Source organism: Mauremys mutica, chromosome 4 (genome assembly GCF_020497125.1).
Source record: "Mauremys mutica isolate MM-2020 ecotype Southern chromosome 4, ASM2049712v1, whole genome shotgun sequence".
In the NCBI taxonomy this organism is placed as follows: Eukaryota; Metazoa; Chordata; order Testudines; family Geoemydidae; genus Mauremys; species Mauremys mutica.
In genome coordinates, this window is record NC_059075.1 from 154,258,727 (window position 1) to 154,398,260 (window position 139,534).

Consider the following 139,534-nt stretch of genomic DNA (forward strand, 5'->3'; position numbering starts at 1 on the left):
GCAGGGGGCAGGGGCTAGGAGTCAGGTCTCCTGGGCAGGGCTGGCTCCAGGCACCAGCGAAGGAAGCAGGTGCTTGGGGCGGCCGATGGAAAGGGGTGGCACGTCAGGGTCTTCGGCAGCAATTCGGTGGCGGGTCCCTAAGTCCCTCTCTTCCTCTTTGAGCTGCTGCTGCCGAAGTGCCGCCAAAAAGGAAGAGAGGGAGCGAAGAACCCGCCGCCGAATTGCCACAGAAGAAAGAAGCGGCGCGATTGAGGTGCTGCCGAACTGCAGCCGATCGGCTTTATCTTTTTTATTTTTTTTTTCCGCTTAGCCGCCTGGGGCTTTCCTAACAGATCAACCTCAGCATGTCTGTAACATTCCTTGAAATTAGGGCTGTCGAGCAATTTAAAAAATTAATCGCGATTAAAAAACTTAGTCGCAATTAATCATGCGATTAATCGTGCTGTTAACAATAGAATACCATTTATTTTAAATATATTTGGACATTTACTACATTGTCAAATAAACTACTTTCCTTTACAACAAAGAATATAACGTCTACAGTGCTCACTTTATATTTATTTTTATTACAAATATTTGCACTGTAAAAAACAAAAAAAATTGTATGAGGTGAATTGAAAAATACAAGTACTGTAGTGCAATCTCTTTACCATGAAAGTTGAACTTACAAATGTAGAATTATGTACAAAAAAACCTGCATTCAAAAATAAAACAATGTAAAACTTTAAAGCCTATGAGTCCACTCAGTCCTACTTCTTGTTCAGCCAATTACTCTGATAAACAAGGTTGGTTACAATTTGCAGGCGATAATGCTGCCTGCTTCTTGTTTACAATGTCACCTGAAAGTGAGAACAGGTATTCACATGGCACTATTGTAGCTGGCATTGCAAGATATTTACGTGCTAGATGTGCTAAAGATTCATATGTCCTTTCATGCTTCAACTACCAATCCAGAGGTAGTGATTGTCAGAATAAGAAGTAGAACCGAGTGGACTTGTAGGCTCTAAAGTTTGACACTGTTTTGTTTTTGAGTGCAGTTATGTAACCAAAAAAAAAAAATCTCCATTTGTAAGTTACACTTTCACAATAAAGAGTTTGCACTTCTACTTGTATGAGGTGAATTGAAAAATACTTTCTTTTATTTATCATTTTTAAAGTGCATATATTTGTAATAAAAAATAATAATATAAAAGTGAGCACTGTGCACTTCGTATTCTATGTTGTAACTGAAATCAATATTGAAAACATAGAAAAACATCCAAAAATATTTAATACATTTCAGTTGGTATCCTATTGTTATAAGTGCAACTAATCACAATTAATTGTTTGAGTTAATCGCATGAGTTAACTGCGATTAATTGACAGCCATACTGGAAACCTGAGGATTTAGCCCCAAATCCCCGTTCTGACCCTTGCCCTAAAAAACTTGTCAGCCTCCAGTGTAATGCCCTTTTGCTGTAGACCACAGGATTTCTCTCACTATTTTAACCTTTTTCTTCACTGCTGATCTAACTAACATGCAGGGCAGCAGCCGGCAGCCTCTGGGGAGTGGCCAAGGGCTTTAGCGGGCCATGGAGACACATCTCTCTTGTCCAAAGAAGTTCCCGGAATTGCAAAGAAATCTGTAAAGCACTGATGAGGTGTCTATTTGTTGTCCCTTTGCAGGGTGCGTAACTCAGACAAATGATGCAGAGAGTCTGGAAGGTGGCGCATTCTCCGAGAAGAACGAAGCAGAAAACCCAGAAGCTGCTGTAACCTTGGGCACAAATGAGCTAGAGAACCCAGGAGGTGCCACATCCCTAGAGAAGAATGATCTAGAAAATCCAGAAAACACTCCACCTCATGAGGAGAATGATCTAGGAAATCCAGATGGTAGCCCATCGTCAGGGGAGATTGATCCACAGAACTCAGAAGATGCCACGTCTTCAGAGAAGAATGATCCAGAGAAGCTGGAAGAACCTGAGAAGCCAGAAACCATGTTGTCCTCAGGGAAGGGAGTGGTGACACCAAATTCTGCAACAACCCCAATAAAGGATGAACCTGAAAATCCAGGAACTGCTTTACCCTCAAAGAATGATCCAGAGAGTCCAGGAGGTGCCAGATCCTCAGAGAAGGATGCAGCTGCTGTGTCCTCCAAGAGAGCAGATTTCGAAGGTACAGGACAGGTCTCTAGACTTGCCCTGTAGGGCAATGCTTAAGAAGTGTTTATGGTTGTCCTGCACTGGGCACAGAATCTCTGGGGGGTTCTCCTCGGGGCTGGATGGAGAGGGGCAGAGGGAAAGCCGTGCTAGATTTCAGATGCAGGAAAGGTCTAGTTCCTGTGTGTTTGGACCCTTGCAAGAGCAGAAGGTTGCGTGAACCCAAAGGGAAACGATTGCCTGTGAACATCCTGAGATGGAAAAAGGTGCTTCCGCTAATTAGCTCCATTGAACCAGGTCAACTCAACCAGAAGCCACTTCACATTGCTTAAAACCTTGAGATCAATTTCAGTGGCTCCAGCTACGAGCTTGGCTCCTCCTCTATCATTCCAGCAGGGGCTAAGCTAGAACTCCAGGGAGCCTGCAGTTCTCAAAGGGGTTCCTGAGATGAAGCAAGAATCTAAGGCTGCCCCTTGAAGCCCTAGGCTAGACAAAGTCTATGGCCCAGTTCTTAGGCTCCTAGGTGAGGCTAAGAAACTTTCACTTGTTTTGCTTTGTAGGGTCTGGAAATATCCCCAGCCATGGAGAAGAAGGAAAAACCGCTGCAGGAAAAGGGACTATTGAAGGTAGGGTCTATCCTCAGATCCCACTGAGACCTCTTGGAAGCTCTTCAAGGATGGAAGGGGAAAACTATGGGCTAGTAGGATACAGCAGTCGGGGACTGGGAATCAGGATTCCAGGGTTCTATTCCCACCTAAGGCAAGGGAGTCTGTAGTGTTGGGGAGGGGGACACTGAGAGTCTGGTCTCCTGGGTCCTAGTCTTACTGCAGTTTGGTGGATGGGATTTCAGGAGAACAGATTTGGGAAGCAAGATTGGAGGGATTATCTGGGAAAGATTTGGGCCCGGTTTGGTTCAGTTCCACACAGGGTTAGAGGTTTGATCCGTGATGAATGGAATGAAATTAGCTGTACATGTCTCATAGACTTTAAGGCCAGAAGGGATCATCAGATCATCAGGTCTCATCTCCTGCAAATTGCAGGCCACAGAAACTCACCCACCCACTCCTGTAATAGACCCTTAACTTCTGCCTGAGTTACTGACATCCTCAAATCATGATTTAAAGACTTCACGTTACAGAAAATCCACCATTTGCACTAGTTTAAACCAGCAAGTGATCTGTGCTCCATGCTGCAGAGAAAGGCAAAAACAAAACAAAACAGGGTCTCTGCCAATCTGACCCTGGGAAAAAAATCCTTGCTTCCAGTTTTCAACATCATCCATATCTTCTTATATGATATTCTGGTACTCCCCCGGAGTGGCAATACCTCCCAACTTTGTGTCAGGCCCAAATTTTATTAGCACTCTTTTGCCAAGGTCATTAATAAAAATGTTTAATAAGATTGGTCCCAAGACCGATCCTTGAGGAACTTCACTAGTAACCTCCCTCCAGCCCAACAATTCGCCTTTCAGTACCACCCATTGTAGTCTCCCCTTTAACCAGTTCCTCATCCGACTTTAAATTCTCAAATCAATCCCCATCTTCTCTAATTTAACTAATAATTTCCCACGTGAAACTGTATCAAATGCCTTACTGAATTCCAGGTAGATTAGATCTAGTGCATTTCCTTTGTCTAGATAATCAGTTATCTGAAATAAAGAGATCGGGTTGGTCTGGCACGTGCTACCTTTTGTAAAACCATGGTATATTTTAACCCAATTACCATTTACGTCTCTGTCCTTAACAGCTTTCTTTCAAAATTTGTTCCAGACCCTGCATACAAGTTTTGTTTAACTGACAGTTTCCTAGCTCACGTGTTTTTCCCTTAGGTACTACCTTAGCAATTCCCCAGTCATAGGGTACGACTCCTGAGTTTACAGATTCATTGAAAATCCTTGCAGTTGTGCTTGCAATTTCATGTGCCAGTTCCTTTAATATTTTTGGATGGTGATTATCCAAACCCATCCCAATTTAGTCTGATTAAGCTGTTCCCTTGCTGATCCATCCCCTCTTCCATTCCTTGTAGGCTTTCTGCTTTCTCTTAATCACCTGTGTCAGATGCTTTCTCCCCTAGCTAGGTCTCCAATCCTTCCCTACAATTTTTCCCCCTTTTCTTGGGAAGCAGGCTCCAGATAGTAATTCCAAGCCTCCCTCACATTCAGATCCTTGAGTTCTTTGGTTCAGCCCACTTCCCTAACTAATTCCCTTTATTTCTTAACGTTTGCCCTTTGGAAATCAAGGACCCTAGTTGCAGACCTATTTTTGCTTATTTAGTTTAAACTCGAACCAAGATCGAACCAGCTGTCATGTGAGTTGCCTGACTATTCACCAGTGCCATATCTAAAATGGCATCATCTCTTGCAGGTTCGGCGATGGTTTGGTGAAGAAATCTGTGAGATAGCACATACCCTTTAGTACCCGTAATCCAGTCATGACTACTAGTCTACCATGTTTCTGTGATCCGTATAATATCTGCTTTCACTTCCTTTACCAGTAGTTCAAGTTCCTCCATTTTGTTACCCAGACTCCTTGCATTGGTGTACACACATTTTAGTTGTTATTCCTTGGCTTCGCACAGATTCCTCACCTGATATAGGTACAGTCATTCTACTGCCAGTATCACCTACCTGTTAGCATCATTGTTACTGGCACTGGCTTTCCTCTTAATGTCCATTCTCCTACCCACTGCTGTTCCCTCGTCCATTGCTGTATTCCCCTTTCTTGATTTTCCTCCTGGTCAATATTAGAATCAGACATGGAGATTACCTTAGCAACTCCCCCGAGTTCCTAGTTCAGAGGTCTTTTAATCAGATGTGCCAACCTCCATCCCAGAAGTCTGTTTCCCTCCCTACTCAGGTCGAGTCCATCCCATGAGAACAGTCCTCTGTCCGTGAATGCCTCCCAGTGGGCAAACACCCCAAACATCCCACTGCTTGAACCATCTGTTGCTCATCATAATCTTGTCCCGCCTTTGGTCTCCTTCTTTAGGGACAGGTAGAATCCCACTGATGATCACCTGAGCCTCCATTACTTTACACGTCTTCCCCAGCCTGGCATAGTCACCCTTGATGCATTCCAGTGAGAATCTAGCCGTATCATTTGTTCCCACGTGAAGGAGAGTCAGTGGATTCTTTCCTGCTCCCATTAGGATACTCTTCAGTCTCAGGTCCACATCCTGTATTTTAGCTCTTGGCATAGGGCACACCCCTCTGCTCTCAGGATCAGCTCAGCTGATAGGACTGTCTGTTCTTCTTAGTAGACTTGCCTCTTCCTTATGTTGGTGTGATGCTCTGGCCTTCTTCCTGTTCTTTCTAGCTGCAAGTCCTCTTGTCTCTTCTTCGCTCTTGCAATCTTTGGAGAGTCATCCTCTATCCTCCTGGGGCTCCGAATTCTGGCTAATCTCCGTTGACTCTTTCCCTCTTCATGTAGGACTAGCAAGTTCTTCTCTTCATCCTTGTTCTACCACCTTCTGTTACTGCCTGCTGTGCCCCTTCTCATATTCCAACTCAGGAAACCTGGTCCTGAGCTCTATTTCTCCTTCACTAGCTGGTCTTTTCCTCCACCTAGCTCTTGTAGTCACATGGTTCCAGTGGCCACTTTCCTCATCCAGCAGCCTACCCTCCAGTTGAGCTTCCACCTGCCAGTCTTGACTTTTCCTTTCAGCCTCCTCTTGCCTTCCCTCCATCATCTGCTCGAATCCCCTTTGAAACTCCACCATAGCATCCATCTGCATCTCCAAACCTCAGATCGTCTCTTCCATCAGCTCTGTTAGGCAGCACTTCATCCAAATGAAGCTCTCTTCGGGTACCCGCTCCAGGATAACATACCTCTCACAACTTCCACATCCCGTCATCTTCACCATTTCTTCCACTTCTTGGGTCACTACCAGTGCTGCCTCTGTATCTGTCATAGCCCTCCTGCCTAAGCTGCTGTCAAGGAAAACAAAAACAAAAGGAAAAAACCCAACTAAACAAACACCAAAACAATGACAGAACACCCCACCCTCTCCCCGAAATTCAGCTTACAAATTTCCACACAAATTCCCATGTTTTCAGCTCTGTTTGCTGGCTCCCATGCCAATGCTTCAGTTCAGGGCTCCCATCACCGTGGTGTCTGGGCTGCAGACACAACCCTCATTCCATGGCTCTGCCTTGCTTCATGCTCTGTCAGTCCAGTACCCTCACCCCACCTAACATGGGACTGTGGGATACGGGCTAGTGGGAAGGTCTAAGGTATCTGAGCAGGCTTCTCTTCTGGATCCTTAGATGGAGTGATCCCAGACTTGGATGTCTCCATGCCAGAGAGCAGAGCCGAGTCACCAGGAATTGCCTCATCAGTGGAGAGGAATGGAGCTGAGACACCAGGAGCTGGTGCGTCGGTGGAGAAGAGCAGAGCCGAGACACCAGAAGATTCTGTGTCTGTGGACAGGAGTGGAACTGAGGTTCCAGAGACCTCTCCCAACAAAGTTCATGCAGGTAGAGTCCAAACAACATCCCCCATTGCCCCTCTCCCAACCCAGGTCCCTCTGCCCTGGTGGTGAAACAGGAGCTGGGTCTCCATGACCCATTCCAACCTTGGCCACTTGATGAGTTGACCAATGAGGGAGTCAGTTAGGGCTCTCCACATTCCTGTGACTGTTCCATCCAGTGTCTCCATCTCTTTACACCTGCACCCAAGCTACAGCCTACCCTTGGGTGTATTGTCCATCTGTCAAGCATGTGGAAGATGCCAGGATTGTGTTATAAATACTATTTAGAGAGCTGGGCGGGGAATGGAAAGTACATTTTGTGGAGGATTCTGAGATTTCTAAATTTGGGATTCCCCCCCCGATTTGGAACAAATCCCCCAAATTGCAAAATCCTCCATGAAAGAAAATTCCGGGGGGAAATTAATTGTTTCTGGGCCAATGGAAACACAGGCAACTCTCCAGTCTCAGGAACCCAGCTGGCTCTGGGCACGGTCACCTAGCAACCCAGTGAGCTCAGCTGGGCCCAATAAACCCACCCTAATGACTTGTGTTCCCTGATTGGACAAAGGGCTCACAGGTCCCTATTTAAGCCCGGTAGCAAGAGCACCACAGTGGCTGCTCAGTGTATTCCACGCCCATAGCTGAGTCAGTCCTGCTTCCTGTTTCCTGTCCAGCCCTTAGACTTTGGTCCCCTCCGTTGATATTAAACGATCCGGCGTTGGGAAAAGGCTGGTGTTCATCTCTGTATTCACACACTGGTCTCAGCACCTAGAGCTGCGTCTTGCACGGCTCAGGCCCAGAGAAATCACAGCTGGGGTCTGTAGATATTTCCTTGGTCTGTGAGTGGGAGCGTGGGGAGATTCCACCCCAGGGAGGTGAAGGCCTGAGGCCTAAATCTTGGGAAAAGTGAGACTGAAAGGAGGCCAAGGTGCAGCTGGCCCTGAGCTGTGATGCCATCCCGGGTGGTGACACCTTCTATTACATCTGCAGGGAGAAGAGGAGCCGTGAAGACCGTCTTGTCCAAGCTGAGACTCAGGAAGTTCAGAAATGGGAAACTGAGGCTGAGGGATCTCCTGGAAATCAGCCCGGAAAGCCTGAAGGACTGGACTCCTTACGTCTTGGGAGATTTGCCTTGGCACTTCCTGAGAAAGCTCATGGCTCTGAACGGGACAGCCAGAAGCACAAGCCTTGGACAGGGGACATCTGATGAGGACACAAGTGAGGATGAGGAGGGTAGGGTGAGTGGGGATGTGTTTTCTCTAAGGGAAGACAAGTCTAGGGCCTCTCTACATCCCCTTGATGTTCTCTGTGCCGTGCTGCTTTGCTCAGACAGTTTCCTGCAGCAGGAGATCCTGTCCAAAATGTCCATGTGCCAGTTTGCCCTCCCTCTGCTGCTACCCGCCCTCGACACCCCCAAGTGCACCCTAATGCTGTGGGCCATGAGGGACATTGTGAGGAAGTGGAGGCCGCACTCCCTGGCAGACAGCAGAGGGTTCAGAGCGGAGAGCCTGGTGCTCACGTCAATGCCAACCATTTCCTTTGTGCGGCTGGGGAGCTGCAGCTTCTCCAAGTCCAAACTCCTCAATGAGGTTCTCAGCCCCTCCCAGCAGCACCACGATTTCTTTATTCACCGCGACATGGATTCTGGGAATGTCCCTCGGGAAATCGCAGATGGGCTGGTCGAGATTTCCTGGTATTTTCCTGCTGGGAGGGAGAATTTGGATCTTTTCCCAGAGCCCATCGCAGTTACAAACCTGCGGGGAGACATTGAGTCGCACTGGCCGCAGTTCAGCTTTTTAACAGAGGTCTCCTCAGCAGTGTTCATAGTTACTGAGAGCATCAGTGAGAAAGAATATGCACTGTTATCATCTCTGCAGGGATCAGCCACTAAATACTACTTCATCCTTAACAGTCAGGCTGGGAAAGCCAAGAAAACGCTGGGATTCCTCAATATATTAGCCCCACTGCTGGATATGAAAAAATCACAACTTCTGGTGAAAGAGCAGAGCAACAACAGTGCAGAGCTGGTGAAAAAGCTGCGATCCACCCTACAGGGCATCATGAGCTCCTCTCCCAAGAGCACAAGCATCCAACACATGGCTGTGACGGCGCGGGAGCTAGGGATCCAGGTGGATGAAGATGATGGAGAATGTTGGACCGCCTTGGAGCACGTTCAAGAAATCACCTCTGAAATACAGGACATGGCAAAGTACAAGAGGGAAATGCTGAGGCTCCAAGGGGATCTGTGGAAGAACTTGGCTAAAGTGGAGAAAGAGCTGTGCCGGATGAAAGGCCAACGGGACGTCTCTCCGGAAGACTATAGATCCCAGCTGAGAGAAAGGTGGTTGGAGCTACGCAGGCAGCAGAACCAGTGTGACCTCACCAGCGGGATGGTTAAATTTATTAGTGGGATAGGACAACTGTGTCCAGCCGAGAAACATCACTTCCTGAAATGGATGAAGTTCCACCTGGATCACATCGCCAGGGGGAACCTCTCTAGCCTCCGGGCTGAGTATAAAGAGAAATGTCGCACTCTAGGGGATGACACACAACAGCTGGCAGAACTAGATGAACTAATCTCTGCCAGCTCCTTAGGGGTGGAGCATTTCCTGCGCGAGTTGGGGCAATTTTACGAGGCTGAATGCTCGATGGTGAAAGAAAGGAACTTGGGGAACATCCAAAGACAATTTGTTTGTCTCCCAGGCATAGCAGCTGACCTGATGCTGGAAGGGTTTCCCATGGAGCTGATTGATGGAGATGCAGCCAACATCCCATTGCAATGGGTGACAGATGTTCTGACAGAGCTCCATGCCAAGCTGGGGGGAAGGTCCAGAATGGTGGTTATAACAGTGCTGGGAGTGCAGAGCACTGGGAAATCCACCCTCCTCAACACCATGTTCGGCCTGCAGTTTGCAGTGAGCAGTGGCCGATGTACGCGAGGAGCCTTCATGTCCCTCATTAAAGTGGCAGAGAACTTTCAGCAGGAACTGGGCTGTGATTTCATCCTGGTGATAGACACAGAAGGACTGAAAGCCCCTGAACTGGCCAAGCTGGAGGACAGTTATGAACACGACAATGAGCTGGCCACACTGGTGATTGGACTGAGTGACATAACCATCGTTAACATGGCCATGGAGAACGCCACCGAAATGAAGGATGTTCTGCAAATTGTGGTCCATGCATTTCTGAGAATGGAGGAAATCGGGCACAAACCCAACTGCCAGTTTGTGCATCAGAATGTCAGTGATGTGTCTGCGCATGAACAAAACATGAGGGACAGGAAACACCTCCTGGAGCAGCTGGATGAAATGACCAAAGCTGCAGCGAGGTTGGAAAAACAAAGCAGGGTGATGAAATTTTCTGACATCATGGACTATGATCCGGAGAAGCACAGTTGGTACATCCCTGGGCTGTGGCATGGAGTCCCTCCCATGGCGCCAGTGAATATGGGATACAGCGAGAGCGTGTGTGAGCTGAAGAAATATCTGTTGGAATTTATGAGACACCGATCCCCTCGCAGAGCCTCCAAGAACGTTCCCCAGTTCATCAAATGGGTGAGGAGCCTCTGGAACGCCGTGAAACACGAGAACTTCATCTTCAGTTTCAGAAACAGCCTGGTTGCTGAAGCCTATACTCAGCTGTCTGTGATGTACGCGGAGTGGGAGTGGGATTTCCGCAAGGAGATACATCTCTGGATGTCCAAAACAGAAACCACCATCCAGAACCAATCCCCAGATGATCTGGGTCCAGGCACCTTTGAGAAACTAAGGCTGGAAATTCACCAGATTCTGCACAGTGGGGAGCAGAAGATGCTGCAGAGTCTTCAGAGCTACTTTGAGAGTGGAGCTGGAAATCTACACCTGGTAGAGAAATACAGAGAAGACTTTCACCGAAGCGTGACATTTCTCCGACATGAACTGGAGAGCCATCTGCTCTGCAAGTCTGAAGAGGCCATTCGTATCCAGAAAGGTCGGAGCAAGATAGACCATCTGCAGACCGGGTACATGAAAACCATTGAAGGGAAGGTGGATGGGCTCTTGCGGGACTGCAGGGAAAGGGACAAGGCGCTAAAGCCCTATGAACTGAAAAGGGAGTTTGCCAAGATGTGGAAGGAAACCTTATCAGAGCTGCCACTGGAGAGCTTACCCCTACGCCAAATTCATAAAGACATCCACTACCAGCTGTGCAAGGACCTGGAGAACAGAGGGAGTTTGGTCAAGCAGATGCTCCATAAAGCCCAGAACTTGTTGACCTATCAAAGCAAACCGTTCTGCATGAAGAAGGAGTATCTGGACTTGGCTTGGCACAAAGCAGCTGTGGAGTTTATAACGCAGCAATGTACGCGTGAATTGGAAGAGTTCACAAAGTCCCTGATGGAGGAGTGTAGGAAGTATGTTGGGCAGAAGGTCCACTCCCAAGGGGATTACGACCAGACCTACTGCAGGGAATTGCTGTGGATGATCAACCAGAGGCTCCAGGAGAACGTCACTGGGAAGATTCGCATCAGTGCTTCCTTTGAAGTCGATTTAAAGCTTCACATCCTGGGGGAAGCGGCCAGCACCTTCCAGAAGATGCACGAAGACTTTCTCAAGAAGAACGACCCTCAGTGTCGCCTGGAGGAGCTGAGACCTCAGTATTTCTCCACCTTCAGAGACCTTTACTATGAGAAGGATGCCTGCCAGAAGAGAGCTTTTGATTTCAGCCACCAGTGTTTGATACCTGCTTTATGGGAATATATGAAGAAAAGACTCGGGATTGAGATCGTGGACGACTTTCTCAGCAGTGGAGAGTCCATCGAGTATGGCAGCCGGAGCTTCTTCCAGTTCACTGTGCAGAAGAAACTGCTGGAGGAGATGGACTTCAATAACTACATGAAATACGTCAGCAACTATGAAGGGTTTGTAAAGGCCTGGATCCAGACATGTCTGATCAGCCACTACAGAGAGACTGGGGGCTTGGGAGAACTGGAGAGAATGGTTCTAGCCACGATAATGAAGAAAATCCGGGACGCTCTGGAGAGCTCTGAGTGCCAAGACACCCTCACCATCTCTGAGTTCTTGGAGCAATTTTGCCAAGTGATGTGCAAAGAGCTGGTCATCTCCAAGGACAATTTGGAGGTGATCCTCTTCAAAAACACAGCCAGTGTCAGGCAGTTCTCAGCCGACATCCAGACCTTCCTCCCCCAGGTGGAAGAAAGCATCCTCTTGGGATGGGAAGAGCTGGGTGGGGAGATGGTCTTCACACAGCTCCAGTTCAAGCCCCAGGATGAGATCTTCAAGCACGTGTTCGGCTGTGGGAAGCAGTGTCCGTTCTGTAAAGTCCCCTGTGAAGCAGGAGGCAGCGACCACAAGCAGCATTTTGCATCAGTGCATCGGCCTAAAGGGCTGGGGGGCTACAGTTATGAGACAACTGACAGGCTTGTGTATTCTTTGTGCTCCTCTGATGTAGCTTCTAGTAAATCATTTAAAAACCTGAACACGGCATTTAAATGGCATCCCTACAAAGATTATCGCCAATTCTACCCCACCTGGTGCATCCAACCGGACCCCAGCATCAGCGCCTCCGATTATTGGAAGTTCATATTCACAAAGTTCAATCACCAGTTTGCCAGAGAGTACAATGTGCAGCCTGCCAATCTCCCCCCTGAGTGGAAGAAAATAACCAAGGAGCAGGCTCTGCAGAGCATTCGAGAGGCCTTTAACATGGAATAGAGGCTGCCTGTCTGCATTATGATACGGTCTTTAATTCTCGAAGTTCCTTCCAGTCCTAGAATCTATGAATCTATAAACTAGGGTCCTTGATTTCCAAAGGGCGACCCCTTTCACATCGCAAGCCTCTGAGTGCGACCCCCCCCAATAAGTTAAACATACTGTTTAATATATTTAACACCATTATAAATGCCGGAGGCAAGCGGGGTTTGGGGTGGAGGTTGACAGCTTGTGACCCCCTATGTAATGACCTTGCGACCCCGTGAAGGGTCCCAACCCCCAGTTTGAGAACCCTGGCCTAGGCTTAAAAAAAATAAATTGAAAAACAAAACAGTTCCATCGTGTGACATCATATTGACACCTCCCTAACTCCCCAGCAGGCCTTGAACCTTTAGATGCCCCGCACACATCTCTACTGGTTAATCTAACCAAGTAACTGATAGCAGTAATGGGTTGTCATCCTCCATGGGGACCGGCCACCACAGGTGAGTGAGGGACATACTTTGCCAGTGGGTTTCATAGCTATTTGCTGACAGCATAGGACAGGTGAAACTCAGGAATTCGGGGTTCTGTCTCTGATTCTGAGGGAAGCGTGCTCTATTGGTCATGTCATAGATCCATCTGTCCACCCATCTTCCAGCTTGACCCGTTCTGACCCATCTCTTCTAATATGTCCCTGCACCGTCCCAGTCTCCCCCCTCCCAGCTTCTTCTTCACGACACATTCCAGTCCCCAGCTGAAAACAGGGCATCATAATGGAACATATCAGGCAACCTTTGCTACAGGGAACACTACCAGCCATGCTTATAGTATAGCTGTACCATGGGCTTCTTCCCACCGAGAGGTAGAAATATGGCAGGGTCATTTCCCTGATGGTGGTGGGTGGTTTATAACATTTCCCAGGTGCCTTCTGGGAGAAATCTGGAGACCCTCCCACATTGACCCCTGGTGGTCCATAAGTCACCTCCTGCTGGAATCCATATCCTCCAGCCACACACAGGGACAGGGAAATCGGCAAATGGCAGTGAGCCATTGGGTTGGTGGATCTGGGCTGCAGCATCCAATTTGCTTTTCCTGATAGCTGGTGGCTCTCTGGTGAATTGCACTGAATGGGTCATTGGCTGGAGGTGAAGGGACCAAGCTAGAATGGGGTGAGTGAATAAGGTTTCCTGGCTTATTCATCTCTGGGTGTGTGGAAAACCAGGGCCTCTGTCTCCAGTAGGAGGTAACATTGTTGGTTCGACACTCACTGTCACATCTGTTTGTTGGGAGGTAACACAGTATCTTTTGAACACCCCATCCATTCAATTCCTACATTTCAGGGAACGTTCTAGACATCGGTTGGCAGAACCCTACTAATCTTGGATCAAATTGGAAAATCCGGAAGGGAGAAATGGGAGACACACAGAGAACCCCTGGCTTCTGGCCAGCAAAGACATTAATTTCAACCAGCTCTGAAATTGTAGATCAAAGAACGAGTTGATGGAAGAAATTAACCCCTTCCAGCCTAAAAACACCCCCATCTCAGCGCTGCTCAGTCCCTCAAGTAGTATAGTGCAGTGCCAGGTCTGGTATGGTTAAGTTGGAGAACAGCTTTCTGTTTGAAGGGCCACTCTTCAAATTGCTCTAAAATCCTCACGTTTACTCAGGTTGCTCTGAAATGTGTGGTGCCTCATGGGGGAATGGGTAGGATTCATGGTCCAACTTTGGGATCATTTGACCAAGGGGATCCCAAGATACAGCCTCCCACAAAAAAACAGTTTTTCATCAGGTTGAGATTGCATCATTGGTGTTTGGTTTTTGGTGTTTATTCCCCCTGAAACCAGGGTTCTGCTCCTGCCTCACATACCTTGAAACTGTTGACACCTGAATGACTGATCTTCCAGAGAGAAAGAAATAGAATGGTGGGGGTGAATGGGGGACACACAGTGCCCCTGGCACGGGGGGAGGTGGATCTGGCCTTCAGAATCACTGCTCCACCTTCTTCCTGGGCAGCACCCACCAGGCCCCCCCTGCGCTGTCTGATGCCCTTTGCATTCAAAGAGGTCCTGGCTTTGCAAATAAAGATCTTGCCAGGGCACTAATTACTAGTTCCCCGTGACCTCTACTCCCGTCGCTCCCACAGAGTCAGCGGAAGTTGTTCGGGTTCGTATTCCTCTACTAGCCCTTCCACAGGCATCCTCGCCCCAGGAGAGCAGAATGTTCAGTGGAGAAAGAGACAAGACAGACACATAATTCCAGCCACTGGGCGGGGGCAGCGGGGACCCAAGCAAATCCACGTTCCAGCTCCAGGGGAAGGGGCTAGAGAGACCCATGGACAGCAAGAGAGTAATGAGAGAAAAGGGGGCAGAGATGTCCTACCCCAGCCACCAGCAATGACTCAGGAGTGAGGGTCTCCGGCCTGTGCCATACAGGTCACACTAGCTGCTAACAATGGTCCCATCAGGGCTTGGCGGGAAGCGTCCCCCCAAAGCTGTGGGAGCCTTAACACTGGACTTTTGGGAAGCAAAGGAGAGGGCCATGAAGTCAGGGCTGAATGGAAGAGATATCCGAGAGGGGAGGGATGGGCCTTGTTAAGGCAGGGGGCTGGGCACCAGGACTTCTGGATTCTATCCCTGGCTCTGGGACGGGGTGGTGTCTGGTGGGTCAGAAGAGGGGGGCTGGGTGCCAGGACTTCTGGGTCCTATCCCTGGCACTGGGACAGGGTGGGGTCTGGTGGGTCAGAAGAGGGGAGGGCTCCTGGGTTCCATACCTCACTGCCTGTGATGTTGGGCAAATCCTTCCAAATTGCTGGGCGTCAGTTTCCCCCACTGTAAAACAGAGAGTGGCCTGTTTTCTGGACTCCCAGTGCTGTCTCTGTGCAAGACCTGGCACAACAGAAGCCAGGATCTCGGTTGGGGTGGAGGGGTCTGTGGGCCAGTTGGCATGATGGGGGCCTAGATCTTAGTCAGGGGGGGGTCCATGCAGCATCTGGCACAACAAAGGGTGTTTGAGGGGGGCTGCGTAGACCTACCCCATTACAAACACAGGATAAAAAGGTTCTAGTAGAGGAAGTCAAGGCCACCGCTGCTTTCAGGCAGGGACCCCACAAACCATCAGGTCTCTGCTTAATTTTAAGCTCCCTCGAACGCCACTCGAGCACACTGTGAACTGTAGAAAGGGAAACAGCCCAGGGCAGGTTTAAATCATGAGGCCTGCACACAGCCCAGCTCCAGGAGTCCATGGGATTAACGCACAAGAACCTGAGCTTTAACAACGTGTGGGGCTGGCTCTCAACCTTGGGGCAAAACAATGACCCCCCCCACCCCCAAGGCACATGAAGATTCCCACCCCCCCGGCCCTTCACTTTTTTTTTTTTTAAATAAAAACTCATGATTTTTAAGCAGGTAGGGATTGCTACACGTGTGTATATATAGGTATGGCAGGGGGACTAGTGGTTGTAGCAGTCTATTGCCAGACTTGGATTCTATTCCCAGCTCCGCCAGTGGCCTGATGTGACACGCCAGCCTCAGTTTACCCTTCTGCCAAATGGGGATACCACCACCGACCTCCTCCACAAAGCGAGTTGGGAGCCGCTGCTGGAAAGCGCCAGGTATTATTATACTGGTACAAAGGTCGCCCACAGAACTAAACCAAAACGCTTCCAACGTAGCTGCAGGACCTTTGTCTCCGTGCTTTCAGGAGCCCCCGGGTTCAGACTCTGACCGAGTACGTAACAACAACAAAATGATCTGGTCTGAGTGGGGTCGAGTTTTTTCTCGGTGAGATTTTTAGTTAATTAATAAAAAACAAAACATCTTAAATACAACGCATTTCCCTACGCCGCCCCCGCCCGCACACAAAAGTCTAACCAACATTTTCTTCTTATACAAACTTTGTCCCCGAATTTCACTAACGATCGGCTGGAAATAAAAGCCCAACGCACTCGATAGCAACTTGAGCAGTGGACCCACCTCTGCGCTCGGAGGCAAGAAGACTTTTTAAAGGGAAAATTCCCCTTCCCCACTAGATCAGATAAACTTAGCTAAGGAGAGCTAACTACGCTGAGGCCGCCATGTCCTTCGCCTCTCATCCCCTCTGCAGAAATATTTCTAGTAGCCGCTCTGAGACAAGCGACGATCAAAGAATGATGAGGGTTCCGGTTAAGAGGGGCTGTTTGTCCAGCTACAAATTTTGTCCTGGTATTACCTTGGCAGTCAGGGGGCAATTTCTTCCCTGATATAGTTCCAGCAGGACAATCCAATATGGAGCCAGTTACACTGGTATAAATGTGTCTTGTATTGGTGTAGCTTAATGCCCTTCCTGTACGAGAATAGCTACACTGGGAGAAGCATCTTTATGCCAGTACAACTTCATCCATGTTGGGGACACTCCTATATTAACTACATCAGGTGAAAACGTGTCATCTGCACTGGGGGTTTTTTTGGTAGAAAATTGGGTTTTTAGAAAAAAGGATCAGTTTTCCCCAGAAATTTTCAAGTGGTTGTCCAAAAAAATTATATATATATATATTGCTATTTGGAGAGAGCCCAGCACTGCCTCATGGGAGGCATAGGTCCATTACCTCATGTCCCTATTCTCGTCTATGGATCACGCTGCTCAAATCGGACTACCTTTCCCATGATGCACCAGGGCCAGGGCCTCCCATGATGCACTGCTTCCCTCTCCCAGACTGGAGACTGTGTGCATCATGGGAGGTATAGCTCAGGCATCTCATGCTCTCATTTGCTTCCGGAAGCCATGTTACATGAGTGGTCTACATCTCCCACGATGCACCATGTTCTCCCATCTTGCAGAGGTGTTCCATCATGGGAAATATAATTCAACCAGGGAGTGCAGACTGCCAGGAGAATGGAGAGCCTGAAGTAATCAAACTACAATTCCCATGATACACTGCAGCAACTCCAGAGGAACGACCATGGTGCATCATAGGAAATATAGGCTGGGCTTCCTGGTCAGCCTATAAGAGAGAAGAGGAAGATGAGGGCCCTGAACTACACCTCCCAGCAGGCACTGCGGAAGCATTTCTAAATCAAAACTATTCCGTTTTCAGCTTTAAAAAAAAAAATAGAACTTTTGCCCAAAAAAAATGAATTTTCAGCAGAAAGTTAACCCCCCAGCCCTCCTGAAAAATGAAAAACAGACTAATTTAGCTTCCTTCTAAAATTTTCCAACAGGGATGGAATATAAAACAATATTTTTCGTGTTTAGACAAGACCCTAAGAAACTTAATGCCACCTTTATAAGACCTGCCTTGCAATGAGAAATCTCGGCTGGGATCCGGAGAGCAAATATCGTTGCTATCGTGTGGGCTGGGCTGTATTTCAAAACGAAAAACAGAAGAGAGAGAGAGAGACAGAGCGAACAGGAAGCCGAGATGCTTGTTTATAAAACAAGCACCGGGGCTTTGCCGAATTTATAAGCGTATCACAGATCACACAGATGCACGGGGGTATCAAACCAGCCCTCTCTCTCGAGGTGGATGGTTGGGTGGAATCCCAGGGCCAGCTGGTGAGTGGGTGCAAAGGCTCAATAAAGGGCTATCGGGGGGCAGGACTTGGTCTCCACTTCCCATTAGATAAAACCAGTTTTATCATTGACGGCAGGAGTTTTGAAAGAGACGCCCAAGATTCAGAGGCCCAAATCCAGGCTCAGTTCTCCTGGGCAGCAACATTTTAAAATCATCATCATAAAACAATCTGTGTCTCATTAGATAGGTGGAAACTGCTTTTCACGTACCGCCACCACCAGCAGCACACAAGGGGGCAGAAGTGAGTCTACCGCATGCTGCCTTTCCATTATTTCTATCACTACAGCACCGAGAAGCCCGGCTGTGCGCCAGGACCACCGTGCAAGATGCTGTACAGGCGACGATCAATCAAGCGAGCTACTTTAAAAACTTTACTCCACCAGGAAGTAGGTAGCTAAAGGGCTGGGGAAACTGAGTCAGGGCATTCTCCAGTCTGGGTCTAAGCTTAGTCTGTGGCAAAGGCAGGATAGAGCCCAGAGATCAGCGCTGCAAGGAGCTCAAACTTTAGCTACTTACAAATAACAGAGCTGAATGTAAAGGGGCAGGAAACCCTCAGATTTATTGGTTTTTATTCCACACAGCAGAGCCACCAAATTACAGCTGGGGGAAGAACAAGGGTCACTTAAATATTAACAAGGTTCCAGGAGGGGAGCAAGGACTAATGGTTAGAGCAGGGGATGGCGAGGGGCTGGGAGTCAGGACTCCTGGGTTCTATCCCCATCTCTGGAAGGGGAGTCTAATGGGTTAGATTGGAGGGGGCTGGGATTTTGGTTTTGTGGTTGGAGTGGGGGGGGGGGGCGCAGAATCTTCTTTTAAAACCGTTCCACGTACCGAGACAAACACAGGAAAAATTTAAGTGTTGGCGTTTCTAAAAGAGAAGACTGCTTTATGAGAGAGATCTGAGTACCGTCAGGATTTCTGCAATACACTTACATATTCTGCACCAGAGGACAATAAAAAATATTCATACATCTTGGATCAGTAGCACAGTGATAACTATTTCTGGGAGGTATAACTATCTTTTATCCCAACCCACGAAGGAGGACATTTTTTCTACGATCACAATTCAATACCTCAGTTGAAAACACCCCAACATTTTTCTCTCTTGAAAGACTGGTACTGTTTTCTGGGCTGTTTTCCCCCCCCCCCCCCCCAAAAGGAGTCTCCAAGCAAATGGTTTCAAATGTGTGTTGTTCACAAGGGAAAAGTTGGTTTAAAATTCAGATTTGATTCTTTTCCGGGGGGTTTAAAATTTGTATTTTCCTTTTTGCCTTATACAGAAATTTACTTCTCTTTTTAAAATTTTTTTTTGTTTTTATTTTGGGAGGAAAATTATTATAATTAAGGCAATTTGCTCTCAGTACAAAAAGTGTGCCTTTTTAGTACTTTGTTTCCTCTTTTACAAAAAAGTTTGTTTGTTTTAAGACCAACTTTTGCTGATTGAGGAGGAAATTTAAAATTTCCATATATAATTATAATTCTCTCCCTCTTCCAAAAAAAACACAACAAAAACAGTCTCAGACAAAATGTGTCTATTTTTAAAAGTTTTTGTTAAATTACAGATATTTGAAATTAAATATATTTAGACTTTTTGCAGGGGGGCATCTTAGCCAATTTTGGGGGGGGGGGTAAAAAAGGAGACGATTTTTTTCCACGTGTCAATTTTTAGGGGCAAAATTATTATTTTTTCAAATGAAAGCAATTTTTTAAATGTCCTTCTTCTCCAGTAACAGACACCATTTAAAAAGGAGCTGGGAATTGGTCAAAACAAACCAGAAAATTAAATTCTACAGACGTCGAAAAACCAAACCAAACCAAACCAAAATAAAAACATGGCACCCATGTTGTGTGGTTTTGTTTTTAAAACCACAACGTTCAGGCTCCTGTGCAGGAGATCACTGGAGCCCCATCTGAACCAATTTCAGTGGAATCTATTGAGAATTACGGCCAAGCTGATTAAAAACTTGATTGTAATCAATTGGATTTAAGCACGTGCTTAGAGTAAAGCGGGTGCTTAAGATCTCTCCTGAATTAGGGGCCGAAACAAGGTAACACAGGGTTAAAGGGAAAGTTCTCAGAGGCACAAAAGGCAGCAGAGAATCAAACGAACACCGCTTCCCCTCACCCACCCATTGGAGAACTGGGGTCCACCCCAAAACCTCCCTCACTGATTGTTCCATGGCACCCACAAACTGCCTCTCTCCCACTGGCAGACTGGGCACCTCTCCCAGCCACCTCCATTTGTGCCTCTGAAAATTCCTCCCCTTCCTAATGATTTGGTGCTAGGACAACGATAGACATTGACTCCCCACCTCCATCTCTCCATCCCCTCTCGTCCCCCACCCACCCACACATTCGCACAGTCATTCGCACGACCCTCAGCTAACTTGCCCTATGGCAGCAGTGGCACTGCCATCCACCCCCGCGTCCTGGCAGGAGCCCGCCTCAGGCCCCTGAGCCCCTCCTGTGGCAGCGTGGCTGGCTTTGGCGTAGCCGGCCTGGCCGTGGCAGGCCTTGGCATGGCTGGCCAGCCGGCTGGAAGTCCGGAAGGCCTGGCCACAGTCCGGACAGCGGCGGCCTTTCTTGTCCGAGTGGGTGCGGAGGTGGTAGGTGAGGGCCAGGAGGTTGTGGAACTCCTTCAGGCAGGCGGGACAGCGGTAGAGACCGGTGGTGTGGACCTTCTTGTGGTGGAGGAGGCTGCCAGCGTGGCGGTACGTCCGCTCGCAACGGTCGCACTTGTAGGGGCGCTGGTCCACCAGGCCGTTGGTGCCAGGAGTGGACCCAGCCTCTGCCTCGGCCTGGTGCCGCCACAGGTGCTGGACCAAGTCCCGAGAGGCCCGGTAGGCCTTGCCGCACTCCGAGCACTCAAAACGCTTCTTAGTGTGGACCCGGCCATGGTTCTTGAGGGCTGATGGGGTGGGAAATTGCTTGGGGCAGACCGGGCACTGGAAAGGGCCAAGGGGCACCTGAGTGACACCCACTGGGGTTTGGGTGCCAGTGTCAACATGGCCGCCTGAGGCACCAACTGATGCACTGCCCACATGGCTGCCTGAGGTACCGCCAACAGAGCTGCTATCAACATGGCTGCCTGAGGCACCACCAACATGGCCACCTGAGGTACCAACTGATGCACTGCCAACATGGCTGCTGTCAACATGAGGGCCTGAGGTACCATCAACATGGCCACCTGAGGTAGTGCCAAGATGGCCACCGTCACTGTGGCCACCTGAGGCGTCAATGTGGCTGCTGCCCTGTTCCCTCCGGGCGGCCCGCCATTCTCGTGCCGTCTTGCTCCGGACAAGGCTATTGCCCTCCAATAAGGGGCGGCCAGGGGAGCTCCTGCTGCCAGGACGAGGCCGGCGCTGGGCATGGATCAGCTGGTGCCTCACCAGCTGCCTCTGCCATTTGAAGGCTTTGCCGCAGTCGGGGCAGCGGTGGCGCTTGACCTCGAAGTGGATGCGCTGGTGGTTCTTGAGGGCCATGAGGTTAGGGTAGGCCCGGGGGCAGACGGGGCAGCAGTAATGGCCGGTCTTGTGGCTCTTGCGGTGGTTGAGAAGGCTGCCGGCATGGCGGTAGGTCCGCCCACATTGCTCACACCGGTATGGCCGCTCCTCGGGGTCCTTCTTGGAGGCAGCGGGCGGCTCCGAGACCCCGCCACTGTCGGCGTGGGCCTTGCCTGCTCTCTTGGCGTGAGCCAACTTTCTGGAGGACGAGGCGGGCAGTGGCGGTCTCCTCTCGCGGTGGACACGCTGGTGGCTGGCAAGCTGCTTCTGGAGGCGGAAGGCCTTGGGGCACTGGGTGCACTTGTAGCGCTTGGTCTCAAAGTGGATGCGGTTGTGGTTCTTCAGGGCCATGAGGTTGTAGAAGAGCTTCTGGCAGATGGCGCAGCGGAAGAGGCCCGTCTTGTGGGTCTGCTTGTGGTTGATCAGGCTGCCCGCGTGCTTGTAGCTCCGGCCGCACTGCTCGCAGCAGAAGGGGCGCTCTGATGCGGCACCTTCCTCCCCACTGCCGCCGCTGCCGCCCTCCTCCTCGGCAACACTGACCAGCTCTTCCTCCTCCTCCTCCTCCGGGTGCTGAGCGGCACAGTGTGCCTCCAGCCCCGCTGCCCCCTGGCACAGCTCCCCACAGACGTCACACACATGCAGCTTGCACTCCTCGCCATCGCTGGCCCTTGGGTCCTGTTTTCCGGGAGCTGGGGCCGCAGCCGCCTCTCCTCCCTCCCTGCCGTGCGGGAGCGCTGTCTCCTTCCCTACACCGTCCCCGTTGCCGGGCGGCCGGCTGTCATTCAGCTTACACTTGGGGTGATTACGGAGATGGTTGCGGTAGGCGGACAGATTGGGGTACTGCCGAGAGCAGACGCCACACTGGTAATCTCCCACCTGGTGGGTCTTCTTGTGGTTGACCAGGCTGCCGCCGTGCCGGTAGGTTTTCCCACATTGCCTACAGGCATAGGGACGGCTGTCTGGGGGCGTCAGGCCGGACTTCTGCTCTTCCGGCAGCTCCGGACGCGGTCCCAGCCGCAGCTGGATGGTGGTATCAGCCAGCGCCGCTTCCTTCTCCTCTCGGTGGCCCAGGCTGTGCTCTTCAAGGCTTGCCATGTCGTCAAACGTCTGCCCGCAGTAGCCACAGATATGGGAGAGGAGCATCTCTTCCTCCCCGTCGCGCTCATCTGGGCGCCCCTCCGCCTCCTGCTGGAACCCGGGGAAAGCGGCATCCTTGCCGGCCTCCAAGCTGCCTTCCCGAGGCTCCCCCTCCCTGTCATGAGCCAGGCCATGGTGGTGCTGCAGGTCCGTCTCGCCTGGGAAGATCATGCCGCAGAGGCTGCAAAGGAAGGGACGTTCCTCGGTGCTGGCGCCCGGCTGCTGGGCCGTGGCATGGCCACGGAAGTGACTCTTCAGTGCCTCCAGGTTTGAGTACTCCTTCGGGCACAGAGAACACTGGTATATGCCCAGCTGCTGGCTGTGCTTGTGGTCGAGGATTTCGCACGGGTAGGGCTGAGAGTTGTGGCTGCTGGACGGTGACGCTTCGGCCTCCTCCTCCTCTTTCGGGTGTTGCCAGCCGTTCACCGCGCTGCCTCCCCGCAGATTGTAGCTCCGCTGGGACTCCTCCTCGCCCAGCGTCCCCTCCTCGCCAACCCGGGTACTCTCCGGGCCACCACGCCCGACATCTCCACTTCCGTCCGGCTGCATCGTGCCGTCAGGGGCATCTCTGGGCTCCGCCTCTGCCACACTCCCTTCCTCTTCCTCCTCCGCCCGGCCCTTCCTTGGCTTCTGGTGTCCACGTAAGTGGCTCTTGAAGGCAGCCACATTGGAGAAGCGTTTGGCACAGAGCGAGCACTCAAAATCCCCCGTCTGGTGCGTCTGTTTGTGGTTGATCAGGCTGCCCGAGTGGCGGTAGGACTTGCCACAGAGTTCACAGCTGTACACCCGTCTGCCCGGCAGCTCCGCCTCACCCTCTCCCGTGCCAGTTTTTTCCCCGTCGCCGTGCGCCAGGGCGTGGCTCTGCAAACTGCCCAGGTCGTGGAAGATCATCCCGCAGCAGCCACAGATGTGAGACATCCCCGGCGCCGGCCCCGCCGCCTCCAATTCCTCCACATCTCGCTTGATGGCCAGCAGCAGCGCCGCCTCCTGCGTGTGGACACTGCCCGGTTCCTCCTCCTCCTCCTTCCCCTCCTGGGGGCAGGGGGCGGCATCCCCGGCTGCATGGCGCAGCTGGTGCCACTGGAACTCTGCCTCCTCCTCAAAGCTCTCTCCGCAGCTGGTGCAGGCGTAACTCCCCCGCTCCTTGCCGCGCGCCGCTCGGAAATGCATGCGGACGTGGTTGCGTAGGGCCATCAGGTTGGAGTACTGCTTAGGGCACAGGGAGCACTGGTAGACGCCCGTCCGGTGGGTGTGCCGGTGGTTGACCAGGCTACCCCGGTGCCGGTAGGTCCGGCCGCACTCCCCGCAGCGGTAAGGCCGCTCCTCTGATGCCCCGTCCTCTTCCTCCTCCACACAACCGGTCTCCTCCTCTTTGAGAGCATCTCCTCCACTTGCTTCCCCACGGCCCGGCGGCTCCGTGGCCCTCTCCCCACCAGCTGGCTCTGCGGGGCTCTGGTAGAGGTGGCAAGCGGCCTCTTCGGGCGCCGGGGGGCAGGAGTACTGGAGGCCGGGCCGGGAGGCCGGCTTGGATTTGAGGTGTATCCGCAGGTGGTTCTTGAGGGCCGCCAGGTTGAAGAGCTGCTTGCAGCAGAAGTTGCAGCTGTAGACGCCCGTCTGGTGGCTTTTCTTGTGGTTGATGAGGCTGCCAGCATGGCGGTAGGTCCGGCCGCACTCCCCGCACCGGTAGGGCCGTGCTTGGTCTCCGTCCTTACCGCTGGCCTCCCAGGCTCCCTCCGAATCCATCGTGGGTTGGGCCAAGCCACCCCCATCCTCTTTCTCCTCTTCCTCCTCCTCCTCCTCCGGGTAGAGGCAGCTGTGGTTCCTCAGCTCTTCCTCATCGGCGAAGCTTCCCCCACACCTCACGCACAGCTCCCCATCCGGATTGCCCCGGTCCCCGCCCCCAGCCTTCGCCCCGTCCTTCAAACTGCAGGGGGTGCCCTCTCCGAAGGCAGCTGCCGGCGGCTGGTAGATATCCAGCTTGGCCGAAGTCTCAATGGAGTCCTCCTCCGAGACGCTGTGTTCCGAGCCCTCCGAGGGGGCTCTCCCGGCCCACCGGGCTTTCTCGTGGGCCTTCTGGTGGCTCAGCAGCTCGCTGGGCAGGCGGAAAGCCTTGCAGCACACCGGGCACTTGTAGGGGCGGTACTCCGAGTGCAGCCGGGAGTGGTTCTTGAGCGCCATGAGGTTGGAGAACTCCTTGAAGCAGACGGCGCACTGGTAGACGCCCAAGGTGTGGCTCTGCTTGTGGTTGGTGAGGCTGCCCGCGTGCTTGTAGGCCTTATCGCACTGGTTGCATTTATAGCGCCGCTCCTCTGCCGGCACGCCAGGGGCCTCCTGGCCTTCCTCCGCTTTGCCGGGGAATTCCAGCTGGGAGAAATCGGCCGGCACCACCGATTCGGCGATGTATTTCTCCAGGTTGCTCAGCAACGTCCCGGCGCCGCCGCCCTCTAGCGCAGGGAAAACGTCGGCCTCCGACGACGAGGAGTCCTGCCCTTGCTGGAAGTTGTTCTCCCCGTCCTCCTCCCTCTTCTGGCCATGGGCCGAATGGCGATGGCTGGCCAGCTGGGAGGCGATGCGGAAGCTGCGGCCGCAGTCCGGGCACCGGTGGCGCCTCTCCTCGGTGTGGATGCGGAGGTGATTCTTCAGGGCCATGGGGTTGGAGAACTCCTTGCGACACAGCAGGCAGGTGAAGAGTCCCACCTCGTGGGTGCGCCGGTGGTTGACCAGGCTGCCGGCGTGGCGGTAGCTACGCTGGCACTGCCCGCATTTGAAGGGCCGCTCCTCCCGCTGCGGCTGGCTTGGCTCGCAGCCGGGCTCTTCCATCGCTCACATCGGACGGCGGGAGGGCACTGTCTCCGCCGGCTTCACAGGGCCGGGCCGGCAGCCCAGAAAGCTCCGTTTCCGGCGCAACGAGCCTGCATCCCCTCCTGCTGCTTCTTCCTCCTCCTTCTCTGGCTCCTTATGGCATCCCAAGGCGGCAGCTGTGGGGACACAAGCAAGGGAAGAGGGGTTAAAACGGCGCCAAATGAATGTCGTACATACAAGCTCACATCCGGCTGCTGCCGGACCCATGGCTTCATCCTCTCCAGACCAGGGGAGCTAAGCCCAAGGAGGCACAGAAACGGGGACCAGACGGGGTTACCCTGGCCTATGCAGTTTGATACCCTGATGGGTGGAAGGATATCAGACAGCAAATGCCACACAGCAGAGCCAGGGAGAGAACCCAGGAATCCTGGTTCCCAGCCCTCCTCCAACCGACTCAACCCCACTCCCCTCCCAGGGCTGGGGACAGAACCCAGGAGTCCTAGCTGCCAGACCCTCTGCTCTAACCACTAGACCCCACTCCCCTCCCAGGGCTGTGGATAGAACCTAGGAGTCTTGTTTTACATAAAACAGCATGTAAGAAACTGAAGACAAACATCTGATGTCTCAGTGTGTCTGAGAAGGGAAAACGAAGCCGGCCGGCCTGCCTGGCAGACCACCAGTCACGGACAGCTCTCTCCGGGACGCAAAGGAACCAGGCTGTCCCCTCTGCGGACTAGCTCCAGGCCGAGCACAGGTTACAAATGAAACAGTCAGCAGGCCTCCGTCCCCGGCTTCCTCGCTCGTGTCATGTTTTGGATGAGCACTCGGTTTAAGAAAAGCCTGGGGCTGCAGGGCAGGACTGAGGGGCACTAGCAGAGCAGGGGGAGCCCAGGGCTGGCATTGCAGGGGTCTGCGGAACGAGACTGAGGGGCACTGGCAGAACTGTGCGCGCCCCGGTCAGGGATCTACACCCCTCACTGTCACGAACACTCAGTTCTCTCCCAAAAGGAACCAGGACTCCTGGGTTCTATCCCCAGCTCTGGGAGCGGCATGGGGTCTAGTGGGTTAGGGTGCATGGCAGGGGGAGGGGCAGCTGGGAGTCAGGACTCCTGGGTTCTATCCCCAGCTCTGGGAGGGGAGTGGGGTCTGGTGGGTTAGGGTGCAAGGCAGGGGGAGGGGCAGCTGGGAGTCAGGACTCCTGGGTTCTATCCCCAGCTCTGGGAGAGAAGTGGGGTCTAGTGGGTTAGGGTGCAAGGCAGGGGGAGGGGCAGCTGGGAGTCAGGACTCCTGGGTTCCATGGCTGGCCCTGAGAGGGGACTGGACTCCAGTACAGGGGTTCTCAACCTTTTTCTCTCTAAGGCCCCCACCCAACATGCTATAAAAACTCCACAGCTCACCTGCGCCACCACAACAGTTTTTCTGCATATAAAAGCCAGGGCTGGCGTTAGGGGGTAGCAAATAGGGCAGTTGCCCGAGGCCCCACGCCACAGAGAGCCCCGTGAAGCAACGTTGCTTCAGCCCTGAGTGGTGGGGCTTCGGCTTTCTGCCCTGAGCCCCAGTGACTCTAATGCTGGCTCTGCTTGGTGGATCCCCCGAAATCTCCTCGCAGCCCCTCCCGGGGGACCTCAGAGCCCTGGCTGAGAACTGCTGCTCTCGGGGTTAGTGGAGCTTGGGAGTCAGGACGCCTGAGTTCTATACTCTGTTTCTTTGACCACTGAGTCACTCACCCCCCAAGCAGGGGAGGGATCGCTCAGTGGTTTGAGCATTGGCCTGCTAAACCCAGGGTTGTGAGTTCAATCCTTGAAGGGGCCACTTAGGAACCTGGGACAAAAATCTGTCTGGGGGATGGGTCCTGCTTTGAACAGGAGGTTGGGCTAGATGATCTCCAATGGTCTCTTCCAACCCTGATGTTCTATGACCAAACAAGATAAGTCATTGCCCTTCCCCGTGCCTCAGTTTCCCCATCATTACCTGGGGAAAACAGATACCAACTCATGTTTAGTAAGGCTATCATTAACACCTGCAATAAGTGTCTTCACCTCGACTAGGGCACGGCTAACTTAAGGCACACTGCTTTAATTACAGTAATTAGAAAAGGGCATGACTCCATATTGCCACCTGTAAAGAGGTAAATACAGTGCTAATATAACTCAGATGCAGCAGAGAAAAAAAAACACTTGATTAATTTGTAACCTTTGCCCCTAAAAAAATGCAACATCACCCAGGCCTATTTCTGAGCACCATCAAGCCATTTCTTGGGGGCAGGGATAGCCCAGTGGTTGTGAGTTCAAACCTTGAAGGGGCCACTTAGGGGTCTGGGGCAAAATCAGCACTTGGTGCTGCTAATGAAGGCAGGGGGCTGGGCTCAATGACCTTCCAGCTCTGTGAGATAGGCATATCTCCATATATTACTTCTGAGGTTCTGAACACCTGTAGTAGGCTCCACATGTTAAAGATCAACAAAACATCAGGGTGGGAAAACACACACACCTTGGGGGCCCTGATTCCCTCTAGCAGGGGTCAGCACCAAACACACAGGATTTATGTGACAAGGCAAAATTAACAAAGGATGTTTTCTGTCCCCACAAGCAAAAACCACCACGGGCTGGAGATGACGCATAAGAAGTGGAAGCCCCGGAGAAGAATTTTTGGCGGCACGACACGCAATCTGTTGGGGGAACTTTAAGATTTGTGAGTTGTCAATGGCCCACAGTTTGCTAAAGGAACAGCAATCTCTCAGGGCGGGTCAACCGGCGGGTGTGGGTGGGTGGCTGTTTTCCATTCAGTCACTCTTTATAATTGGGAGCCTTTTAAAAAAAAACAAAACAGGCTTTCAAAGTTTCTAGCCTCCAACGTGACTTGATCGTGCTCATAGCGAGCAGGTAAATTAGGCCACTCCACAACCTTGGTAGAGAAAAGGACAGCTAAGGCGTGTTTTTGGGGATAATACATTTCACTCAACGCTGAGATGCGGCTGCCTCTGGGGTGGGCCAGCAGGGGAACAGCTGCACAGCAATGCAGCACAGGGATGATTCGCCTGGCACTGAGATGCTGCCACTCTGGGGAGGGTCAGCTGGGTAACAGCCACATAATGATGCTGCCTGGGGATTACTCATCCTGCATTGCAATGCAGCTGCTTCTAGGGCGGGACACGGCATATAGGACACACCGCCACTCCACACAATTTTTAGCTAAGGAAGGGTGAGAAACAATTGCATCTAATTTAAAATTGCAGGGAGGGAGGATGGAATTAGCAAGACGTCTGGGATTTAACCCCGGCTTTGGAAGGGGAGTGGGGTCTAGTGGATTAGAGCAGAGGGGGCTGGGAGCCAGGACTCCTGGGTTCTCTCCCCAGCTCTGGGAGGGGAGTGGGGTCTAGTGGGTTAGAGCAGAGGGGGCTGGGAGCCAGGACTCCTGGGTTCTCTCCCCAGCTCTGGGAGGGGAGTGGGGTCCAGTGGGTTAGAGCAGAGAGGGGCTGGGAGCCAGGACTCCTGGGTCCCCAGCTCTGAGACACACTTCCTTTGCAACCTCAGGCAAGTCCCCGTCTCTGCGCCAGGGTTTATCCATTCATAAAACGAGAACAACAATCTCCACCCACTTCATAAGCACACCAGGAAAAAGTGTTTTAAAAGACTTCATGAGGCTTTAGGACACAGATGGGGCCCTGCCCCCCCCCCCCCAGTACAACCCAGCACCCCCCAAAGCCGGCCTCTTACCTCCAGGGTCCAGAACAGCATCCCAGAGGCGACACCCAGGCCAGGGCAGGGGAGCTGAAGCAGTTTCCAGGGAGGGAGTCACACCCCAAGCGACAGCCAGACGCGGAGGCAAACCCAGGATCTTCAGGGTACAAGGGAGAGAGGAAATGTGTAGCCCCAAAATTACAGGGCTCCCCGGGGTGCCTTATCCCCCAGGGGAGGGGCCGGCACAGACTTTTGGTGGAGTTCAGTCTTCAATGCTGGATCCCAGCGGGGTCTGGATCCAGGCTGGAAGGGGGGCGCTCCCGGCTGCTGTCCCCCGACGTGCTGGCTACAGCCGCTCCCAGGGGCTCCAGCCCCGAGGCTCCGGATCCAGGGGGTGTCCGAGAGGCGGGCGCCACATCCCCGGGGCGGGATCGGGACCCCCCCACCGCAGCTGCTGGAGAGCGGCGCTCGCAGGGGTCGGCGAGGCTGGAGGCAGAGCCCCGGGGGCGCGAACCCCAGTTCGGTGGCGGCAGGAGCGCCCGGGCCGGGCGAACCCCCCGTTCTTCCAACGCAGGGGGGGGGCCGAGCCGGGGGGGGGGCTCGCGCCGGGGGGGGCTCCCCGCTCCCCTGGAAGAGACGAGACACCTGCCCGCCGGGGGGCTGGTTTCCCTGCGGGGGGGGGCTCCAGGCGGGCAAGGCAACTCCGCGGCCCCCCCGTGGGGGTGGGACTCTCACCCCCCAGCCCGTGGGGGCGGCGCTGCTCCGCCCCACGCGGCGAGCGGGACCCGGCCCCTGTAGCCCCCGGCGCTGCCCTGCTGCGGGGGGCGTCTGCAACCCCGCCCCCAGGCCCTGCTGCCCCCTCCGCCGGGGGGCCGGGGCGGCAAGAGTCACCCAGGCTCGGGCACAACAAATACTTCCTTTTGTTGCTAGGAAACAGGAAATGTGCAGCGGGGAAAGGCTTCCCGGGAGGCCCGCCCCCCCCTGCCTGGGCATGGGGCTGCACTTCCGGGGGTGCCCCTTGTAAAGGGGTCCCCCACACGCTGCTCCTGGGGCCAAGTTACCCTCCCCCCCCCTTCCAAGCCAAATCCCTGCAACTTTCATCCAAAGGGCACAGAGAAAAACCGACCCCATCCCCCCCCCCCCCAACAGCGTTAAGATACAGTCAAATCCTTCCCCCTCAATGTGTCAGGACTCCTGGGTTCTCTCCCAGCTCTGGGAGGAGAGTGGGGGCTGGTGGGTGAGAGCAGGAGGGGCTGGGAGTCAGGACTCCTGGGTTCTCTCCCAGCTCTGGGACTGGAGGAAGGGGGAGTCTAGTGGGTGAGAGCAGGAGGGGCTGGGAGTCAGGACTCCTGGGTTCTCTCCCCAGCTCTAGGAGAGGAGTGGGGTCTAGTGCGTGAGAGCAGGAGGGGCTGGGAGTCAAGACTCCTGGGTTCTCTCCCCAGCTCTAGGAGGGGAGTGGGGTCTAGTGGGTGAGCGCAGGAGGGGCTGGGAGTCAGGACTCCTGGGTTCTCTCCCTAGCTCTAGGAGGGGAGTGGGGTCTAGTGCGTGAGAGCAGGAGGGGCTGGGAGTCAGGACTCCTGGGTTCTCTCCCCAGCTCTGGGACTGGAGGGAGGGAGGGAGTCTAGTGGGTGAGAGCAGAAGGGGCTGGGAGTCAGGACTCCTGGGTTCTCTCCCCAGCTCTGGTACTGGAGTGGGGGGGGGGTCTAGTGCGTGAGAGCAGGAGGGGCTGGGAGTCAGGACTCCTGGGTTCTCTCCCCAGCTCTGGGAGGGGAGTGGGGTCTAGTGGTTAGAGCGGCTGGGACCCAGGACTCCTGGGTTCTATCCCACTCCCTCCCTGTGCAACATCCCCGTCAGCCCCCTTGCTGGGGGGTGTGTCCCCTATAAGATAGTTTGTACCACCCCCACCACCCCCCCTCCTATTGGATGATCTGCGTGCCACACTTCCGGTTATGGCCACACCCACCCACCCTCCTCCGTGCTGTGCATGGCGTGCCACACTTCCTGCGGTGCGCCTCCCAACCTCTTCCCGCCCCCCAACAGCCCACCGGGAAGCAAGGTTCCTACCTTTGCCATCAACTGCCCTCCTCCACCCCACCCGCCAGGCCCTGGGGTGTAGCAGCCCCCCCAGCCTGGAGGCAATCAATCCCCCAGGGCAGGAGGCCTGCTGGGCTATGGAGGGGGGGTGTTAATATCCCTTTAAGCGGCTCCTTTACTTTGCATTTCTCCCCCCCCCACGCCCCCCCTCCTCTACTGTTGTCTTCTCCTCCCTCAGGGTCCTAGGGGCTGACTCATTCCGCTCCAGCCGGGAGTGGGGAACAGCCGCTCCAGCAGCAGCAAAAGAGAGGCAGAAGCCAGGTAAGGCGGAGGTTAGTCCGTTGCAAGCCCTCCCGAACGGTGCATTCACGCCAGCTCCTGGGGGGGCAAAATCTCCTTTGCAAACTGCCCCCCCTTCCTAGGGGAGAGCCTCTCCCCCCGGTCCTAGACCCAGCCATTTTGCAACCAGCCCTGCTCCTTGCCAGCCCGGTGCCAACCAGCCCCGGTAGCCGGCCCGGCGCAGCCAGCCCCGGCAGACAGCCTGGGTGGCCAGGCGGCTTGTCCGCCTCGGGTGCACGCTGGGGCAGCCTCGCTGCAAACCCTTCCCCGGCAGGGCGGGGGTGGCGTCTCCTCCCGTGGTCCTAGAGAGAACCATTTTGCAAGCGACAAGAGCCAGCGCCCTGCCGCGAGCCCTCGCTGCCTTTGCACGGCTCGCGAGGCGACTTTCGTTTGCAAACTCTCGATATTTCAGCGCGGAGAAGGAGACGATGAATACCCCCTTCTTCCCCCCTCCCTTTTTTTTTTTTGCATACTCTTTTCCAGCATCTCTCTCCTTTGCATTGCCTCCTTGGGGCGGCGTCTCCTCCCTTGGTCCTAAAACCAGCCATTTTGCAAGCGCGGAGCCATGCAATGATTGCTTTGGAAGGGGGGCTTTCCCTTTGCAAAAGGCCTCGCCTTGCACATCTCTCTTCTCCCCCCCACCCCCGGGCCATGTTGCTTGGCTTGTGTTGCAACATATGCAACTGACGCCCCGCTCGGTATTTTCCTCCAAGCTCGAATGCACAAAGAGAGGCGAGTTCCCCTTGGCAGTCCCGTCCTACCTACTAGCCCCCTGTGGGTTGCATTTCCCACCTTCCCCTGGTCCTAGCTACAGCCATTTTGCTTTGCAATTGGAGCCGTGCAAACCCACGCAGAAATGCGGCCCATCTCTGCTTCCTTGCGCTGTTCTTTCCCTGTCTCTGCAGGATGACACTCCCCCCCCCCCCCCCCTCGGCGCACCGGTCTCGCCTCCTCCGGTCCTAAAGACAGTCCCTTTGCAATTGCTTTCTGCCTCCCGGCAGGTCCAATGCAAAGCAAGAAATGATGCACAAAATTCCTCGGAGGGAGAGGGGATGCTACTCTCCAGAATGGCAAATACCTGCAAACTGCTGCCCTCTGGGGCTGTCCGAGGTCTCTGGCCCCCCTAACCCTTGCAATTCTTGGTCCTAAAGAGACCCGGTTAGCTTTGCTCATCGGTGCAACTAAACAATCCATGCCCCGCACCCCATGTTTGCTGCATGTCTGCGTGCTCGTTGCAACAAAGAAATCTGTGCACCTGACTCCCTGTTTGCTTCTCCTGCTCAGGGCTACTAAACCAAAGGGGCTCTAGTGTCTGCATTTCCTCTGCAGTCTCGAAATGTTGGTTTTTCAGCAAGTCTTGGAGCACTGGGGAAGTGCCAGAAGAACAGAAGACCGCTAATGTAGTGCCAGTTTTTTTTAAAAGGGTAACCTGGATGATCCGGGTAATCCTGACATTATCCTGGGCAAGATAGTGGCTGGATTAATAAAGCATGAAAGGAGTGTAATATAATTAATGCAGATCACCAGGGATTTACGGAAAATAGCTCCTGTCAAACTAACTTGATTTTTTTTTATAAGATTACAGATTTGGTTGATAAAGGTAATGGTGTTGATGTAACATCCTTAGACTTCTGTAAGGCATTTGACATGGTACCATACGACGTTGGATTAAAAAAACTAGAGTGCGATACAATTTACACGGCCCCCATTAAGTGGATTAAAAACTGGCTAACTGATAGGTTTCCAAATGTAACTGTAAACGGGGAATCATCATTGAGCGGTTGTGGTCCCAACGTGGTCTTGCAGGAGTCGGTTCTTGGCCTTATGCTAGTTAATATTTTTTATCAATGACCTGCGAAAAAACATACAGTTATCTCTGATCAGGTTTGCAGCTAGCACCAACGTTAGAGGAGTGGTAAATCATAAAGAGGCCAGGTCACTGATATGGAGTGATCTGGCTCACTTGGTAAGCTGGGCTCAGGCAAACAATACGTGTTTTGATACGGCTCAGTGTAAATGGATCCATCTAGGAACAGAGAATTTGGGCTTTACTTGCCACGTTGGGGGGACTCCATCCTGGAAAGCAGTGACTCTGAAAAAATGTTGCTTTCCTGTTCAGTGGAACAGGAGCTCCTGCCGTAGCCAAGAGAGTTAATGCAGTTCTGGGATGCATAGATAGGGGAATCTCGAATAGGAAGAGGGAGGTTATTCTACCTCTGTTTGGCCCGGTGCGACCGCTGCCGGAATCCTGTGTCCAGCTCTGGTGACCTCTGCTGGAATCCTGAGGGATGGCTCAGTGGTTTGAGCATTGGCCTACTAAACCCAGGGTTGTGAGTTCAATCCTTGAGGGGGCCACTTAGGGATCTGGGGCAAAAATTGGTCCTGCTAGTGAAGGCAGGGGGGCTGGACTCAATGACCTTTCAAGATCCCTTCCAGTTCTAGGAGATTGGTATATCTCCAATTATTATTATTATTATTATTATAGCTCTGGTGCCCACCGTTCAAGAAGGATGTTGATAAATTGGAGACGGGGTCAGAAAAGTGCCTTGAGATTAAAGGATTAGCAAACCTGCCTTATTGGGGATAGACTCAAATTGCTCAATCTCTTCGTCTTAACAAAGAGAAAGTTCAGGGGCAACTTGATTGCAGTCTACAAGTATCTACACGGGGAACAAATATTTAATAACAGGCTCTTCGAGCTAGCAGAGGGAGGTCTACCGTGAGCCAATGGCTGGAAGCTGGAGACAAATTCAGACTGGAAAGCAGCTGGACATTTTTAACGGGGAGGGTAATTAGCCATTGGAACAGTTTATCGAGGGTCATGGTGGATTCTCTGTCACTGACCCTTTTTAAAGTAAGATGGATGGATGAATTATTCTAGGGGGGTGTTCTCTGGCCTGTGTTATCCAGAAGGTCAGACTAGATGATCACAATAGTTCCTTCTGGCTTTGGAATCTAGACATCGGCGCTGATATTGGAGGAAAGGCTGGGTCCATTGAGATTAGCAGGAAATAGCAGGGCTGGCTGATGAGAGGCAAAAAGCCACGAAGTGGAAATAGACCCGAGCTCGGAACTTTAATGCCCCTGAGCCCTTTGGCAAATTGATTTGTGCCCAGGAAACCTTGGGGCTTTATCATCAGTACAGAGCATCTTTAAAACTCAGTTTAACTGCAGAGGACATTAGTTAAAGAATCCAAGATGCTGAGAGGAGACTCCTCTGTCTATTACCGTGCCCCGTCGATGTGGGCACCTTCTGCTGGCTGGCTAAATCCGGAAATATTGTAGGTCCTACAAAAGTCATGAGACCTTTTGTGGCCTCATTACAGTGTTTGACCGAAAAAGAAAAGGCAAATAGATGACCTTGAAAAACAGATCTATGATGTTACTTGGATTTTAAGGATATTGCTCCTTGGAGTAGCAAAACAAATGTCTGGCTCTCCATTTGAACACAATAGACTCGCAGCCACGGGAGTGTATAAATACCTGGTCTGCCGTCTGTGTAACCATGTCCCTTTTGTCTGCAGCATTTGAGTGCTCCCAGTTGACCCGTTGGTGTCAGTAGTGGGATGATAAACTATTGACCTGTTCTACATGCAGGGGCTGATGGGATTATAAGTATCTGAATCTAGGTTCTGTGCAGGCTAGTGGTGGAATTATACTTTCCTGGTTTAGTGTCTTCCTCTTTTAGATACTTATTTGGCTCATATTGCCGTAATATCTTAGCACCTCACAGTCTTTTAGCTATTTATGCTCACAGCCCCGCTGGGACATAGGAACTGTTATTAACCTCGTTTTACAAATGGGGAAACTGAGGCCCAGAGAGTACAAGTGATGTCGCCAAGATCACACAAGGAATCTGTGACAGAGTAATGAATCCAGACCTCCTGAGCCTTCAGTTAGTGCCCTAATGGCTGGTCTGTCCTTCCCCTCCTGTATGACTCCATTGGTGTTAGCAGTGGGATTATATTTTGCTAGTTTAGTCTACAGGCAGCCCTAGAGCAGCTAGAGGTGGGATTATACCTTTCTAGTTTAGTCTATAGGGAGCCCAACAGCTGCACTCATAGCAAGAGCAGGATTATTCAGTGCTAGTTCAGTCTGTAGGCAGCTCAATGGACACATTGGTGGAAGTAGTGGGATTTTTCCCTCATGCACATCCCAGCCATCATACCGTATCCAAAGGGGGATTGATCTCACTACGGACCCCTCCTTGTAACCCTGCCCTGCCTTCTCTTTCAGAGAGCAGCCCCCTGTCCCTCCCCTGCAAAGATGGAGGAGCCGGAAGCGAGCATTGTGGTGAAGCTGGAGGGTGACTCGGAGGAAGAGGAGGAGAAAGAAGAGGCTGCCATCTATGCCAAGTGCGGCCGGCGCTACAAGTGCCTGCCGTGTGGCAAGACCTTCCCCAGCGTGCCCCGGGTGCTCCGCCACGCCAAGTGCCACGCTGGCGGGGGCACCGCCACGGCCAAGCACACCTGCCCCAGCTGCACCAAGGAGTTCCCCGACCGCTCGCAGCTGCACAAGCACCAGCTGAGCCACTCGGCCGAGCGCCCCTTCCAGTGCCTGCAGTGCTCTAAGGCCTACAAGACGGCGCCGGAGCTGCGCAGCCACGGACGCAGCCACACGGGCGAGAAGCCCTTCATCTGCCAGGAGTGCGGCAAGGCCTTCATGCAGCCGGTGTGCCTGCGTGTCCACATGGCCCGGCACACCGGCGACCTGCCCTTCCGCTGCTCCCACTGCGCCAAGGGCTACGGCACGCTCTCCAAGCTGAAGATCCACCAGCGGGCCCACACGGGCGAGAAGCCCTACACCTGCGGCGAGTGCGGCAAAGCCTTCGCCGACCCCTCGGTCTTCCGCAAGCACCGGCGCATCCACGCCGGCCTGCGCCCCTACCAGTGCAGCGCCTGCCAGAAGACCTACGCCGAGCTGAAGGACCTGAAGAACCACGAGCGCAGCCACACCGGGGAGAAGCCCTTCCTGTGCTCCGACTGCGGCAAAGCCTTCTCCCGCTCCTCCTCGCTCACCTGCCACCAGCGCATCCACGCGGAGCAGAAACCCTACTGCTGCGGCCAGTGCGGCAAAGGCTTCACCCAGCTCTCGTCCTACCAGAGCCACCAGCGCACCCACTCCGGGGAGAAGCCGTTCCTCTGCCCGCAGTGCGGCCGCATGTTCTCGGATCCCTCCAGCTTCCGGCGCCACCAGCGGGCCCACCAGGGCGTCAAGCCGTACCAGTGCGACAAGTGCAGCAAGGCTTTTCGCCAGCCGGCCGACCTGGCCATGCACCAGCGGATCCACACCGGCGAGCGGCCCTACAAGTGCCTGCAGTGCGACAAGACCTTCGTGGCCTCCTGGGATCTCAAGCGGCACCAGCTGGTGCACTCGGGCGAGCGGCCGTTCCAGTGCGGGGAGTGCGGGAAGAGCTTCGCCGAGCGGGCCAGCCTCACCAAGCACTACCGGGTGCACTCGGGCGAGCGGCCCTTCAAGTGCGGCCGCTGCGGCAAGACCTTCGTGGTCTCCTCCAGCCTCCGCAAGCACGAGCGGACCCACGGCGAGCGGCGGGGCGGGGAGGAGGAGGAGGAGGAGGAGGAGGAAGCGGGAGCTGTGGCCCGGCACATCTGCCGGCTCTGCGGGGCCGCCTTCGGCGAGGCTGCGGCGTTGCGGCGCCACCAGCGGGGGGAGCACCCGGAGGTGGCCCCCGGGGCGCTCACTTGTGCCGAATGCGGGGAGACCTTCTCCTCGCCCTACGACCTGCGCAAGCACGAGCGGCTCCACCCCAGCCTGCGCCCCTTCCCCTGCCCCGAGTGCGGCAAGGGCTTCTCCGACCGCGCCGGCCTGCGCAAGCACGAGCGCATCCACTCCGGGGTGCGGCCCCACGGCTGCCAGCGCTGCGGCAAGGCCTTCCTCGGCGCCGCCGACCTCCGCAAGCACCTGCGCACCCACGGCCCCGCCCCCGGCCCACCCCTTGCCGAGGCCGCCCACCCCCCCGACGGGCCTGACGGCTGCCTGCCGGAAGGACTGAGCCAGTCCTCCTGAGCCCCTCCCCCCTTAGGGGGGCGTGGCTGTGTGCCGCTGGGGCCCCTCCCCCTTCTGGGAGGTGTGGCTCTTTGGTAACACCCCCCCCCCCCGCAGGTGGGCATAGCCTGCTGATCCCCTTGGGCTCCTTACCTCCTCAGCCATCATGGGGGTGTGGTCTGTGCTCCCAGGCTCCTCCCCTTCCCTCTAAGGGCGTGGCTATCTGCCAATCTCATCCCCCGCCTCTCCATCTCCTCAGCCCCCATAGGGGGTTGCTTATTGTTCCCCAAGGGAGGTGGGCCGCCTCCTCCTTTTGTCCCTCTGCTCCTTTTAGGGAGGGGTAGGAGGCTGGGGAGATTATGACAGGAGGGCAGCATGTGGGTCAATGCCCCTCCCTCTCCAGGGGGCGTGGCTGTACTGGCCCCTCCCTTTCCCAGGGGGCGTGGCTCTCTACTCCCAGGCCCCGCCCCATCGGGCATGGCTGACTGGTGATGCACTGTCCGCGTGCCTAGAAACCTGTGGGGGGGCGAGGGGGTCGGCGCTGCCCCCTGCTGGAGAGAATTGGAGCGACCCGTGAGAGCAATGGGTTGATGGGCTGCTGGGCGTGGCGTGCGGGCGCAGGGGAGCTGGACGGGTTTGTGGGGCCGAGAGGGTTGAACTGCAGTTCAGGGAAGCTCGTGGTAACCGCCGGCAAAAGCTTCTTTGTAAATCGGCCTCGTGCCGGTGTGAAAAGACAATGAAATAAATCTCTCTTTTTGTAGCCTCGGGACTTGCTGTGATTCCTCTCCTCCCAGGGCCAGGGAGAGAACCCAGGAGTCCTGGCTCCCTGCTCCTCTCTGCTCTAACCACCAGCCCCCACTCCCCTCCCAGGGCCGGGGAGAGAACCCAGGAGTCCTGGCTCCCAGCCCCTCCCTGCTCTAACCCACCAGCCCCCACTCCCCTCCCAGGGCCGGGGAGAGAACCCAGGAGTCCTGGCTCCCAGCCCCTCCCTGCTCTAACCCACCAGCCCCCACTCCCCTCCCAGGGCCGGGGATAGAACGCAGGAGTCCTGGCTCCCAGCGCCCCCTGCTCTAACCCACTAGACCCCACTCCCCTCCCGGAGCCAGGGAGAGAACCCAGGAGTCCTGGCTCCCAGCCCCCCTGCTCTAACCCACTAGACCCCACTCCCATCTCAAATCAGGCCAGAATCTAGGAGTCTTGTGCTGGGGGCTGGACCTGGGGTGGGCAGGAGACAGAAAAGCAGATGGGGGGGGCACGCTGGGATGGAGTGAGGGAGACCCCTGGTGGAACATATGGGGGTGCAGGAAATGGGAGTGACCCCTGGAAGAATAAGGGGGATGCAGGGGGTAGGGGTCCTACCAGCAGGGGGTGAAGGAGTGAGCAGAATCCCCTGATGGGGGGGGTGCATTGGGGGGCTGTGGGACTCTGGGGTTGGGGTCTCGGGGCATGGAAGGGTGGATATGACAAAACGGAGAACAGAAAGAGAGGAGGACACGTCAAACCTGCTCTACGGCAACCCAGGGTCATCCTCCTTCCCCCCCCCACCCCGTGCCCAATTTCCTCACCTCCCCCTCAGCCTGCCCCACAGGGCCAGGGCCTTGGGCTTGCTCTGGATTTACCCAGGGATCAGAACCCTGGCCTGACTCCACTGGCATTGGAGGGGTTTCTCTGCATTTACGGTGGGGTCCGGAGGCACTCAGTGGTGGCCCCAGTGCGGCACTAGGGGGCGCTGTGCTGTAGGGTGGGGGGGCTCAACAGGCGGCGCTCTCCCCGCGCAGGCAGTGCTGGCCCCAATGCCCCAGTGCGGCACTAGGGGGCGCTGTGCTGCAGGGAGCAGCATGGGATCAGCAGGGGGTGCTCTCCCCGGGCAGGCAGTGCTGGCCCCAATGCCCCAGTGTGGCACTAGGGGGTTCTCTGCTGCAGGCTCAGGGCTCAATAGGGGACACTCTCCCCGGGCAGGCAGTGCTGGGTTTCTCTCACTGGGGTTTACTTTGCAGCCTCTCTAGCTCCTCATACTCTGGGTCGAGACCCACGGGAGGCGCGTTTGATCCAGCTCGGGGGTGGAACAATTGCTGGCCACAGCTTCCTGCCCAATGGCTGTGGCTGGGGGTGTAAAGGGGGCAGGAGCTCGGCGCTGGGGGGAGCGTGGTGACGGCTGAGACACTGAGAACGCAGGAGACCTTTTGTGGTGCTGTGATCCACCTTCAAAGCGCGTCTCTCCCAGCAGAGAGACAGCCCAGCCCGGGACGCCGACAGGCCCCGGAGCCGAAATATTCCTCAGCCCAGTTCCTGAGGCAGGTGAGTGATGGGTGGGGCTGCTCAGACCCCAGCTGAGATCAGGGCCCCCATCGCACCGGGCGCTGCACCGACCCTGACCGAGATCAGGGCCCCATCGCACTGGGTGTAGAACAAACCCTGGCTGGGACTGAGGACCTCATCACTCTGGGTGCTGCACAGACCCATCCCACCTGAGAGCGGGGGCCCCTAATGCTGGGCACTGCACAGATCCCCCCACATTGAGACTGGGGGCCCTGTCACACCGGGTGCTGCACAGACGTGAACCTAGATCATGGTCCCCAGTCCCTCCTGCTCTAACCCACTCAATCCCACTCCCCTCCCAGTGCGACAATAGAACCCAGGAGTCCTGACTCCCTGCCCCCCCCATCCTCTACCCCACTTCACCCCACTCCCCTGCCAGAGCAACAATAGAACCCAGGAGTCCTGACTCCCTGCCCCCCCCCCATCCTCTACCCCACTTCACCCCACTCCCCTGCCAGAGCGACAATAGAACCCAGGGGTCCTGACTCCCAAACCTGTGCTCTATCCACTACACCAAGTTGCTACTCAGCCTATTGACATAGTTGATACCTTTCATATCAGGGGCATCTTGGCATTTCAGGCTGATTGAGTTTCTATTGGCATCAAAGCAGTGGGGCAGCAGGTCAGGACTGAGGAGCTCTGCCAGAGCAGGGGGGAGACAGGGAACCCCAAGGCTCGGCTTGCAGGGGGTTGGGGGCTGGGCAGAACCCAGCAGTCAATATTCAAGTGCATTTTTCCTGCCTCGTTCTGCTGGGGTGAATTCAAACATTTACGGTCCCCTCCCAGTCCGAGCCTGCTACTGTCACAGGATGCAGAGCTGTCAGCCTTTCCTGCCCCACAGCCAGCATTGCTCTACAGCTCCAAGCCAAGCTGAACACAGTTCAAACCTATTTTTAACACAGCATCCCTTGTGGTTAGTACAGGGAGGGACGCCCAGAGACGGGTGAGGTGGTCAAAGCATCTGGGGCGGAAGGAAGGGGACAGGATAGCAGAGCAGATGGGCCCATGGGTCTGTTCTCGGGTGGCAGGGATGGGGCAGGATACCGGGCTTGATGGGCCCATGGGCCTGATCCAGGGCAGAAGGGAGAGGGCAGGATACCAGGTGAGATGGTCCCAGGGTCTGTTCGGGGCAGTAGGGTTTCCTGCTGTTTTCCCCCAACAGCCTCAGTGTAAAGGTGGCAGCGCCAGATGCTGGGGCTGATGCTGACCAGGAGAAACCCCAGAAAATGACCCTCCGTCAGCGGTTAAACATGACCAAATCCACCACAAGGGGGCCCCGGCAGACGCTACGGCGAGGCCAGTCACGCCGAGCGTAGCCCAAGCAGGGCCAGTGCAAGGATGTTTTGCGCCCTAAGCAGCAGCTTCCCCATCCACGCTGAGGCGCCACCCCCCCGCCCCAGCTCACCCCTGCTCCGCGCACAAGCACCCCAAGCACGCCGTGGCTGCTTCACTTCTCCCGCCTCCCAGGCTTGCGGTGCCTAAGCTGACTGGCGCCACAAGCCTGGGAGGCGGGAGAAGTGAAGCAGCCACGGCGTGCTCGGGGAGGAGGCGGAGCAGGGGTGAGCTGGGGCGGGGAGTTCCCCTGCCTGCCGCCCCCCCCCCCTCTTACTTGCTGCAGGCGGCCCTCCCCTGCCCCAGCTCTCTCCTCCTAAATGCCGGCGGCGACCGGGGAGGCTGAAGATCCAGCCGCCATGGTCGCCACCGAAGAAAATGGCGCCCCCCCAAATCCCGGCGCCCCCCAAATCCCGGCACTGTAGGCGACTGCCTAGGTCGCCTAAATGGTTGCACCGGCCCTGGGCCCAAGGTCCCGCAGCTCTCGCTGGCTATGAAAGCCACCACTCGCAAGCCACAGGTTGTGTGTGGCTTTGGACTGGCCCCCTAATGGCCAGACCCAGACACTGCATCAGCCCACTAAGTACAAGCCACGGATTCTGTTCACAGTGCCCCCTAGTGGCCACACCCAGCCACTCCCTCGGCTCACTAATTCTAAGCCACGTGTCCACATTGCACCGCCCTCTAGTGGTCCCATTAAGGAACTGCAATGACCCATTATTATATTGCACGCTGTAGAGTTGGCATGTGAATCTATATCTCCTCCTCGTAGTTAGTGCTGGTATTACAACATCTGGGAAATAGAGACTGGAGGGAATTGATGAATATTAGGTAATCTGTAGTCAAACATGCAAATGAGGCACCAGGTCATTTGTGTAATGGCACCAGAGTTCCTAGAGCCCAGAGTTTTCGTAGTTGTGCTATAGAACATGGCTGATGTCATGGATGGTAAGTGGATGTCTCTGTCTCTGCAACAGAGCTAACCAATGGAACTGCCTGCCACTGGATTGTCACTAATTCTGGATCTCTCTGTGTCTCTCCCTCTAGGAGGGTTCAGAGGCCGACGGCCCCTTGGGGCAACCCATCGCATCAGCCATGCCCACATTTGGTGCCTTCATCCCGCTCCTCCTCTTCATCTTCCGGGGGGCCTCCTCCCACTGTCACACAGGCACGGCCAATGAATGCGAGAAGCACACGGCCTTCATGCCCGGGCACAGCTTGATAGGAAAGGGCATCGATGTGACCACAATGGCCAAGAAGGGGGCCAATCTGGTGAACAGCAGCCTCTGGCAGCACGAGGACGGCACCTGCACCCTGTGTCGGAACCCACTGCAGGGAGAGCAGTGGCAGAGGCTGCCGCTGGCTGCGGTGGACTGGCGAGTCCACATCTCGTGCAGCCGGAAGCTGAGCGGCTCAGTGCAGCAGTCGGCGATGGGCATGATGGAGTCGGCAGCAACCCCGGTGCAGAACGACTGGAAGGTGGGGCTGGACGTGCCTGTGAAGCCCACGGTTAATGTCCAGGTGGCTCTGGCTGGATCACATTCCAAACTGGCCAGTTTCGTGGTAGACCACACGCGGATGGACAAATACAGCTTCGTGAGCCATGAGGTGTCCTGCGGCTATTACAGGTGAGAGCCAGCCTGGGTCAGGAGGGCTCATCTGGAGTTGGGATCACAGCAACGCCACACAGAGATACAGGGCCCTTCCCCTCTAGTGGGCCCTGGTTCCCATCCGGCCCCAGGACAGGAGACTAGATGGTTTAGGGAAGCGGGGAATGGGACATGGGGCCTTTCCCCTCTAGGGGGCACCAGCTGACATCAGGGCTGGCCAGCTATGGGGGATTTTCTTCTCCTGTGTGTCAGGACAGCCCAGCGACCTGCTGTGGTCAGAACTATCGAGCAGCTGGCATATCCCCAGGAAGGTTGTGAGGTTCAGCAAACTGGGTGGCTGCATTGACTAGGAGCCACCTGCTTAGACCTTTTCTTCTGGGTTGTCTGGGGCCTTAGGATGCAGAGCTAATGATCTCAGCTGACTCACCAGGCCATGCTCACTCCTCACCTTGTGTCCCTGACCAGGTTCCGGGTCAGCGAGACGCCCCCGCTCACCAGCCATTTCACTCTGGCACTGAAGAACCTCCCGGATCAGTACGACAGCAAATCGAAGGTGGAGTACCAGCAGCTAATCAACAACTACGGCACCCACTATATGTCCCAGCTGCAGCTGGGGGGCCGGGCGCGGGACGTGACGGCCGTGAGGGTCTGCGAAGCAGCAATGAGCAGCTTGACTGACGACGAGATCAAGGACTGCTTGAGCGTGGAGGCGGGTGTGAGTATCGGAGCGGGCTCTGTCAAGGGTGGGAACAGCAAGTGCGAGGAGGAGAAGAAGAAGGGGAAGGTCCGGGGGAGCTTCCATGAGACGTATCGGGAGCGCCACGTGGAGGTGGAGGGAGGAGAGAGCTCGACTGATGTGCTGTTCTCTGGCAGTGATGCCAAGGTCTTCTCGACCTGGATTGAGAGTCTCAAAGGCAACCCTGGCCTGGTGTCCTATTCGCTGCACCCCATCCACATCCTGGTGCAGCAGGACGACCCAAAGCGGGAGGCGCTGAGGCGGGCAGTCAGTGAGTACATCCTTGAGAGGACCCTGGTGAGGAATTGCACCCAAAGCTGCCCCCCGGGGACTCAACGCAGCGCCCACGACCCCTGCTCCTGTGTCTGCCCCGGGGATGCCATGACCAACACCATGTGCTGCTCGCGGGAGCGCGGCCTGGGGAAGCTGATGGTGACAGTGAAGAAGGCCAGTGGCCTGTGGGGGGACTACGTTACCGCTACGGATGCCTTCGTCAAGGTCTTCTTTGAGAGACGGGAGATTCAGACCGGCACCATCTGGAACAACAACAATCCCGTCTGGAACGTCCATTTGGACTTCAGTACTGTCCACCTCACCAGCACCAGCAAGATCCACATAGAGGTCTGGGACGAGGACAACAAGTGGAACGATGACCTGCTGGGAGGCTGCGACATCCCGCTGGAGGCCGGGGGGCCCCACCAGAAGGATTGCTACCTGAACCACGGCCGCATCTGGTTCCAGTACAGACTGCGCTGTGGGCCCCACCTCGGGGGCCGGAGCTGCTTCGACTATGTCTCCCAGCCACCGCAGCAGAGCACAGCCAAGGGGAAAGAGGCGGAGGCCTTCTGGTGAGCCCCGGATTGGAGAGGGGCGTGGGTGTGCATTGGTCACTAGCACTCCCTGTCCCCCAGAGCATTTCCTAGTTCCTACTCTGCTGATGCTACTGAGCTTCATGCTGTCACTCCTGCTCGGGAATCGGTGTCTCCAATGCCCATAAGAGACTCTCTGCTCCTGTGGGCCCATCATCCTCACAGCTCCCTCTGGGAAAACATCCCACCATGAACCGCCCATTCCGGATCCATCAGACCAGTGTGTCCAATGATTCCAGCCATCCAATGTATCCACCTAACCAACATACCAAACTATGTACCTACTGCATCCAACCTATCCCCCCCCCACCCCATCCAGCCAACTGCCAGCCAACCAACCAACAAATTGTTGCATTTAGTTTATCTAACCTATTCAATCAGTAAACCGCCAACTGGATTTAGTGTATCCAATGTATCCAACCAACCTATGAAAGAATGTAGCAGTGCATCCACCCTATCCATCCCTCCAACCAACCAATGCATATATCTAGTGCATCTAAGGTATGCAACAAACCAACCGATGAATGAATGTATCCAGTGTATTCAAACAACCACTGAATTTATCTAGAGCATCCAGTGTAAAAAGCCAGCCAGCCAATTAATGTGTTTAGGATGTCCACTGTAACCAGCCAATCAAAAATGTATTTAGCATATCCAGGCAACCTGCCAACCAATGCATCCAATGCATCCATCCAGCCAACCAACCAGTGTATGTACCTAGTGCATCTGGTGTATCCACCCAACTAATGTCTTAGGTACATCTAACCAACATGTGTATCCAGTGCAACCAACCAACCAATCAATGTCAAGTACATCCAGTCAACCAATATGTGCTGGCAGTGCAAATAATCCCTCACCCCACGTATCCATCCACCCACAATTATCCAGCAGCTTTGGGGTAAATTATCTTATCCTGACAGTGCAGGCCCCACTCACCATCCAGCTGGATGTTCCATGCTCAGATGATCAACAGAGATAATGTTATATCACTTGCCATTGGTAGGATTCAGAGTTAACACCCACGAGGACATGCCACAGGGCTATCAGTTCAGGCTGTCAGCCGGCTCAGGGAGATGGCACTGCATTGGGATCACACTGGAAAGGGAAAATTCCCCCTAATTCTGGGATTAAGGTATCTTCCTGGCTCACCCCTATTTGCATCTGTGAGAGCCTAGACTAATAGCTCCATGGTGCTGTTAACTGGTAATGAGGGTTAACTCTGAACCCTACTGACTGTAAGTTAAATATATCCAGCCTGTTAAACTGCCATGCAGCTTTGCATCTCCACCACAAAATGATTTGCTTCTGGGAGGATTCCAGCTCTCTGGATCTTTGCAAATGTATCTCCTTGCTTCAATAAATGTTTGTGAAAGCAAATTTCTAAGCAGCAAGTCTTGTCATTCTTCCAACCTCAGGGGGCTGGAACCAGATGTAGAGTAGAAATGAGCGGTTGCAGTACCTGCTTGGGAACACAAGGGAGAGCTCTGGGCTGGGCAGGAGCAAGGCAGAGCTGGACAAGGGAGCTAAATAAATGGATGGATTTGCTGCAATGGGGAATCTGGTGTAAGGTGGCTAACACCAACCAAAGGGAGTGGCTTCCGTTGGGCACAGAGTGGGGTGGGTGGGAAAGAGATACAGGGAGATGGGCAGCGTTCTTAGGTGGCATTAATATCCCACAGCTGATATTTGCAAGACACTGCTATTGCCAAGGGATCCAGGAGGGGATAAGAGAAATTTTCCCTCTAAGGAGATTCAGCTCTGACCTGGCTCTGGGGCAGGGAGATTGGCCGCCTCAGGAGGCTGGGGAATGGGACACAGAGCGTTTCCCCTCTAGGGGGCGCTGGTTCCGATCTGGCCCCACGACATGGCTGGCTCCGCAGGCTGGGGAATTAGAGGAATAGTTCTCCTCTAATAGTTCTCCTCCATCCTACAGCAAAAAAACTTTAGGACCAGACTTCAAAGAGAAACTGCTGAGCTTCAGTTCATCTGCAAATTTGACACCATCAGCTCAGGACTAAACAAAGACTGTGAATGGCTTGCCAATTACAGAACCAGTTTCTCCTCCCTTGGTTTTCACACCTCAACTGCTAGAACAGGGCCTCATCCACCCTGATTGATCTAACCTCGTTATCTCTAGCTTGCTTCTTGCTTGCTTATATATACCTGCCCCAGGAAATTTCCACCACTTGCATCCGAAGAAGTGGGTATTCACCCACGAAAGCTCATGCTGCAAAACGTCTGTTAGTCTATAAGGTGCCACAGGATTCTTTGCTGCTTCTACAGAACCAGACTAACACGGCTACCCCTCTGATACTTCTCCTCTAATGGTGCAGCTCCGATTCCCTCCAGCAGGTGGCAGCCTGGACTCGTGCAGCCCCCAAACACTTGATCAGCTAAAATGCATCTTGCAGGTCAGTTCTGACAGTGCATGGCAGGTATGGTGGGTGGGGGGGGGCGGAGGAGGCTCTGAGCTCCTGACCTGCCCCTGGCCTGGAGGCTGGGATCCTGGTGCAGAGGTGGAGAGAGAGCCGGTGGGAGTGCGGTTGTGATGCACGGTGGAGAGGAGAGGATCTTTCCACAGCCTCCTTCTGCCCCACCACAGACCCAGTGGCTTCAGAGCAAGGCCCTGGCTGGCACGGCCCCCCTCCATCCTGCTGCCCCCGTGGCCCCAGCCCATCCCCGTACCCCAGAGCCCTGGGGCTAGGAGAGGCAGAGCATTAATCAGCTAGTTCCTGCAGCGCCCCGGCAGGGACAGCGGGATGGGCACAAGTGGCAGCCCCATGGCAGGTGGTGGAGCCGAGATGAAGGGGGCGATAAGGACATGGTGACACTGATGAGACACGGGGGCCAACGCAGGCATCTCGTAGTGTTGCTCTCCTCATAGAACCATGGACCAGTTGTGGTGGTGGGGGAGGGGGGTACGTGTAGAAAAATACATCCCAGAACCCAGATCAGGAAGTGGGGAGCCACAAAGTCCGGGTCAAGATGGGGCTGGGAGGCAGGAGATCCCAGTGCAGCATGGTCCCCTCTGTAATATACCTCTGCTCCGAGGGGCGGAACGCTAAGGTCACGGGGCCGAGGTCAGGATACTGGGAGCCACGCGGCCCAGACCGGTACGGAGCTGGGACGTAGCCCATCCCGGAGCTGGGAAGCAGTCGGGTGGAAACATGGAGCAGAGGCCAGGAGACAAGGGGGCCTGGGGGACGTGGCAGAACGGGGACCGGATTCCCGTAGCCCCTCCCCTAGAGTCATGGCCCCCCCTGCCTGGCACATGTAGCCCCTGTGACTCAGGCTGTAGCATCGGGCAGCGCTAGAGCCGCACGTCTGAGTTTCTAGTGGCAGGAAGAGCGGTTCTGACCACAGTCTTCCCCGCACTGCAGCTACTCGGCGCCGGGGCAGGGAGACAGTGCCTGCGACAGCAGTGATTGGGTTGTGGCAGGAGACCCCAGAGCTCCATGTCACACCCACTGTCGGGCCAGTCAGAGCTGCGTCTCCATCCAAACCTGGGCCTTTCTCATCGGGAGAGAACCCAGGGCTCCTGCCTCCCACCTCACCTCAAACATTAAACCTTTTCCATTAGCACTCACTGGAGAGGTGGAAAGCTTCCCTGTGAGATCTGTTAAATTGTTTCTTTCTCCCAGCCCTAGACCCCAGAGATATGAAATGTTTAATGTGTTAAGAAGTTCTAGCTATCTGTCCACATAACATATTTACAGATCAATCATGTGTATCTATCTATCCCCATACACCCTTCTATCTATCTATCTATCTATCTATCCCCATACGCCCTCGTATCTGTCTATAATCTTATATGACTCTGGCTTTGTCTACACAGCACTTTTGTGCGTAAAACTTTTGTTGTTCCAGGGTGTGAAAAAAACAACACCTCGAACAAGAAGTTTTACCGACAATAAGGGCCGGTGTGAACAGCGCTTGATCAAAGAGAGTTTCACATCTTCAATGTCAGCCCCTGCGACCCACAAACAGCATGTCAGAGACACAGGCCTGCCTCCCGAATCAGAGTACACGGAGGGGCAAACTACCAGGCTATATCGGCCCGTCGATCTGCTCGGGGGCAGGAGAGCAGGCTTGAGGGGTCCATGGGTGTAATCCAGGGTGGCACAGAGGGGGAAGGATACCAGGCCAAATGGGACCATGGGTCTGATCAGGGGTGGCGGGGTTGGGATAGGATCCCGGCCTAGCTGGACCCAGGGCTGGGACACTGCACCCCATATTTGTCATCGTCATATTATGATGATCTGATTATGGCACAATGATGATGCATTTTGTACAAGAGAAGTCATGTGAGGGGTCATTGGAAAAGACATGATTTTCTGAATAGGATTATCCTGTATGGACGCATGTGTCATTTGTGTATGTAAATTTAGGAAATTTACTGAGCAGAATCCCCTGATGGGGCAGCACAGGGGGTGCTCTGGGGGCTGTGGGACTCTGGACACAGAGCCAGGGCATTGGGCTTGCTCTGGATTTGATGATGTTCATCCATCGTTTTCGAAGAAGACCTTAACATCTATCAGGTTGTGAGCTGTCCAAGGTGTGTCCGCAAATGGCTGGTAAGGCCAATACGGGCACGGAATGTTCTGCCACATGTTACACAGGGATCAGAACCCTGGCCTGACTCCATTGCTATTGATGGGGTTTCTCTGTATTTAGAGTGGGGTCCCTGGGAAACGAGGTGGTGGCCCCAGTGTGGCACTAGGAGGTGCTGTGCTGCAGGGTGGGGGGCTCAGCATGGGGTGCACTCCCCAGGCACGCAGTTCTGGCCCCAGTTAATAGGGGCTTGTCTCACTGTGTGTTCCTTTTCAGCCTCTCTAGCTCCTCATACTCTGGGTCGAGACCCACAGTAGGTGTGTTTGATCCACCACAGAGGTGGAACAATTGCTGGCCACAGCTTCCTGCCCAATGGCTGTGGCTGGGGGTGTAAAGGGGGCAGGAGCTCAGCGCTGGGGGGAGCGTGGTGACGGCTGAGACACTCAGAACACAGGAGACCTTTTGTGGTGCTGTGATCCACCTTCAAAGCGCGTCTCTCCCAGCAGAGACACAGCCCAGCCCGGGACGCCGGCAGGCCTGAGAGCCAAAATATTCCTCAGCCGAAATATACCAGAGGCAGGTGAGTGATGGGTGGGTCTGCTCAGACGCCAACCGAGATCAGGGCCCCCATCACACCGGGTGCTGCACAGACCTCGACCGAGATCAGGGACCCCATCGCGCCGGGCGCTGCACGGACCCCGACCGAGATCAGGGACCCCATCGCGCCGGGTGCTGCTCAGTCCCTGACCGAGATCAGGGATCCCGTCGCTCTGGGTGCTGCGCAAACTCATCCCAATTGAGATCGGGGGCCCCTAATGCTGGGCCCTGGACAGACCCCCCCTCCATTGAGATTGGGGGCCCTGTCACACCAGGTGCTGCACAGACCCGAACCTAGATCATGGTCCCCAATCCCTCCTGCTCTAACCCACTCGATCCCACTCCCCTGCCAGAGTGACAATAGAACCCAGGAGTCCTGACTCCCTGCCCCCCATCCTCTAACCCGCTTCACCCCACTCCCCTGCCAGAGCAACAATAGAACCCAGGAGTCCTGACTCCCTGCCCCCCATCCTCTAACCCACTTCACCCCACTCCCCTGCCAGAGCGACAATAGAACTCAAACAGAACAGGAGTACTTGTGGCACCTGAGACCACGCTGCCACTCAGCTTTTGATAATTAATTGATGTAGTTGATACCTTTCATATCAGGGGCATCTTGAAATTTCAGGCTGTTTGATTTTCTATTGGCAACAAAGCAGTGGGGCAGCACGGGGGAAGGAAGCCCAGGGATGAGCTTGTAGGGGGTTGGGGGCTGGGCAGAACCCAGCTGTCAATATTCAAGTGAATTTTTCCTGCCTCGTTCTGCTGGGGTGAGTTCAAACATTTACTGTCCCCTCCCAGTCTGAGCCTCCACCATGACAGGATGCAGAGCTGTCAGCCATTCCTGCCCCACAGCCAGCATTGCTGTACAGCTCCAACCCAAGTGGAACACAATTGAAACCTACTTTTAACACAGCATCCCTTGTGGTGGGGACGCTGTGAGGTTCTCAAAGCGTCTGTGGTGGACGCACAGAGAAGTGTGAGGTTCTCAAAGCATCTGTGGCGGAAGAAAGAACAGGATATCACACTAGATGGTCCCTTTAGTAAGGTTTTGATAAGGCTTTGATACAGTCTTGAATGACCTTCTCATAAACAAACTAGGGAAATGGAGCTTTTATAAGGTGGGTGCATAACTGGTTGGAAAATCGTTCCCAGAGAGTCGTTACCAGTGGTTCACAGTCAGGCTGGAAGGACATAACAAGTGGGGTCCCGCAGGGATCGGTTCTGGGTCCAGTTCTGTTCAAAATATTCACCAGTGATGTAGATCATGTCATAGAGAGGACACTGATAAAGTTTGCGGACAATACCAAGCTGGGAGGGGTTGCAAGTGCTTTGGAGGATAAGATGAAAATTCAAAATGCTCTGGACAAACTGGAGAAATGGTCTGAAGTAACTAGGATGAAATTCAGTAAGGAGAAATGCAAAGTGCTCCACTTAGGCAGGAACAATCAGTTGCACACACACAATGGGAAATGGCTACCTAGGAAGGAGAACTGCAGAAAGGGATCTGGGGTCAGAGTGGATCACAAGCTAAATATGAGTCAACAGTGTAATGCTGTTGCAAAACAAGCAAACATCATTCTGGGCTGTATCAGCAGGAGCATTGTAAGCAAGACACGAGAAGTGATTCTTCTGCTCCACTCCGTACTGATTAGGCCTCAACTGGAGTATTGTGTGCAGTTCTGGACGCCGCATTTCAGGAAGGATTTGGACAAATTGGAGAAAGTGCAGAGAAGACCAACAAAAATTATGAAAAGTCTAGAAAACATGAGCTGTGAGGGAAGATTGAAAACAATGGGTTTGTTTAGTCTGCAAAAGAGAAGACTGAGCGGGGAAACATAACAGTTTTCATGTACATGAAAGTTTATTCGAAGGAGGAGGGAGAAAATTGTTCTTCTTAACCTGTGCGAATAGAACAAATAGCAATGAGCTTAAATTGCAACAAGGGCAGTTTAGGTTGGACATTAGGAAAAAATTCCTAACTGTCAGGGTGGTTAAGCACTGGAATAAATTCTCTAGGGAGGTTGTGGAATCTCCATCATTGGGGATTTTTAAGAGCAGTTTGGTCAAACCCCTGTCAGGGATGGTTTAGACAATACTTAGTCCTGCCTACAGTGCAGGGGACTGGACTAGACGACCTCCTGAGGTCCCTTCCAGTTCTATGATTCTGTGATTCTGTGGGTTTACTCTTGGTGGCAGGAAGGGGGAAGGATATTGGGCTAGATAGGCCCATGGGCCTGATCCAGAGCAAAATACAGGGTTAGATGGCCCCAGATCTGTTCCGGGGCGGTAGCATTTCCTGCTGTCTTTCCCTGACAGCCGCAGTGCAAACTTGCCAGCACCAGACGCTGGGGCTGATGCAGACCATGAGAAACCCCAGAAAATGACCCTCCGTCAGTAGTTAAACACGACCAAATCCACCACTCGGCGTGGCCACAAGGGGGCCCCGGCAGTTGCTACGGCGAGGCCAGTCATGCCGAATGTGACCCAAGCTCCCGCTGCTCTCGCTGGCTATAAAAGCCGCCACAAGGACTCTGTCCACATGGCACCTCCCTCTAGTGGCCCCATTGAGGCATTGCAATGACCCATGGTATTGCGCGCTGTAGAGTGGGCATGTGAAACTCTACCTCCTCCTCGTAGTTAGTGCTGGTATTACAACATCTGGGAAATAGAGAGGGGAGGGAATTGATGCAAATTAGGTAATCTGTAGTCAAACATGCAAATGAGGCCCAAAGTTTTCGTAGGTGTGCAATAAAATATGGCTGATGTCGTGGGTGGTTGGTGGATGTCACTAATTCTGGATCTCTCTGTCTCTCTCCCTCTAGGAGGGTTCAGCAGCCGACAGCCCCTCCAGGGTGGGGGAACCTATTGCATCAGCCATGCCCAGATTTGGTGCCTTCATCCCGCTCCTCCTCTTCATCTTCCCTGGGGCCTCCTCCCATTGTCACACAGGCACGGAAAATGAATGTGACAAGCACACGGCCTTCGTGCCCGGGCACAGCCTGGCTGGGGAGGGCATCGATGTGACCACAATGGCCAGGAAGGGGGCCTATCTGGTGGACAGCAGCCTCTGGCAGCACGAGGACGGCACCTGTACCCTGTGTCGGAACCCACTGCAGGGAGGGCAGTGGCAGAGGCTGCCGCTGGCTGTGGTGGACTGGCGGGTCCGCGTCTCGTGTCGCCGGAAGCTGAGTGACTCGGTGCAGCAGTCGGCGATGGGCATGATGGAGTCGGCAGCGTCCGTGGTGCAGAACGACTGGAAGGTGGGGCTGGACGTGCCTGTGAAGCCCAAGGTTAATGTCCAGGTGGCGCTGGCCGGATCACATTCCAAACTGGCCAGTTTCGTGGTAGACCACACGCGGATGGACAAATACAGCTTCGTGAGCCATGAGGTGTCCTGCGGCTATTACAGGTGAGAGCCAGCCTGGGTCAGGAGGACTCACCTGAAATTGGGATCACAGCAACACCACACAGGGATACGTGGCCTTTCCCCTCTATGGGGCACCAGCTCTGATCCAGGCCTGGCGGGGGGGAGAATGGCTGGCTGGGTAAGGGCAGAGAATAGGACGCAGAACCTTTCCTCTCTAGGGAACACTGGCTGCAATCCGGCCCCAGGATGGGGATCTGTTTCAGGATAATAGGGAATGGGGCACAGGACCTTTTCCCTCTAGGGGGCATCGTCTCCAATCTGGTCCCAGGGCAGGGGACTGGCTGGCTAGCAAGGCAGGGAATGCTACAAGGGGCCTTTCCCCTCTAGGGGGCGCCGGCTCCCATGCGGGACTGGACAGCTCTGGGGGATTTTCTTCTCATGTGTCAGGACAGCCCGGCGCCCTGCCGTGGCCAGAGCGGAGGACGTCTGTCAGAACTATCAGGCAGCTTGTTTGTATCCCTAGCAAGGTCGTGAGGTTCAGCAGACAGGGTGGTTGCTTTGAGTAGGAGCCACCTGCTTAGCTCGGCGCTTCTGTGTTGTCTGGGGCCTTAGCATGCACAGCTAATGATCTCAGCTGACTCACCAGGCCATGCTCACTCCTCACCTTGTGTCCCTGACCAGGTTCCGGGTCAGCGAGACGCCCCCGCTCACCAGCCATTTCACTCTGGCGCTGGAGAACCTCCCGGACCAGTACGACAGCAAATCGAAGGTGGAGTACCAGCAGCTAATCAACAACTATGGCACCCACTACGTGTCCCAGCTGCAGCTGGGGGGCCAGGCGCGGGACGTGACGGCCGTGAGAGTCTGCGAAGCAGCAATGAGCAGCTTGAGTGATGACGAGATCAAGGACTGCTTGAGCGTGGAGGCGGGTGTGAGTATCGGAGCGGGGTCTGTCAAGGGTGGGTACAGCAAGTGCGAGGAGGAGAAGAAGAAGGGGAAGGTCCGGGGGAGCTTCCATGAGACGTATCGGGAGCGCCACGTGGAGGTGGAGGGAGGGGAGAGCACGACTGACATGCTGTTCTCTGGGAGTGATGCCAAGGTCTTTTCGGCCTGGATTGAGAGTCTCAAAGCCAGCCCTGGCCTGGTGTCCTATTCGCTGCAACCCATCCACATCCTGGTGGAGCAGGATGACCCAAAGCGGGAGGCGCTGAAGCGGGCAGTCAGTGAGTACATCCGTGAGAGGGCCCTGGTGAGGAATTGCACCCGAAGCTGCCCCCCGGGGACTCAACGCAGCGCCCACGACCCCTGCTCCTGCGTCTGCCCCGGGGGTACCATGACCAACACCATGTGCTGCTCGCGGGAGCGCGGCCTGGGGAAACTGATGGTCACAGTGAAGAAGGCCAGTGGCCTGTGGGGGGATTACTTTACCGCTACGGATGCCTTCGTCAAGGTCTTCCTTGAGAGAAGGGAGCTACGGACCAACACAATCTGGAACAACAACAATCCCGTCTGGATCGTCGACTTGGACTTCAGTGCCGTTCACCTCACCAGCGCCAGCAAGATCCGTGTCCAGGTCTGGGACGAGGACAACAAGTGGGATGATGACCTGCTGGGAGGCTGCGACATCCCGCTGGAGGCCGGGGGGCCCCACCAGAAGGATTGCTACCTGAACCACGGCCGCATCTGGTTCCAGTACAGCCTGCGCTGCGGGCCCCACCTCGGGGGCCGGAGCTGCTTTGACTACGTCTCCCAGCCACCACAGCAGAGCACAGCCAAGGGGAAAGAGGCGGAGGCCTTCTGGTGAGCCCCGGATTGGAGAGGGGCGTGGGTGTGCATTGGTCACTAGCGCTCCCTGTCCCCCAGAGCATTTCCAAGTTCCCGCTCTGCTGACGCTGCTGAGCTTCTTTCTGTCACTTCTGCTTGGGAATCGGTGCCTCCGATGCCCATAAGAGAGTCTCTGCTCCTGTAGCCCGATATCCTCACAGCTCCCTCTGGGAAAACATCCCACCATGAACCGCCCGTTCCGGATCCATCAGACCAGTGTGTCCAATGATTCCCACCATCCAATGTATCCATCTAATCGACAAACTAATGTATGTACCTACTGCATACCTGATCTCAACCTATTTACCATTGTGGGTTGCATATGCAGCTCTCTATGTGTTATTTTGGCCACATCCACACTGCATATGTACTATCTGTCTGGCCCTCAGAATATGCAGCTGCGGGTTAAGAACTACAGATCTAGTGCGTCCAATGTAACTAACCAACCAACCAACTAAGGTCTTCAGTACGTCCAACCAACCAACCAAGTTGTGTAGCCAGTGCAAGCAACCAAACAATGAATGTCCTAAGTACACCCAACCAACCAGTCAACCAATATGTACAGGCCTGGCAACCAATCCACAGCCCCATGTATGCAGCCAACAACTGTATTTATCTGTCTAGTGTATCCACTTGAAAACTGATTTTCTCTACAGGACCCTAAGGCGCAAATCTGAGCCCTGTCATACTGCGGCTTCAGTGATTAACCCTCTGGAGAAACCCGAAGGTATTCCAGGGTGGACATGGTTCAAAGCACCCAGCAGATGGGCCGGGATCCCGGGGGGAGGATTCGTTAGGGGGCTATTCCCTAAGTGTTGTTTCTGTTGCTTTTCACAATTACCCAGCTGCTTTGGAGATGCTTATATTATCATGAATACACAGGCTCCATTCACCAACCAGCTGGATGTTCTCTGCTCAGATGGTTATCAAAGATGATGACATAGCACTCCTTCTCACTAGGCTTCAGAGTTAATACACAGGAGAACATGTCCCAGGGCTATAGATTCCGGCTGTCAGCAGGCTCAGGGAGATGGCACTGCATTGGGGTCTCGTTTGGGACGGGCACATTTTCCCTAATTTGGAGATTAATGCTTCTTCCTCTCTCACTCTTACCTGCATCTGTTGAGAGCCTAGATCAATAGCTCGACAGTGCACCTCACTGATGGAGTGGGTATAGTTAACTCGGAACCCTACTGACTGCAACTGAAATATCTTTGAGCAGGGGGTTGGACTCGATGACCCCCTGAGATCCCTTCCAACCCTGATATTCTATGATTCTATGATCTCCAGCCTGGAAAACTGTCATGCAGCTTTGCAGCACCACTGCAAAATGATTTGTTTCTGAGAGGATTCCAGATCTCTGGATCTTTGCAAATGTATCTCCCTGCCTCAGTAAACATGTGTGAAATAAAATTTCTAAGCAGGAAGTCTTGTCATTCTTCTAACCTCAGTGGGCTGGACCTAGATCTAAAGTAGAAATGAGCGGCTGCAATACACACTTTGTAACACTAGGGGGAGCTCTGGGCTGGAGGAGAAGGAGGCATGATAAGACAGGCGAGCTAGACAGCTGGATGAATTTGCTGCAATGGGGAATCCGGTGTAATGTGGCTAATGGCAGTCAAAGGGAGTGGCTTCTGTTGGGGACAGAGTGGGGTGGGTGGGTGTGATGCTCTGTACCTCAGGGGAACACCCAGCACCTCTATGTTCATCTTTATAAAATAATTGTGTGGTATCCAATGCACAGTTTGTCATGTCGGGTGTCTTCAGAAGGCTTATGATGTACTGTGCGTGGTTGCTGTAGTGATGTTATAGTAATTGTTACAGTAATGTTATTGTAAGATTATAGGTTGTAATTTCATATATATAGGTATGAGGCTGAAAATGTATCCTCAGGGCTTAAAGCAAGCCCAGGCAAAAACTCTCCAAGAACAGAGAGGCAGTTCACACCTCATCAGGGCGTGTGTGGGAGAAACCCAGCCCAGCCTCACAGAAACAAAGGACGCTGGCCTAGGCAACAACAAAATAATTTGTTAGGGCCTGGCTACACTTGCAGATGTAGGGCACTGGGAGTTAAACCAGCCCTTGGAGACTGCAGCAGGGAAAGCGCTGCAGTGTGTTCACACTGTCAGCTGTCAGCGCACTGGCGTGGCCGCATTTGCGGCACTTGCAGCGGCATTGGGAGCGGTGCATTATGGGCAGCTATCCCACAGAGCACCTCTTCCCATTCTGTCAAGTATCAGAGGGGTAGCCGTGTTAGTCTGGATCTGTAAAAGCAGCAAAGAATCCTGTGGCACCTTATAGACTAACAGACGTTTTGCAGCGTGAGCTTTCGTGGGTGAATACCCACTTCGTCGGATGCAAGTAGTGGAAATTTCCAGGGGCAGGTATATATATGCAAGCAAGAAGCAAGCTAGAGATAACGAGGTTAGATCAATCAGGGAGGATGAGGCCTTGTTCTAGCAGTTGAGGTGTGAAAACCAAGGGAGGAGAAACTGGTTCTGTAGTTGGCGAGCCATTCCACAGTCTTTGTTTAATCCTGAGCTGATGGTGTCAAATTTGCAGATGAACTGAAGCTCAGCAGTTTCTCTTTGAAGTCTGGTCCTGAAGTTTTTTTGCTGCAGGATGGCCACCTTAAGATCTGCTATTGTGTGGCCAGGGAGGTTGAAGTGTTCTCCTACAGGTTTTTGTATATTGCCATTCCTAATATCTGATTTGTGTCCATTTATCCTTTTCCGTAGAGACTGTCCAGTTTGGCCGATGTACATAGCAGAGGGGCATTGCTGGCATATGATGGCGTATATTACATTGGTGGACATGCAGGTGAATGAACCGGTGATGGTGTGGCTGAGCTGGTTAGGTCCTGTGATGGTGTCGCTGGTGTAGATATGTGGGCAGAGTTGGCATCGAGGTTTGTTGCATGGATTGGTTCCTACGCTAGAGTTACTATGGTGCGGTGTGCAGTTACTGGTGAGAATATGCTTCAGGTTGGCAGGTTGTCTGTGGGCGAGGACTGGCCTGCCATATTTACTGTTCTTTCTACACGTCGGGATGGTTTGTTCCTGCAACCTCAATAAGGATTCTTTAAAATACAGCCAGTATTTCTCCAGTAATTACAATAGAGGGAGGGAGTGCCGTAGGACACAGGGTCGCCCCAGTCCCGGACAGGTCTCTCAGCAGGTAAACAATTACAGCAAGCATTTATACCTTTGTTACAGACTATAACAAGCAATAATACAGACAATAATGAGCAACAACTGCATTTTGTTTATACATAAGCCATCCTGCTATCTTATTTTTCTCACTTGTAGGAGACGCCAGTCTACATATTTGGTTATCAGTTGCAAGGCCGTAATAACATCTCACACAGTTCTTTCCCTCTCGCCTCACACCATCCTCGCTTCTACAAGTCTCACATCGTTAGGGTTACAGTGTGGCCTAACTCTTGCTAACTACTAGCCTGACTCTTGCTAACTGACTGACATGCATTAAGATCCCCTTCAAATCCTTGTTAATTCTTTCCCTACTTCCACACTCCCCCCTTTTGTACTTCTAGTACAACAAATATTTTCAAACCTCTATTTGCATTAAGCCATGGAGTTCAGATTCTACATCAGATGTTTCAACCTTAGGGGTTTTCATTGGATGTAATGACAATGCATGATTAGCATGGACATAAAAGGTATTACTTTTAGCACATCCTTTACAACAACAACATAATCCTAAGCTAACTAATAGCAATACAAGCAATAACATTCCCATAGCAATAATATGATGGCGTTGTTATACAGTTTTGGTCACAAAGCACAATACGTCACACTTAGTACATAAAGTAGACACTCTATAAGCTGTATGAAAGACATTCTTTCCAGTAAATAATATGATTGCCTGCAGCAGTGGTAAGATTAATATGTATATCTTGCAATGTGGTGGTGTCAGAGTCTACCCTCACTTGAAACTGGGCGGTTTCAAAGTGAGGACCCGCATGTCTTCCCCCACCCCAAAATCCTAGGGTAGGTCTCCCCTTCAGCTGCCACCACCCGGTCAATTCCGTGGGCCGGGACACCCCTGTTTCCCCCCTTGGGAACACAGATCAATTCACAGAGGAGGAACCTTCCCCCTCCCCCCTGATTCAACTCCTTGAATCTCACACACACAGGGAAGCAGCCCACTTCCCCCTCCCCTTCCCCTGAATTTCCCCAAGGGAAGGAATTAACCAAGTCCAAAGAAAAGAAAAGAATTTATTAAGAGAACAAAAAGAAAATACAGAATCTCTATGAGCCCAAGCTGGACACTCATAGGGTATAACCTTATCAATCTCTGGAGAGAATCCCCTCTCCCCCCTTTCTCAGTAAAAGCAATATCAGCAAACAGGAATAAAGCATTTCCTTTAGCCAACACACAATTGCAAATATAGAAATTAAATCATAAGACTAATTTGCCTTTCTAATTAATACTCACTATTAATTAGTAGAAACTACTCCAGGAGAACTTGGAGACATGACTGTCCTCTGTTAGATTCAAGAACAGTTCTCACAAAGACAAAGGCTTCCCTCCACAGAGATTTGAAAAAATCTTATCTCTGATTGGTCCTCTGGTCAGGTGGTCACCAGGTACTACATGTTAACCCTTTACAGGTAAAACAGACCTTAACCCTTAACTATCTGTTTATGACACGCCCCCCAAATCGCCAACAGTGGGAACTACTGGTGGTGATTTCCTCCTAGCACTGTAACATAAACAGGTAAACAAAATACATGCACTATTACATATACTACTAAGTATGTAAACAACAAGATATTTGACACTGAAGAACACTTTGTATGCATTTGAGCAGACATACTTGGCATTGTCCTTGCCCATCCCCTCCCAGTGGAAGGAATGTTTTTAACCTGTTTTTGCTTTGTTGACCCCAGAATGCCCACTGGGATGTCAGGGCCCAAGCTTAAGAGCTTGTCCCAGTACTTAGTTGGAACTACCAACTGTCTTTGAGGATGCTGGCCTTCCTGGTGTCCACCAGAAAGAATGTCCTTATATAAAAGTCCTTGTTTTACAACAACTGGAATTGGGTAGAAGAGCTGAGAGGCGGTGGGTTGCTTCGTGCCGCCGCCCAAAGCTTTTTTAAGGCTGTCATCGGCTTTCTGCTCAGTCTGGAACTGTTCCCTTGAGGCGGGAGACACCAGTTCCTCTGGGAGCGATGTAGGTGATGAGGTTGTTTTCATTGACTGTGGACCGCTCTCCGCTGGTGCACAAGGTGATATTTCAGGCTCTGGCTGAGCCTCTTGGGTAGAGTTGTCTGCTGCTTCTGCCAGTTTAGGCCCGTTGGCGCCCCCTGGCGGTGGAGTTGCAAGCGCTGGCGTCAGTGCTGGCGCTGGTTCTGCCGCTGGTTGCTTTTCCAGTTCCGGTCCTGGGACTGGATGTACTATGGCTGCTGTAGTTGTTGGCATGGGATCCGGTTCCACCACCTCTGTCTGGGTCTCTGGTAACACAGACAGGGTCCTGGTGGATGGCTCAGGAACAGGGATGGGAGTGCCTGCTTGTTTGGCCTGGCCGCGGGTGACCACTCCCCCCCTCTTGGCCAGCTGCACATGGTTGGCCAAGTCTTCCCCCAGTAGCATGGGGATGGAATAATTGTAATAGACAGCAAAAGTCCTTTTTCCTGACCAGTCCTTGTACTGGTCTTCAGGGATGCTGTACCCATGGCAGGTCCTTTTAACCTTTTTGAACAAGGCCTTAGTGTCCTCACCTGCCATGTAGGTGGGAAATTTCTTGGGATGGGGAACAGTGCCTTCTGGTGCTGGCCACACCCCTCTGCAGTCAGTGAATTTTATGTGTGGCTTGCTGGTGTTGCTTTTTGGTGCTGGCCACACCCCTCTGCAGTCAGTGAATTTTATGTGTGGCTTGCTGGTGTTGCTTTTTGGTGCTGGCCACACCCCTTTGCAGTCAGGGAATTGGTTTCCCCAATTCCTAACCCTCTCTATTCCCGAGAGACTGAATAGAAAAGAAACAAAACCTTTTCATTTGCAAATGTGTAGTTGCTGTTTGCTGATATACTGAGAAGACCCAAAAAAACTGGTTTGTCCTGTTTCTAGCACTTGCTAAGTACCTCACAGTGGGGGTCCTTTGTAACAAGCCTCCTAGAAAACTTGCACCTCTTTCCTAGCTGTTTTTAAGCAGACAGAAAGAAAAAAAAGGAGAAAAAAGAAAAGAAGAAGGAAAAAAATCCTTTTCTAACACAGCCTGTTAGAAACCTTATGCCTCAGCTAAACCCAGCTGAAAATCTGTTTCCAAAAAAACAATCTTCCTAATAAGCCCAGCTGACCGGCTGGTGCTACTTAGTACCTGCAGAAAAGTGTAGTAAATCCTTTCAGAGATTTGTATTCCCTGGCTCCAGAGGATTTGAAAAGACACAGGGAAAAAAAATATGGCTGGAGGGTTTCTGTCTCCCCCCCCCAAACCTATTTTCCCTGTTGGATGGGAATGTACTTTGTCGAGCACTTCCCCCCACCTTAGGAATCCTGAGTGATACCTGATATCACAAAGGAAGGACACACCTGTAGGGAAGAGTTTTTCCTCAACATAGCCAGCAGAGAAAAAAACTCCTCCTAACCCTGAAAACTGCTTGAAACTTGCCTTTTCCTGAAGCTGCCTGTCCAAGCAACAAGAACGAAAATATGCTTCCAACAAAGCCTGCTGGAAAACTAAATTGCCTGCAGCCAACCTGGCTGAAACTGTAAACTGCCTGTGCTCTGAGTTGCTGTACTCAGCAGCCCAGCTGAAAGGCTGCTGCTAACAATACCCCTGAGAAAAATCTGGTCTATTCCTCAGGGATTTGTGTTCTCCTGTCTTCTGATCCTTTCAAAAGACACAGGGAGAAAAAAAAACCTGGCTGGAGGGTTTCTGTCTCCCCCCCCAAACCTGTTTTTCCTGTTGGATGGGAATGTACTTTGGCGAGCACTTCCCCCCCCAAACCTGTTTTTCCTGTTGGATGGGAATGTACTTTGGCGAGCACTTTCCCCCACCTCAGGAATCCTGAGTGGTACCTCGTATCACAATGGACGCAAGTATTGCTCCACAGGAGGCTTTGTAACAGAAAGCCCTGCAAAAAACTGAAAATACTTCTAACCCTGAAACTGCCTCAGAGTGCCTCTGGTAGAAAAGCCTTGCCTCTCTCTCTGGGTCCGAAACACCACTGCCACCATGTCAGAGTCTACCCTCACTTGAAACTGGGCGGTTTCAAAGTGAGGACCCGCATGTCTTCCCCCACCCCAAAATCCTAGGGTAGGTCTCCCCTTCGGCTGCCACCACCCGGTCAATTCCGTGGGCCGGGACACCCCTGTTTCCCCCCTTGGGAACACAGATCAATTCACAGAGGAGGAACCTTCCCCCTCCCCCCTGATTCAACTCCTTGAATCTCACACACACAGGGAAGCAGCCCACTTCCCCCTCCCCTTCCCCTGAATTTCCCCAAGGGAAGGAATTAACCAAGTCCAAAGAAAAGAAAAGAATTTATTAAGAGAACAAAAAGAAAATACAGAATCTCTATGAGCCCAAGCTGGACACTCATAGGGTATAACCTTATCAATCTCTGGAGAGAATCCCCTCTCCCCCCTTTCTCAGTAAAAGCAATATCAGCAAACAGGAATAAAGCATTTCCTTTAGCCAACACACAATTGCAAATATAGAAATTAAATCATAAGACTAATTTGCCTTTCTAATTAATACTCACTATTAATTAGTAGAAACTACTCCAGGAGAACTTGGAGACATGACTGTCCTCTGTTAGATTCAAGAACAGTTCTCACAAAGACAAAGGCTTCCCTCCACAGAGATTTGAAAAAATCTTATCTCTGATTGGTCCTCTGGTCAGGTGGTCACCAGGTACTACATGTTAACCCTTTACAGGTAAAACAGACCTTAACCCTTAACTATCTGTTTATGACAGGTGGCTTTAACGTACACACAGCTATCATTAACTTGAAAAAGTAGGTGTTCTATCAGGATAGTTCCTTGTCCTCTACCCTTCCAGCAAACATTATCCTGAACAGTGACAACTTCCCCTGGCTTCAGTTACGGATACACTGAAGCTGTAGGGGTTCTAACAGCCAAAATGTCCATTGACTCCCTATTCTTATCCAAAATGTCAGGTGTTATTCTAGGGGCACTGACTATAAATCAGTTAGGCGAATCAGGCGGTCTCACTTCCCAGATATCTCGGTGAATCACCCAATCCCATATGCATCCTCCCCATGGACCTGGCAGGATTCGGTATGTGGGAGCCCACACCCCCCTAACCGGTCCAAATGCTTGGAAGGAGCACTGTAAATGTTCACACTTCCACCCAGAAAGTGTCCGAGTATGTCTCCATGACCACAGATCAGATGGTACTCCTGATGTGTCTGTAAGGGCAGTGGGCCGAGTCTGCTGCTCAAGATCATTCCGAATGGCCATCAGCTGGTCATTCAGGAAATCCTGAATTTAAACATACTAGATCCCACTGCAATGCCTTCCCAGCCTCAGTGATATTCAATACCATCTCTGTCAGTAACTTCTGGGTCATAGAACTAAGAGTGGAAATGACATGTAACTCACCAACTCCAGCCTGTACTTGGGTTAGCTGAGCTCCAGAAATAAGGCTAGTGGCCTTTTCTAGTTGGCCCAATTTCTCATCATGTTCTTGGCTTTTAAGAATACTCCAAATGGCTGCTGCACTATTGGCCCCAGCCCACAGGGATCTGGTCAGGTCCCTCTTCTTCCAGAGGAAATAACCCAGGCTCTCTGTTGTGCTAATCTAATGGCAGCTCCTTGTGAGCAATTTGGGTATGTAGAAGTGATCTGGAAACTGGATAAGGGCAATGTCATTTAAAAGTAGAATAAACCCCAAAATCCAATCAATATCACATTCCCAAGCAGGGGTCCCACAAATTTCTTCCTGCCAGTGTATAATTCTTTGTTTCTTCACCAGGGTCAGTTCTCAATGTCCTTTTTAGTCAGGAATTCCTGGACTTTGGCAATGTCAGTGGAGTGAGTGTTTCTTCTTCTTTCCCGAAACAGTCGTGGTTCAGCATCCTACAGGGGAGAGGTTACCAGCACATCACCCTGTAATGGTTTTGCTTCTTCTAGAAAAATTCAAAGGCACAGTAGATCTGTCAGTGGACAAGGGAGAGGTTACTAGCACTTCACCTTGTCCTTTTTCCCTGCTGTCCAGAAGGCACAGCAGAGCTAGAAGGAGAAATAGGCTAATCATCAGTAGGAGAATCCTCCTGATGTGGAGGGGTCTTTTTGCAGTGAGAATCATGGGTCCAGGCAGTCAGTCTTTGGCACTTCACAGCAGTGTTGGTAGGCAGCAGGACTTAATAAGGGCCTTTCCAGCATGGAGCCAAAGCAGTCTTTCGTTGGTGGACCTTTACATAGATCCAGTCTCCTGGTTCCAAGGAGTGGCAGGGCTGCTAGGGTCTTTGGGTAGCGCTTCTTTACCTGTGGGAAAAACATCTAACACATTTCATTAGTGCCTGGCAGTGTTTTGCAGATCTCATAGCTGCTTGGGCACATTCAAGCCCCCCTTTTCCTTGGTTGTTAGCCAAGTCTTATCTGTGAGCGGTATCCTTGACTGGGGCCAGTGTCTTATCTTTAGCCTGAGCTTGCTAGCTATTTTTTTCAGTTAATTCATTCTGTTCTTTTTTCTTCTTCCCTTCTTGGCTTCTTTTAACCTACAAAGGAAACTTCCACTCTTCACTCATACACCTTTTTCCATACCATGAACACATAAACATTGCCGTTATACAGTACATTAGTCTTATTATTCAATGTATGCCACATATGCCCTTCCACTAAAATAACTATTACAGCACTTTGGAGCAACAAGCCAGGACAAGCACACCCACTTTGAGGAGTTCACTCAATATAACCTCTAGTCCAATAGCTTCCCACCATCCCCAGCCCTCTGGCTAGAAATCTGAGGTAGCCAGAAGGATCCCATGTACAATATGGGGAGTGGGTTAACTTTTCATGTCCTTGCTTCCAAAGACTGTTGGTATGCAAATTTTAACAACAATTTTCAATTAACAATCTGGCCAATGAAGTTTATTTTTCTTACTTAAGGAAATGTATGAGACTTTAGTATATCACTATATAAAAATACAATTATTATATAAATATTAAACACAACAATTCTGGCCACGAGACAAACACCACAAGACAGGACATAGAACACAAAACATAATTCCTATTGTGCCAGTACATGCATGGTACGTTAAATGCTGTTCAGCTGGCCTCAGTTTTCTCTGATTATCTGAAAGACAAAAAACAGAGGTCTACTCTTCTGGGCAGTCGATCATTGCTTAAAATATACAAATACCCTTGTTGATTTCAGGCAAAATAGAGGAATTACCCCATATTTTCTTGTATTTGTTTCATAGGCAGCCCAGGACCTCTCTGGCTTTAAGATTAAGCTTGATAAGTTTATGGAGGGAATGGTTTGATAGGATAACGCGATTTAGTCAATAGGTCAATAACGTGCCGCCACTGGTAATTAGTACCGAGGGTCAATGTTGGGATATTGAAAGTCTTTTTCCCGAGTGTCAGGCTGGAGAGTCTTGCCCGCATGCTCGGGGTTCAGCTGATCGCCATATTTGGGGTCGGGAAGGAATTTTCCTTCAGGGTAGATTGGCAGAGGCCCTGGAGGTTTTTCGCCTTCCTCCGCAGCATGGGGCAGGGGTCGCTTGCTGGAGGATTATCTGCTACTTGAAGTCTTTAAATCAAGATTTGGGGACTTCAACAGCTGAGTCAAAGGAGAGAATTATTTCAGGAGTGGGTGGGTCAGCTTTTGTGGCCTGCATTTTGCAGGAGGTCAGACTAGATGATCATAATGGTTCCTTCTGATCTTAAGTTCTATGATTCTATGTTTCAGTGGCTTCTACCTTATCAGTTAGATAATTTGCATTAATACAGTTGCTTTCTGGCTTGCTTCTGGATCCAAAGCTATTCACAGCTTAAAGATTCTTACCTTAAAAGGGACATAATTAACTTTACCAGAATTTTGATGGCTTTTTTTTTTACTTCTAACTCCTGCTTTCAAACACTGAAAGAAAAGCACTTCTTATAGTGCCCCTTAGAGCCTAATAGGATTTCAATTACATAGCACTGTATACATTTCTTTAGCTAATTCGACTAAATTGTTCATAGCCAAATAATTGCAATCTAATAATTTCTTTGCCTGAATTTATTTACAAACATTTCAAAGACACCAAGAACTTTCCTTTTTAGCATTTTTACAAAGTTCAACTGCTGTTCCCTCCAGCAACTACAGAGTTAACTTCTCACTTCTTCCTTAAATCACTTGCTTGTCTCCCAACAGCCACTTTTATCAACTCAAATCACCATTTCAAGTATTGTCCTGAGTATTTGAAATCCCCAGGCTTATACTTACTTACTTCTTCCTTCCACTACACCCTCAAAATTTTCCAACCTGTTTTCCAATCTCTCTGTCTGTTGCCTGCCCGCCTAGGCCCGATCCTGCTTTTCTCGCTGAACCGTCCCTTCCCTGGGAACCGGCTTGTTCCACTACCAGTTTAGCTAGGAGGGTGGGCTTCTCAACTAGCCCCCACCCTTCCTGGTCTCTTCTCTTAAACATTCTTACTCACAAGGCTACCGAGTCCTCCCTCATGAGGCTTGCCACCTGGGCAAAACGCATGGCCCATTGGCGTTTAACTATTCAATTTCCTCTTGTAGCAAACACACTGCTGTTACAGCATATGCTGAGCACAAATGGTTAAATTTTAACAAGTCCCTGAAGGACCGGTACTTGCTTAGCCAGGGCTTCCTTTTCTAACTGGAAGTCCTGTCTCAAGGCCTGCAACTTGCCCTGGACGCAGGTTTGAGTTGCTGCCTGGTTCATGATCTATGCTCTTAATTGCTCAATTCTAGTTATCAAGTACACATCTCTTCCCTTTTCTCCAACTACTCTATTGCCCAGTCCTGCTACGACTGGGAGTAGATCCACCTGCCACCCTTCCCGGTCAACCAGGGTGGAGAGAGGAATGCTAAACCCCTCTCCAGTTCTCAGATTTATTGAGGCTGAGAGTGGGCACACTTTAATCATGCAATCCTCAACATATAACCCCAACAGTACCAAACAAAGCAAACATAAAATAACAAGGGTAAAACAAATAGATGGTGTAAATTCTGCAGGGCTCCCCCATTCTCAATTGCTCACCAAACTGTGACAAATTTCTGTTACCAATCTATCCCTCATGTCAGGTGATCAGGCTGACACTGCAGGACGTTGGGGGAAGATAAAGAAAACACACCATATAACCGAATTTTAAAGCTTCATTAAAAATAATAAAACAACAATGGAGAGTGTTGGGAACGCTCCCACATCGCTCAGGAAAAACATGAATGCCTCAAGCCCTAAGCCACTTTAATACTCACACATGTCCAGACTGGCCACGTCTGTGTATAACGTTCAGAGAAGGGGAATAGGTGGACGGGAGATTATCCTGTATACAGCTTGTCCAGAATTTCCAACATGCTTCCGCTCTTGGGAGGGCTGTTCTTTTACACCCTGGAATCTCCTGCGGTGTCTCTTTCAGAGATTCCAGTCCAGGTCGGCTGCCTGTGGCTTCTCCAGTGTCACCAAGCCACACCGGCTCCGGGGTCACAAAGGCACACTGTTGGATCTCACTGGACAGTTAAGCTTTGCAAATGTAATCTCAGTTCTGTAACTTTGCCTCTGTCTATATTTTTTCCCACAGCCAGCTGGGGCCGAAAGCAGTTTTTCTTTGTACTTAGCATAGTCTGCGTTGATTCTTGACCTTGAACGCAGAGCAACTTTCTCTTTATCTCTGGGCCAAGCTGAATTTCAAATTAACCCGTTCCTAGACAAATTGCTCACACTGTGTCAGAGGCTTTTTTTGGTGATTAAAAGCTCCTCTGAGATGTATGATCTTATCTAGATTGAAGGTACCTTCTAATGGGCATTGTTTAGATGGATTTTCACGCGTGTAAAGATTCCAATTCTCTAAATACCTGCAGGTTTTAGGACCATAATGTACGTACATGTAATATGCTGGGGTACCCTTAGGGGGTGAGGTGGAATGTTTAGACTGTCCCTCCCCCATTTTCCACTTACACACACAGGGAGGGTGCCCTGTCCGCGCTAGCGGCTCATAAACTAAGGATCTCTCCCTACAGGGCACTCACACAGGAGAGACTAACGAGGATGAGCACGACTCTCCTACACCTCCCTTCAGCAAAGAGCGTCGGCTAGTCTCTGGGAGACGGCGCCGCTTACTCTGATTGCGTCCAGTTAGTTGATCAGACTGTCAGTAGCCCACACGGAAAGGAAAGGGGAGGGAAGATGGGTTCACACACTCCTAGACCCAGGTAGCTTCCTCGCCGGACGATGCCAGGCCGAGTCAGCCCACCGGGGGTCGGCTCTCCTAAAGATCCACTAGTTACCGGGCTTGCATTAGAGTAGTCCTGGTCACGAGCTTTCGCTTCACAGGGTACTCTGGGCGTCTTCCGGTAACAGTCACTCACACTGGTATATACACACACACACACACACACAACAAGGCCTTTATTTCCTATTACCACGATGCATCTGATCTTGCTGCACAGTCAATAAGTTCAGATGGCGTGAGCCCAACAGAGACAGACGTCCCCACGGACAGTCCTCCTCCCAGTGCGGCTCTGGGGCATATGATGGGGGATTTTTACAAGAGCTCTCCATACAAACAGCTTCAGAAGCTACCCGTTCGCTGACAAAACAGGAGTAATTGAAGGATCGTGTTATAATTAAGTGATCCTTCCGGTGGCCACCTTTCCTGGCTCTCTAACTGATACTGAGGCCAGTCAACTGTACAGAACCTCTTTAGTTTACTCTTAGTCATTGGGTCCGAACCAAACACCTTCCAATTTGCTAGAATGCATTCTAAGGGCGTACACCCTGCCCTGCCGGCCGTACTCTGTCCCTGCCCCATACTCTAGGGATACGGAGACACTGAGCGTCCCCAGGTCCTAACAGGCAAAAGTCCACACCACTGGACTGTTCCTACCTTATCCACAGGACCGGTTCCTCACCGTCGCCCACAACAGCTTCTCCACTACTCGAGCACATTGCACCGTTGTGTCCTCCGAGGTCGGCCTGACGCGTCTCTGCCGAGGCCCCCGGTAAAGGCACCGGTGCGCGCTGGGCGTCGGCTGTGACCGTCGTCGATCGGCCGTCGGAGGAGTCCGGGCAAGACACAATTTGCCTCGAGCCCCACGTTGGGCGCCAAAACTGTTGCCGGCCCAGAGGGCCCGAGGGGACAACAGCAGGGTTCGGTGCCCGGTGTGCGTCGCACTAATTAACACACCAGGGTGGAGAAGCAAACCACGTTTATTTGAGCTCAAATAAGGTGCAAGGGAGAAATAGCCATCTCAAATCCTCCACACCCGCACGCAGGCGGGGTCCCAGCATTTATACCCCCTTTGTTTTTCTTTATCTGTACTTTCCCACTGTGTGGGCTATTTTCTCATGCATATTTTCTCATGCATATATATTGATTACAGCATCTGCTTTCTGCCTATTTTATCTAATATTGTCTGCATCTAGTGCTAACCGGCCTTGCAGCTGCTAGCAGTCAGCACACAGCACAGGAGGTTACAAAAGATTAGTAAGGCTAACAGAAGCGCTTAACATGGAGGTACTTTGGTTCACATAGGCCTAGAGCAAGAAGACTTCATCGACACTCGTGGTCTTCCATCCTCCCGAGTTACCTAGATTTATGCCTAGTGACACCAACAGTCCCATCTGTAATATACCTCTGCTCCGAGGGGCTGAACGCTAAGGTCACGGGGCCGAGGTCAGGATACTGGGAGCCACGCGGCCCAGACCGGTATGGAGCTGGGACGTAGCCCATCCCAGCGCTGGGAAGCAGTCGGGTGGAATCATGGAGCAGAGGCCAGGAGAAAAGGAGGCCTGGGGGACGTGGCAGAACGGGGACCGTATTCCTGTAGCCCCTCCCCTAGAGTCATGGCCCCCCCTGCCTGGCACATGTAGCCCCTGTGACTCAAGCCGTAGCATCGGGCAGCGCTAGAGCCGCATGTCTGAGTTTCTTGTGGCAGGAAGAGCGGTTCTGACCACAGTCTTCCCCGCACTGCAGCTACTCGGCGCAGGGGCAGGGACAAAGTGCCTGCGACAGCAGTGATTGGGTTGTGGCAGGAGACCCCAGAGCTCCATGTCACACCCACTGTCGGGCCAGTCAGAGCTACGTCTCCATCCAAACCTGGGCCTTTCTCATCGGGAGAGAACCCAGGGCTCCTGCCTCCCACCTCACCTCAAACATTAAACCTTTTCCATTAGAACTCACTGGAGAGGTGGAAAGCTTCCCTGTGAGATCTGTTAAATTGTTTCTTTCTCCCAGCCCTAGACCCCAGAGATATGAAATGTTTAAAGTGTTAAGAAGTTCTAGCTATCTGTCCACATAACATATTTACAGATCAGTCATGTGTATCTATCTACACACCCATACACCCATACACCCATACACCCTTCTATCTATCTATCTATCTATCTATCTATCTATCTATCTATCTATCTATCCCCATACGCCCTCGTATCTGTCTATAATCTTATATGACTCTGGCTTTGTCTACACAGCACTTTTGTGGGTAAAACTTTTGTCGTTCCAGGGTGTGAAAAAAACAACACCCCGAACAAGAAGTTTTACCGACAAAAAGGGCCGGTGTGAACAGCGCTTGATCAAAGAGAGTTTCACATCTTCAATGTCAGCCCCTGCGACCCACAAACAGCACGTCAGAGACACAGGCCTGCCTCCCGAATCAGAGTACACGGAGGGGCAAACTACCAGGCTATATCGGCCCGTCGATCTGATCGGGGGCAGGAGAGCAGGCTTGAGGGGCCCATGGGTGTAATCCAGGGTGGCACAGAGGGGGAAGGATACCAGGCCAAATGGGACCATCGGTCTGATCAGGGGTGGCGGGGTTGGGATAGGATCCCGGCCTAGCTGGACCCATGGCTGTGATACTGCACCCCATATTTGTCATTGTAATATTATGATGATCTGATTATGGCATAATGATGATGCATTTTGTACAAGAGAAGTCATGTGAGGGGTCATTGGAAAAGACATGATTTTCTGAATAGGATTATCCTGTATGGACGCATGTCATTTGTGTATCTAAATTTAGGAAATTTACTGAGCAGAATCCCCTGATGGGGGCAGCACAGGGGGTGCTCTGGGGGCTGTGGGACTCTGGACACAGAGCCAGGGCATTGGGCTTGCTCTGGATTTGATGATGTTCATCCATCGTTTTCGAAGAAGACCTTAACATCTATCAGGTTGTGAGCTGTCCAAGGTGTGTCCGCAAATGGCTGGTAAGGCCAATACGGGGACGGAATGTTCTGCCACATGTTACACAGGGATCAGAACCCTGGCCTGACTCCATTGCTATTGATGGGGTTTCTCTGTATTTAGAGTGGGGTCCCTGGGAAACGAGGTGGTGGCCCCAGTGTGGCACTGTGGGGTGCTGTGCTACAGGGCAGGGGCTCAGCAGCATGTGCTCCCCCTGGTCAGGCAGTGCTGGCCCCAATGCCCCGTGTGGCACTAGGAGGCGCTGTGCTGCAGGGTTGGGGGCTCAGCATGGGGTGCACTCCCCAGGCACGCAGTTCTGGCCCCAGTGAATAGGGGCTTGTCTCACTGTATGTTCCTTTTCAGCCTCTCTAGCTCCTCATACTCTGGGTCGAGACCCACGGGAGGCGCGATTGATCCAGCTCAGAGGTGGAACAATTGCTGGCCACAGCTTCCTGTCCAATGGCTGTGGCTGGGGGTGTAAAGGGGGCAGGAGCTCAGCGCTGGGGGGAGCGTGGTGACGGCTGAGACACTCAGAACACAGGAGACCTTTCGTGGTGCTGTGATCCACCTTCAAAGCACGTCTCTCCCAGCAGAGACACAGCCCAGGCCGGGACGCCAGCCAGGCCTGAGAGCCGAAATATTCCTCAGCCGAAATATACCAGAGGCAGGTGAGTGATGGGTGGGTCTGCTCAGATGCCAACCGAGGTCAGGGCCCTCATCACACCGGGCGCTGCACGGACCCCGACCGAGATCAGGGATCCCGTCACTCTGGGTGCTGCACAAACTCATCCCAACTGAGATCGGGGGCCCCTAATGCTGGGCCCTAGACAGACCCCCCCTCCATTGATATTGGGGGCCCTATCACACCGGGTGCTGCACAGACCCGAACCTAGATCATGGTCCCCAGTCCCTCCTGCTCTAACCCACTCAATCCCACTCCCCTCCCAGTGCGACAATAGAACCCAGGAGTCCTGACTCCCTGCCCCCGATCGTCTAACCCACTTCACCCGACTCCCCTGCCAGAGCAACAATAGAACCCAGGAGTCCTGACTCCCTGCCCCCCATCCTCTACCCCACTTCACCCCACTCCCCTGCCAGAGCGACAATAGAACCCAGGAGTCCTGACTCCCTGCCCCCCATCCTCTAACCCGCTTCACCCCACTCCCCTGCCAGAGCGACAATAGAACCCAGGAGTCCTGACTCCCTGCCCCCCATCCTCTACCCCGCTTCACCCCACTCCCCTGCCAGAGCGACAATAGAACCCAGGAGTCCTGACTCCCTGCCCCCCATCCTCTAACCCGCTTCACCCCACTCCCCTGCCAGAGCGACAATAGAACTCAAACAGAACAAGAGCACTTGTGGCACCTTAGACCACACTGCCACTCAGCTTTTGATAATTAATTGATGTAGTTGATACCTTTCATATCAGGGGCATCTTGAAATTTCAGGCTGTTTGATTTTCTATTGGCAACGAAGCAGTGGGGCAGCACAGGGGAAGGAAGCCCAGGGATGAGCTTGTAGGGGGTTGGGGGCTGGGCAGAACCCAGCAGTCAATATTCAAGTGAATTTTTCCTGCCTCGTTCTGCTGGGCTGAGTTCAAACATTTACTGTCCCCTCCCAGTCTGAGCCTCCACCATGACAGGATGCAGAGCTGTCAGCCGTTCCTGCCCCACAGCCAGCATTGCTGTACAGCTCCAACCCAAGTGGAACACACTTGAAACCTATTTTTAACACAGCATCCCTTGTGGTGGGGACGCTGTGAGGTTCTCAAAGCATCTGTGGTGGACGCACAGAGAAGTGTGAGGTTCTCAAAGCATCTGTGGCGGAAGAAAGAGGACAGGATATCACACTAGATGGTCCCTTTAGTAAGGTTTTGGTAAGGCTTTGATACTGTCTTGAATGACCTTCTCATAAACAAACTAGGGAAATGGAGCTTTTATAAGGTGGGTGCCTAACTGGTTGGTAAATCATTCCCAGAGAGTCGTTACCAGTGGTTCAGTCAGGCTGGAAGGACATAACAAGTAGGGTCCCGCAGGGATCAGTTCTGGGTCCAGTTCTGTTCAAAATCTTCACCAGTGATGTAGATCATGGCATAGAGAGGACACTGATAAAGTTTGCGGACAATACCAAGCTGGGAGGGGTTGCAAGTGCTTTGGAGGATAAGATGAAAATTCAAAATGCCCTAGACAAACTGGAGAAATGGTCTGAAGTAACTAGGATGAAATTCAGTAAGGAGAAATGCAAAGTGCTCCACTTAGGCAGGAACAATCAGTTGCACACACACAATGGGAAATGGCTGCCTAGGAAGCAGAACTGCAGAAAGGGATCTGGGGGTCAGAGTCAGGGGCGGCTCTAGGATTTGGGCTGCCCTAAGCACGGCGGCACGCCGTGGGGGGCGCTCTGGTGGTCGCCGGTCCCGCGGCTCTGGTGGACTTCCTGCAGACGTGCCTGCGGAGGGTGCGCTGGTCCCGCGGCTCCGGTGGACCTCCCGCAGGCATGCCTGCGGATGCTCCACCGGAGCCGCGGGACCAGTGGACCCTCCACAGGCACGTCTGCGGGAGATCCACCGGAGCTGCCTGCCGCCCTCCCACAGGACGCCGCCCCAAGCACGCGCTTGGCGCGCTGGGGTCTGGAGCCAGCCCTGGTCAGAGTGGACCACAAGCTAAATATAAGTCAACAGTGTAACGCTGTTGCAAAACAAGCAAACATCATTCTGGGCTGTATCAGCAGGAGCATTGTAAGCAAGACACGAGAAGTGATTCTTCTGCTCTACTCCGCACTGATTAGCCCTCAACTGAAGTATTGTGTGCTGTTCTGGATGCCACATTTCAGGAAGGATTTGGACAAATTGGAGAAAGTGCAGAGAAGAGCAACAAAAATGATGAAAAGTCTAGAAAACATGAGCTGTGAGGGAAGATTGAAAACAATGGGTTTGTTTAGTCTGGAAAAGAGAAGACTGAGCGGGGACACATAAAAGTTTTCATGTGCATGAAAGGTTGTTAGAGGAGGAGGGAGAAAAATTGTTCTTCTTAACCTCTGCAAATAGAACAAAAAGCAATGAGCTTAAATTGCAACAAGGGCAGTTTAGGTTGGACATTAGGAAAAAATTCCTAACTGTCAGGGTGGTTAAGCACTGGAATAAATTCTCTAGGGAGGTTGTGGAATCTCCATCACTGGGGATTTTTAAGAGCAGTTTGGTCAAACCCCTGTCAGGGATGGTTTAGACAATACTTAGTCCTGCCTACAGTTCAGGGGACTGGACTAGACGACCTCCTGAGGTCCCTTCCAGTTCTATGATTCTGTGATTCTGTGGGTTTACTCTTGGTGGCAGGAAGGGGGAAGGATATTGGGCTAGATAGGCCAATGGGCGTGATCCAGGACAAAATGGATGGAGCAAGATACAGGGTTAGATGGCCCCAGGATCTGTTCTGGGGCGGTAGCATTTCCTGCTGTCTTTCCCTGACAGCCGCAGTGCAAACTTGCCAGCACCAGACGCTGGGGCTGATGCAGACCATGAGAAACCCCAGAAAATGACCCTCCGTCAGTAGTTAAACACGACCAAATCCACCACTCGGCGTGGCCACAAGGGGGCCCCGGCAGTTGCTACGGCGAGGCCAGTCATGCCGAATGTGACCCAAGCTCCCGCTGCTCTTGCTGGCTATAAAAGCCGCCACACGGACTCTGTCCACATGGCACCTCCCTCTAGTGGCCCCACTGAGGCATTGCAACGACCCATTATTATATTGCGCGCTGTAGAGTGGGCATGTGAAACTCTACCTCCTCCTCGTAGTTAGTGCTGGTATTACAACATCTGGGAAATAGGGAGGGGAGGGAATTGATGCAAATTAGGTAATCTGTAGTCAAACATGCAAATGAGGCATCACGTCATTTGCGTAATGCCTCCTAGAGCCCAGAGTTTTCGTAGGTGTGCAATAAAATATGGCTGATGTCGCGGGTGGTTGGTGGATGTCACTAATTTTGGATCTCTCTGTCTCTCTCCATTTAGGAGCGTTCAGAGGCCGACAGCCCCTCCTGGGTGGGGGTACCTATTGCATCAGCCATGCCCAGATTTGGTGCCTTCATCCCCCTCCTCCTCTTCATCTTCCCTGGGGCCTCCTCCCATTGTCACACAAGCACGGAAAATGAATGCAAGAAGCACACGGCCTTCGTGCCCGGGCACAGCCTGGCTGGGGAGGGCATCGATGTGACCACAATGGCCAGGAAGGGGGCCTATCTGGTGGACAGCAGCCTCTGGCAGCACGAGGATGGCACCTGCACCCTGTGCCAGAACCGACTGCAGGGAGGGCAGTGGCAGAGGCTGCCACTGGCTGCGGTGGACTGGCGGGTCCGCGTCTCGTGTCGCCGGAAGCTGAGTGACTCGGTGCAGCAGTCGGCAATGGGCATGATGGAGTCAGCAGCGTCCATGGTGCAGAACGACTGGAAGGTGGGGCTGGACGTGCCTGTGAAGCCCAAGGTTAATGTCCAGGTGGCGCTGGCCGGATCGCATTCCAAACTGGCCAGTTTCGTGGTAGACCGCACGCGGATGGACAAATACAGCTTCATGAGCCATGCGGTGTCCTGCGGCTATTACAGGTGAGAGCCAGCCTGGGTCAGGAGGGCTCACCTGAAATTGGGATCACAGCAACGCCACACAGGGATACGTGGCCTTTCCCCTCTATGGGGCACCAGCTCTGATCCAGGCCTGGCGGGGGGGGGGGGAGAATGGCTGGCTGGGTGGGGGCAGAGAATAGGACACAGAACCTTTCCTCTCTAGGGAACACTGGCTGCAATCCGGCCCCAGGATGGGGATCTGTTTCAGGATAATAGGGAATGGGGCACAGGATCTTTCTCCTCTAGGGGGCATCGTCTCCAATCTGGTCCCAGGGCAGGGGACTGGCTGGCTAGCAAGGCAGGGAATGCTACAAGGGGCCTTTCCCCTCTAGGGGACGCCGGCTCCCATGTGGGACTGGACAGCTCTGGGGGATTTTCTTCTCATGTGTCAGGACAGCCCGGCGACCTGCCGTGGCCAGAGCGGGGGACGTCTGTCAGAACTATCAAGCAGCTTGTTAGTATCCCTAACAAGTTTGTGAGGTTCAGCAGACAGGGTGGTTGCTTTGAGTAGGAGCCACCTGCTTAGATCGGTGCTTCTGGGTTGTCTGGGGCCTTAGCGTGCACAGCTAATGATCTCAGCTGACTCACCAGGCCATGCACACTCCTTACCTTGTGTCCCTGACCAGGTTCCGGGTCAGCGAGACGCCCCCGCTCACCAGCCATTTCACTCTGGCGCTGGAGAACCTCCCGGACCAGTACGACAGCAAATCGAAGGTGGAGTACCAGCAGCTAATCAGCAACTACGGCACCCACTACGTGTCCCAGCTGCAGCTGGGGGGCCGGGCGCGGGACGTGACGGCCGTGAGGGTCTGCGAAGCAGCAATGAGCAGCTTGACTGAGGACGAGATCAAGGACTGCTTGAGCGTGGAGGCTGGTGTGAGTATCGGACCGGGCTCTGTCAAGGCTGGGTACAGCAGGTGCAAGGAGGAGAAGAAGAAGGGGAAGGTCCAGGGGAGCTTCCATGAGACGTATCGGGAGCGCCACGTGGAGGTGGAGGGAGGAGAGAGCTCGACTGATGTGCTGTTCTCCGGCAGTGATGCCAAGGTCTTCTCGGCCTGGATTGAGAGTCTCAAAGCCAGCCCTGGTCTGGTGTCCTATTCGCTGCACCCCATCCACATCCTGGTGGAGCAGGACGACCCAAAGCGGGAGGCGCTGAAGCGGGCAGTCAGTGAGTACATCCTTGAGAGGGCCCTGGTGCGGAATTGCACCCGAAGCTGCCCCCCGGGGACTCAACGCAGCGCCCACGACCCCTGCTCCTGCGTCTGCCCCAGGGATACCATGACCAACACCATGTGCTGCTCGCGGAAGCGCGGCCTGGGGAAACTGATGGTCACAGTGAAGAAGGCCCGTGGCCTGTGGGGGGATTACTTTACCGCTACGGATGCCTTCGTCAAGGTCTTCCTTGAGAGAAGGGAGCTACGCACCAACACAATCTGGAACAACAACAATCCCGTCTGGAACGTCGACTTGAACTTCGGTGCCGTCCACCTCACCATCGCCAGCAAGATACGTGTCCAGGTCTGGGACGAGGACAACAAGTGGGACGATGACCTGCTGGGAAGCTGCGACATCCCGCTGGAGGCCGGGGGGCCCCACCAGAAGGATTGCTACCTGAAACACGGCCGCATCTGGTTCCAGTACAGCCTGCGCTGTGGACCCCACCTCGGGGGCCAGGGCTGCTTCGACTATGTCTCCCAGCCACCGCAGCAGAGCACAGCCAAGGGGAAAGAGGCGGAGGCCTTCTGGTGAGCCCCTGATTGGACAGGGGCGTGGGTGTGCATTGGTCACTAGCGCTCCCTGTCCCCCAGAGCATTTCCAAGTTCCCGCTCTGCTGACGCTGCTGAGCTTCATTCTGTCACTTCTGCTTGGGAATCGGTGACTCCGATGCCCATAAGAGAGTCTCTGCTCCTGTAGCCCGATATCCTCACAGCTCCCTCTGGGAAAACATCCCACCATGAACCGCCCGTTCCGGATCCATCAGACCAGTGTGTCCAATGATTCCCACCATCCAATGTATCCATCTAATCAACAAACTAATGTATGTACCTACTGCATACCTGATCTCAACCTATTTACCATTGTGGGTTGCATATGCAGCTCTCTATGTGTTATTTTGGCCACATCCACACTGCATATGTACTATCTGTCTGGCCCTCAGAATATGCAGCTGCGGGTTAAGAACTACAGATCTAGTGCGTCCAATGTAACTAACCAACCAACCAACTAAGGTCTTCAGTACGTCCAACCAACCAACCAAGTTGTGTAGCCAGTGCAAGCAACCAAACAATGAATGTCCTAAGTACACCCAACCAACCAGTCAACCAATATGTACAGGCCTGGCAACCAATCCACAGCCCCATGTATGCAGCCAACAACTGTATTTATCTGTCTAGTGTATCCACTTGAAAACTGATTTTCTCTACAGGACCCTAAGGCGCAAATCTGAGCCCTGTCATACTGCGGCTTCAGTGATTAACCCTCTGGAGAAACCCGAAGATATTCCAGGATGGACATGGTTCAAAGCACCCAGCAGATGGGCCGGGGTCCCGGGCGGAGGATTCGTTAGGGGGCTATTCCCTAAGTGTTGTTTCTGTTGCTTTTCACAATTACCCAGCTGCTTTGGAGATGCTTATATTATCATGAATACACAGGCTCCATCCACCAACCAGCTGGATGTTCTCTGCTCAGATGGTTATCAAAGATGATGACATAGCACTCCTTCTCACTAGGCTTCAGAGTTAATACACAGGAGAACATGTCCCAGGGCTATAGATTCCGGCTGTCAGCAGGCTCAGGGAGATGGCACTGCATTGGGGTCTCGTTTGGGAAGGGCAAATTTTCCCTAATTTGGAGATTAATGCTTCTTCCTCTCTCACTCTTACCTGCATCTGTTGAGAGCCTAGATCAATAGCTCGACGGTGCACCTCACTGATGGAGTGGGTGTAGTTAACTCTGAACCCTACTGACTGCAACTGAAATATCTTTGAGCAGGGGGTTGGACTCGATGACCCCCTGAGATCCCTTCCAACCCTGATATTCTATGATTCTATGATCTCCAGCCTGGAAAACTGCCATGCAGCTTTGCAGCACCACTGCAAAATGATTTGTTTCTGAGAGGATTCCAGATCTCTGGATCTTTGCAAATGTATCTCCCTGCCTCAGTAAACATGTGTGAAATAAAATTTCTAAGCAGGAAGTCTTGTCATTCTTCTAACCTCAGTGGGCTGGACCTAGATCTAAAGTAGAAATGAGTGGCTGCAATACACACTTGGTAACACTAGGGGGAGCTCTGTGCTGGAGGAGAAGGAGGCATGATAAGACAGGCGAGCTAGACAGCTGGATGAATTTGCTGCAATGGGGAATCCAGTGTAATGTGGCTAATGGCAGTCAAAGGGAGTGGCTTCTGTTGGGGACAGAGTGGGGTGGGTGGGTGTGATGCTCTGTACCTCAGGGGAACACCCAGCACCTCTATGTTCATCTTTATAAAATAATTGTGTGGTATCCAGTGCACAGTTTGTCATGTCAGGTGTCTTCGGAAGGCTCATAATGTACTGTGCATGGTTGCTGTAGTGATGTTATAGTAATTGTTACAGTAATGTTATTGTAAGATTATAGGTTGTAATTTCATATATATAGTTATGAGGCTGAAAATGTATCCTCAGGGCTTAAAGCAAGCCCAGGCAAAAACTCTCCAAGAACAGAGAGGCAGTTCACACCTCATCAGGGCGTGTGTGGGAGAAACCCAGCCCAGCCTCACAGAAACAAAGGACGCTGGCCTAGGCAACAACAAAATAATTTGTTAGGGCCTGGCTACGCTTGCAGATGTAGGGCACTGGGAGTTAAACCAGCCCTTGGAGACTGCAGCAGGGAAAGCGCTGCAGTGTGTTCACACTGTCAGCTGTCAGCGCACTGGCGTGGCCGCATTTGCGGCACTTGCAGCGGCATTGGGAGCGGTGCATTATGGGCAGCTATCCCACAGAGCACCTCTTCCCATTCTGTCAAGTATCAGAGGGGTAGCCGTGTTAGTCTGGATCTGTAAAAGCAGCAAAGAATCCTGTGGCACCTTATAGACTAACAGACGTTTTGCAGCGTGAGCTTTTGTGGGTGAATACCCACTTCGTCGGATGCAAGTAGTGGAAATTTCCAGGGGCAGGTATATATATGCAAGCAAGAAGCAAGCTAGAGATAACGAGGTTAGTTCAATCAGGGAGGATGAGGCCTTGTTCTAGCAGTTGAGGTGTGAAAACCAAGGGAGGAGAAACTGGTTCTGTAGTTGGCAAGCCATTCACAGTCTTTGTTTAATCCTGAGCTGATGGTGTCAAATTTGCAGATGAACTGAAGCTCAGCAGTTTCTCTTTGAAGTCTGGTCCTGAAGTTTTTTTGCTGCAGGATGGCCACCTTAAGATCTGCTATTGTGTGGCCAGGGAGGTTGAAGTGTTCTCCTACAGGTTTTTGTATATTGCCATTCCTAATATCTGATTTGTGTCCATTTATCCTTTTCCGTAGAGACTGTCCAGTTTGGCCAATGTACGTAGCAGAGGGGCATTGCTGGCATATGATGGCGTATATTACATTGGTGGACGTGCAGGTGAATGAACTGGTGATGGTGTGGCTGAGCTGGTTAGGTCCTGTGATGGTGTTGCTGGTGTAGATATGTGGGCAGAGTTGGCATCGAGGTTTGTTGCATGGATTGGTTCCTGAGCTAGAGTTACTATGGTGCGGTGTGCAGTTACTGGTGAGAATATGCTTCAGGTTGGCAGGTTGTCTGTGGGCGAGGACTGGCCTGCCACCCAAGGCCTGTGAAAGTGTGGGATCATTGTCCAGGATGGGTTGTAGATCCCTGATGATGCCTTGGAGCGGTTTTAGCTGGGGACTGTATGTGATGGCCAGTGGAGTCCTGTTGGTTTCTTTCTTGGGTTTGTCTTGCAGTAGGAGGCTTCTGGGTACACATCTGGCTCTGTTGATCTGTTTCCTTATTTCCTCGTGCGGGTACTGTAGTTTTGAGAATGCTTGGTGGAGATTTTGTAGGTGTTCGTCTCTGTCTGAGGGGTTAGAGCAGATGCGGTTGTACCTCAGTGCTTGGCTGTAGAAAGTGGATCTTGTGGTGTGCCCGGGATGGAAGCTGGAGGCATGAAGGTAGGCATAGCGGTCAGTAGGTTTTCGGTATAGGGTGGTGTTAATGTGGGTCAAGATCTGGAAAAATTCCACCACGATTTCAACAGCTTCCACCCCACCATCAATCTCAGCCTGGACCAATCTACACGAGAGGTCCACTTCTTAGACACCACGGTGCAAATAAGTGATGGTCACATTAACACCGGGCGGCCCTGTTTCTAAATCGTCCCGAACCACTTCTTTCTCCACAGAGGGCTGGTCACCTCTTCCCCATGCTGTGCTGCCCAGTGCAGCCATCTGGGAGCTGACCTTGTTCGTGAAGAAGGGGCGAAAAAAATCATTGAGTCCATTAGCTTTTTCCACATCCTCTGTCACCAGGTTGCCTCCCTCATTCAGTAAGGGGCCGACACTCTCCTTGACCTTCTTCTTGTTCCTAACATACCTGAATCAACCCTTCTTGTTACCCTTAACATCCCTTGCTAGCTGCAACTCCAAGTGTGATTTGGCCTTCCTGGTTTCACTCCTGTTCGCCTGAGCGATATTTTTATACTCCTCCCTGGTCATTTGTCCAAGCTCCCACTTCTTGTAAGCTTCTTTTTTGTGTTGAAAATCAGCAAGGGTTTCACAGTTAAGCCAAGCTGGTCGCCTGCCCTATTTACTGTTCTTTCTACACGTCGGGATGGTTTGTTCCTGCAACCTCAATAAGGAGTCTTTAAACTACAGCCAGCTCTCCTGGACTCCTTTCTCCTGCTCTTCTCTTGTCCCTCTGCTCCCCGGGACGGGTAGGAGGCTGGTGGAGATTATGAAAGGAGAACAGCACATGGCTCAATGCCCCTCCCTCCCTGGGGGTGTGGCTGTACAGGCTCCACCCTCCCCAGACACCTCACGTCCCAGGCCCCGCCCCATCGAGCATGTCTGACTGGTGATACACTGTCCTCATGCACATAAGGATGTGGGGAGGTGGCACTGCCCCCTGCTGGAGGGAATTGGAGCAGTCTCTGAGAGCAATTCATTGATTCCCTGCTGCGCAGTGGCGTGGGGGTGCAAGGGGGCTGGAAGGGATTGTTGGGCTTTGGGTTTCGACTTAACAGTTAAAGGAAGCTCACGGTAACGACCGTCCTAAGTTTCTTTGTAAACCGGGCTTGGGCTGATGCTTGAAAAGAATATGAAATAAACACCTCTTTTTGTAGCCTGGGGGCTTGTGTGATTCCTCCCCTCCCAGAGACTGGAGAGAACCCAGGAGTCCTGGCTTCCAACCCTGCTACTCTGTCCCACTCTCCTCTCATAGCAGGGGCCAGAAAGTAGGAGTCCTGTTCTGGGGGCTGGACCTGGGGTGGCCTCTTTCCCTGAAATGGGCAGACTCACACTCACCCACCCCCGTCAGCTGCCTGCCTAAGCCCCTCCCCTTCCTGAACCCCATGGGATGTGGCGGAATGATCCCATGCCCCACCCCCTTGTAGAAGGAGCATGGCCGTGTGATACCCTCACGGGAGCATGATTCTCGTGCCCTGGTGCAGCTCGACCCTTCTGGGGCTCTTCCCAGAGGCTCCTCCCCTCCTGGGGTCATATACTTAGACTTGAAGGCTCTCTCATCCCTGGGGCCCCTTCCATCCAACTCCAGTCCTGGGTGTGTGGGTCTGTGCTCCCAGGGACGGTGGGACTCTACTTCCATAGCCGCCCCCTCTCCCCAAGAGGGCTGCCCCTGGGCCCCTCCTCCAAGGGGCGTGACTCTGAATTCTCCTGGCCCCTCCCCAATTTATTCCCCATGTCTCTGTACTGCCCCCTGTGACTGGATCCCCAGGGTAGAAACTCGAATTGGGGCACCAACCCGGGCTCTCTCTTACAATGCTTTGCCGGTGACAAGCAACCAGCCTCTCCAGGGGCTGAGGTCACGCTGCCAACAACAGGCAGGCAGAAACCCAGCTAAACTGCTTGAATGCTTCAATTATACAGAGACAGACACCAGCAAATCACCCCAGCCTGGCACCCCAGAAATGTACCATTTTACATGGCTCAAGACCTTCTCTTGAACAGTGCAAGCTCATTAATTAGTTTGCCACTTTGACAAAGAAAGTGGACATGCACCAGCCGTTGTAGCCTGAAACGATTCCCCAAGCCCTCTCGGTAAATCACTGGTAAGGATAAAACATTGAAGTCAGGTTATTAACTACAGAAAGAGATTTCAGGTGATTAGAAGTGTTAGACACAGAGGTCAAAGTTGGTTACACAAGAAATAAAAATAGAATCGCCGTCTAAATTGCTCGGTCTGTTAAACTTAGAAGATTTGAATCCAAGAACTTTTCTCACCCCTCTGGGTGTTCCAGGCTGTTGACAGTTCCCTAGGCACAGGCTGGATTCCCTTCTCAGCCTGGGACCAGGCTCCCCAGTTCAAAGTCTTTGTCTTCCCAACGATGTCGAGATGCGGGAGGAGAGAGGCCAAGTGGTGATGTCACTGGGAGTCTGGATTCCTCTTGTTCGGACATCAACATGTGTCCAGCCCATCCTGATGTAAATGTAACTGCTGCCCGAATGGCTGGGCAGCAGTTCTGCAGAAAAGGACCTAGGGGTTACAGTGGACGAAAAGCTGAATATGAGTCAACAGTGTGCCCTTGTTGCCAAGAAGGCTAATGGCATTTTGGGTTGTATAAGTAGGGGCATTTCCAGCAGATCGAGGGACGTGATCATTCCCCTCTATTCAGCACTGGTGAGGCCTCATTTGGAGTACTGTGTCCAGTTTTGGGCCCCACACTACAAGAAGGATGTGGATAAATTGGAGAGAGTCCAGCGGAGGGCAACAAAAATGATTAGGGGGCTGGAGCACATGACTTATGAGGAGAGGCTGAGGGAACTGAGATTGTTTAGCCTGCAGAAGAGAAGAATGAGGGAGGATTTGATAGCTGCTTTCAACTACCTGAAAGGGGGTTCCAAAGAGGATGGATCTAGACAGTTCTCAGTGGTAGAAGATGACAGAACAAGGAGTAATGGTCTCAAGTTGCAGAGGGGGAGGTTTAGGTTGGACATTAGGAAAAACTTTTTCACTAGTAGGGTGGTGAAGCACTGGAATGGGTTACCTAGGGAGGTGGTGGAATCACCTTCCTTAGAGGTTTTTAAGGTCAGGCTTGACAAAGCCCTGGCTGGGATGATTTAGTTGGGAATTGGTCCTGCTTTGAGCAGGGGGTTGGACTAGATACCTCCTGAGGTCCCTTCCAACCCTGAGATTCTGTGATTCTATGTGTCTTGTTTCTTGCTCCTTTGTTGTCACTGAAACACTGGCTCTGGGCATTTCTCACTTACCCCATATTTCAGAAGCAAACATAGTTCAGTGCTTGGTAACTTCACCTACGATAGCACGCATCATTCAACAGGTTATTAATGTTCAACAAAACAAGACTTCTGAAATGATACCGCACAAGGTGTGTATGGCACAAAACATTTCATTGTCCTATCACAATGTTGAATATGTTGGTTCCTGAGTGTTATTTTGAGGTACAGAGTGTCACACCCCCACCCCCAGCTTGTAGGAGATAGAAAAGCGGATGGGGGGCACGCTGGGATGGAGTGAGGAGGGCTCCTGGTAGAATGAAGGGGCATGCAGGGAGTGGGGGTGACCCCTGGCAGAATAATGAGGGGTGCAGGGAGTGGGAGTGACCCCTAGAAAAATAATATGGATGCAGAGGGGTAGGGGTCCTACCAGCAGGGGGTGCAGGAGTGAACCGAATCCCCTGATGGTGTCAGCACAGGGGCTGCTCTGGGGGCTGTGGGAGCCTGGGGTTGGAGTCCCAGGGCATGAAAGCTTGGGTAGAACACAACGTGGGGTAACAGAGAGAGAGGAGGAAACCTCAAACCTGCTCTACAGCAGCCCAGGGTCATCCTCCCCCCCTCAGTGCCCAATTTCCCCACCTCCCCCCCAGCCTGCCCCACAGGGCCAGGGCCTTGGGCTTGCTCTGGATTTACCCAGGGATCAGAACCCTGGCCTGATTCCACTGGCATTGGAGGGGTTTCTCTGCATTTACGGTGGGGTCCGGAGGCGCTCAGTGGTGGCCCCAGTGTGGCATTGGGGGCGCTGTGCTGCAGGGAGCAGCATGGGATCAGCAGGGGGCGCTCTCCCCGGGCAGGCAGTGCTGGTCCCAATGCCCCAGTGTGGCACTAGGGGGCGCTGTGCTGCAGGGAGCAGCATGGGATCAGCAGGGGGCACTCTCCCCGGGCAGGCAGTGCTGGCCCCAGTGTGGCACTAGGGGGTTCTCTGCTGCAGGCTCAGGGCTCAATAGGGGGCGCTCTCCCGGGCAGGCAGTGCTGGGTTTGTCTCACTGGGGTTTACTTTGCAGCCTCTCTAGCTCCTCATACTCTGGGTCGAGACCCACGGGAGGCGCGTTTGATCCAGCTCGGGGGTGGAACAATTGCTGGCCACAGCTTCCTGCCCAATGGCTGTGGCTGGGGGTGTAAAGGGGGCAGGAGCTCGGCGCTGGGGGGAGCGTGGTGACGGCTGAGACACTGAGAACGCAGGAGACCTTTTGTGGTGCTGTGATCCACCTTCAAAGCACGTCTCTCCCAGCAGAGACACAGCCCAGCCCGGGACTCCGACAGGCCCCGGAGCCGAAATATTCCTCAGCCCAGTTCCTGAGGCAGGTGAGTGATGGGTGGGCTGCTCAGACCCCAGCTGAGATCAGGGCCCCATCGTGCTGGGTGCTGCACAGACCCCGACCGAGATCAGGGCCCCATCGCGCCGGGCGCTGCACCGACCCCGACCGAGATCAGGGCCCCATCGCGCCGGGCGCCGCATGGACCCCGACCGAGATCAGGGACCCATCGCACCGGGCGCTGCACAGACCCCGACCGAGATCAGGGCCCCATCGCGCCGGGCGCCGCACGGACCCCGACCGAGATCAGGGACCCATCGCACCGGGCGCTGCACGGACCCCGACCGAGATCAGGGCCCCATCGCGCCGGGCACTGCACGGACCCCGACCGAGATCAGGGCCCCATCGCGCCAGGCGCTGCACGGACCCCGACCGAGATCAGGGACCCATCGCGCCGGGCGCTGCACAGACCCCGACCGAGATCAGGGACCCCATCGCGCCGGGTGCTGCACGGACCCCGACCGAGATCAGGGCCCCATCGCGCCGGGCGCTGCACTGACCCTGACCGAGATCAGGGCCCCATCGCGCTGGGCGCTGCACGGACCCCGACCGAGATCAGGGCCCCATCGTGCCAGGCTCTGCACAGACCCCGACCGAGATCAGGGACCCCATCGCGCCGGGCGCTGCACCGACCCCGACCGAGATCAGGGCCCCATCGTGCCGGGCGCTGCACAGACCCCGACCGAGATCAGGGCCCCATCGCGCCGGGCACTGCACAGACCAAAACTGAGATCAGGGCCCCTTCGCACTGGGTGCTGCACAAAACCATCCCAACTGATATTGGGGGGCCCCATAATGCAGGGTACTGCACGGACCCACCCATTGAGATTGGGCCCCTGTCACACCTGGCTCTACACAGACCTCAACCAAGATCCTAGTCCCCAGTCTATCCTGCTCTAACTGCCTGGATCCCATTCCCCTCCCATAGCAACAATAGAACCCAGGAGTCCTGACTCCCTGCCCCTCATCCTCTAACCCGCTTCACTCCACTCCCCTGCCAGAGCGACAATAGAACCCAGGAGTCCTGACTCCCTGTCCCCCATCCTCTAACCCGCTTCACCCCACTCCCCTGCCAGAGCGACAATAGAACCCAGGAGTCCTGACTCCCAAACCAGTGCTCTATCCACTACACCACGGTGCTTCTCAGCTTTTGATAGTTAATTTACATAGTTGATACCTTTTATATCAGGGGCATCTTGCAATTTGAGTTTCTATTGGCAACAAAGCAGTGGGGCAGCAGGTGGGGATTGAGGAGCACCGGCAGAGTGGATCGGGGGGAGGGAACCCCAAGGCTCGGCTTGCAGGGAGCCGGGGGCTGGGCAGAACCCAGCAGTCAATATTCAAGTTCTGCTGGGGTGAGTTCAAACATTTACTGTTCTCTCCCAGACCGAGCCTCCTACCACGACAGGATGCAGAGTTCTCACCCTTTCCTGCCCCACAGCCAGAATTGCTCTACAGCTCCAACCCAAGTGCAACACAGTTCAAATTTACATTTAACACAGCACCCCTTGTGGTTAGTACGGGGAGGGACGCACAGAGACGGGTGAGGTGGTCAAAGCATCTGAGGTGGAAGGAAGGGGACAGGCTACCAGAGGAGATGGGCCCATGGGTCTATTCTTGGGCGGCAAGGAGGGGGCAGGATACCGGGCTTGATGGGCCCATGGGCCTGATCCAGGGTGGTAGCATGTCCTGCCTTCTTTCCCTAACAGCCGCAGGGTAAAGGTGGCAGCGCCAGATGCTGGGGCTGATGCTGACCAGGAGAAACCCCAGAAAATGACCCTCCGTCAGTGGATAAACATGACCAAATCTACCACTCGGCGTGGCCACAAGGGAGCCCCGGCAGTTTCCTCGGCGGGGCAAGTCACGCCGAGGGTGGCCCAAGCTCCCGCCACTCTCGCTGGCTATGAAAGCCGCCACTCGCAAGCCACGGATTGTGTGTGGCTTCGCACTGCCCCCCTAATGGCCACACCCAGTCACTGAATTGGCTCACTAATTACAAGCCACGGACTCTGTCCACATGGCACCGCCCTGTAGTGGCCCCATTGGGGAATTGCAATGACCCATTATTATATTGCAAGCCGTAGAGTGGGCATGTGAATCTATACCTTGTCCTCGTAGTCAGTGCTGGTATTACAACACCTAGAAAACAAGGAGGAAAATGAATTGATGTAAATTGGATACTCTGTAGTCAAACATGCAAATGAGGCATCACATCATTTGTGTAATGCCTCCAGGTTTCCTAGAGCCCAGAGTTTTCTTAGGTGTCTTATAGAACATGGCTGATGTCGTGGGTGATAGGTGGATGTCTCTGTCTCTAGAATAGAGATAACCTGTGGCACTGCCTGCCACTGCATTGTCACTAATTCTGGATCTCTCTGTGTCTCTCCCTCTAGGGGGCTTCAGAGGCCGAAGGCTCCTCCTGGGTTGGGGAACTCATGATATTAGCCATGCCCAGATTTGGTGCCTTCATCCCGCTCCTCCTCTTCATCTTCCCTGGGGCCTCCTCCCATTGTCACACAAGCACGGAAAATGAATGTGAGAAGCACACGGCCTTTGTGCCCGGGCACAGCCTGGCTGGGGAGGGCATCGATGTGACCACAATGGCCAGGAAGGGGGCCTATCTGGTCGACAGCAGCCTCTGGCAGCACGAGGACGGCACCTGCACCCTGTGCCGGAACCGACTGCAGGGATGGCAGAGGCAGAGGCTGCCACTGGCTGCGGTGGACTGGAGGGTCCGTGTCTTGTGTCACCGGAAGCTGAGCAGCTCAGTGCAGCAGTCGGCGATGGGCATGATGGAGTCGGCAGCGTCCGCAGTGCAGAACGACTGGAAGGTGGGGCTGGACGTGCCTGTGAAGCCCAAAGTTAATGTCCAGGTGGCGCTGGCCGGATCGCATTCCAAACTGGCCAGTTTCATGGTAGACCACACGCGGATGGACAAATACAGCTTCGTGAGCCATGAGGTGTCCTGCGGCTATTACACGTAAGAGCCCGCCTGGGTCAGGAGGGCTGATCTGGAATTGGGATCACATCAACGCCACACAGTGATACAGGGCCCTTCCCCTCTAGGGGGTGCTGGGTTCTGGTCCAGGCCAAGAACGGGGGGACTGGCAGGCTCGGGGGAGGCAGGGAAAGAGTCTTTCCTGTCTAGGGAACGCCGGCTTCAATCTGGTCCCCGGCTGGGGGACTAGCTGGCTAGGAAGGGAGCAGGGAATGGGACATGGAGCCTTTCTGCTCTAGAAAGCGCCGGCTCCCACCTGGAGCTGGACAGCTATGAGGGATGTTCTTGTCCTGTGAGTCAGGACAGCCCGGTGACATGCCGTGGCCAGAGTGGGGAATGTCTGTCAGAACTATCAAGCAGCTGGCAGTATCCCCAGCAGGTTGTGAGGTTCAGCTGACTAGATGGCTGCTTTGAGTAGGAGCCACCTGCTTAGATCGGTGCTTGTGGGTTGGTTAGGGCCTTAGTGTGCACAACTAATGATCTCAGCTGAGTCACCAGGCCATGCTCACTCCTCACCTTGTGTCTCTGACCAGGTTCCGGGTCAGCGAGACGCCCCCGCTCACCAGCCATTTCACTCTGGCACTGAAGAACCTCCCGGACCAGTACGACAGCAAATCGAAGGTGGAGTACCAGCAGCTAATCAGCAACTACGGCACCCACTACATGTCCCAGCTGCAGCTCGGGGGCCGGGCGCGGGACGTGACGGCCGTGAGGGTCTGCGAAGCAGCAATGAGCAGCTTGAGTGATGACGAGATCAAGGACTGCTTGAGCGTGGAGGCGGGTGTGAGTATCGGAGTGGGCTCTGTGAAGGGTGGGTACAGCAAGTGCGAGGAGGAGAAGAAGAAGGGGAAGGTCCGGGGGAGCTTCCATGAGACGTATCGGGAGCGCCACGTGGAGGTGGAGGGAGGAGAGAGCACGACTGACGTGCTGTTCTCTGGGAGTGATGCCAAGGTCTTTTCGGCCTGGATTGAGAGCCTCAAAGCCAGCCCCGGCCTGGTGTCCTATTCGCTGCAACCCATCCACATCCTGGTGGAGCAGGACGACCCAAAGCGGGAGGCGCTGAAGCGGGCAGTCAGTGAGTACATCCGTGAGAGGGCCCTGGTGAGGAATTGCACCCGAAGCTGCCCCCCGGGGACTCAACGCAGCGCGCACGACCCCTGCTCCTGCGTCTGCCCCGGGGGTACCATGACCAACACCATGTGCTGCTCGCGGGAGCGCGGCCTGGGGAAGCTGATGGTGACAGTGAAGAAGGCCAGTGGCCTGAGGGGGGACTTCTTTACCGCTACGGATGCATTTGTCAAGGTCTTCTTTCAGGGACAGAAGGAGCAGACCAACACCATCCGGGACAACAACAATCCCGTCTGGAACGTCGACTTCGACTTCGGTACCGTCCACCTCACCAGCGCCAGCAAGATCCGTGTCCAGGTCTGGGACAAAGACCCGTTGAAGGATGAATTGCTGGGAAGCAACGACATCCTGCTGGAGGCTGGGGGGCCCCACCAGAAGAATTTTTACCTCAACCATGGCCGCATCTGGTTCCAGTACAGCCTGCGCTGTGGGCCCCACCTCGGGGGCCGGAGCTGCTTCGACTATGTCTCCCAGCCACCGCAGCAGAGCACAGCCAAGGGGAAAGAGGCGGCCGCCTTCTGGTGAGCCCCTTAGAAAGGGCATGGGTGTGCGTTCATCAATAGCACTCCCTGTCCCCCAGAGCATTTCCTAGTTCCTGCTCTGCTGACGCTACTGAGCTTCATGCTGTCACTCCTGCTCGGGAATCGGTGTCTCCTAAGCCACAAGTGACTGTCTGCTCCTGTGGGACCATCATCCTCACAGCTCCCTCTGGGAAAAAATCCCACCACAAACCGCCCATTCCAGATCCATCAAACCAGTGTGTCCAATGATTCCGGTCATGCAACGTATCCATCCAAACAATAAACCAAAATATGTACCTACTGTATCCAACTTATCCGGGCCCCACATGCAGCCAACCACCCGCCAACCAACCAATCAACCACCAACCAATCAATTGTTGCATTTATTTTATCCAACATATTCAGCCAGCAAACCACCAACCAATGAGTGTATCCAGTCCATCCAAACAACCAATACATTTTATCTAGCCCATCCAATGTAAAAAGTGAGCCAGCCACCCAACCGACCAAGGAATGTGTTTAGACTGTCCAATGTAACCAGACAACCAACAAATGTATCCAGTCAACCTTCCAACCAATTCAACCAATGCATTCAATGTATCTGTCCAGCCAGCCAATCACTGTATGTACTTAGTGGATCTGGTGTATCCACCCAACTAACGTCTTAGGTACATCCAACCAACATGTGTAGCCAGTGCAACCAACCAACCAATGAATGTTAAGTACATCCAGTCAACCAATATGTGCTGGCAGTGCAACTAATCCGCCACCCCACGTATCCATCCACCCACTGTAATTACCTGTCTAGTGCATCCAGCTGAAAAGAGATCATCAGGAGTAAAGCTCAGCCCCTGTCTTATTGTGGCATCAGGGATTAACCCTCTGCAGAAACCCAAGGGATGGACATGGTTCTAAACACCCAGCAGATGGGCTGGGCTCTTGGAGGGAGGATTCATTACAGAGCGGTTCCCTTTCTGTCATTTCTCTTGCTTTCCACAATTCCTCAGGAGCTTTGGGGTTAATTATCTCATCCTGAATGTCCAGGCCCCGCCCACCATCCAGCTGGATGTTCCCTCCTCAGAAGATCAGTAGTGATACTGATATATCCTTTGCCATGGGTAGGAATCAGAGTTAAACCAAGAAAGTCATGCCACAGGGCTGTTGATTCCCATAGTCAGCAAGTTCAGGGAGAGGGCACTGCATTGTGGTCACATTGGGAAGGGTATATTCCCCTAATTTGGGGTTATAACATCTTCCTGGTTCACCCCTCTCTGCATCTGTAGGATCCTAGATAAAAAGTCCCATTCTGTAGTTAACTGGTGAATGACAGTTGTTAACTCTGAACCCTACTGATTTCAAGTTAAATATCTCCTGCCTGGAAAATTACCATGCAGCTTTGGAGCTCCTTGGCAAAATAAATTGCTTCTGGTAGGATTCCAGATCTCTGAATGCTTGCAAGTGTATCTCCCTGCTTTAATAAACATTTATGAAAGCAAATTTCTCAGCAGAAAGCCTTGTCGTTTTTCCAACCTCAGTGGGCTGGAACCAGCTGTAGAGTAGAAATGAGCGGCTGCAGTACACGCTTGGGAACACTAGAGGGAGCTCTGGGCTGGAGGGTAGCGAGGCATGGCAAGACGGGGAGATAGCTGGATGAATTTACTGCAATGGGAATCCAGTGTAATGTGGCTAAATCCAGTCAAATGGATGAATGGTTTCTGTCGGGGACAGAGAGGGGTGGGTGGGAAAGAGATACAGGGAGATGGGCAGTGTTTTTAGGGGCGCACTAATATCCCACAGCTGATATTTGCAAGACACTGCTATTGCCAAGGGATCCAGGAGGGGATAGGAGGAATTTTACCTCTAAGGGGAATTCAGCTCTGAGATGGCCTTAGAGCACGGGGATTGGCTGGCTCAGGAGGCTGGGGAATGAGACATGGGGCCATTCCCCTTTAGGATGAGCTGGTTCTGATCTGGCCCCACGACATGGCTGGCTCCGGAGGCTGGGGAATCCTCTAATGGTGCAGCTCCGATTCCCTCCAGCAGGTGGCAGCCTGGACTCGTGCAGCCCCCAAACACTTGATCAGCTAAAATGCATCTTGCAGGTCAGTTGTGACAGAGCATGGCAGGTGTTAGCTGGGGGCTGAGCTCCTGACCTGCCCCTGGAATAGGGGCTGGGATCCTGGTGCAAAGGCTGAGGGATGGGGCAGCTCCGGAGAGCCGGTGGGAATGTACTTGTGACACATGGTGGACTGGAGAGGATCTTTTCATAGCCTCCTTCCGCGCCACCACAGAGCAAACCCCTGCAGAGTGCATGGCTCTAGCTGGCACGTCCTACGTCCATCCTGCTGCCCTGTGGCCCCAGCCCTTCTCTGTATCCCAGGGCCCTGGGGCTAGGAGAGGCAGAGCATGAATCAGCTAGTTCCTGCAGCGCCCTGGGAAGGAGAGAGGGATGGGCACAAGTGGGAGCCCCATGGCAGGTGATGGAGCCGAAATGAAGGAGTGGGGAGATAAGGACATGGTGACACAGACAGGGGCCAACACAGGTGTCTCGTAGTGTTGCTCTCCTCATAGAACCGCAGGCCAGTTGTGGTGGAGGGGGTGTGGGGTGTGCGCAATAATTCATCCCAGAGCCCAGATCGGGAAATGGGGAGCCACAAAGGCTGGGCCAGGATGGGGCTGGGAGCAGGCGATCCCGGTGCAGCATGGTCCCACCTGTAAGCTACCTCTGCTCCGAGGGAGGTGCAAACTGAGGCCGAATGCTACGGTCACGGAGCCCAGGTCGGGAAACTGGGAGCCACGCGGCTCAGACCGGTTCGGAGCTGGGACGTAGCCCATCCCAGAGCTGGGAAGCAGTCGGGTGGAATCATGGAGCAGAGGCCAGGAGAAAAGGGGGCCTGGGGGACGTGGCAGAACGGGGACCGGATTCCCGTAGCCCCTCCCCTAGAGTCATGGCCCCCCCTGCCTGGCACATGTAGCCCCTGTGACTCAAGCCGTAGCGTCAGGCAGCACTAGAGACGCTCGTCTCCGTTTCTAGAGGCAGAAATAGCTGTTCTGACCACAAGCTTCTCCCGGCCCCGCGCTGCAGCTGCTCGGCGCTGGGGCAGGGTGTGAGCGCCTGTGACGTCAGTGACGAGGGCGTGGGGGGAGACCCCAGAGCTCCGTGCCACTCCTGCCGCTCCAGTCAGCGCTGCGTCTCCATCCAAGTCTGGACCTTTCTCACCGGCCCTGCCAGCCCCGGGACAGTCACCCCCAACCAGTGAGTGAATGGCAGGTGGAGAATCTCTGGGCTCCCAGGCTCCTCCTGGAGTTGGGGATAGAACGCAGGAGTCCTGACTCCCAGACCACCACCCCCCAACCACTGAACCCCACTCCCTGCTCAGAGACAAGATGGAAACCAGGGGCCCGATCTAACCCAAGACACGCCAGTCTGCTCCAAAACAGACCCATTTTCTGAACCACGTTCCCCAAAGCTGGAGACTTAACAGAAAATGGCTTAAGAAGTGCTCCTGTCTCTAGCACCCAGACACCCAGCTCCCAGTGGGATCCAAACCCTAAATATATTAGTTTTTCTCTGTATAAAGCTTATACAGGGTAAACTCATAAATTGTCTGCCCTCTATTACACTGATAGAGAGATATACACAGCTGTTTGTTGCCCCAGGTATTAATTAATTACTCTGGGTTAATTAATAAGATAAAGTGATTTTATTCACTATAAAAAGTAGGATTTAAGTGGTTCCAAGTAATAACAGACAGAACAAAATAAGTTACCAAGCAAAATGAAACAAAAACATGCAAGTCTCCGCCTAATACATTAAGAAGCTGCATACAGATAAATCTCACCCTTAGAAATGTTCCAATAAGCTTCTTTCACAGACTGGACTCCTTCCTAGTCTGGGTCCAGCAACCACTCACACCCCCATAGTTACTGTCCTGTGTTCCAGTTTCTTTCAGGCATTTCTTGGGGGTGGAGAAGCCATCTGTAAGCCAGCTGAAGACCAAATGGAGAGGCTGCCAGGGCCTTTTATATTCTCTCTCTTTTTGTAGTCGGGGGGCTAGTGTGATTCCTTCCTTCCCAGAGATTGGAGAGAACCCAGGAGCCCTGGCTCCCACACCCCCTATTCTAGCTCACTAGACCCCACTCCCCTCTCAAAGCAGAGGCCAGAACCCAGGAGTCCTGTGCTGGGGGCCGGACCTGCGGTGGCCTCTTTCCCTGAAATGGGCAGACTCATTCTTACACACACACCCTCGGCTGCCCGCCTAAACCCATCCCCTTCCTGAACCCCATGAGATGTGGCTTTGTGTGGTGCCAAGCCCCATCCCCTTACTGAAGAAGTGTGGCCGTGTGATACCCTCATGGGAGCATGATTCTCATGCCCTGGTGCTGCTCGACTCTTCCAGGGCTCTTCCCAGAGGCTCCTCAATGCCTGGGGGCATCTCTCTGCACTTCCAAGCCCCTCCCCTTCACTTGAAGGGCATGGCTGTCTCATCCCTGGGGCCCCCTCCCTCCCACTCCAGTCCTGGTGGTGGGGCTCTGTGCTCCCAGGCAGGGTGGGACTCTGCTTCCAGAGCTGCCCCCGCACCTCTGCCCCAGGAGGGCAAGGTGTTCTCTGTTCCTGGGCCCCTCCTCCAAGATGGTGTGACTCTGAATTCTCCTGGCCCCTCCCCAATTTATTCCCCATGCCTCTGATATGCTCCCTATGGCTGGATCCCCAGTGTTGAAACTCGAACTGGGGCACTGCTGTGCCCCCTAAACTCTACAACCTGGGCTCTCTCTTACAATGCTTTGCCAGTGACAAGCAACCAACTCAGCCAACGGGTTCATAATGGTAGGGCACTTGGAGCTAGGGTTAGGGTTCCTATGGGTAGGGCACTTGGAGCTACGGTTAGGGTTCCTATGGGTAGGGCTTCTCGCCCTAGGGTTCAGGTTCCTAAGGGTAGGGCACTTGGAGCTAAGATTAGGGTTCCTAAGTGTAGGGCACTTGGAGCTAGGGTTAGTGTTCCTATAGGTAGGGCTTCCCGCCCTAGGGTTAGGGTTCCTAAGTGTAGGGCACTTGGAGCTAGGGTTAGGGTTCCTATGGGTAGGGCTTCCCGCCCTAGGGTTAGGGTTCCTAAGGGTAGGGCACTTGGAGCTAGGTTTACGGTTCTTAAGGGCAGGGCACTTGGAGCTAGGGTTAGGGTTCCTAAGGGTAGGGCACATGGAGCTAGGGTTAGGCTTCCTATGGGTAGGGCTTCCGGCCCTAGGGTTAGGGTTTCCAAGGGTAGGGCACTAGGAGCTAAGGTTAGGGTTCCGATGGGTAGGGCACCCCGCCCTATGGTTTGGGTTCCTATGGGTAGGGCAATTGGAGCCATGGTTAGGGTTCCTATGGGTAGGGCTTCCCGCCCTAGGGTTAGGGTTGCTAAGGGTAGGGCACTTGGAGCTAGGGTTAGGATTCCTATGGGTAGGCCTTCCCGCCCTAGGGTTAGGGTTCCTAAGGGTAGGGCACTTAGAGCTAGTGTTAGGGTTCCTAAGGGTAGGGCACATGGAGCTAGGGTTAGGCTTCCTATGGGTAGGGCTTCCGGCCCTAGGGTTAGGGTTTCCAAGGGTAGGGCACTAGGAGCTAAGGTTAGGGTTCCGATGGGTAGGGCGCCCCGCCATAGGGTTAGTGTTCCTATAGATAGGGCACTTAGAGCTAGGGTTAGGGTTCCTAGGGGTAGGGCACTTGGAGCTAGGGTTAGGGTTCCTATGGGTAGGGCACCCCACCATAGGGTGAGGGTTCCTATGGGTAGGGCACCCCACCCTAGGGTTTGGGTTCCAATGGGTAGGGCTTCCTACCCTAGGGTTAGGGTTCCTAAGGGTAGGGCACTTGGAGCTAGGGTTAGGGTTCCTATGGGTAGGGCATCCCGCCCTATGGTTTGGGTTCCTATGGGTAGGGCAATTGGAGCCATTTTTAGGGTTCCTTTGGGTATGCCTTCCCGCCCTAGGGTTAGGGTTGCTAAGGGTAGGGCACTTGGAGCTAGGGTTAGGGTTCCTATGGGTAGGGCTTCCCACCCTAGGGTTAGGGTTCCTAAGGATAGGGCACTTGGAGCTAGGGTTAGGATTCCTAAGTGTAGGGCTTCCCGCCCTAGGGTTAGGGTTCCTAACGGTAGGGCACTTGGAGCTAGGGTTGGGGTTGCTATGGGTATGGCTTCCCGCTCCAGGGCTATGGGTAGGGCACTTGGGGCTACGGTTAGGGTTCCTATGAGTAGGCCTTCCCGCCCTAGGGTTAGGGTTGCTAAGGGTAGGGCACTTGGAGCTAGGGTTAGGGTTCCTGTGGGTAGGGCTTCCCGCCCTAGGGTTACGGTTGCTAAGGGTAGGGCACTTGGAGCTAGGGTTAGGGTTCCTATGGGTAGGGCTTCCCGCCCTAGGGTTAGGGTTCCTAAGGGTAGGGCACTTGGAGCTAGGTTTACGGTTCTTAAGGGCAGGGCACTTGGAGCTAGGGTTAGGGTTCCTAAGGGTAGGGCACATGGAGCTAGGGTTAGGCTTCCTATGGGTAGGGCTTCCGGCCCTAGGGTTAGGGTTTCCAAGGGTAGGGCACTAGGAGCTAAGGTTAGGGTTCTGATGGGTAGGGCACCCCGCCCTATGGTTTGGGTTCCTATGGGTAGGGCAATTGGAGCCATGGTTAGGGTTCCTATGGGTAGGGCTTCCCGCCCTAGGGTTAGGGTTGCTAAGGGTAGGGTACTTGGAGCTAGGGTTAGGATTCCTATGGGTAGGCCTTCCCGCCCTAGGGTTAGGGTTCCTAAGGGTAGGGCACTTAGAGCTAGGGTTAGGGTTCCTATGGGTAGGGCACATGGAGCTAGGGTTAGGGTTCCTATGGGTAGGGCTTCCTGCCCTAGGGTTAGGGTTTCTAAGGGTAGGGTACTTAGAGCTAGTGTTAGGGTTCCTAAGGGTAGGGCACATGGAGCTAGGGTTAGGCTTCCTATGGGTAGGGCTTCCGGCCCTAGGGTTAGGGTTTCCAAGGGTAGGGCACTAGGAGCTAAGGTTAGGGTTCCGATGGGTAGGGCGCCCCGCCATAGGGTTAGTGTTCCTATAGATAGGGCACTTAGAGCTAGGGTTAGGGTTCCTAGGGGTAGGGCACTTGGAGCTAGGGTTAGGGTTCCTATGGGTAGGGCACCCCACCATAGGGTGAGGGTTCCTATGGGTAGGGCACCCCACCCTAGGGTTTGGGTTCCAATGGGTAGGGCTTCCTACCCTAGGGTTAGGGTTCCTAAGGGTAGGGCACTTGGAGCTAGGGTTAGGGTTCCTATGGGTAGGGCACCCCGCCCTATGGTTTGGGTTCCTATGGGTAGGGCAATTGGAGCCATTTTTAGGGTTCCTTTGGGTATGCCTTCCCGCCCTAGGGTTAGGGTTGCTTAGGGTAGGGCACTTGGAGCTAGGGTTAGGGTTCCTATGGGTAGGGCTTCCCACCCTAGGGTTAGGGTTCCTAAGGATAGGGCACTTGGAGCTAGGGTTAGGATTCCTAAGTGTAGGGCTTCCCGCCCTAGGGTTAGGGTTCCTAACGGTAGGGCACTTGGAGCTAGGGTTGGGGTTGCTATGGGTATGGCTTCCCGCTCCAGGGCTATGGGTAGGGCACTTGGGGCTACGGTTAGGGTTCCTATGAGTAGGCCTTCCCGCCCTAGGGTTAGGGTTGCTAAGGGTAGGGCACTTGGAGCTAGGGTTAGGGTTCCTGTGGGTAGGGCTTCCCGCCCTAGGGTTACGGTTGCTAAGGGTAGGGCACTTGGAGCTAGGGTTAGGGTTCCTATGGGTAGGGCTTCCCGCCCTAGGGTTAGGGTTCCTAAGGGTAGGGCACTTGGAGCTAGGTTTACGGTTCTTAAGGGCAGGGCACTTGGAGCTAGGGTTAGGGTTCCTAAGGGTAGGGCACATGGAGCTAGGGTTAGGCTTCCTATGGGTAGGGCTTCCGGCCCTAGGGTTAGGGTTTCCAAGGGTAGGGCACTAGGAGCTAAGGTTAGGGTTCCGATGGGTAGGGCACCCCGCCCTATGGTTTGGGTTCCTATGGGTAGGGCAATTGGAGCCATGGTTAGGGTTCCTATGGGTAGGGCTTCCCGCCCTAGGGTTAGGGTTGCTAAGGGTAGGGCACTTGGAGCTAGGGTTAGGATTCCTATGGGTAGGCCTTCCCGCCCTAGGGTTAGGGTTCCTAAGGGTAGGGCACTTAGAGCTAGGGTTAGGGTTCCTATGGGTAGGGCACATGGAGCTAGGGTTAGGGTTCCTATGGGTAGGGCTTCCTGCCCTAGGGTTAGGGTTTCTAAGGGTAGGGTACTTAGAGCTAGTGTTAGGGTTCCTAAGGGTAGGGCACATGGAGCTAGGGTTAGGCTTCCTATGGGTAGGGCTTCCGGCCCTAGGGTTAGGGTTTCCAAGGGTAGGGCACTAGGAGCTAAGGTTAGGGTTCCGATGGGTAGGGCGCCCCGCCATAGGGTTAGTGTTCCTATAGATAGGGCACTTAGAGCTAGGGTTAGGGTTCCTAGGGGTAGGGCACTTGGAGCTAGGGTTAGGGTTCCTATGGGTAGGGCACCCCACCATAGGGTGAGGGTTCCTATGGGTAGGGCACCCCACCCTAGGGTTTGGGTTCCAATGGGTAGGGCTTCCTACCCTAGGGTTAGGGTTCCTAAGGGTAGGGCACTTGGAGCTAGGGTTAGGGTTCCTATGGGTAGGGCACCCCGCCCTATGGTTTGGGTTCCTATGGGTAGGGCAATTGGAGCCATTTTTAGGGTTCCTTTGGGTATGCCTTCCCGCCCTAGGGTTAGGGTTGCTTAGGGTAGGGCACTTGGAGCTAGGGTTAGGGTTCCTATGGGTAGGGCTTCCCACCCTAGGGTTAGGGTTCCTAAGGATAGGGCACTTGGAGCTAGGGTTAGGATTCCTAAGTGTAGGGCTTCCCGCCCTAGGGTTAGGGTTCCTAACGGTAGGGCACTTGGAGCTAGGGTTGGGGTTGCTATGGGTATGGCTTCCCGCTCCAGGGCTATGGGTAGGGCACTTGGGGCTACGGTTAGGGTTCCTATGAGTAGGCCTTCCCGCCCTAGGGTTAGGGTTGCTAAGGGTAGGGCACTTGGAGCTAGGGTTAGGGTTCCTGTGGGTAGGGCTTCCCGCCCTAGGGTTAGGGTTCCTATAGGTAGGGCTTCCCCCAATCAGCCAGGGTTTTACCTTGCCCAGCCCAGCCCTCTGCAGGGCTTTTCCAATCACTTCCAGGCTGGAGCCGGGGGGGGGGTCACCCTGCTACAGGGAGTAGGAAACAGAAAAGGAGGGGGCAGCCTGAGATGGAGTGAGGGGGACCTCTGGCAGAATAAGAATGGGTGCAGGGAGTGGGGGTGACTCCTGGAAAGATATTGGGGATGCAGGGGGATAGGGGTCCTACCAGCAGTGAGGTGAAGGATCGAGTAGAATCCCCTGATGAGGGAAGCACAGGGGTAACTATGGGGACTGTGGGACCCTGAGAACACGGGAGAACAGAGAGAGAGAAGCAAACATCAAATGTGTTCCACAGCAGCATAGGGTCTTCGTTCCCCGCCCCGCCCCCGCACCCAGTGTCCAATTTCCCCACCCCTGGCATGGCCTGTCCTGCAGGGCCAGCACATTGGGCTTCCTCTGGATGTACCCAAGGATCAGAATCCTGGCCTGCTTCCATTGCAGTTGGTGGGGTCGTGCTTTATTTATGGTGGGGTCCCTGAAGCGTTAGGTGCCTGCCCCAGTGTGACCTTAGGGGGCGCTGTGCTTCAGGGTGGGGGTCTCAACAGGGGGCGCTCTCCCTCGGCAGGCAATGCTGGCCCCAATGCCGCAGTGTGGCATTAGGGGCTTCTCTGCTGCAGGGTGGAGGCTCAATGGGGGACGCTCTCCCCGAAAGGCAGTGCTGGCCCCAATACCCCAGTGTGGCGCTAGGGGGCGCTGTGCTGCAGGGTGGGGGGCTCAGGAGGGGGCCGCTCTCCCCAGGAGGCAGTGCTGGCCCCAATGATTCGGTGCAGAGTTTGTCTCACTGTGGTTTCCTTTTCAGACTCTCTGGCTCGTCATACGCTGGGTAGAGACCCACAGGAGGCGCGTTTGATCCAGCTCAGCGGTGGAACAATTGCCGGCCACAGCTTCCTGCCCAGCTAGCTGTGGCTGGGGGCGTGAGCGGGGGCTGGAGCTCAGCGCTGGGGGGAGCGTGGTGACGGGTGAGACACTCAGAACACAGGAGACCTTGCTCACCTTCAAAGCGCATCTCTCCCAGCAGAGACACAGCCCAGCCCGGGACGCCGGCAGACCCCAGGGCAGAAAAAGTCCTCAGCTCGTCTCCTGCAGCAGGTGAGTGATTTATGGGTCTGCTCAGACCTCTGCCGAGATGGGGGACCCCATTGAACTGGGTGCTGCACAGTCCCTGACCGAGATCAGGGATCCCCTCACACCGGATGCTGCACAGACCTCGACCAATAGCATGTTCCCGAGGCCCTCCTGCTCTAACCCTCTTGATCCCACTCCCCTCCCAGCGTGACAAGAGAGCCCAGGAGTCCTGACTCTCAACCCACTAGAGCCATGGTTATAAAACTGCAGGTCAGGACCCAGTTCTGGGTCGCGGAATGGAAGGCAGTGGGTCACGGCAGCTGTGGTCAGGACCAACGAATGCGCTGTTAAAAGTCCCATTGGTGGTGCTACCCAGCTAAGGCAGGCTAGTCCCTACCTGTTCTGCCACCGCGCTGCTCCCCGGAAGCAGCCAGCAGCAGGTCCGGCTCCTAGGCGGGGGGACCACGGGGCTCCGTGCGCTGCCACTGTACCGACCACCAGCTCTGCGCTCCAATTGGACAGTTCCCAGCCAATGGGAGCTAGGGCGGGGGCGGTGCCTGAGGGCGAGAGCCACTTGCGCACCTCCGCTTAGGAGCCAGAGATGCTGCTGGCCACTTCTAGGGTGCAGCGTGGGCCACGGTGCCAGGACAGGCAGGAAGTCTGCCTTAGCCCCCCTACTGCGATGCTGACAGGGATCTGCCCAAGGTAAGTCCACGCCCAACTGCATGCCTCAATCCCCTGTCCCAGCCATGAGCCCCCCCCAAACCCAAAGCCCCTTCCTGCACTCCAAACCCCTCATCCCTGGCCCCACCCCAAAGCCTGCACCAGAGCCCTAACCCCCTCCCTCACCCTAACCTCCTGCCCCAGCCCAGATCCCCCTACCACACCCTGATGCCCTCATTCCCGGCTCCACCCCACAGCTCTCACCCTCGCACCCCAACCCTCTGCCCTGGCCATGAGCCCCTCCCACACCCCAAACCCCTCATTCCCAGCCCCGTTGGGTAATGGGCATCAACAATTTTCTTCAACTGGGTTGCCAGAAAATAAGTTTGAAAACCGCTGCACTGGTCCACGCTGCCACTCAGCGTTTGATAATTTAATTGATGTCGGTGATACCTTTCCTATCAGGGGCAGCTTGCAATTTCAGGCTGTTTGATTTTCTATTGGCAACAAAGCAGTGGGGCAGCAGGTCGGGACTGAGGGGAGAGGGGAGGGAACCCCAGGGAAGGGCTTGCAGAGGGCTGCAGGCCGGGCAGAACCAAGCAGTCAATAGTCAAATATTCAAGTGCGTTTTTCCTGCCTGGTTCTCCAGGGCCACCCAGAGGATTCGGGGGCCTGGGGCAAAGCAATTTTGGGGGCCCCTTTCCATTGAAAAAAAAAGTTGCAATACTATAGAATACGATATTCTCATGGGGGCCTGGGGCAAATTGCTCCACCCCACCCCCCCCCCACCCCCCCACCCCGCCCTCTGTGCAGCCCTGCAGTTCTCCTGGGATGAGTTCAAACATTTACGGTCCCCTCCCCCAGTCTGAGCCTGCTACTGTCACAGGACGCAGAGCTGTCAGCCTTTCCTGCCCCACAGCCAGCATTGCCGTACAGCTCCAACCCAAGTGCAACACAGTTCAAATCTATATTTAAACACAGCGTCCCTTGTGGTTAGCACGGGGAGGGACGCACAGAGAAAAGTGAGGTGGTCAAAGCATCTGGTGAGGAAGGAAGGGGACAGGATACCCAGGGGTCTGCTCTGGGTTGGCAGGGAGGGGGCAGGATATCGGGCTAGATGGGCCCAGGATCTGTTCCGGGGTGGCAGCATTTTCTTCTGTCTTTGTCCAGCAGCCACAGTGTAAAGACGCTGGGGCTGGTGCTGACCGGGAGAAACCCCAGAAAATGACCCTCCGTCAGTGGATAAACATGACCAAATCCACCACTTGGCGTGGCCACAAGGGGGCCCCGGCATTTTCCTCGGCGGGGCCAGTCACGCCGAGCATGGCCCAAGCTCCCGCTGCTCTCGCTGGCTATGAAAGCTGCCACTCGCAAGCCACAGGTTGTGTGTGGCTTTCCACTGCCCCCCCTAGTGGCCACACCCCGCTACTGCATCAGCCCACTAATTGCAAGCCACGGACTCTGTCCACATAATGCCGCCCTCTAGTGGCCCCATTAAGGAACTGCAATGACCCATTATTATATTTCATGCTGTAGAGTGGGCATGTGAATCTATATCTCCTCCTTGTAGTTAGTGCTGGTATTACAACATCTGGGAAATAGGGACTGGAGGGAATTGATGAATATTAGGTAATCTGTAGTCAAACATGCAAATGAGGCACCAGGTCATTTGTGTAATGCCTCCAGAGTTCCTAGAGCCCAGAGTTTTCTTAGGTGTCCTATAGAACATGGCTGACGTTATGGGTGATAGGTGGATAACCTCTGGAACTGCCTGCCACTGGATTGTCACTAATTCTGGATCTCTCTGTCTCTCTCCCTCTAGGAGGGTTCAGCGGCCGACAGCCCCTCCTGGGTGGGGGAACCTATCGCGTCAGCCATGCCCAGATTTGGTGCCTTCATCCCCCTCCTCCTCTTCATCTTCCCTGGGGCCTCCTCCCATTGTCAGACAGGCACAGCCAATGAATGTGAGAAGCACACGGCCTTCGTGCCCGGGCACAGCCTGGCTGGGGAGGGCATCGATGTGACCACAATGGCCAGGAAGGGGGCCTATCTGGTCGACAGCAGCCTCTGGCAGCACGAGGACGGCACCTGCACCCTGTGCCAGAACCGACTGCAGGGAGGGCAGTGGCAGAGGCTGCCGCTGGCTGCGGTGGACTGGCGGGTCCGCGTCTCATGCCGCCGGAAGCTGAGCAGCTCGGTGCAGCAGTCGGCGATGGGCATGATGGAGTCAGCAGCGTCCGTGGTGCAGAATGACTGGAAGGTGGGGCTGGACGTGCCTGTGAAGCCCAAGGTTAATGTCCAGGTGGCGCTGGCTGGATCACATTCCAAACTGGCCAGTTTCGTGGTAGACCACACGCGGATGGACAAATACAGCTTCGTGAGCCATGAGGTGTCCTGTGGCTATTACAGGTGAGAGCCAGCCTGGGTCAGGAGGGCTCATATGGAGTTGGGATCACAGCAGTGAGTTGGGGGGAGGGATAGCTCAGTGGTTTGAGCATTGGCCTGCTAAACCCAGGGTTGTGAGTTCAATCCTTGAGGGGGCCACTTAGGGATCTGGGGCAAAAATTGGTCCTGCTAGTGAAGGCAGGGGGCTGGACTCGATGACCTTTCAAGGTCCCTTCCAGTTCTAGGAGATTGGTATAGCAACGCCACACAGAGATACAGGGCCCTTCCCCTCTAGGGGGCACCAGCTCTGATCCAGGCCCAGGCCTGGCTGGATCAGTGGAGCAGGGAATGGGACACGGAGCCCTTCTTCTCTAGGAAATGCCAGATTTAATCCAGCCCCAGGGTGGGGGAGTGGCTGGCTAGGAAAGCAGCAGAGAATGGGACTTGGAGCCTTTTGCCTCTAGGGGGCACTAGCTGCCACCTGGGACTGGACAGCTATGGGGGATTTTCTCCTCTTGTGTGTCAGGACAGCCCGGTGACCTGCCGTGGCCAGAGCGGGGGACGTCTGCCAGAACTATCGAGCAGCTGGCAGTATCCCCAGCAAGGTCGTGAGATTCAGCAAACTGGGTGGTTGCACTGAGTAGGAGCCACCGGCTTAGTCCCTTTCTCTGGGTTGTCTGGGGCCTTAGCATGCACAGCTAATGATCTCAGCTGACTCACCAGGCCATGCTCACTCCTCACGTTGTGTCTCTGACCAGGTTCCGGGTCAGCAAGACGCCCCCGCTCACCAGCCATTTCACTCTGGCGCTGGAGAACCTCCCGGACCAGTACGACAGCAAATCGAAGGTGGAGTACCAGGAGCTAATCAGCAACTATGGCACCCACTACGTGTCCCAGCTGCAGCTGGGGGGCCGGGCGCGGGACGTGACGGCCGTGAGGGTCTGCGAAGCAGCAATGAGCAGCTTGAGTGATGACGAGATCAAGGACTGCTTGAGCGTGGAGGCGGCCGTGAGTATCGGAGCGGGCTCTGTCAAGGGTGGGAACAGCAAGTGCGAGGAGGAGAAGAAGAAGGGGAAGGTCCGGGGGAGCTTCCATGAGACCTATCGGGAGCGCCACGTGGAGGTGGAGGGAGGGGAGATCACTACTGACGTGCTCTTCTCCGGCAGTGATGCCAAGGTCTTCTCGGCCTGGATTGAGAGTCTCAAAGCCAGCCCTGGCCTGGTGTCCTATTCGCTGCACCCCATCCACATCCTGGTGGAGCAGGACGACCCAAAGCGGGAGGCGCTGAAGCGGGCAGTCAGTGAGTACATCCGTGAGAGGGCCCTGGTGAGGAATTGCACCCGAAGCTGCCCCCCGGGGACTCAACGCAGCGCGCACAACCCCTGCTCCTGCGTCTGCCCCGGGGATACCATGACCAACACCATGTGCTGCTCGCGGGAGCGCGGCCTGGGGAAACTGATGGTGACAGTGAAGAAGGCCAGTGGCCTCTGGGGGGACCAATCTACTGCTACGGATGCCTTCGTCAAGGTCTTCTTTGAGAGCAAGGAGATCCGGACCAGCACCATCTGGAACAACAACAGTCCCGTCTGGTACGTCCCCTTGGACTTCGGTACCGTTCACCTCACCAGTGCCAGCAAGATCCGTGTCCAGGTCTGGGATGAGGATAAGTGGGACGATGACCTGCTGGGAAGCTGCGACATCCCGCTGGAGGCCGGGGGGCCCCACCAGAAGGATTGCTACCTGAACCACGGCCGCATCTGGTTCCAGTACAGCCTGCGCTGCGGGCCCCACCTCGGGGGCCGGAGCTGCTTTGACTATGTCTCCCAGCCAGCGCAGCAGAGCACAGCCAAGGGGAAGGAGGTGGAGGCCTCCTGGTGAGCCCCTTAGATAGGGGATCCGAGAGGATTATGGGTGTGCATTGGTCAATAGCATCTTCTAGCTCCCACTCTGCTGACGCTACTGAGCTTAATGCTGTCACCCCTGCTCGGCAATCGGTGTCTCCTATGCCCATAAGAGACTGTCTGCTCCTGTGGGCCTGTCATCCTCACTCTGTGAAAACATCCCATCACGGACCGTCCATTTCAAATCCATCAGACCAGTGTGTCCAATGATTCCTGCCATCCGCTGTATCCATCTAATCAACCAACCAGAGTATGTGCCTGCTGCATCCAACCTATCTGCCCCTCTCCCATCCAGCCAACTCCCAGCTAGCCAACCAACAAATAGTTGCATTTAGTTTATCCAACATATAAAATCAAGAAATCACCAACTGGATTTAGTGCATCCAATTTATCAATCCAGCCAACCAACCAATTCATTTATCTACTGCGGGGGTTCTTAAACTGGGGGTTGGGACCCCTCAGGGGGTCATGAGGTTATTACATGGGGGGGTCGTGAGTTGCCAGCCTCCACCCCAAACCCCGCTTTGCCTCCAGCATTTATAATGGTGTTAAATAAATTTAAAAGTGTTTTTAATTTATATGGGGGGGGTCACACTCTGAGACTTGCGATGTGAAAGGGGTCACCAGTACAAAAGTTTGAGAACCCCTGATCTAGTGCATCCAGTGTATGCAACTAGCCAACCAATGAATGTATCCAGTGCATCCAAACAACCAATGAATGTATCTAGAGCCTGCAATGTAAAAAGCCAGCCAACCAACCAATGAACGTGTTTATTATAGACAACATATCCAGCCAGCCATTCAACAAATGTATTTAATGTGTCCAATGTAACCAGCCAACTAACAACTCTATTTGGCATATCCTGCCTACCTGCCAACCGATGTATCCAGTGCATCCGTGCAGCCAGCTAACCAGCGTATGTAACTAGTACATATCTATTCTCAACCTGTTTACCATGTGGGCTGCATATGCAGCTCTCTGTGTTATGTGGGCCACATTCACACTATAGCTATACTATCTGTTTGGCCCTCAGGATGTGACATGGGCAGGGCCGCCCGGCGGGGGGGGGGGGGGCAAGTGGGGATATTTGCCCCAGGCCCTGGGCTCCGCAGGGGCCCCCACAAGAATGGCTGAGGCTCCCTACCCGACCCCGTCTCTGCCCCTCTCCCGGAGCCTCAGCAATTCCAGGAGCATCCCTGGACAGCTGCAGCATGGCTCCGGCAGGGCTCCTGAGCTCCGCCCCGCTCAGAGCCGCATGGTAAGGGGGGCGGGGCTGCGAGCTCCTCGCTGAGCTCAGCTCCCTCCGCACTCGCAGCCCTGCCCCCTGACCACGCGGCCCTGAGCGGGGCGGAGCTCAGGAGCCCTGCTGGAGCCACACTGCAGGTGTCGAGGGAAGCTGCTGGATGGGCTGAGGCTCCGGGTGAGGGGGGAGCCGGGGGGAAGGGGACAGGGCCGGGGGGGTTGGCTAAGGGGCAGGAAGGCTCAAGGACAGTCAGGGCACAGGGAAGGGGCAGAGGTTGGGGGGGCGGTCAGGGAATGGGGGGGTTGGATCATGGGCATTCTGGGGGTCTGTCAGGACTCAGCAGGGGGGTGGATAGGGGTTGGGGAGCAGGGGTGAGGTCCTGGGGTGGTGGTTGGGGGGGGTCTCTGGGGGACGGTGAGGGGACAAGGAGCAGGATGGGTCGGGGATTCTGGGGGGGGGTGGGCAGTCAGGGGGCAGGAAGTGGGTGGGGGTCGGATAGGGGGCAGGGCCAGGCTGTCTGGGAGGCTCAGCCTTCCTTACCCTAAAGCTCATTCAGCAGTTTGAGGCTTGCAGAAGAGACAAGCTGTTAGCTTTTCCATTAGGGCTCCCATCCCTTTCACTTCTCAAATGCCAAATTATAGTCTGTATTTAATTTCAGTGCCAGGGAGATTCATGTCAGGGGAGGGGAGCTTCATTTAAAATTAGCCACTGTGGGAGGGATCACATGAGAATATCCTACACCACCTACCTCCTTCCCAACCCTACTAAGGGAGACCTCCCCCTTCCCCTGCATTCCCTGAGGCTTCAAAGGGGTTAATTCAGGGGTTCTCAAATTTTTATACTGGTGACCCCTTTCACATAGCAAACCTCTGAGTGTGACCCCCCCTCTTATAAATTAAAAACACTTTATTATATATTTAACACTATTATAAATGCTGGAGGCAAAGCAGGGTTTAAGGTGGAGGCTGACAGCTCGCGAACCCCGGTAATAACCTCGTGACCCCCTGAGGGGTCCTGACCCCCAGTTTGAGAACCTCTGGATTAATTTAATTTTAGCACCCTCTGTCCATTCACATACATGTGCTATTTTGAGCATTTCAGTTTTCACAACATAGGCCCATCCCAGATTCTGGAACAAGCTCAAATGCTCAGTTCGTGGAGTATGTACATAAGCTATACTAAAGACAAACCCACAGTAACTGTCTCCAGTTTGTGAGGGACCCCATGGAGCCAGTCTCTAGGAAACAGCTAAATGCATGGAGGTTAAGTCCATTAATGGCTATTAGCCAGGCTGGGTAAGGAATGGTGTCCCTAGCATCTGTTTGTCAGAGAGTGGAGATGGATGGCAGGAGCGAGATCACTTGATCATTGCCTGTTAGGTTCACTCCCTCTGGGGCACTTGGCATTGGCCATTGTCAGTAGACAGGATACTGGGCTGGATGGACCTTTGGTTTGACCCAGTATGGCTATTCTTATGTTCTAACCTAAATGAACCCAAAGTTATGGAGACAGATATGAGTCAAGGAAGCCAGCAGAGTATCAGAAACCTGGAAAAATCTCTGAGTGGATGGGCTCAGGCATTTGGTCACAAGCTGAGGTGGTTCAAAAGTTTTGGATTTTTTTTAAGCAGAATTTTTTTATTGTTTCTTTAAACAATCAAACACAGCAAGCAGCAAATATTTGGCCACACACTTCTGAAACCCCAAACCATAGTCAGGTTTTGGCAGACTAATTTCAGCTTTTCAATTAAAAAAAACACAACAAATTTTGAAGGAAAGCAGACATTGTCCGTGATTTTTTTTCTGCTTTTTAAAAACCCCTAGTTTTCGATCCAGAAAAAGTTTTGACAAAATATTTGTCCAACCCTTTTAATGAGCTTTAGTGCCTTTTAGCACTAGCTGATGCTGAGAACCAGTGATACCTTGTAAAGAAGTTCTCTCAAAACTGGGTTTGTGCTGCGATGCAGAAGGTTTATTTTTCCCAGGGCTGCCTATGGGGGGGGGAAGCAAGTGGGGCAATTTGCCCCAGGCTCTGCAGGGGCCCCCACGAGAATATCGTATTCTATAGTATTGCACATTTTTTTTATGGAAGGGGCCCCTGAAATTGCTTTGCCCCAGGCCTCCTGAATCCTCTGGGCGGCCCTGGACACGGGTTGCAGGTGTGTGCTGATTGGGGCACAAGCGGCCCACGGGCTGCGGGTTGAGATCTACTGATCTTGTGCATCCAGTGTAACTAACCAACCAACCAAGGTCTAAAGTACATCCAACCAACCAACCAATCTGTGTAGCCAGTGCCACAAACCAACCAATGAATGTCCTAAGTACATCCAACCAACCAAGCAATCTGTGTAGCCAGTGCCACAAACCAACCAATGAATGTCCTAAGTACATCCAACCAACCAACCAACTAATCTGTGTAGCCAGTGCCACAAACCAACCAATGAATGTGCTAAGTACACCCACCCAACCAGTCAACCAATATGTGCAGGCAGGTCAACCAATCCACAGCCCCATGTATCCATCCACCAATTGTATTTATCTGTCAAGTGTATCCACTTGAAAACCAATTGTCTCTTCAAGAAGGGGAAAGGTGCACAGCTCAGCCCTGTCTTGTTGTGGCTCCAGTGATTAACCCTCTGTAGAAACCCTAAAATACTCCAGGGTGGGCATGGTTCTAATCACTCAGCGGATGGGCCAGCGTCCCAGGGGGAGGATTCATTAGGCTGTTCCCTAAGTGTTGTTTCTGTTGCTTTCCACAATTACCCAGCTGCTTTGGGGTTAGTTATATCATCATGAATAAACAGGCCCCACCCACCATCCAGCTGGATCTTCTCTCCTCAGATGGTCAACAAAGATGATGACATATCACTCACCATCAGTAAGCGTCAGAGTTAATACACAGCAGAACATGCCACGGGGCTATTGATTCAGGCTGTCAGCAGGTTCAGGGAGATGGCACTGCATTGGGGTCACATTGGGAAGGGCAAATTCTTGCTAATTCGGGAATTGAACCTTCTTCCTGTCTCACCCCTATATGCATCTTTTGAGAGCCTAGATCAGGGGTCCCCAACATTTTTAGGTCCAGGGACCGGTTTCGTTTGCTGGACCCTCCGCAGGCGTGCCTGCGGGAGGTCCAGCTGAGCCCCGGGAGCAGCGGACCTCCCGCAGGCACGACTGCGGAGGGAGCGCTCGTCCCGCGGCTCAGCTGGACCTCCCGCAGGCATGCCTGCGGAAGCTCCACTGGGTCGGTTCGCGGCCCGGTTTCTAAGAGGCCGCGGACCGGTACCGGGCCGCGGACCGGGGGTTGGGGACCCCTGGCCTAGATCAATAGTTTCATGGTGCACCTCACTGATGGAGGGGAAGTGGTTAACTCTGAACCCTACTGACTGCAGCTTAAATTTATCCAGCCTGGAAAATTGCCATGAAGCTTTGCAGCACCGCTGCAAAATGATTTGCTTCTGGAAGGATTCCAGCTCTCTGGATTCTTGCAAGTGTGTCTCCCTGCTTCAATAAACATTTGTGAAAGCAAATTTCTAAGCAGAAAACCTTGTCATTTTTCTAACCTCAGTGGGGTGGGGGACCCAGATGTACAGTAGAAATAAGTGGCCGCAATACATGCTTGGGAACACTAGGGGAAGCTCTAGGCTAGAGGCATGTAGGGGCAGCCAGGTGGCGCTGCACGCCCCAAGTGCCGGCCCTCAAACCTCCCATTGGCTGGGAACCCTGGCCAATGGGAGCTGCAGGGACTGCACCTGTGGACGGGGAAGCGTGCAGAGCCACCTGGCTGGCGCCATGCCTCCGCATAGGAGCCAGAGGGGAGACATGTCACTGCTTCCAGGAGCTGCGGGTGCGGCACCTGCAGAAAGGGCAGCACGCAGAGCCACCTTGCTGGGTGTCCGCATAGGAGCTGGAGAGGGGTCATGCTGCTGTTTCCGGGAGCTGCTTGAGGTATGCGCCACCAGGAGCCTGCACCCCTCCCCTCCTGGGCCGCAACCCCCTGCCCCAGCCCCGATCCCCCTCCCACCCTCGGATCCCCTCAGTCCCAGCCCAGAGCTCCCTCCTGTACCCCAAACCCCCTCATCCCCAGCCCCACCCCAGAGCCCGCACCCCAAGCCAGAGCCCTCATCCCCTCCTGCACCCCAACCCCAAATTTCATGAGTATTCATGGCCCGCCACACAACTTCCATATGTGGCCCTCAGACCAAAAAATTTGCCCACATCTGAGCTAAATGCATCCTGCAGGTCAGTTCTGACAGTGCATGGAAGGTGTTAGCAGAGGGTGGGGAGCGGCTCTGAGTTTACCTCGATTTCAGTAAGGCATTTGATACGGTTCCACATGGGGAATTATTAGTTAAATTGGAAAAGATGGGGATCAATATGAAAACTGAAAGGTGCATAAGGAACTGGTTAAAGGGGAGACTACAACAGGTCGTACTGAAAGGTGAACGAACTGTCAGGCTGGAAGGAGGTTACTAGTGGAGTTCCTCAGGGATCAGTTTTGGGACCAATCTTATTTAATCTCTTTATTACTGACCTTGGCACAAAAAGCGGGAATGTGCTAATAAAGTTTGCAGATGACACATAGCTAGGAGGTATCGCCAATACAGAGAAGGACCGGGATATCATACAGGAAGATCTGGATGACCTTGTAAACTGGAGTAATAGTAACAGGATGAAATTTAACAGTGAAAAGTGCAAGGTCATGCATTTAGGGATTAACAACAAGAATTTTAGTTATAAATTGGGGACACATCAGTTGGAAGTAACAGAGGAGGAGAAGGACCTCGGAGTATTGGTTGATCATAGGATGACTATGAGCCGCCAATGTGATATGGCCGTTAAAAAAGCTAATGCAGTTTTAGGATGCATCAGGCGAGGTATTTCCAGCAAAGATAAGCAGCTGTTAGTACCGTTATACAAGGCACTGGTGAGGCCTCATCTGGAATCCTGGGTGCAGTTCTGGTCTCCCATGTTTAAGAAGGATGAATTCAAGCTGGAACAGGTACAGAGAAGGGCTACTAGGATGATCCGAGGAATGGAAAACCTGCCTTATGAAAGGATACTGAAAGAGCTTGGCTTGTTTAGCCTAACCAAAAGAAGGTTGAGGGGGGATATGATTGCTCTTTATAAATATATCAGAGGGATAAATATTAGGGAGGGAGAGGAATTATTTAAGCTTAGTACCAATGTGGACACAAGAACAAATGGATATAAACTGGACCCTAGGAAGTTTAGACTTGAAATTAGACGAAGGTTTCTAACCATTAGAGGAGTGAAGTTCTGGAACAGCCTTCCAAGGGGAGTAGTGGGGGCAAAAGACATATTTGGCTTCAAGACTAAGCTTGATAAGTTTATGGAGGGGATGGTATGATGGGATAGCCTAATTTTGGCAATTACTTTGGCAACTGATCTTTGATTATCAGTAGGTAAATATGTCCAGTGGTCTGTGATGGGATATTAGATGGGTGGGATCTGAGTTACTACAGAGAATTCTTTCCTGGGTGTCTGGCTGGTGAGTCTTGCCCACATGCTCAGGGTTTAACTGATCACCATATTTGGGGTCGGGAAGGAATTTTCCTCCACGGCAGATTGGCAGAGGCCCTGGAGGTTTTTCGCCTTCCTCTGCAGCGTGGGGCACGAGTCACTTGCGGGAGGATTCTCTGCAGCTTGAGGTCTTCAAACTATAATTTGAGGACTTCAATAACTCAGAGATAGGTTAGGGGTTTGTTACAGGAGTGGGTGGGTGAGATTGCGTGGCCTGCATTGTGCAGGAGGTCAGACTAGACGATCATAATGGTCCCTTCTGACCTTAAAGTCTATGAGTTCCTGACCTGCCCCGGGAATGAAGGCCGGGATCATAGTGCACAGCCTGAGAGATGGGGCAGCTCTGGAGAACCGGTGGGAGTGCAGTTGAGACGCATGGCGGATGGAAGAGGATCTTTCCACAGCCTCCTCCCACCCCACCACACAACCAGTGGCTTCAGAGCAAGCCCCTTCAGGGTACATGGTCCTAGCTGGCATGGCCCCCCTCCATCCTGCTGCCCCCTGGTCCTCCCCCTCCCCTGGTGCCTTCGCGCTGGGAGACAAGGAGCATAAATCAGCTAGTTTCTGCAGTGCCCAGGGCACTGGTAGGGGGCAGAGCAGAGATCAGAGAGCGGGGGCAGATCAAGGACATGGCGACACTTACGAGACACAAGGGCCAACACAGGTGTCTCATAGCTTGAACCACGGGCCAGTAGTGGTGGTGGAAGGGGATGCAAAAATTCATCCCAGAGCCCAGATCGGGAAACGGGGAGCCACAAAGGCTGGGCCAGGATGGGGCTGGGAGGCAGGCGATCCCGGTGCAGCATGGTCCCACCTGTAAGCTACCTCTGCTCCGAGGGAGGTGCAAACTGAGGCCGAATGCTATGGTCACGGAGCCCAGGTCGGGAAACTGGGAGCCACGCGGCCCAGACCGGTACAGAGCTGGGACGTAGCCCATCCCGGAGCTGGGAAGCAGTCGGGTGGAATCATGGAGCAGAGGCCAGGAGAAAAGGGGGCCTGGGGGACGTGGCAGAACGGGGACCGGATTCCCGTAGCCCCTCCCCTAGAGTCATGGCCCCCCCTGCCTGGCACATGTAGCCCCTGTGACTCAAGCCGTAGCATCGGGCAGCGCTAGAGACGCACACCTCAGTCTCTAGAGGCAGGAAGAACAGTTCTGACCACAGGCTTCCCCCCGCCCCTCGCTGCAGCTGCTCGGCGCTGGGACAGGGTGTGAGCGCCTGCGACGTCAGTGACGAGGGCGTGGGGGGAGACCTCAGAGCTCCGTGCCACTCCTGCCGCTCCAGTCAGAGCTGCGTCTCCATCCAAGCCTGGACCTTTCTCACCGGCCCTGCCAGCCCCAGGACAATCACCCCCAGCAGGTGAGTGAATGGTTGGTGGGGGGGTAGAATCTCTGGGTTCCCAGGCCCCTCCTGGAGCTCTGGACAAAACCCAGGAGTCCTGGCTCCCAGGTCATCCTTCCTCCCCTGCTCTAACCCACTTGACTCCCCTCCAACAGCCAGGATGAGAACCCCCGTGTCCTGACTCCCAACCCCCCTTCCCCACAAACATCAAGCCTTTCTCATTAGCACTAACTGGGGATGTGGAAAGCTTCACTCAGATCTGTCAAATCGTTTCTTTCTACCCGCTCTAGACCCCAGAGAAAGGAAGAGTTTGAGATGTGAAGACGTTCTATCTCTCTATCTCTCTATCTCTCTCTCTCACTATCCATCCCCATACACCCCATCTATCTAATCATCTTATATGATTCTGTTTATCATACTGAAAGGATCTTGAAAATTGATTGGCACCAGCAGAGCTGTGGGGGGAACCCAGTTCTGTGATAGTAGGGGCAGCAGCTTGGGATTGATGGGCACCAGCAGAGCTGTGGGGTGGGAGGGGCCCAGTTCTGCATTAGCAGGGGCTGCGGGTTGGGGTTGAAGGGTACCAGCTGAGCTGTGGGGGGGCGGAACCCAGTTCTGCATTAGCAGGGGGCTGCGGGTTGGGGTTGAAGGGTACCAGCTGAGCTGGTTGCAGGGAGCCCAGGGCAGAGAGAGCAGGGGGCCGTGGATCAAAATTCCTCTTTAATGTCTTTTCTTTCCACGGGTCAGAGCTCCCGCCTGTGTGTGATGAGTGGAAACACACAGACACAAGCTGGGGTGACACTCCACCCCCACACCTCTCCAGCTTCACTCTGAGTTTCTGTTTCATGTTCTGAGACATCCTGTGCCAGAGAGATATTCACACCTTCAACGTCAGCCCCTGCGACCCACAAACAGCATGTCAGGGGCATAGTCCCGCCCTCTGGTACAGAGTATGGGGAGGGGCAAGATACGGGACTAGATAGGCCCATGGGTCTGATCCAGGGTGGTGGGGGTGGGGGGCAGGAGAGCGGGCTAGCTGAACCCGTGGGTCTAAACTAACCGCAGTGCGCCTAAAAGAAAAGTGTTAACTCTCGATATAGGAGATGTGCAAGGCACCCAGACTCCCAATTTCACTGGTATTTGGGCCCTGCTTTGAGGAGCACAGTGTGAATGTAATTTTAACAGCGTGTTAACCTGTGGAACTGCCAGCCACAGGATTGTTGTTAATGCAGAATCTCTCCATGATTTTCCCTGCAGGGTCATTCAGAGACTGACGTCCCCTCTCGACCATGTGCAGACCCATCTCCTTCTTCCCCCTCCTCCTCATTCTCCTCCCTGGGGTCTCCACTCATTGTCACACGGCCACAGCTGAGGAGTGTGAGGAGCACACGGCTTTTGTTCCTGGGCACAATCTCGCAGGAGAGGGCATCGACGTGACCACGCTGGGTAGGAAAGGGGCCTACTTGGTGGACAGCAGCCGCTGGCAGCGCCAGGATGGGACCTGCACCCTGTGTCTGAACTCACTGCTGGAGGGGCAGCTGCAGAGGCTGCCGCTGGCCGTGGCAGACTGGAGGGAGAAGGTCTCATGCCGCAGGAAGCTCTCCAGCACTGTGAAGGAGTCAGCCTTGGGCATGGTCCGTGCGGCGGGCGCCGTGGTACAGAATGACTGGAAGGTGGGGCTGGAGGTGGAGGTGAAGCCCAGCGCCAACGCCCAGGTGACGCTGGCCGGCTCGCACTCCAAACTGGCAGAGTTCAGCACGGAGAAGTCTCAGCAAGACAAGTACAGCTTCACCAGCCACGAGGTGTCCTGCGCATACTATACGTAAGGGGCAGGGGAGGGGCAGGAGGGAGAGGGAGACTAGAGGTAGGGGTTAGCGTGGAGATTAGAGGTTGTGTGCTGGGTGCCGGTGAAGGCTGAGGGTGAGGGGCACGGTCAGGGGGTGGTTGTTCCTGAAGGCTGACGGTGAGAGGGAATGTCAGGGTGTGACAGCTTGGGTCAAAGAGACCCCCTTGGGCCTGCCACCTGATGTGCCGAGACTACTTCTAAGCCTGTTTTCCCTGGCACCTTGGGACGCCAGTACCCTGCCTGGTTGAGCCAGACACGTCTGGTCTGAACCACGAGCCCCACAAGCTGCAGGCTTAACTGAAAACGGCTTAAGAAGTGCTCCTGTCTCTAGCACCCAGACACCCAGCTCCCAATGGGATCCAAACCCCAAATAATTCCATTTTACTCTGTATAAAGCTTATACAGGGTAAACTCATAAATTGTCCGCCCTCTATCAAACTGATAGAGAGATATGCACAGCTGTTTGCTCCCCCAGGTATAAATTAGTTGCTCTGGGTTAATTAAGAAGCAGAGTGATTTTATTAAATATAAAAAGTAGGATTTAAGTGATTCCAAGTAATAACAGACAGAACAAAGTAAATTACCAATCAAAATAAAACAAAAACACGCAAGTCTAAGCCTAATAAAGTAGGAAACTAAATGCAGGTAAATCTCACCCTCAGAGATATTCCAATAAGCTTATTTCACAGTGTGATGGGGTTGGGACTCACCACCGCAGCGCCTCCCGCTGGTTACTCCAGGAATTAGCTCAGTCCAGTGGAGCATCCTCTCCTGGTAGGGTCCCGCCCGTTGTTTCACCCTCGGTTGGCATCTGAGCCCGTGTCATTCTCCTGCTCGCAGCATCCTCTTCCGGACCACTGCCCTCCTGCAATGCCCCTTAGTCCATCCACACCCCCTTCCGGGGGGGGGGGTCAATCAGCTGCCTCTCTGGACCCTGGCCGATGTGAGCAACTGCACCCCCAAAGTCACACCCCTCTTGGCAGGGGGTTGGTGCAGCCCTAGACGGCCCCACTCTCGTCGGCCGGGTGTAAGGCCAGGGAGAAGGGGGGGACCCCGGCCCGCCCACTACTCTGGGTCCCAACCCAGGGACCCTCTAGTGGCAGCTTCCCTGCCCTCCTTCTCTCCCTCCATCTGTCCCTGTGCCGCTTCCCCTTCGGCCCCTCGCACCCACTAGGCCCTTCCCCTCAGGGCCTGCAGCCTGGCAGACACCGGGCTGGAGTTCCCTTCTGCTCCCCTGGGCCTGCCCAGCACTGTGCCGTGCTGTCCCAGGTACTAGGCTCCCAGGTCTGGGGCCAGACCTTCCCCTCTCGAAGGCCTGGGACAGACTGCCTGCTCCCTTCCTGGGCATCCTTCTTATAGGGCTGAGCCTGGCCCTGATTGGCTGTCTCCAATCTGGGCCCTGATTGGCTCCCAGTAAGCCCTTTTCTTATTGGCTGCCTGTCTGCGCAGGTCCACTGGCCTGCTGCAGCCTAAATTCTCAAGGAGTGGGGCAAGCGCCCCACTACACACAGACTAGACTCCTTCCTAGTCTGGGTCCAGCGATCACTCACACCCCTGTAGTTACTGTCCTTCGTTCCAGGTTCTTTCAGGCAGCTCCTTGGGGAGGAGAGGCTCTCTTGTGAGCCAGCCGAAGACAAAACGGAGGGGTTTTCAGGGCCTTTTATCTTCTCTCTCTTGTGGGTGGAAACTCCTTTGTTCTCCTGTGCAAAATCACAACAACAAGATGGAGTCTGTGGCCACCTGGGCAAGTCACATGTCTATGGATGATTCAGCTTTTTCAGGCCTATGCCATTGTTTACATGTTAGTTTGAATGTTCTCAGGGAAGCTCAGATGTGGATTGGCATCTCCCAAAGTCCATTGTTAGCTAAGTACTCCCAACTACTTGAATAACCCCTTCACACTATATTGACTAAATCTGCCTTACGTACTTCCTATTGCAAACACTTTAAATACAAGCATAGAGCCAACACTCATAACTTCAGATATAAAAATGATACATGCATACAAATAGAATGAATACATTCAGTAGATCATAACCTTTGCAAAGATATGTTACATGGCATATCTAGCATAAAACATATTCCAGTTATGTCATATTTACACTCATAAGCATATTTCTATAAAGCATTATTGGGTGCAATGTCACACAGGGGTTGGTGCTGGTGAAGGCTGGGGGTGAGGAGGAAGGACAGGGAGTGGTGCTGGTGAAGGATGGGGGTGAGGGAGAAGGTGAGCAATTGGGTCTCAGTGAAGGCTGAGATTGAGGGGCAAGGTCAGGGTTGGGTGTGGGTGAAGGCTGGGGGTGAGGGTGAAGATCAATCATTGGTTGCTTGTGAAGTCTCAGTTGAGAGTGATTAGTAGAAGTTCCAGAGATTGATTCCCCTCACTACTGAAAACGTATACCTTATTTTCACTCTTAATTTGTGTAGCTTCAACCTCCAGCCATTGGATCTTGTTACATGGTTATTACTCAAACCGTCTTGGTATGACACAAATGTGTGGATGTAGCAACAAAGCATTTACAAATACACATCAGCCTTGGCCATCTTTAAGCATTTAAGGAATAGGAAGATTATCAGCAGGAAACATAAGTGTTAGACCAATCTTCTGGAGAACATTTCCCAACCATCCATGTTCTCCTTCAAGCCGAGCCAACAAAGATAGGTCCGTGGTGCAAGCTTTTTAAAGGTTTTTATTTTAATAGGGACTTTCCTAGATTCCCTTGTGGGGTAGTTTGACACCAAGTTTTTTCTTGCAAAGTTTCTGGTTAAAGAAATCTTCACTTTGAGGAGATTGTTTGTGGCTCTCCATAGCATAGTCACAGATAACATACTTGCTGGCTAGTTTACCCATGGAGCAAAAGACTTTTAGATCTACAATCTGCCACTGAGCACGTTTACGACCAGCACTTAAAGTTTTATATCAACTCTCCTATGCAGAGCACGAACCCTCAAAGTACTGACACCAGCCAACCGGCCCTATGAAGCAAGCTGGGCTCAGTTTGGCCCGTGATTTAGGAGCTAGCCCTCAGTTGATGAGCTGGCAAGATCAGAGCTAGTTAGTAAAACCTGCTGGGTGTCCTGGGGCTTGATTAGGAGGACTGACCCCAGCTGTGGTGGTCAAGCAGGGAGGACACTACTTAAACAGAGCTGGGAACCTAGTGGAAGCAGAGACCCAAGACAGAGGAACAAGGTGAGTTCCTGATGAGGAGGAAGATCCAGTTGTTTGGAAGTGGCAGTGGCCAGAAAGCAGAGCTGTAGGTTACCTCCTGGAGAGGAGAGGAGAGGAGAGGAGCCCTGAGCCAGGGGCGGTGAGAACCCAGATGTGATAGGACTGGAGCCCATGAAAGCCAGAAGGTTAGTTTAAGTGGTACTTGGACACCCAGCAGGAAAAAGTCCAGTGTGGGTCAGTACCCAGACAAGGGGGATGAACTGAGTCCCCTAGAGCTGAACCCTGCCAGGGGACTTGTCCGGAGAGTTGAGACACAGAAGACCCAGCGAGGGTGTCCGGGGAAGAGACCAGCTGGGATATATCACTGCAGCTGAGACAGTAGCCTCCAGAGGCAAAGTCCCCTGCAATGCCGTGCCCAGGCATGAGGGGGCGCCCTCAAGGTGAGGGTGCACGTTTGCAGAAATGTACTTACTTCTTTCACAAGGTAGACTAACCGCAAATAGTCTAAGCCACCAGGAACGACTAGGAAAGGACTAGCTAATAAAACAGAAAATATCTCAATGCCACTATATAAATCCATGGTAGGCCCATGCTGTGTGCAGTTGTGGTTGCCCCATCTCAAAAAAGATTTCTTACAAATGGAAACGGTCCAGAGGTATGGAACCGCTTCCATAGGAGGAAAGATTAAAAAGACCGTTCCGCTCAGAAAAGAGACGACTGAAGGGAGATAGGACAGAGGCCTATAAAATTATGACTGGTCTGGAGAAAGTGAATGGGGAAGGGTTATTTACCCCTTCACATAATACAAGAACCAGGGGTCACCCGTGGAAATTAATAGGCAGCAGGTTTCAAACAAACAAAAGGAAGTACTTCTTCACACAACGCACAGTCAACCTGTGGAACTCGTTGCCGGGGCATGTTGTGAAGGCCGAGAAGCAGGAGGCCACAACAAGCGGGAGAATGCTCAGACTCTGGTTTGGTGAGGCCTGGGAAGACAAAGTGAAAACTTGGTTGTGTGGACTTTTGCACGGACTTGAAACTGTATTTTGAATGTTTGTTCATTGACAACCAGAGGAGGGATAGGAATGGACAGAGGTGCTCATTGAGTTTCTTGAACTGTCCCAGAGGGAAAACCGAGTCAGGCTGCCAGGCGCATGATTGTAGGCCATGGGGGGAGGGGGGAGTTACAAGCAATGAGATCACAAGCGTATAATATACATTATTATGTTCTCCAAGCGTCCTGTGTAACCTGTGTAAAAATAATTGAATCTCGTGTCAGTTCAGTAAAGATGCAGGCAAGATACAAGACTAAACTACCATGGGAAGCAAACTTTTGGTCATGAGCTCTTCAGTCTAGCAGAGAAAGGTCTAACATGATCCTGTGGCTGGAAGTTGAAGATAGACAAATTCAGATGGGAAATAAGGTGTGATTTTTGTAACAGTGACAGGCTTAATCACTGGAACGATTTACCAAGGGCTGTGGTGGATTCTCCATCATGGCCAATTTTTAAATCGAGCTGGATGTTTTTTCTTAGGCACTGGTTCAAACAGGAATTCATTCAGGGCAGTTCTCTGGCCTGTGTTATCCAGGAGGTCAGACTAGATGACCAGAATGGGCCCTTCTGGACTTAGAGTCTTTGGATCTATAACACTGAGCTCTACCCCCACAAAAGACCAATGTCCGACGGTACGTCACATGGTGGCCATTTCTCTCTCCCAGGTTCCGCGTTACCCACAAACCTCCGCTCACCAGCCATTTCACCCGGGCCTTGAGGGACCTCCCGGAGGATTACACCCACAGCTCACGCCTCGAGTACCGTCAGCTGATCAACACCTACGGCACCCACTACGTGTCCCAGCTGCAGCTGGGGGGCCGGGTGCGGGACGTGACGGCTGTGAGGGTCTGCGAGGCGGCGCTGGACGGGGTGACGGCTGACGAGGTCAAGGACTGTCTGAGCCTGGAGGCCTCCGTCAGCATCGGGGGCGGGAAGGGCAAGGCCGAGGCGGCCTTCAGCCAGTGTGAGGAGCAGAAGAAGAAGCAGAACTTCAAGCGGAGCTTCCATGAGACCTACAGTGAGCGTCACACTGAGGTGACGGGCGGCAACAGCCACACCGACCTGCTGTTCTCTGAGGGGCAGGACGCCGAGGTTTTCTCGGCCTGGATGGAGAGCCTCAAAGCCAGCCCCGGCCTGGTGTCCTACTCGCTGCACCCCATCCACACCTTGGTGAGGCAGAGCAACCCCAAGCGGGAGGCGCTGAGGCAGGCGGTGAGCGAGTATGTCACCGAGAGGGCCCTGTGGAGGAATTGCACCCACAGCTGCCCCCCGGGGACCCGGCGCAGCGCCCATGACTCCTGCTCCTGCGTCTGCCCCGGGGACGGCTCCACCAACACCATGTGCTGCTCGCGGGAGCGCGGCCTGGGGAAACTGACGGTGACGGTGGAGCGGGCCAGCGGCCTGTGGGGCGACTACACCAGCGGCACCGACGCCTACGTCAAGGTCTCCTTCCAGGACCGGGAGGTGCGGACAGCAACCGTGTGGAACACGGACAACCCGGTCTGGGGCGTCCACCTGGACCTGGGGCACGTGCGGGTGGCGGAGACCAGCCAGCTCCGCCTCCAGGTCTGGGACGAGGACAACAAGTACGACGACGACCTGCTGGGGACGTGCGACGAGCCGCTGCGCTCTGGAGAGGGTCGCCTGCGGGTCTGCTACCTGAACCACGGCCGGCTGGACTTCCGGTACAGCCTGGTGTGTGGTCCCAGCCTGGGCGGGCCCCACTGCTTGGACTACGTCCCCCAGGGCCCTGGGAACTACAGAGCGGCCCAGGGTTAGCTCAGAGGGACGTTCCAGGACAAGCAATTCGCCCCACCTCGCCCCTGCAGCCAGGGGTCTTCCCTCTCCTCCAGGGGCCATCTGCTGTGACCTCATTTCACCAGCAGCTGGGTGGGCTCTGTCTCACGGGGGGTGACGGGGCTCAGCGGGTAGCAATGGAGGGGTGAGAGCGTGAGCTTCTCACACCATAAAGAAAATGGAGAGCTGACTCAGCCGCCCTGGTGTGTCGCTGTGCAAATCCCCTGCCCTAGCCCTGGGCCCTCAGCTCCCCACTGACCCCCGAGTCCCTCCTTCTCCCCCTATTCTACCCCCAGTGCCCCTCCCCCATTTCTTCCCCCACTCCCTACTGGCCCTCCCACCCCTAGGGTGACCAGATGTCCCGATTTTATAGGGACAGTCCCGATTCTTGGGTCTTTTTCTTATATAGGCTCCTATTACCCCCCCCACCCCGTCCCGATTTTTCACATTTGCTGTCTGGTCACCCTACCCACCCCACCAATGAAAAATTCCTTCCTGAACCCCAGATCCCAGCCCACAAACGGGGGACAAGGAGACAGGTTTGCCCCCCCCCAATCGCAGCACACACTCGGGGATGGGGGGGACTCAGGTCCCCCCAGTTCTTGGCACACACATGGGGGTGGGGGGCTCGGGTCCCCCCAGTTCTTGGCACACACATGGGGGTGGGGGGGCTCGGGTCCCCCCAGTTCTTGGCACACACATGGGGTTGGGGGGCTTGGGTCCCCCCTGTTCTTGGCACACACATGGGGGTGGGGAGAGGGGCTCAGCTGCCCACAGATTCTGCCACAAGCACGTATAGGGCGGGCTCGCCCCCCAGCCCCGATCTTGGCACTGCCGGGGGGAGGTGGGGGGCGGCCGGGAGAAAGGCTCAGCCCCGCCCCGTGTCTAAACCCTCCCACTCTCCCTACCCCTTGCTCAGTGTCCCCATAGCCCCGCCCCTCCCCATAGCCCCGCCCCCTCCCCTGGGGGCGGCTTGGCCGGGTGTCATTCATTTTCTTTTCTCCCCCCCCCCCCCCCCCCGGGCTGGGCCCGCCCCTGCCCCCGCCCGCTGACGTTGCCCCGAAATAAATTTCAGGCCTTTGGCTGAAGCAGCCGCGAGTCAGATGCTTTGGTGTCGTGCTCGGATTTCTGCCACCCGCGGGCTGGAGCTGCCCTTGCCTGGGTCCAGGGCGGGGGCCACAGCACTGCCCCGGGGGGTGCCCCAGCGCCCACAAATACAGCCCGGCTCCCCAGCAGGTCCTTGGCTTTGAATAGAACCCAGGAGTCCTGGCTCCCAGCTCCCCTGCTCTAACCACTCAACCCCACTCCCCTCCCAGAGCCAGGGAGAGAACCCAGGAGTCCTGGCTCCCAGCCCCCCCTGCTCCAACCCACCAGACCCCACTCCTCTCCCAGAGCTGGGGAGAGAACCCAGGAGTCCTGGCTCCCAGCTCCCCCACTCTAACCACTCAACCCCACTTCCCTCCCAGCACCAGGGAGAGAACCACAGAGTCCTGGCTCCCAGCTGCCCCGCTCTAACCACTCAACCCCACTCCCCTCCCGGAGCTGGGGAGAGAACCCAGGAGTCCTGGCTCCCAGCTCCCCCGCTCTAACCACTCAACCCCACTTCCCTCCCAGCACCAGGGAGAGAACCACGGAGTCCTGGCTCCCAGCTGCCCCACTCTAACCACTCAACCCCACTCCCCTCCCAGAGCTGGGGAGAGAACCCAGGAGTCCAGGCTCCCAGCTCCCCCGCTCTAACCACTCAACCCCACTTCCCTCCCAGCACCAGGGAGAGAACCACGGAGTCCTGGCTCCCAGCTGCCCCTCCTCTAACCACTCAACCCCACTCCCCTCCCAGAGCTGGGGAGAGAACCCAGGAGTCCTGGCTCCCAGCCCCTAGACTCCACTTTGGATTGACACTGGGATCAAGATCCAGCCATCTCCCCCTCGCTCCAGTCCAGGGAAAGTCCCTCTTTCTCCCAGCGCTGACATCTGTGCCTGGCATGGGTGGAGCGGCCCCTGGAAACTCCGCGGCTCCCATACAGGCTGGAGCGGGCAGCTCCGGGAGTCACTCGGCACTGGGAGCCGCGGGGGCAGGCAGCAGCCAGTGGCCAGGGAACGTGCCCCGATCCCCAGCTGGGAGCCCTACGCTTTGCTCGCCCAGGTAACCTGTGGGCAGGGAGCCCAGGGGGACGGGATGGGCAGGGGGGCCAGAGGGAGGGAGTGGCTGGTATGCAGGGGTCTGTGTGGGTGGGTGGGTGGGTGGGGGAGCATCGTACCCCAGTGCCCATGCTGGTGCTTCCCAGGGCTCTCTGGATGGCTGTTCCGTGGTGCCCCGCTCCAGAGGTGGCTGCATCCCGGAGCTGGGCGAGCTGTCCCTGTGCAGTGTTGTGTGTGCGGCTATTATTCAACTGCCCCACTCCAGAGCTGGCTGCATCTCAGTATCGAGCGAGGGATCCTGGCACATACAGCAATTTAGGATGTAAGATGTGAAGGGATGTCAGGACAAGGGCATCTGTCCATCTGTCTCTCTGTCCCTGTTGCCCCCTGCTGGAGGGAATCAGGTGCTCTGTGTGTGTGTGTGTGGGGGGGGAGAGAGAGAGAGAGAGAGAGAGAGAGAGAGACCAATGTGAACTACCCCCTCCCCCGCATGTGTCTCACGTCCCCTACTACACACAACTAAACCCAGTGCACCCTAGCGGACAGAATCAGAACTGCCAGCCTGTGTGTGTCATAGCCCCTATACTGTTCACACCCAGCAGCAATTCTCCTTTAGGTTCGGAGGGCAAGGTGGGGCAGGTTACAGCATAGATGTACTGCAGATGTCTCATCTCAGATCCACGGAGGGTTGTAGCAGCATGGAGGCTGCTGTGATGCTGTTAGGATGTGATGTGCCTGTGGAACTGCCTGCCACTGGATTGTAGTTAATGAAGGCTCTCTCTGTTCTCTCCCTCCAGGGAGGATCAGAGACCAGGTGAGGGATCCTATCACACTAGCCATGCCCAGTTCCGGTGCCTTCATCCCTCTCCTCCTCCTCTTCCTTCTCCCGGGGGTCTCCCCCTACTGCTACACGGGCAAAGCTGAGGTGTGCGATGAGAACATGGCCTTTGTGCCTGCACACAACCTGGTGGGGGAGGGCATCGACATCACCACGCTGGAGTGGACAGGGGCCTACCTGGTGGACACCAGCTTATGGCGCGGCCCAAACGGCACCTGCAGCCTGTGCCGGAACCCGCTGCAGGGGGGGCAGCTGCAGAGGGTGCCTCTGCCCGTGGTCGACTGGAGGGTCCACAGCTGGTGCAACCGGGACCTCAGCAGCTCGGTGGCAGAGTCAGCCGTGGACGTGGCCCGGGCAATAGCATCGGATGTGAAAAATGACTGGAAGTTGGAGCTGGGGCTGCCGGATGAGTCCCCAGTCCTGGCCCTGGGGGGGTCCCAATCCCGGCTCGCTGGTTATGCCTACCAGAAGGAGCTGCAGGACAAGTACATGTTCATACGCCACGAGGTGTCTTGTGTGTATTACAGGTGAGAATCCCCTGCAGCGCCCCCTGCTGGCCCCTGCCCTGCTCCCTGCAGCCCAATGCCCCCTCCTGGCCCCCTGCCCTGCTCTCTGGAGCACAGCGCCCCCTGCTGGGCCCTGCCTGCTCCCCGCAGCCCAATGCCCCCTGCTGGCCCCCGTCCTGCTCCCTAGAGCACAGTGCCCCCTGCTGGCCCCTGCCTGCTCCCCGCAGCCCAATGCCCCCTGCTGGGCCCCCACCCTGCTCCCTGCAGCCCAGTGCCCCCTGCTGGCCCCTGCCTGCTCCCCGCAGCCCAATGCCCCCTGCTGGCCCCCTGCCCTGCTCCCCGCAGCACAGCGCCCCCTGCTGGCCCCCACCCTGCTCCCCGCAGCACAGCGCCCCCTGCTGTCCCCTGCCCTGCTCCCCGCAGCCCAATGCCCCCTGCTGGCCCCTGCCCTGCTCCCCGCAGCCCAGTGCCCCCTGCTGGTCCCTGCCTGCTCCCCGCAGCCCAATGCCCCCTGCTGGCCCCCGTCCTGCTCCCTGCAGCACAGCGCCCCCTGCTGGCCCCCGCCCTGCTCCCCGCAGCACAGTGCCCCCTGCTGGCCCCTGCCCTGCTCCCTGCAGCACAGCACCTCCAGCACTGCATTGAGGCGATAAGGTTAGCACTGACTGCTAGGGATGCCACAGAGTGGACACCGGGGAAGGTGGGGCTACTTTTTCAAGGGGAAAGGTGCCAGGGATCTCTCTGGTTGGCTCCTAACTCCTCTTTCCCCTCTGGCCAGGTTGAGGCTCCCCCAAGACCCCCCACTGACGCCCCACTTCTCCCAGGCCCTGAGCCGCCTCCCACCCAGCTACGACTCAGCAGCATACCAGCCCCTCCTGGCCACGTACGGCACCCACTACGTTAGCCAGGCAGCACTGGGGGGGCGCGTGCGGCAGCTGACGGCCGCCCAGACCTGCCGGGCGGTATTGGACGAGCTGACGGCTTCCGACATCAAGGAGTGCCTGGCCTCACAGTTCTCACTGAACCTGGGCTTGAGGGCACTTTCCTCAAACTCTAAGTGCCGTGAGGGGAGCAGCCGCTGGCACAAGTGGCGCTCCCAGGCAGCCTACATGGAGCACCGCGCCGAGGTGACGGGCGGCCACGGCCACGCCGACCTGCTCTTCTCCAGCAAGCAAGACGCTGGGGTCTTCTCGGCTTGGATGGAGAGCCTCAAAACCAGCCCCGGCCTGGTCTCCTACTCCCTGACGCCCATCCACACCTTGGTGGAGCCAGACGACCCCAGGCGGGAGGCGCTGAGGCAGGCAGTGAAGGAGTACGTGGCTGAGCGGGGACGGAGGAGGAGTTGCCCTCGAAGCTGCCCAGAGGGGGGCCAGGCCGACCCCCGGGACCCCTGCAAATGCTACTGCTTCAGCAACCCCCTCACCAACTCCATGTGCTGCTCACTCCAGCGGGGCACGGCCCGGCTGAAGGTCCATGTGCTGCGGGCCAAAGACCTGTGGGGGGACCCCACGTCCGACACCGATGCCTACGTCAGGTTCTTGTTCCAAGGCCGACGGCTGCGGACGGGCTCCATTGAGGAAGATAACGACCCCATCTGGTTCAAAGACCTGGACTTTGGACCGGTGACGCTGCCGGCGCTGCCCAAAATGGAAACAGAAGTGTGGGACAGTGACCCATGGGACGATGACCTCCTAGGCCGCTGCTACACTTACCTTGAGGTTGGCAGGGATGTCAGGCATATCTGCCACCTCGCACATGGCCACTTGCAGTTTTCCTACACGCTGGAGTGCGGGCCCAACCTGGGGGGCACCAATTGCCATGAGTACGTGCCTGCGAGAGGCTGAGGGGAGAGAACCCAGGAGTCCTGACTCCCAGCCCCCCTGCTTTAACCCCACTACTCCCCACTCCCCTCCCTGATCTGGGGAGAGAACCCAGGAGTCCTGACTCCCAGCCCCCCTGCTTTAACCCACTACTCCCCACTCTCCTCCCTGATCTGGGGAGAGAACCCAGGTGTCCTGGCTCCCAACCCCTGCTGTTCTAAGCCACTAGCTCCCACTCCCCTCCCAGAACTGGGGAGAAAACTCAGGAGTCCTGGCTCCCAGCCCCCCTGCTCTAACCCACCAGCCCCCACTCCCCTTCCCAGAGCTGGGGATGGAACCCAGGAGTCCTGGCTCCCAGCCCCCACTGCTGTAACCCACTATCCTCCTCTCCCCTCCCAGAGCTGGGATCCGAAACCAGGGATCCCAGTTCCAAGTCTCACGAGGAAAAAGAAAAAGGCGGTGCTGTCTTTGAAACCGGGCCTGAAACAAGCCCAACCCATCTCGGGGTGGGGGGGCGAGGTTATACAAATTCCATTATTTTATTTTTTTAGTAGTTCTAGTTTTGCTGCCTACAACATGAAGTTACACATTAAAAACAATAACCGTGCGCGGACGTCCATTATTAAGAAAAGAGGTCATCCTCTCGCTCGCCACCCTCCGCGGTCGCCGTTGCCTCGTTGTGGGACGTTCCCGTGTGGAACCATCGAAGCATCTTCCGGCGCGGGACGAGAAAACGGAGCATAGGATGCGGCGAGTGGGCGGGATTTTCTTAATTGAACGGGAAGCTCAGAGGCGTCTCAAATTCTGATGACGGGCATCAGTCACCGAAACCGCGCCTACCACCATCTTTAAAGTACAACGTGTAGGGTGACCAGATGTCCCTATTTTATAGGGACAGGCCCAAGATTCAGGGCTTTTTCTTATATAGGCGCCTAGCAACCCCCAGCCCGACTTTTCCCATTTGCTATCGGGTCACCCTACGCTTTGTGCTGAAGTCCCCTAGCACACGAACGAAAGACGCTGCCACTCTCAAAAAATTAAAGCAAAGCCCAATTCCACTTATTAGAGGTGGACTTGACCACATCTGGTCCCCTGTGGTGCCTCCTCCCGGGAACGCCCTCCCCAGCCCTACGGGGGGCCCCGCACGCTGCTGCTCTGGCGCCGCCCTGGTGGCTGGGAATGTCCCGACCAGGCTTAGTCCCTGTCAAGTATTAAACTAGGGGTCGCACCCTTCAGTGCTGCTGGCGTTTGAGTTCATTGCACCAGCGCTCCCTGTGCCCCCCTCCCTGCAACTCCCCCCCCATTTCCCAGGGGCTCTGTGTGCCCCCCGTCTTCCCCCCATGCTGGGGACTCTGTGGGCCCCCCATTCCCCTCCCCCCATTCTGGGGGCTCTGAGGGTTCCCATTCCCCCTTCCCCCATGCTGGGGGCTTTATCGCCCCCCATTGTCCCCCTCCCTCATGCTCTATGGGCCTCCATTGCTCCCCTCCCCCCATATAGGGGCTCTGTGGGCCCCTCCATTGGCCCCTCCCCCCATACCAGGGGCTCTGTAGGCCCCCCATTCCACCTCCCACTATGCCAAGGGCTCTGTGTGCCCCCCATTGCTCCCCTTCTCATGTCTTTTCTTCCTCCCACAGAGCTCCATGGGTCCGGGCGTTGACATTTTAAATGCCAGAGGGACACGGGGGAAGAGATGACTGGGCCCTTCTGAGATGCTGGCAGGGGTTAATCTGGCTCCAGGATGGGGCACTGACTGACTCTAGTGGGGTGGGGAAAGGGATCTTTCCCCTCTCAGCGGTGCTGGCTCCAACCCAGCCCCAGAGCTGGGGTGGGGAATGGGGTCTTTCCCCTCTAGGGGGCGCCGGCTCCTATCTTAATCCAACAGCCACACGCCATTCTCCACCCAAGGGGTGTGTGAGATGCAGCTGCCTCTGGGGTGGAGTAGAGGGGACCTGTCAGGGTATGGCCATTTCCTTCCCATTTCAAAGGGGACCACACAGTCCACATCAAAGCCCCCAGCTTTGTGTGGGGCCAGGGCTGGGCTGCAGACGCAGGCAGGATGCTGCGGCCTCTGGGGCCTGACTCTTTGTGGCCACATGACTCACGGGCTGCTGGTAAACTTGTGAACGGAGGCAGCACCAGGATGTGGCCAGAAGCCCCCTCCCGCCAGCAGACAGCCCTCCGCAGCTCCCGTCCCTCCCAGTGGGGCGCGTGAGAATCGAGACCACAGAGGTCAGCGCAGCTCTGGGGGCAGAGCCACATCAGAGCACGGCTGAGCCCTGTGCAAAGGGAAACGAGCAACGAGTTGGATTGTTTTACAGCTGGGGAAATTGAGGCACAGAGAGGGCGGGGGTAAGCCAAGCAGCGAGCTGGGGATAGAACCCAGGAGTCCTGGCTTCCAGTCCCACCCCGCCCAACTCTAGCCCCTAGACCGCACTCCCCTCCCAGAGCCCAGGATGGAACCCAGGAGTCCTGTTTACCTGCCCTCCACCAACCCACTAGAGCCTACTCCCCTCCCAGTGCCGAGGAGGGCACTCTAGTGGGTAAACCTGTGTGGCCTTGTGCGACAGACACAGAAGGAAGGAAGGACACTGGGAGCCTTTGCAATGGAAACTAGGTTATGGAGACCTTTACTGTGCTAGTAAGCCCTGCTCCCTTCCCAGATCCAGCCCCAGAGCTGTGGGGCTGGTTGGGAACAGGACATGTGGCCTTCCTCCTCTAGGGGGCGCCGGCTCCACTCCGGCCCTAGGGTACGGGACAGGCCGGCTGAGATGGGTGGGGAATGGGCCCCTTCCCTGCATTTCCACCCGGCTGTCACCTGGTAGGGCCTTGTCTTCTCCCCACAGGCCCAGCAAGGGCCGATGAGGATTTATGAACCGGCCCCTCGCACAGCTCTGCCCTGATCTCTCTTGCAGAGACAGTATCCCAGTCTAATGCAAGGGGCTCAGAGCTCGCGTCAGAGGTTCCGTCGCCGCTGGGTTGACCAGCGCTCCCCAGAGCCAGCTGCAGGGCTCAAACGTTATCTTACTGGTGGGTGACCCTAGCAGATAAAGCTGGAACAGAATTTCACTGGATCCAAAGTGGGCCAGGTGCTAGGACCAGCTGCCCGCCAGCAGACACCCCCATTGTTCCTCCATCAGCTGCAGGCACGGCAGGGTTTAGCCGTAAATCGCTATGGCAGATATTAAGCTTTTCACCCATGGAACCTCGGCACGTGTCCTGTTCCCTTGCTTTTGCCTAGCTTCCGTGAGGGCAGCCGCGGCTGAGCAAGCCGGGCCTAGTCCTGGTGGCACCTCCTGGCTCGGATGTTCATGATTGAGAAGGAGAATGGAATGGGGAATGAACTGATCAAATCTCGGGGGTTGGAAACGAGGCCGGACTGATGGACAAAATGAGGAGTGGGGGCTATTTTGGCCACTGCCCCCTTTCCAGGATGAAGAGAGAGCCAGGTGGACAGATGGGAGCCACCGGCACCATCTCCTGGGATCCACCATGACATCATTGGGCCTTCAGTGTCCTGGGTCTAGGAGCTGAGGTGGGGTCAGGCGAGACAGAGGGACCCAGGTGATGTTGCCACCTCCGCTGGCTCCGGCTGAGTTCCAGACCCATCCCGGGAGGTGAGACATGAACTTCCCGCCCCCTCCCCCATGCTCTTCTTTTCCTTCTACCCTTCTTTTTTCCTGTCTCCCTGAGAAGAGTCGGGCTTAGCTGGCCAAGGCAGAATCTTTGGTTACCAACCCTCCAGGATTGGCCCGGCGTTTCCAGGAATTGAAGGTGAAAGTTCAATGAAAGATTATGTTGTGATGAAACCTCCACGAATCCGTCCAAACAAAACTACCCACCTGTCGCTGGGGGGACCAGTTTGCCTGGGCTTGTGTTCCTCCAATCAGGAGGCTATGAGGGAGAGTCAATGGTTGCTGCGTTTTTCTTCCCCCTTTGTGCGTGTTCGTCTTGTTGGTTGTTGGGATAAATGAAGGTGGGGGGGAGCTCTCTTTTATGGACACTCAGCTAGGCAGTTAGCTATGAAGTCCCTCTTGGTGGATGTTCTCTGCTTGCTTTACCTGTAAATGGTTAACAAAGCCCCCCAGGTAAAGGAAAGGGAGTGGGCACCTGACCAAAACAGCCAATGGGAAGGCTAGAACTTTTTAAAATTGGGGAAAAAACTTTCCCTTTGTGTCTGTTGTTGGTTCTCCGGGAAAGAGGGGAACAGGGAGCAGTTATGCGATGAGCAGCTTTAAGCCAGGTATGATCATAGATCATCAGATCATACCTATGTAGTAGTAGGATTTTCTGTTTGTATTTTGTATCATTTAAAATGAAGGATAAAGAATAATAATGTAGCATGTATTAAATGTATTGTGTATGGTTTGACCATATCCTGCCAGCCACCCTTTCTGAAAAGGGAAAGGAATGGCCCTAGTGGGCCATTGGTAGAGATGCTTCAGCTACAGTCTCTGTCTGTGCTGATTTCAAGGCAGTACCAGACCTTTTAGAGTCACCACTTTGTTGTAGGTTCTGCATTTTTAAATAAGTAAAAGAATGCCATGGTTGTTTTTCTCCTGCATTGCCATTTATTGTTCCTGTTCAAATGCTCTGTGTAAATCCATTCTGTGTTGTGTGTGAATGAGGAATGTGTGTGTTAAAAAATAAGTGTGAAGGCCGTCACCAGACCAGATGTTCTAGGGAGGAACCGGAGACAGACACAAGGGCGCCAGGAGGTTGCAACACGCCCCTATTGAAATGTCAGAGGAGGGTAGATTGACGACTCTAAAGATGAGACGGGCACCCATCAATGGGGACAAGATCGCTGTGATCAAAACCAGCCCGGGGTAACTCCCTGAGAGACTTGATGAAAGAAGAAGATAAAGGATGAGAAGGACAATTTAAGAAAACAAGCGCTCGTCAAACAACAATTGATGACAGCATGACGGTGCAAAACTCATTGGTCCCAATGAAGGAAAATCACTATATAAACAGGGTGCTTTGCCATGAAACTTTGGGTTCGTCCTGCCAAGACTTCCCCAGAGCATCGTGTCGCGACCGACAGAACCCGGCTCCTCCCCACCCGTGATCAACCTCGCTGGCCACTAGATTGATCCAGACTCTGGACTGGTAACTATAACATTGACTGGCGGGAAAGCGTGTGGTGTGATTGAATACATACTCCAATTGTTGAATCTTCAATAAATGCAGTATATTGGCTTTTCCCCTGAGAAAGATCCCGTGTGCGTCTTATAAGCATAACAGGAGGAGGGGACTTGGGGGAAGGCATGGATTGGTGGGGAGAGCAGGAGCAGGAACAGGCAGGGTGGGGGTGGAGCAGGGGTGAGGGTTTAGGGTAAGGGGTGGAGCAGAGATGGGAAGGGGCAGGGCCTGGGGTTAAGGGGGGGGGGGGTTGTCCCAGGCCTTGCACCCCCCTAGGGACGGCCCTAGAGGCATGGCCCTGTAACCCCCGTTGCTGTTTGATCATTTGTTGTCTCCTGAATTTAGTTGAACCTTGAGTTTAATTAGTGGTTTCTCCCCTTGGGCTGGTGCAGGAGCCTTCAGTTGTGGGTGGGGCAGCACCCTCCCCCCTGCCCGGGACATTGATAGATGGGTTTGCTTTGTACCATGGAGAAAAAGAACCAATAGGAAACTGAAAGTAAAAGTCTTTCAGGGTCGCCGACTCCCAGGCTTCACTTTGCATTTACCAGAAATCACGCAGAGCACAAAGCCCAGAAAAGGTCGGCAGCCTCCCACTCCCAGCCCGGGCCCCCGGCGCGCGGCCGGACGGCAGAGGGGAAGCGTGTTTGCTTCTAGGGCGGCATCCTACAGGTGGCCTATTCACATCTCTGTGTAACAGTCCAGGTCGGTGAGAATTGCTCGGCCGGACACGCTCTGGCCATGGGTAGGAGAAAGTCAGATCCCTCAGGGGTGGGTGGGCACCAGGGCGTGTGAGCCCAGGCCGGGGCTGGCTTTGAGGCTCTGCAGCCAGGACAAGAAAGCTCCAGCCCATGCCAGGGGCTCTGTGTGCCCCCTCTTCTCATGTCTTTTCTCCTTGGGTCAGAGGAACACGGGGGAAGAGATGACCGGGTCCTTCTGAGATGCTGGCAGGGGTTAATCTGGTCCCAGGGCAGGTCACTGACTGAGTCATGGGCGTGGGGAATGGACCCTTTCCTCTCTAGAGGTGCTAGCTCCTATCTTAACTCAACAGCCACATGCCATTGCCCTTGGCATGGTGGGGTTGTGAATTCAAGCCTTGAGAGGAGCACTTAGGGATCTGGGGCAAAATCAGTACTTGGTGCTTCTAGTGAAGGCAGGGGCAGGGCTCAATGACCTTTCAGGGACCCTGCCAGTTCTATGAGATTATAATCCAGGGATGTGTGAGATGCAGCTGCCTCTAGGGTGGAGCAGAGGGGACCTGTCAGGGCGTGGCCATTTTCTTCCCATTTCAAAAGGGGCCTCGCAGTCCACATCAAAGCCCCCAGCCATGTGTGGGGACAGGACTGGCCCACAGACGCAGGCAGGATGGTGTGGGCTTCTGGGGCCTGACTCTTTCTGGCCATATGAGTCATGGGCTGCCAGTAAGCATGTGAGCGAGCAGAGGCAGCACCAGGATGTGGCCAGAAGCAGAGAGCCCTCCACCGCTTCCAGTGGAGTGTACGAGAATCAAGACCACAGAGGCCAACACAGCTTTGAGGGCACAGGCCCATCAGGGGGTGTTGAGCCCTGTGCAAAGAGAAACAATAATCAGCTGGATTGTTTGACAGGTGGGGAAATTGAGGCACAGAGAGGGCAGGCCTAGGTCACAGTCAGGGAGCCAGTGATAGAACCCAGGAGTCCTGGCTCCCAGCCCCCGCTGCTCTAACCCTCCAGCCCCCAGTCCCCTCCCAGAGCCCAGGACAGAACCCTAGTGGGTAAAACCTGTGTGGCCTTGTGTGACAGACACAGGCAGATGGAAGGACCCTGGGAGCCTTTGCAATGGAAACTAGGCCATGGGACCTTTACTGTACCCATCGGCCATATTCCCTTTCCTGCCCGGCCCCAGAGCTGAGGGGCTGGTTGGAAAGGGACATCGGGCCTTTCCCCTCTAGGGGTGCCAGGTTCACTCCATCCCCAGGGCAGGGGCTTGGCAGGCTCAGGTGGGTGAGAGTGGGACATGGGGCCTTTCCCCTGTAGGGCGCAACAGACCCCGGTCTCCCCCACCACAGCCAGCCCCTGCCCAGGTGTCCCCCACGCAGTCACCTTCCACCCTGGCCCCCTGCTGGCTGGCTCAGGCAAGTGGATTATGGGATGCGGGGCCGTTCCCATCAAGGGGCCGCTTCTCTGATCCAGCCCCAGGTTGGGGGGGATTTTACTGGGTATTTTGATAAGGGACCCCCTGTCTGACACACTGCTTTTCTTCTAGCTGGAACAAACCGTCCTCTGGGGGAAAGGAGACGTGGGTGGACCTGCAGGGGATCTTGCTGTTGCTGGGAAAGGCCGATCCTGTCTCCCAGAAGACCCAAAGGACACACATGAAAGGGGATGGAAAAGACCAGCAGAGAGAGGAAAATTCAGTTGTTGACTGACTCTTGTAGCCTCACAGCTGGAGAAACAAGGCCCCAGACCCCGCCCTGACCAGCCACTTCAAGGCCTGGCAAACTTGTCCCAGCAATGGGCCATTTCCGTAGCCAATTTTGATTGGACATATTCCTGGAGGGGTCTTCACATGACATCATCTTTGCAAAAAATGGAGCCAGGGCCAGCTGAGCCGGACTCTTCTCTGACAGAGATGAAAAGAATGAGAGAAAGAGGCGAGAGAAGAAAGAAGAGGGGGAAGGAAAAGATGAGCACGAGGGAGTGGGAGGGAGCAGGAAGTCCACGTCTCACCTCCCGGGCCATGTTTGGGATTTAGCCAAAGCCAACAGAGGTGGCAATGTCACCCAGGTCCCTCTGTCTGGCCTGATCCCAGCTGAGCTCCAAGGCCCAAGACAATGAAGCCCCAGTGATGTCATGGCAGTTGGGTCCCCAACTCTCCAGGATCCCCCTAGAACCTCCAGGAATTAAAGAGGAATCTTTCATTAACAATTCTGTCTCGTGATGAAACCTCCAGGAATATGTCCAACCAGAATTGGCAACCCTACCTGGTGGAGTCCAGGAGACGATACAGGTGGCCGCCATTATGGTGAAACTTGCTCCCATCTGTCCATCCGGCTTCTTCATCGCCACCCCAGAGTTCTCTCCAAAACAGGGCAGTGGCCAAGCAAGTCCCTCCCCTCCTGGTTTTGTCGACCAATCAGGCCTCCAATTTTATTATCTGCTAGAGACTTCCTCCATTCAGATAACGTTTGATCCCTGCAGCGTGCTCTGTGGATATATAGCTGGAGTTTGGAGGGGGCGTTTGTCACGTTACCTACCAGCTCTGTGGTCAGCCTGTATCCAGCCTGTCTGACTCACAAAGGACCTCCCCCCACCCCAAAGCTCTGCTTGAATCCAAACAGCTCAGAAGAAAGACTTACAAAAAGCAATGAAAAGGCAGGGGGAGACACACCTAAGCCCCTCCGGACAAGGGTGACAGGATTAAGAAAACTCCCCCAGCCTCGATTGCATCAAAGATGGGACGCAGAGTCACCTCCATTAGCGCACAGAATGGAGAACAGACATTCCAAAGCAAGAACCGCACTGAACTCTGGGACCAGAAAAGCGGGGAAGCAGTGCATGGTGGGAATTCTCTGCTCCAGATGTTGATGACCCCACGCCTGCGCACACCCAGCTCAGCAGTTATCTGACCAATTCTAGTAATAAATCCTCTGTTGGTATCCAATATACTGAAGCTGCCCAATGGCATTATGAGCTCCCGCGAAGGGACACCGCCCATAGCCGGGAATGATCAGTTCTTATTGTCTAGCCTGAACAAAACAGCTTTGAAATACTCCCTTAAATCATCAGTTTACCCACCAAGAAATCTAGTGTCTCCCTTGAACCATTGCTCTTTTCCTACAACCCCCCCCATACACGCTCAAGTGAGTGTTCTGATGCCTGGATCCAAAATCTGCATCAGCTACATTGGGACTTTATCTTCTCCTGACTGATGGTGCTGGGAGCTCTGCTTGCCTCCAGCACTCCAGACTCTCAGCTACCACCAGCACCTGGGAACCCTGGTCGATTCAAGCTTCACGGAGAGGTGAGAAACCCCCCCGCCGCCCCCACCCCCATGGGTGTTTTTGGCTTCCTCATTTACTCTGCAGCAACTCTCCTCGTACCTAAGCTAAAGATCCCTGCAGCGCCCAAAAGTCCTGTGGGGTTTGCTCATCCAGTGGGTCACTACTCCAACAATTGTTATGTGAAAGTGGGGATAGGGACGTGCAGAACCTGGGGCATATGAGGGTGGCAGGTTGAAAGTGCTGTTCAACCCAGCCTACTAAGTCCAGAGACATAAGGGGTCAGCTGGGAGTGCTGATTAACACAGTCCTCATAGACACGCTGTGTGTGTGTGTGTGTGTGTGTGTGTGATTCGGGGGCTGGAAGAACCCAGCCCAGGGGAACCCAGGTCCTGCAGGAGAGCTCCACTGGGAGGGGACTTGCAGACAGGAGAAGTAGGGCTCTGTATGAGAACACAAGTGACACAAGCAGCACACTGATAGAATTACAGAAACAACCCCCCACTCCCCCCGAAGAGTAACCCTAAGAAATGAGCGTACCTCAAAGCAACAGGCAAATCTGGTAACACACCCTAATGGCAACGGAGCCCGTGGAACAAGCTGTGAGATCCCTGCTTCAAACTGGGTTTCTGTCTCCGTGAGAGAGAGATCAGGGCAGTGCTGCACAAGGGACAGGTCTGTGAATCCTTATCAGACCCTGCTGGGCATACGGGGAGAAGACAGGGCCTTACCGGGCGACAACCAGGTAGAAATGCAGGGAAGGGGCGTTTTCTGTGCTGATTCCAGTTTTTCGTGCTCTCTAACCTAAATCTCTCTGGCTGCAGATTAAACCTGTTGCTTCTTGCCCTGTTTCCTGTGGCCAGTGAGAACAATCGATCCCTGTCCTCTTTATCCCAGCCGTGAACATATTTAAAGACTGTTCCCAACTCCTCCCTTCTTTTCTCAAGAATAAACAGGACCAGATTTGTAACCTTTCCTCCCAGGTCAGGTTTTCTAAACCTTTCTGATTTTTGTTGCTCTCCTCTGGACTCTCTCCAGTGTGTCCACATCTTTCCTAAAGTGCAGCTCCCAGAACTGGGCACAGTTCTTCTGTGAAGGCCTCACCAGTTCCGAGCAGAGCAGGACAATTACCTCCCACATTTACGTATGACACTCCTGTTTCTGCACACCAGAAAATTCACTTTTTTCTCCCACACATCACAGCCTTGACTCATATTCAATTTGCGATTCCCTGTAGCCTCCAGGTCCTTCCCGACACTAAATCCTCCTCAAACTGAATGATTGGAGTGATGTGAAAACCTGATTTTCATGTGGTTATCTGGCTGTGCCAAAAATTTGGGGGGGGGGGTTTGGGGGTGAACTTGAAAAGAAAGAAAAATTAGTTGTTTGGCAAAGTGGAAACAGAGGGAAAAAATCATATTGGGTCAAATGAAATGCTTCTATTTGGAGGGATTTAAAAAATAAAATAGGAGATTTTGACTGGAATTGAAGTATCAAAATGTTTCAAGATTTTGGACCATTTTAGGGATGGGGATGGAAACAATTTGCTGAAATTGACACAAATTCACAAAATTTCTCCGTCAACTTGAATCTGCATTCGAGAGAAAACATTCAGAATTTTTGCCCAGTTCAGGCCGGGAGTCTGAGCTCTCCAGCCCCAGCTCACCCGGGTTCTGTCCCAGCTCTGGGAGGGGAGTGGGGCCAAGTGGATTAGAGCGAGGGTGGGGGGTGGGCTGGACCCAGGACTCCTGAGTTCTGTGGCTGGCTTTGGAAGGGGATAATCATAAAGCCTCCTTAGGCTCCTACTCTGAGTCAGACAACTGCACATACAGAAGGAACTGATGTTAAAGGAACAGCACCCGGGGACTGGAGATCCATGGAGAAGCATTACTGCCTATTGGTGGATATTCTACTACAGCAGGCCTAACAGAAGACACTTTCAGGTTACTTCAGTGATGAACGACCCTGAAGTACTCACCCAGCATTGAGCTGCAGCCACTTCTGGTGCAGAGCAGCTGGAGACCAATCTTTGTGTCGATCACATGAGAGTCAAACCTTTTGCAACACAGGATTTTTAAAAGTGCTTTATTTATCATTTGTTATTGCAAAATACAAGTCAGGCCAGGTTTCATTCAATCACCAAAGCAACTGGAAAAGTCACTCCACATTGCAGCATAGAGGTTAAGAATTCGAACTCCTGTGATCTATCCTTGCATGCGGGAGGGGAGTGGGCTCTGGTGGGACAGAGCAGGGAGGGCTTTGAGCTAGGACTCCTGGGTTCTATTCCCACCTCCAGGAGAGGAGGGGAGCTGTTTGGAGCAGGGGGTGCTGGGACTGATGAAACCTGGGTTCTATCCCTGCCTGGGGAGGTTCAGTTGAGTTTAGAGAGGAGAGAAGGGAGCTGACCCAGTCCCTTACTCTCTCGGCAGCCAACAGCGGTGTGGTGTTGGACAAAGAACAGGAGCAGATGCTGGAAAGCGGTCAGACGGAGGCATTTGTCTCTAATGTGAGTACCAGGGAGGTGGGGGGGAATGATGGCGCTCAGGGTATGTTGAATGGAAAGATTAATCTTTCATTAAAGATTCTGTCATGTGATGAAACCTCCAGGAATATGACCAACCAGAATCAGGAACCCTGTCTGGTGGAGTCCAAGGGACAGTAGAGGTGGCAATAGAACCTCTATAGCGAGCTCTGAGCCCCTTGCATTAGACTGGGATTCTGTCTCTGCAAGAGAGATCAGGGCAGAGCTGTGCGAGCTGCCGGTTCATAAATCCTCGCTGGGCCTGCGGGGAGAAGACAGGGCCCTACAAGGGGACAGCCGGGTGGAAATGCAGGGAAGGGGCCTTTTCTGCACTGATCAAAGCTTTTCCTGCTCTCTTCTAACTAAATCTCCCTTCCTGCTGATTAACCCTGTTACTTCTTGTCCTACCTGAACCGTTGATCCCCGTCCTCTTTATACCAGCCCTGAACACATTTAAAGACTGTTCTCGAGTCCCCCTTCTTTTCTCAAGTCTAAACATGCCCAGTTTTTTAACCTTCCCGCCCAGGTCTGGTTTTCTAAATCTTTTCTCATTTTTGTTGCTCTCCTCTGGACTCTCTCTAGTGTGTCCACATCTTTGATAAAGCCTTTTTTGCAACTGCATCACGGTCTTCACTCATTCAATTTGTGATCCACTGTAGCCCCCAGGTCCTTGCCTGCACCAAATCCTCCTCAAAGTGAATGATTTGGAGTAATGCCAAAAACCCCAGGGGGAGAGGGGGCGGGATTTCATTTTGGCTTAACCTGAAAAAAAATCAATTTGGGGGCAAAGTGAAAGCATATAAAAAATATCACATTTGGTCAAATAAACGCTTTGAGGATTTTAAAAAATAAAATAGGAGATTTACGATTAAATTTTTTTGAACATTTCGAGCGATTGAGAAACCATTTTCTGAAGTTAACGCAAATTCGCTAAATTTCTACTGTCAACTTGAATCTGTAATTTTTGATGAAAATTATTCCCCAGTTCTAGCTGAGACTCCAAGGTCCCCAGCTTCGGCCCCCTCCTGGGTTCTATCCCCAGCCCAGGGCAGAGTGGGGTCTGGTGGATCAGAGTGGTGGGGCTGGGAGCCAGGACTCCTGGGTTCTCTCCCCAGCTCTGGAAGAGGAGTGGGGTCTGGTAGTCAGAGTGGTGGGGCTGGGAGCCAAGACTCCTGGGTTCTATCCCAGCTCTGGGAGGGGATAATCATAAAGCCTCTCTACACTCCTACACCGAGTCAGACTACTGCACAGGCAGAAGGACCTGACAGGAAATGAGCCGCTCATGGGGACTGGAGATGCCTGGAGAAGCACTGCCCCCTACTGGTGGATACTGTACTACAACAGGCCTAACAGGAGACACATTCAGGGTACTTCAGTGACCAACAACCCCAAAGTGCTCACCCAGTACTGAGATGCAGCCACCTCTGGGGAGGGGCAGCTGGGGAACAGGTGCAAGGTGACGTC

At 54.0% G+C, this 139,534-nt stretch overlaps 7 protein-coding genes and 3 pseudogenes across 12 annotated transcripts in view; 9 read left to right on the top strand and 1 right to left on the bottom strand.

The window, feature by feature from the left end:
* LOC123370496 (interferon-induced very large GTPase 1-like) overlaps positions 1 to 12,639 on the top strand; it is a 13,033-nt gene extending 394 nt beyond the window's left edge. Inside the window, exons 2-5 of one of the 2 annotated variants that reach the window (XM_045017117.1) lie at positions 1,666 to 2,154; positions 2,699 to 2,764; positions 6,403 to 6,612; positions 7,596 to 12,639. In XM_045017117.1, the coding sequence (XP_044873052.1) occupies positions 1,666 to 2,154; positions 2,699 to 2,764; positions 6,403 to 6,612; positions 7,596 to 12,316 (5,486 nt within the window). In that variant the 3' untranslated portion in view covers positions 12,317 to 12,639. The remainder of the gene's footprint in view (positions 1 to 1,665; positions 2,155 to 2,698; positions 2,765 to 6,402; positions 6,613 to 7,595) is intronic. The other variant, XM_045017118.1, reaches the window with a different exon arrangement.
* A 7,582-nt stretch (positions 12,640 to 20,221) lies between these two features.
* LOC123370423 (zinc finger protein 646-like) lies at positions 20,222 to 29,529 on the bottom strand. The gene is made up of 2 exons (XM_045016992.1): positions 29,002 to 29,529; positions 20,222 to 25,461 (listed from the first exon to the last, which is right to left on the bottom strand). Exon 2 carries the CDS (start codon positions 25,301 to 25,303, stop codon positions 20,222 to 20,224), a length of 5,082 nt encoding a protein of 1,693 aa, XP_044872927.1. The 5' UTR covers positions 25,304 to 25,461; positions 29,002 to 29,529.
* A 1,367-nt stretch (positions 29,530 to 30,896) lies between these two features.
* LOC123368078 (zinc finger protein 668-like) lies at positions 30,897 to 38,127 on the top strand. Of its 5 annotated transcripts, none has more exons than XM_045012561.1 (3): positions 30,897 to 30,971; positions 31,238 to 31,331; positions 35,575 to 38,127. In XM_045012561.1, the coding sequence occupies exon 3, from the start codon at positions 35,605 to 35,607 to the stop codon at positions 37,363 to 37,365; it is 1,761 nt and encodes a 586-aa protein (XP_044868496.1). In that variant the 5' UTR covers positions 30,897 to 30,971; positions 31,238 to 31,331; positions 35,575 to 35,604; the 3' UTR covers positions 37,366 to 38,127. The 5 variants fall into 5 exon arrangements, with proteins under 5 accessions (XP_044868496.1, XP_044868494.1, XP_044868495.1 ...); XM_045012559.1 differs by having other exon boundaries at positions 30,909 to 30,971; positions 31,238 to 31,320; positions 35,575 to 38,125; XM_045012560.1 differs by having other exon boundaries at positions 30,942 to 31,021.
* A 3,933-nt stretch (positions 38,128 to 42,060) lies between these two features.
* LOC123369979 (perforin-1-like) lies at positions 42,061 to 45,549 on the top strand. The gene is made up of 2 exons (XM_045016107.1): positions 42,061 to 42,623; positions 43,071 to 45,549. The coding sequence occupies exons 1-2, from the start codon at positions 42,091 to 42,093 to the stop codon at positions 44,191 to 44,193; spliced, it is 1,656 nt and encodes a 551-aa protein (XP_044872042.1). The 5' UTR covers positions 42,061 to 42,090; the 3' UTR covers positions 44,194 to 45,549.
* Positions 45,550 to 49,133: 3,584 nt separating this feature from the next.
* On the top strand, positions 49,134 to 54,532 carry LOC123370359 (annotated as a pseudogene).
* A 16,837-nt stretch (positions 54,533 to 71,369) lies between these two features.
* On the top strand, positions 71,370 to 77,270 carry LOC123370308 (annotated as a pseudogene).
* A 7,787-nt stretch (positions 77,271 to 85,057) lies between these two features.
* Positions 85,058 to 89,924, top strand: LOC123370517 (annotated as a pseudogene).
* A 10,096-nt stretch (positions 89,925 to 100,020) lies between these two features.
* LOC123370334 (perforin-1-like) lies at positions 100,021 to 105,109 on the top strand. The gene is made up of 3 exons (XM_045016805.1): positions 100,021 to 100,207; positions 102,669 to 103,255; positions 103,990 to 105,109. The coding sequence occupies exons 2-3, from the start codon at positions 102,723 to 102,725 to the stop codon at positions 105,107 to 105,109; spliced, it is 1,653 nt and encodes a 550-aa protein (XP_044872740.1). The 5' UTR covers positions 100,021 to 100,207; positions 102,669 to 102,722.
* A 9,439-nt stretch (positions 105,110 to 114,548) lies between these two features.
* LOC123368124 (perforin-1-like) lies at positions 114,549 to 122,570 on the top strand. Its single transcript, XM_045012645.1, has 4 exons — positions 114,549 to 115,081; positions 119,998 to 121,069; positions 122,278 to 122,291; positions 122,522 to 122,570. The coding sequence occupies exons 1-4, from the start codon at positions 114,549 to 114,551 to the stop codon at positions 122,568 to 122,570; spliced, it is 1,668 nt and encodes a 555-aa protein (XP_044868580.1).
* Positions 122,571 to 123,146: 576 nt separating this feature from the next.
* LOC123368125 (perforin-1-like) lies at positions 123,147 to 126,565 on the top strand. The gene is made up of 3 exons (XM_045012646.1): positions 123,147 to 123,272; positions 124,066 to 124,633; positions 125,388 to 126,565. The coding sequence occupies exons 2-3, from the start codon at positions 124,107 to 124,109 to the stop codon at positions 126,451 to 126,453; spliced, it is 1,593 nt and encodes a 530-aa protein (XP_044868581.1). The 5' UTR covers positions 123,147 to 123,272; positions 124,066 to 124,106; the 3' UTR covers positions 126,454 to 126,565.
* The last annotated feature ends 12,969 nt before the right edge of the window (positions 126,566 to 139,534 follow it).

Excerpts from the sequence above, each read along its gene's own strand:
- LOC123370423 (XM_045016992.1), bottom strand. The coding sequence starts at position 25,303 with ATGGAAGAGCCCGGCTGCGAGCCAAGCCAGCCGCAGCGGGAGGAGCGG.
- LOC123368078 (XM_045012561.1), top strand. The coding sequence starts at position 35,605 with ATGGAGGAGCCGGAAGCGAGCATTGTGGTGAAGCTGGAGGGTGACTCG.
- LOC123369979 (XM_045016107.1), top strand. The coding sequence starts at position 42,091 with ATGCCCACATTTGGTGCCTTCATCCCGCTCCTCCTCTTCATCTTCCGG. Across the intron at positions 42,624-43,070 it reads GTGTCCTGCGGCTATTACAG|GTTCCGGGTCAGCGAGACGC; the intron begins GTGAGAGCCAGC and ends GTCCCTGACCAG.
- LOC123370334 (XM_045016805.1), top strand. The coding sequence starts at position 102,723 with ATGCCCAGATTTGGTGCCTTCATCCCCCTCCTCCTCTTCATCTTCCCT. Across the intron at positions 103,256-103,989 it reads GTGTCCTGTGGCTATTACAG|GTTCCGGGTCAGCAAGACGC; the intron begins GTGAGAGCCAGC and ends GTCTCTGACCAG.
- LOC123368124 (XM_045012645.1), top strand. The coding sequence starts at position 114,549 with ATGTGCAGACCCATCTCCTTCTTCCCCCTCCTCCTCATTCTCCTCCCT. Across the intron at positions 115,082-119,997 it reads GTGTCCTGCGCATACTATAC|GTTCCGCGTTACCCACAAAC; the intron begins GTAAGGGGCAGG and ends TCTCTCTCCCAG.
- LOC123368125 (XM_045012646.1), top strand. The coding sequence starts at position 124,107 with ATGCCCAGTTCCGGTGCCTTCATCCCTCTCCTCCTCCTCTTCCTTCTC. Across the intron at positions 124,634-125,387 it reads GTGTCTTGTGTGTATTACAG|GTTGAGGCTCCCCCAAGACC; the intron begins GTGAGAATCCCC and ends CCCTCTGGCCAG.